Below are 144,179 nucleotides of genomic sequence, written 5' to 3' on the forward strand. Positions count from 1 at the left end.
GTAGATGTCAAAGGTGTTAATTTCACCCTCATAAAGTGAGGGAGATATACACCAACTGCCCTTCTCAATAGTTAACTCGATAGGGTTCAAATTTGGGGTTTCAGAATTGAATTGTATAAGGATCTTAATATCTTTTGCCAAATACATATACAGACCTTCTACTCCTAAAAAAACACCTAATTGCGAGCCTATAAAATCCATAATTTTAGGGCAATGTAATTCTACCAACAAATGACCTAAATTTATCCATTTCACAACTTTCTTGGGTTGGGAATATTTGGGATTAAATTTCAACATCCAATCAAAACATTGAAAGACATAACCTTCTATCAATTTTACCTCACACTCCAAAGTTTCTTTTATGATATTCGAATTAGAACATGTAATGATAAAATAGTTAAAACCTAGGTTAGTAATACTTACCTGGTTGGAGAATTTCTCTTTCCACCATACCTTCATTTCATCATAGATTCGTTGTTGCCCTTTCCAGAAGGCAATAACACTCTTATTGTAAAAGAAGTCACAATGATCATGCAGGAGATCCGAGGGTAAGTTAATGACCTTCTTATCCTGTTGTTGATCGGGTATTACATCTTGGCCATAACTAGCTACCACCAGGGATGAAGCTATTTTATCTTTTTTAAATGACTAATTGGGGGGAAAATTCTTGTGAGTGTTGGAGAGAATCCTAGGGCTACCGCGTTTACCCTGCAGTATTGTTTGCGCCTGACAGTGAGATACTGATCGTGGTGGTTGAAAACCATAATGTAATGAATTTAACCATCTATCATTCAAAATATTTCTATAATCATGGGCAGTCCTCACAGAGAAATCGACAATGCCTGATGAGTTGGGGAGAGATGACGAGAAACAAACATATTTAGTGTCGCTCAGAAGAGGACCACCCTTATTATCTAAAATTGCAACATTGGCAGCCGAAGAGAGCTTGTAAGAGTTCTAGCGCCTCTTGGCTTTCTTCCCCATCACCACCCGCCACTCTCCTTCTTCATCACTCTGCGTGGGGGAATTTTTTATCGCGGGGAACTTTGAAATTCCCATTTTCATAGAGCTATTTTTCCTAGGATGATGTGTGTTAATGTAGTGCTTCAGTAAACTCGAAACCCTTAAACATGTAGTAACATACAAATTGAAACCCTTAGATAGTGAAATTGAAACCCTGCAAACAATATATTAATAGTGAAATTGGAAACCCTTTAATAGTGAAATTTAAACCCTTAATCCCTAACATAAATAGTGAAATTAGAAACCCTTAAATAGTAAAATTGAATCTCTTAAACATTTAAATTGAAATTGTTCTACATTGTAACAAAAACTCATAAACCCATTATGGACAGTGAAATTAAAATCATTCAACGGTAAAAGAGAAACACTTATACAATGAATTCAAAACCATTAAACCCAATATTAAAAGTGAAATTCAAACCCTAAAACAGATAAATTGAAACCCTACAAAATTGATTTGGCGTAGTCAGCTCAGCGGTCTACTTAGTTGAATTGAATCCCTAAAACGGTTAAATAGAAACCCATAAACTAGAAATGAATAGTGAAATTTAATCCCTTTAACTGTTGAATTTAATCCCTAGAACAATTAAATTGAAACCAATAAACCCAAAATGAATAGTGACAATTAAACCCTTAAACAATGAAATTAAAACACTCACATAGTGAACTTGAAACCCTTAAACCCTATAGTAATAGTACAATTGAAACCCTTGGTGAAATTGAAACCCTTCAAACATAATGTTAACAATGAAATTGGAAACCCTTTAAGCGTGAACCCTTAATCCCTAACATAATAAGTGAATTTGGAAACCCTTTAACAGTAAAATTGAATCCCTTAAACACTTAAATTGAAACGGTTGTACATTGTAATGAAAACCCATAAACCCATTATGGACAGTGAAATTGAAACCCTTCAATAGTAAAAGTTAAACACTTAAATAGTGAAATTGAAACCATTAGACCCAATATTAAAAGTGAAATTGAAACCATTAGACCCAATATTAAAAGTGAAATTGAAACCCCTAAACACTTAGATTAAAACCCATAATATTAATAGTTAAATTAAAACCCGTAAATAGTGAAGTTGAATCCCTTAAACGGTGAAACTGAAAACCTTAAACCCAATATTAACAATTCAATTGAAAACGTTATGCAATGAAGATGAGACCCGTAAGGCCCATATTAATAGTGATGCTTCAAATGAAATATTTTTTAATTCATAGGTCACTATTAAAATGCTAGCAAAGCTAGAACAAAGGAGTGGGATTCTCTTAGTAATGTATATGTGCTTATGAACGTAGAATGTAGTGTTCAAAAACACAAAGACATTCACAAATGTCATAGAAGAAGCAAACAAGGAAATGGAGGATATTAGAAACAAAGACAAAAAATCCCACAACAAAATACAATGGGCCTTATTGAGGAAAAATCCTCACCTAGGTCGGACGGGAGGTGTGACATTTTCCTTATTGTCGTTGCTATTTGTCTCCTCAAACCTGGGTCAAAAGCTCCTACGAAAAATTTGTTCTCCTTGCCATTCATCTCCATACTTGCAACGTGAATACATGCAAAACGATGGCAAAAATAGAAGCCAAAAAAGTTGTGAATGTAGTTTAAAAACTAGTGAATGGGAAGAGAAAAGAATACATTACCTGTGAATGGGTGAACATATTCCGGTTCGAAGGTGTTTTTATAGAGTCCCCTGCCAAATATGTTATGTTGTGAAAGTAGTCAAAGAGTCGAGAATACGTAAGATAGAAAGGAATGAAACATAGCTCGATCCATTAGGAGCCATGTGTATTGATGGAGTTATGATTGATAAATGCGAGTCTTAATGTGTAAGTAATGAGAGGTGTTGTGTTATTAATGTCGTGTTGCAAAGCAAGTTTGAAGGTGACGACAGGAAGTTTTTATGGAGGAGGTGGTGGATTGGGTGGCCATGTGGTGGAATGCCACACAACCACCTTGTTCACTACAGACGATAAGTTGTGTTAGTTAAGGGTGTGCGCAATGCCACGTTCCAGTCGACACAACGAAATGGCATAAAAAGGACACATTGGATGAGTACAACTAGAGCACGTGGCCAATTACTAAATCACTGGGTAAAATTTTGATTTCGTGTAGCTAGCTCAACGGTCTACCTGACAGAGTTGAGAATTTTGTTTTTAGGTCTACATGGTGTAATTTCCCCTTCTTAGCAGTGATTAGTTCAGTGGGTTGATAGCCTATTATAGAGACCCATAGGTTAGTTGGGAGCAGTAATTAGGGTTTCCTATTTTCTAGGAAGATTCATTGGCAGTTTTGGTGGCTTATTTGTTAGAGTTTTGCAGTTATAATTTTGGATTCCTTCTGAGTTTTCAGAGAGCTTCATGATGATCTGACATGCAACTAGATTGGAGGACTTTTTTGAACTTACTATTTTTAGTAAGTTGAGACGATTGTTCAAAATATGGTTAAAATCACTTTGTTGACACTTACTATTTTTAGTAATATGTTATTTATAGTAAGTACTATTTTTGGCAAGTTTTAGTGGTCCAGTTCAAAGGCTATTTCTGGCAGTGTAGTTTTTCAACAATTTTGGCCTTTAGCTCACTATGGCAGTTGCTTAGTTCGTGGGAAAAGTATTTTTTAATATTTTTTAATGCCCCCTTGGCCTAGGCGTATGACTTATGTATTTATAGTTATGACTTAAGGGGATGACTTGAGGTGATAAAGTATTATTTTATATTGATGCTCTGCAAAAAGGGGTTATGTTAGACTAAAACCTATGGTCGTATAACACAAGAAAACACAAGAAACAAAGAAGAGTTGGTGTTAAGCAACCAAAAACTAGTCCAAGCAGGCATACCAAGAGAGACACTAAAAATAAAGTAAAGCATTTAACTATTAAAGCAAACATAACAAGGCATCTCCAAATGCCTTCTATCATGCTCGTAGCTCCTTCTCCCTTGTTCCTCTCCTCTCCAAGTTCCAAATTAGTGTAGCTCTCAATAGCTTTTTGCACTATGGATGCCTTATGGAGGATCAAGATGAAAGATGATTACTCTAAAATGCTATGCAAATGTGAACAAGAGCTAAAATGAGAAATGATCTATTTAGCTAGTGTTAATTTTAAACCAAAAGAGTGAATATGATGGATTTATGCTAAATGTTCTCTAGAAATACCTATAATGTAAATGCTTGAGAATGATGGAGTATTTGAAAATGAGGAATGTGAGCTCTATTTATAGGTAAAATGGAGCAATGGATGGTTGAGATTGAGTAATCTCAACAAGGGTCAAGATTGAATGATATTCAATCCATGTGAGGGCTTTCAACCCAATCCCAGGATGACAAGTGTCAACATGAGATGGGTCGAGAGGAGAGGGAAGAAGCATTAAATGCTTGACATGACCTGAGGGTTAACTTGGGAGTTAAGGTCAAGGTTGGGTTGAGTGAATAAATTTATTATCCAAAGGATAATGCTTTTATCCAATAGATAAACTCTTGTGCGAAGGTAAAAGGGATAACCATGGTCAAAGCAATAAATGCTTAAGAAGACACATGGGTCACATGAGGGTTAAGTTAGGGGTCAAAGTCCCTAACCATGGGTGCAAGTGGATTTAATCGTAAATGATGATGTAAGAGCCATTAGTGGTTTGGACGACTTTAGAGGTTAGAGTGTTGAACACATAAAACATTTAATGCTTTTCAAAGACTTTGGAGTCTTTGAGAAGTAACTCCAAGTTGCTTAGGAATGTGACAATATTTAGGGGATGGATTAGGTTAATTAGGAAAGGGTTAGAAGAATCTAGAAGGGGGTTAGGATTGCAAGTGAGTTTGGTGGGTGAGGGAAAATAGGATTTTTATTAAAATAAAATTCATTTATTTCAACAAATAGGTGCAAGTTGCATTTTTAGGAGAATGCAAGTGGGGGGGATTTTAATGATTTAAATTAATGTTTTATTTAATTTATTTAAAAGAGGAAAAGAGGATTTAATTGAATAAATAGGATTTATTTATTTAACTGATTGTAAATTTGGTTTAATGAATTAATTAAAATAAATTGAATAATTTATTTAATTAATAGGAGAATATTTTGAAGATGAGTTAATTAAATGTGATGGCTAGTGGATTTTTAATCAAATACATAGCAAATATTCATTTAATTAAAATGGACAGATTTATGTGACTACATATATCATAAAGTTTGGGTCATTTATTGTTGAGGGAAAATATTTTATAAGGCAAGATGGATGCCTTATGGAGTTTTTTTTTTTTATAATATATTTCACTTATCTATCTTGGACACCACATTATTATTTTATTGTCGTTTTTATAAAGTATATTTGCTTCTATGTGAATGTCAACTTGGAAAGGAGGGAAATGAAATGCAAATTTCAAATTAAGGTAAAATTATCCTGCATTTGGGTTTGGCGTCCATTTAGATGGAATGTGAATTTGAATTTGGAGACACCGAGGTTATAAATAAGATCGTTGGGCTCTTGTTTTGACATCCATGAATATTTTGTAACAAATTGCTGCCAAATTTTTGCCAGAATTGTGCTTCGAAGTTGAGAGCTTCCTAGCCTTAAGACAGTTTCATGCTCGAAAGATAGCACCTAGCTAATTGAAGAGATTATTTCTCATTCATAGGGATAGATTGAGCTTTAGAGGATGGATTTCATTGTTGCGTTTTTTTTTTTGTTGAGTTTTTTGAGTGTTTTCATGTTGTTGGCTGAGTTCATGGCTTAAGTAGTTATTTATTCATATCTTACTTCCCGATTGTCTGATTGTTCTAGGTAATGGCTTGTTGGATTTCTCTTTGCTAGGCACCCCTCCTTGTTGAGCTCTAGATTTTATAGCGAAGAACTTGATTTTTAATACAAATCTTCACTTCCCAGGCAGGTCGTACATGTTGCAATGACATTGGGAAGTGTGTATACAAGTTTGAGGGTTGTTTAGTGTAGTTGGTTGATTGGAACTTGGACGCCCTTGTTCTAGCTCTCGTTTGCCACTGATTTGGAGTCATTCAAAGGTGTTTTGATGGAGATATGGGCTTCTCAGTGTTGTTGGTCTGATTTATGGTGTTGTTGATAAGCTATATCAAATTTGGTAAATTGTTCATTTTGGCTTGTGTTTTTCAGTTTTCTTGTTTGTAGCTTCTTGAAGTACCTTTTTATATCTATTGGAGATTAAAGCTTTATTGTACTGACAATATCTTGCAGAGTTGCTCATTGTAAGGCTAATCTCAGTAGTATTGAAACAATCCATCTTTTATTCTACATTTTACTTTCTTGTATTGCCCACTGCATAAATGGAAGAGGCTAGCTAAGCCGCCTATCTCTTTTCTTATTGTACTCCTATACTCCTACAGAATAAGTGGTTGAGTGATAGATCTTTTTTTCTAGTCCTCGCATTGAAAAAGTGGTCAAGTGATTTCCATTTACTTAATTATGTCCTCTTTGGTTTGTAATTTTCTCCACTAAAGGTGGAAGTGGCTAGTTATACCGCCAAGTAGTTGTTTAATTTTTAGTATTTCACTGTCCCGCTGAAAAGTGGAAGTGGCTTGTCTAACCGCCAACATGTTATGCTCTCGGTATTTCATCTTTGCTAATGCTAATGGGTGAAATTATTGTGTTTAAAATTTGAAAAAAAACTAAGGTCCCGACATTTCAGTGGTATTAGAGTTGATTTTCTTGCTAGCCCGTGAGTTCAATTGGCTAATTTCTCCATGAGTGATAGAGAAATCAAATATTACAAGAGAGAGTAGAAGAGACAATAGTATCATATTCCAGTAGTGCCAGTTGAAGAGACTTTTTCAGAGGTTCTTAGAAACATAGAGGTAGTAGTTGAAACTATGGCAGAAAAAATGACTGAACAAAATGAGACTCTTGAAGAAAGAGCAGAGAGAAAGTTTGACACCATGATGGACATGATGTCCCAATTATTGGCTAAGCTTAATCTAAATTATGGTGGGACTTCTAATCAAACCAAAAATGGACACAAAGCTAGCACTTCCAACACTCCTGGAGGAAATGGAAACAACCATGGAGGAAATGGAAGCAACCAAGGGAGTAACAATGGAGGAGCACCTAGAGGGTTAGTCTCTAGACCCTTGCAACCTGTCTTCCTGCCCCAGGAAGTGCCACAAGCTGAAATCGAGATACCAATAACTGATGAAACGAGAAATAGTTATATAGAGTTTGCTTCTCTCCCTACCGAGATTTATGATATCCTCACCCTGGATTAGTTCATGAATCAAAAGAAAAAGAGAGGTGGAAGATATGAGAATTGCCCTTATGGTCCCACAAATTATCAGCAAGCCCTTGGAAAGGTTACTCTAGTTCACTTTGACAGGAGTGATAAGTGTTATGCTAGATTGTGGGTTTAAAAGTTGGACAACTATTTGTCTTTGAGGCCAATGCTGAAAGAAGATGCTATTAAATTTTCCACTTTGCATTTGGATGGGGTTGTTCATGAATGGTGGTATCATGCTTTGGTCACTCTTGGCCATAGTCTCGTTGTCACCTACAATGAGTTTTCCAACAAGCTTGTCGAAAGATTTGACACTAAGGATCCTGAGGTGAAGTTTCATGAGCTTGCATAGCTCAAACAACAAGGTTCTTTGGATACCTACATAACTGATTTCTAGACACTCATTGTGATATGCCAAACATCACAGAGAAGAGGCTTTTAGTCCTTTTTACTGAAGGACTGGAGGAACCATTGAAAGGTTGGGTGAAGGCTTTTGATACACCAATTTTGTATGAAGCAATCAAAAAATCAAGAAGCATGGAGTTGGCTGCCCCTAAGTCATTTTTTCAGTCCAAGCCTTTCCCTTATAGAAAGGACAAGAATAAGTTTTCAAATTATACCAAGAGGTTCCCTTCTAAGATGGATGATGAGCTTCGAAATAAGAATTTGTGCTACACCTACAAGGAACCTTGGGCCCCGTGTCATAGGTGCTATGGAAAAGGCAATGTGCACTACATGGAGGCTTATTCTACTGATGGATCATAATCTAAAAATTTAGAACAACAGACTAATATGGGGGAAGTGAGTATGAATAGTTTCTGGAAGATGAGGAAGGTGGTCAAGAAGGTGGGGGTGAACTGATTCAACTCTTGAGCTTTCAAAAGAATGGATCCTTTAGGGTTCGTGGGATAGTTGCATGCCACAAAATTGTTGCTCTCATTGATACTGGAGCAACTCATTACATCATTGATGAAGACTTTGTTGCTAAGAGAGGCCTTGAAACTAAAGAATTTGATGGGTTCGAGGTGATGGTTGCTGATGGTTCAACCATTACATGCAACAAGAAGATCTCCAATATGTCCATGAAGATTAGAAACTATGAAGTTAATGATTCTTTCTTTATAGTCAACATTGGAGGTACAGATAATGTCATGCTTGGTATGCAGTGCCTTTGCTCTCTTGGCGAGATCACATTGAACTCGCAAACTATGGAGCTTAAGTTTTCATCCGAAGGAAGAGAGTAGTGTTGTGAGGGATGTCTAATGGATGCCCTCATATTGTGTCATTAAAGAGGATGGAGAGGTTGATCTATTATGATCAAGTGGAACAAGCATCCAAATGTATGATCATGTCATCTGATGCTATACAAGAAAAGAGGCATTACCCTCCAAATATTCAAAAATTGATCACCAAGAGGAGTAAAGTCTTTGATATCCTACCCCTCGAGAGACTTCTTGAGAGAGGGACCGATCACACCATTCAGCTTCAAGAAGGAGCTAAGCCGATCATCACTACTCTATACCATTATCCAAAGAAGCAGGAGGATGAAATAGAAAAATCCATGAAAGAACTCTTAGATATGGGATACATCCGACCAAGCAAGATTCCCTTTGCTTCTGTAGTGGTTTTAGTTAAAAAGGATGGGACCACGCGCATGTGCGTGGACTACCAAGCTCTAAATTAGAAAAAATAAATAAATCAGTACCCCATACCCAGGATTGATGAGCTCATAGATGAGTTGCATGGAGTTGTCTTCTTCTCTAAGTTTTATCTTAGATCCAGATACCATCAAATTAGAATGAAGGAGTCCGATATTGAAAAGATAGCTTTTAGATGCCATTTTGGGCATTTTGAGTTCCTAGTCATGCCCTTTGGGTTGACTAATGCTCTTGCTATCTTCCAATCTTGTATGAACAAGATCTTTCAGAAGCAGTTGAGGAAGTTTGTGCTCATCTTTTTTGATGATATCCTCATCTTCCGCAAATCTTAGAAGGAGCACTTGAAGCACTTGGATGAATTGCTCAACAATCTGGAGTTAGAATCATTATTTGCCAAAGAGTCCAAGTATGAGTTGGAATGAAGGAGCTGCTCTACCTTGGTCATATCATCAGTGCAGAGGGAGTAAAGGTTGATCCTGAAAAGATCAAGGCAATAGTTGATTGGCCTGCACTTGAGAACTTGACACATCTAAAGGGGTTCTTGGGTCTTTGTGGCTTCTATGGGAGATTTGTGAAGGGCTAGTCTCAGATTGCTACTCCCCTTACAGATCTCACTAAAAAGGGAGCTTTTGTTTGGTTAGAAAAGGGACAAGGTGTTTTTGACAAGTTTAAGAAGATTATGAGCTTGTGTCCTGTTTTGGCTATACTTGATTTCTCCAAGCCCTTTGAGCTGCAATGTGATGCATTTGGGGAAGGTATTGGTGCTATTTTGATGCAAGAGAAGCATCCAATTTTATTTGAGAGTACAAAACTACGAGGAGTTGAGAGGACTTACTCTATCTATAACAAGGAAATGCTTGCGATCATGCATGCATTGGCCAAGTTTAGACAATAATTGGCGGGGAGCAAATTTGTTGTCAAAACTGATCACAATAGTCTCAAACACTTTATGCACCAAAGGATTTGAATAAAAGGCAACAAAAGTGGGTGAGTAAGTTACAAACTTATAATTTTGACATTGAGTATGTTAAGGGCAAAAACAACATTGTGGTTGATGCACTTTCAAGAAGGCCTCATTTGAGCTCTTTGTGTGAGCAAACTATTGATTGGAAGGACTTGTTGCTTCCCGATTGTGCCAAAAATTAGTTTGCAACCATCATTATTGAGGGTACTTTTCATGATGAAAGGTACAAGGTTGTTGATGGGTTGATACACTACAAGGGAAGAATTCTTTTGTTGTCCGAATCTAAGCTCAAGAAGAAGGTTTTGCAGACTTTCCATGACATTCCTCTTATTGGTCATCAAAGATATTTCAAGGCCTATAGATAAATTTGTGAGAGGTTCTCTTGGAAGGGGTTGAAAAAGGATGTTTTGAGCTATATTAAGGAGTGACACACTTGTCAGATGAACAAAAATGAGCATACTTTCTCTGCTAGTTTGTTGCAGCCTTTACCAATTCTCAATAAAAAATGGGAAAGTATATCAATGGACTTCATCATGGGGTTGCCAAGAGCTCACGACAAGGATTGTATCTATGTTTTAGTGGATAGATTGACCAAGTTTACTCACTTTTTTGCAATCACCACCACCTTTACAACAATTCAAGTTGCAGATGTATTCTTTTACGAGGTGTTTAGACTGGATGGGTTGCCAAAAAATATTTTGAGTGATAGGGATGACAAGTTCCTAAGCACTTTTTGGCAAGAGGCTTTCAGATTGTGTGGTACGATGCTCACTTCAAGCACTAGTTATCACTCATAGATTGATGGGCAGATGGAAATTGTAAACAAGTAGTTGGAGTGCTATCTCGGGAATCATGTCTCAGAGTAGCAAAGAGCTTGGGTGATATGGCTTCACTTAGGGGAGTACTACTACAATTCATCCTACCACATGTCCATTAGAATGTGTCCCTTCATGGCACTCTATGGATACGAGGTCCTAACTTTTTTGATTTGATGTTTGGTGATAGCAAAGCCTCACAAGAAAATGATATGGTGCAGCGGTGTCAAGATATTTTGAAGGCTTTGAAGAATAACCTCTAGATTGCACAAAATTAATAGAAGTTGTACACTGACCAACAACGTATAGAGCACACCTTTGAGGTTGGGGACATTGTCTATCTTAGACTTCAACCTTTTAGACAACCTACTCTCAAGAAGAGTGGAGCAGAGAAATTAAAGCCACGTTTCTATGGGCCATTTTGAGTGATCAGGAGAGTTGGTGTAGAGGCTTATGAGTTGGAGCTACCAACAAGTAGCAAAGTTCACAATGTCTTCCACATGTCTTGCCTCAAGAAGGCACTTGGACACAATGTAGTTGTCTCTTCTGATTTGCCTCCCTTGGATGAGGAGGGACGGTGTCGATTCTAGAGGAGATCATTGATTTCAAAGAGCGCTCCTTTAGGAGAAGGACAATCAAGGAGTATTTGGTGAAGCAGAAGAATTTGCCTATGGAGGATGCTACTTGGGAGAATGAGGAGATTTTATAACATCCAAACTTGTGATTGCTTGAGGGCAAGCAATCTTGGGGAAGGCGGACTGTAATGTCCCCTTCTTAGTAATGATCAGTTCAGTGGGCTGTTAGCCTATTCCGAAGACCCGTAGGCTAGTTGTGAGCAGTAATCAGGGTTTCTTATTTTTTAGGAAGGTTTGTTGGCAGTTTTGGTGGCTTATCTGGAGTTTTGTAGTTTTGATTCTAGATTCCTTCTAGGTTTTTAGAGAGCTTCGCAATGATGTGACATGTAACTAGATTAGAGGACTTTTGCAGACTTACTATTTTTAGTAAGTTGCGATGACTACTCAAAATATGGTAAAAATCACTTTGGAGGCACTTACTATTTTTAATAGTATGCTATTTATAGTAAGTACTATTTTTGGTAGGTTTTAGTGGTCCAGTTCAAAGGTTATTTCTGGTAGTGCAGTTTTCAACACTGTTGGCCTTTAGTTCACTATGGCAGTTGTTCAACTCATGGGAAAAGTATTTTTTAATATTTTTTAATGCCGCCCTTGGCCTAGGTGTACGACTTTATGACTTAAGGGGATGACTTGAGGTGATAAAGTATTATTTAATATCATAAGGTTTGAGCATTTAATTGTTGAGGGAAAATATTTTATAAAGTGAAATATTAATAAGGCAAGATGGACGCCTTATGGAGAAATAAGTTATTTTTATAATATATTTCACTTATCTACCTTGGATGCCATATTATTATTTTATTGTCATTTTTATAAAGTAGATTTGCTTCTATGTGAAGGTCGACTTGGAAAGGAGGGAAATGAAATGCAAATTTCAAATTAAGGTGAAATTATTGTGTATTTGGGTTTGGCGTCCATTTGGAGGGAATGTGAATTTGAATTTGGAGACACCAAGGTTATAAATAAGAGTGTTGGGTTCTTGTTTTGACATCCATGAATATTTTGTAACGAAGTGTTGCCGAATGTGTGTCAGATTTGTGCTTTGAAGTTGAGAGCTTTCTAGCCTTGAGACAGTTTCGTGCTTGAAAGATAGCACCTAGATGATTAGAAAGACTATTTCTCATTCAGAGGGATAGATTGAGCTTTAGAGGATGGATTTCGTTGTTGAATTTTTAGTTTTTTGAGTATTTTCATGTTGCTAGTTGAGTTCATGGCTGAAGCAGTTATTTATTCATAGCTCACCACTTAATTGTCTGATTGTTCTGGGTAATGGCTCATTGGATTCCTCTTTGCTAGGCACCCCTCCTTGTCGAGTTCTAGATTTTATAGCGAAGAACTTGATTTTCAATGCAAATCATCCCTTCCCAAGCAAGTCGTACCATGATGCAGTGACATTGGGAAGCGTGTGTAAAAAGTTTGAGGGCTATTTGGTGTAGTTGGTTGATTGGAACTTGGGTGCCCTTGTTCTAGCTCTCCTTTGCCACTGATTTGGAGCCATTTGGAGGTATTTTGATGGAGATATGGACTTCACAGTGCTGCTGGTATGATTTATGGTGTTGCTGATAGGCTATATCAGGTTTGGTAAATTGTTCATTTTGGCTTGTGTTTTTCAGTTTTCTTGTTTGTAGCTTCTTGGAGTACCTTCTTATATCGATCGGAGATTGAAGCTTTATTGTACTGACAATATCTTGCAGAGTTTCTCATTGTAAGGCTGATTTTAGTAGTACTGAAACAATCCATTTTTTACTCTGCATTTTACTTTCTGGTATTGTCCATTGCATAAGTGGAAGAAGATGGCCAAGCTTCCCATCTCTTTTCTTATTGCACACCTGTCCTTCTGCTGAATAAGTGGTTGAGTGATAGCTCTGTTATTTCTAGTCCTCCCATTGAAAAGTGGTCGAGTGATTGCCATTTACTTAATTATGTCCTCTTTAGTTTGTAATTTTCCCCATTGAAGGTGGAAGTGGTTGGTTATAATACCAAGTAGTTTAATTTTTAGTATTTCAATATCCCACTTAAAAGTTGAAGTGATTGGTCTAACCGCTGACATGTAATGCTCTTAGTATTTCATCTTTACTAACGCTAATAGATGAAATTTTTATATTTAAAAATTGAAGAAAAACCTAAAAGAAACATTTCACATGGTGTGCCACTAAACTGCCAAAATTAAAGTGCACACGTTCTAGATCCTCTCCCCTAACCACTAGACATAATTTTTTCTAAATATACGAAATTAGGTGATACCTACTAGCGGCTTAAGAAACTCGTTTGCTCAGTTGTGCCTCGAGAAGTGCTGCAAATTATGTTTTGGACGGTTTCGTTACTTTCTCTGAATATAGTCTCAGATCAAGACCAACTTCCGTCGTAGCTACCATGTGACCTATAATCGGTTTTTGTTAATTTTTCATTTCAATAAGTTTTCTATGTGGTTGAAGTCAAATTTCTGCCAGAAACAGAATAAGATTTAGAAGAGGGTTTTGCAAGGGAGTATCAACTTGGCAATTATTCACAAGGTACTCAAAGGTTGAAACTGTATTTACTATTGAGTGGGTTATTTGGGGAGATTGGTATCTTTGCCTTCGAATTCCAGTTGTAAATCTTTTTAGTACTTTTCTTTACAGAAATAGAGGTAAAATTTTATGCGGTGTTATACATGAAATAGTCTGTTGTTATGAATGCAAAAATGACTCTGTACATTGTGCACCAGTTCGGATTGCAATTGAATCACAAGTTCAACATAGTCACTTAAATCAGATCTAATATTTTTCTATAGAGTGATTTCCCATTGGTCAAGCTCTTCACTAGTCCGAGTCTCTCCAGTAACGTTACTGAATACCTTTAAAACTCTGTGAGCTAATTCTGGATGACGCCTTTATGATTTATGATTTGTAAACATAGGATACATCCTAAGTGTACCCTATAGTCGGTACGCCATTATCTTGCATTACTTCTGCTGGAGTTAAGGACTGTCGTTTGAAAGTGCAGAGGTTTGAACCTTGGTCATGCTATTACAGATGTCCCCTTAACCATTACACCGAATCTTTCTATCAAAAAATCGCTATGATCAGATTCACGGTGTAGTTTTTTTAAAAACATTAGGTGAAATGTACGTCAATTTTTTAGAAAGATAAATTGTAACATTCGCTCTGCTTATAAACTAAATAGGATTAAATGGGGAATACATTTTAGAGGAACTATTGTTTTGAAGGCGGATCCACGTCCAACAGGTTGCATTCCGCTAAAATTACCCCAGGACTATTATCCAGTCTTAGCTGTGCGTGGTCCACATTAGGTATAGCATGGTTGCTTTAACATGGAGAGCTTGTCTTGTGGGGCTTCAACTTGAGTCATCATCGTGGCAATTCTTCCACCTTTCTACTTGACTGTGGCCGGCGAGATTCAGTAGCTGGATGATGTGTTTATGGAGATAATTGATTTTCTGCAGTTTGGAACATTATTCCCTTTTGGTATGCATGACTAGAACAATGAAATTGTTAAAAGAGATCCTCTGCTTTCGCAGTTCAATGAATTCACTATGACCAAGAGCATAACGTTATTGTTTTTAAGTTTTTTCCCTAATTGAATCTCATGTTTTTGTGTGATTTTTGGCTCGGTGCCTAAACTTTTTAGTATTTTACCCTCATATCTCTTTGTAGTTTTCTGACAATCCATTAGTGGATATGTTTCCTATTATGTCAAAATGATGCTAACTTTAAATCTTTATTTAAGAATCCTGAATCCTATACAACGCTGCTGTGAATTTGAGGATTTGTGCACCTTAGCTGAATTGAGTGGGGCTGTCTTATTTCTCGGGGCGGGGGCAATAACCATGCTCGTTTTTAGTGACATCCATCTAAGGGACGAGGGGATCAGTCTGTAACATTTGGTAACCCTGAAATTGCCATCAAAGAGTTTCCTGGTAAAAAATTGAATCTCGTGGCACAGCCTGAACAATTAATTGCTTTCCATTTCCTATTATAGGGTCTTATGAGTTCTGTTATGAATATTATGGCATACACACATCAAAATGAATATCATAAGCAATTGAAAACAATCTCCATTTTCAACTATGGCTGGAAGCTAAGTCATAGGATACGGCGATTTTCATGGATGAGGTTCGAATTTAATCGAATTTCAAACTTCTATAAAAAAAGTCGAATTTAATCGAATTTCTTCTATAAAGCACTGCTATCCGCCTCTAAACACAACTCAGCTGGTCGTGGGTATTCTTTGTATATGCTTTGTATCTATTGGGTCATGGGTGTCTGCAACTGCTGGGTCACCCTTGGATTTTCTCCAACAAGGGTCGCTATTCTGATAATTTATTAGAAGTATACATATATTTAAAAATAAACAAAATTATAGAAGGCGAATTTTATCCGAATTTGTTTTCAAATTTTTCCCTTGTCAAATTTCATCCGAATTTCATGGCTGTTGAATTCGAATTCGAATTCGAACCTTGTGACTTAGGCTGGAAGAAAGTGAAGGTCAATCTTGGGAAAGAACTTCACAAGATTACAATGGGGATATCTCACACTAAGGGGCAGAATTATGGGGGATGTGTAGTTTGTTTGGTATGGCTATTTGCAACGGAATGAGGGGCTGTCCGACTTCAGGGAATATCACTTGCAAAACATATAATGGTCAAAGTGTGGTTGATTACTTGATTTGCTCTCAAAATCTTATATCTAGAGTGCTGGAGTTTGACATTGGTGACTGCCCTATAGAATTGAAATCCGACCATATGCCTTTTTTTTGTCAAAATGGATTGTGCTACATGCAACCTGCAATTTAATCAAGATCTTAACATGCAAAAGAAAATTGTTGCTAAAGGCAAAGTCCTCATAAATCAAGAAAACAAGGGCATCTTCAAGGCTGTCCTTAAACAACAATTCTGTGAACTAAATAATATGATGAAGGGGAAAGACTCATTAAAGAGGATGATCATATTCATAGCAGCCAGCTGATACCTATTATACACAAAGCTTTGAGTGCTTGCAAAAAGATTTGCAGTAGAAAGAGGGCTGTGAATACTTTCCCGGCAGACCCGTGGTATGATGAAGAGTGCAAGGCAGCCAAGAGATTTTTGAAGGGGAAAGATCCGAGCAAAGAAAACAAGAAGAAATACCAAAGTTGATTCAAGCAAAAAAAGAAGAATATGTAAAGGTGAGAAGGAAGGAGTTAGTCTCTCCTGGTAGAAACAACCCCAAAGATTTTTGGAAGGAATTACAGCAGCGGAGTAAGCAAACTGAAAACAGTATTGCTGATACCCAATGGCTTGATTATGCAAAGCTTTGTTATGAGTGGATTCACGAGAAACACTCTCCTCCCATAGTGAACACGTTGATGGAGCTATTCACGGTAGAAGATATCAAAAAGGGAATAAAGAGTTTAGCAAATGGTAAGGCAAGTGATATTGATGGGCTTCAAGCTGAATTTCTAAAGTGGGGAGCTGAGCTTCTCACTCCTCACATATATGGTATATTCAACAGTGTCATTTGAGATGGTTTCCCATCAGATTGGACAACTAGTGTGGTTATATCTCTCTTTAAAAGTGGGGATACCAACAATCCATCTAATTACTGCACTATTATGGTCAATCCTCTTCTCGGCAAACTTTTTGGGAGCATGGGAGAGCGTAGAATCAGCAGTTGGGCAGAAGGTGAAGGTATAAGGGCCAAAGGTCAGGCTGGTTTTAGGCCTAGACATTCCACCATCGATCACTGCATCACTCTTCGACATTTGATAGAGAAAATATGGGACAATCAAGGGCAAGAGGCATATTGTTGTTTTGTTGACTTTAAAAAACGTTTGACACGGTGCCTAGAGATAAGTTATGGAATAGAATGGAAGACTTGGGTGTACCTGACATATATAGAGCGGCTGTCCATAGGTTATACGAGAAAGTCAGAGCAAAAATCAGAACTAAGGAGGGAATGTCCGAGTGCTTTGGTATAGTGACATTGGTGTCAAGCAAGGGTGCCCTCTATCACCCACTTTATTTGGTTTATACATTGATAAACTTGAAACATGGTTAAACAATTTAGATGGTGATGGGGTTCATCTTGCAAGATATGTGGTAAAATTATTTTTATATGTTGATGATCTTATCCTAATTTCTAAGACGGCTCATGGTTTGATGGATCACTCAAGGGCTCTAGAGCATTTTTGTATGGAAGTTGGGATGCAGGCGAACATTTCCAAAACCAAGATCATGATTTTCTCTTTAAAGAGGAAAGAAAAACAAATTACCTTTCTTTTTAAAGGCAATCCGTTGGAAATTGTGAAAGAATACAAGTACCTGGGGATTGACTTCCACTATAAGCTTAGTTGGGAGACTTGTAGAGCAAAAAGGATTCAGGGAGGATGGAGAGCGTCACATCTACTTCAAAATAGGTGCAGAAATGCTGAATTATGGGATTGGAAAACCAAAAAAACTCTTTTTGGTTTGCTGGTCACACCAGTTGTTCTCTATGGTTGCGAAGTTTGGGGAGGCAGCATGTCAAAATGTGGATGGAGATAGTTAGAAAGAATTCAAAAACACCTGATCACAAGCAATCTCAAAGTTAAAACATCAGTACCATATGGAATCCTTTTGGCGGAAGAAGGTATGTTTCCATTGGAAGCATCAACATTAACTCGGTTAATAAGTTATCTAAAGAAGGTTGAGAATTTGGATAACCACCAGTGGCCCAAGATTGCGATGGAAGAGGGTCTTCACCGTAGGAAGAAAATTTGGATGAAACAAAACAGAAAGTGGTTGAATAAATGGAACATCAAACTGCACGATTGTCCTAACACTAACAAGGAAATAAAGAAGTTTGTCATTGAAAAGTTTCAAACTGCCATGTGGAATAACCACATTGGATGCAAAAAGGCGTACTACATTAAAGAGTTTAACCCAACTGGGGAACATGATGAGAAAGCATATTTAGGGGCAGTTATTAAAGGGAAAGCTAGGCTGTTAGTGGCACAACTGAGGATTGGTTCGCATCATCTCAGGTGTGAAACGGGTAGGTGGCAAAGGCCCAAGGAGTTATGGGAAGAGAGAACTTGTTTGTTTTGTGGGATAGGAGCAGTGGAGACTGAATGGCACTTTCTGACTGAATGCACAGCATATGATGATATTCGGGCTCAGTATGAGATCATTCTGAAGGCCGACAACATGCATCAGTTATTTGACGAGGACAAGATCAACCAAACGGCTAGCTTTCTAGTCAAGATTCATAACAGGAGATCAGACATGGAAAAATATATTCAGGAGGTTTAGTGTGTGTGTTTTTCTTGGTCCCATAGGCTGTTCAGTTTCGTGGACGTTAGTAAAATCATTCATTCATTCATTCAACTAAAATGTTCATAATGTGCGGCCTATATTAGGCTTATGAGTAGATGAAAACCATCAACCCAAGGTCTCTCATGTATCCCAAAGAAATAGCAATAATTAACTTTGAGACAACAAAAACATATGGTGATTGTTGATTTGCATTCTATAAGGCTCAATGAGACATAATGTTGATTTCATACTAAAAGGAAACTACACTAATCTTTTGAGAGAAACATACTAATAAATTATAGATCTAGATAAATTTCAGCAGCATAACGACAAATACAACATAAGATTTACTCTTGGTTAACCCTTAGGGAAAAAAACCTAGCGAACAATAGCACACTCAAATTTATTAAGCAATTAAAAGAGGTTACAAATTGCGATACAAATAAAGTTCTAGTGCTATCAATAGAGATCCAACTATGTCTTTTGGATCAATTTGGTAGTATAAAATCTCAATCAAAAACCCTATCCAATCTCTATCCCAAATCTCCATTATATAGACCAAGGGGCTCCATTAAACCACCAAGGGTTTTCCTAAATCATGGGCTCAAAACCATGAACCAAGTCATACAAGTTGGACCCATGTGTCCTTAGTCTAAGTTGGAGTCATGTGTCCCTCGTCATATGTAATTACTTCTAGAATCGAAAGTAATTCCTTGTGAAGATCTTTGACTCCTATGACCAAGAGGGTCATATCGAACTCTTGAACTGAGCACTAATTACACCTAGAACCCTCTTACATAACTATTTTTAGCCAGTCAAAGATGCCTCTACAAGTCCGCTATGTAAAGTCTCAATTTCAATGTTCTCTTACACGTGTCATATTACATCTTATAAATGGCGTAGTTTATCATCCAAGGAATCTCATTGATTCTTCCAAGGGTGGTGCCCCATCTCACAATGACCCCAAAAATACAAGGCATTGCAATAATTAAATAATTACATTATTGCTAAGATTCGTAGAGTGTAAAACCTAGTAAAGTTCTCAATTCAAATGATAATGATTGATGCCTAAAATTTTGTTCATACCTGCGACAATTGAGAATGGGTCTTACCTTTTGCTTACATGTGTGTTTCATCTGTGTCTTTTCTATAGATTATGGTATTGTTGTCATTTTATGACACCCTTGGTCCATCAATGAGAACCGATTAGAGACACGTTCCATGGACTAGTTCTACCCTAGTTGATCAAGTGCCTATTAGGGAATCAAGAAAATGCTCAAGTGTTTTTCTGTCATGAGGCAAACTTCTGGCCTTCTCTAGAGATTCAACCCCCTTGCGCAAGGTCCCACACTTCGGGGTTGTTTCCTGTTTCACAAGGTTGTTGGGTTGATAACCAGCATGGGTGCAAACTTTTGTGACAACAGTTTCTGGCACGCCTGGTGGTACTCACTTTTCATCAAGTTGAAGATTTGGTGTGTTCTTCAATGTATCTAGCCTTGGAAAGGCATCCTTCAAGCACTTGGTGACGCTACAATTAGTTTGGCAAATTTGTTGGTTATTAGTCTCTGCTTGAGCAGATCCATTTACTCTTTTAAGCATTTTATTAAACAAGGTCAGCTCGCTTATTAGGTTCAATTCCATCAACGGCATGTGGAGACTCAAAGTCAACAACATGAGGAGTTCCTCGCAAGGTAGCTTGCTTCTGCTAGGAAGGAGGAAATTGAGCAGCTAGCAGCTATAGAGATACAACTCATACAAGACGGGGGTTCTGCCCCTAGGGTTCCCAAATTTGAAATCCCAAGCTTCAAACAAAGGAGACCTTCTAAGCCTTCAAATAAACCTCCTAGGTTTAAAATCCCAAGTTTCAAAGGAGCTCAAGCTATTGTTTTACAAGAGCTTTCCCTCCTACAACCTCTCTTGCAACATCCCATGCCAAATCAGTCTTCTTTTCCTGACACTATTTTACTCTTTGAAGGTGGACCTGTTGTTTGGAAAACAGATTGGCTTGATCATCGAGGAGGGGGGAGGTATTGTCTGTTAGTTGGAAGCTCCCTTATGCTCAACAAGTCCAAGGTTTAGACCCGTTACAAAGGAAATTTGAAGATCATCTACATCAGTAGGGTATTGAGTGAGAATGTGAGGACAACGTGGAGGAGCTAGTTAGATCTATATGCAAGAAAGATGTTAGATGATCAATTAAGAGCAAACATAACAAGCATACCAATGAAACATTATATGAAAAGACTAACTTGGTAAACTAGTTAAACAAGCAAATCTTTCAAAAGGTGTCTCATTGTTCTCTATTTCATAGGATTCCTCAAGTCAATGGTTGCTCTCAGATCATTGAGCAATTGACCTTTGGAATGACAACCCCAAGAACAAGTGATAATGGATAAAAATGATCTATATGCAATGCATTCTAGATCTATAAAATTATAACAAAGCTAGCTATGATGAAGATTATGCTATGATAAAGAAACTAACATGCTATGATATGGATATTAAAATATGATAATAGGCTATGCTAAAATGCTCCTAAATACTTAAGCTTGCAAAGAGAGGCAAATGTGGATTCTTGATAGACCATAACTTGGATGATGATAATGAAAGAAATGAGGCCTATTTATAGAAGAAATGGGCAATTGGATGGTTAAGATTGAGTAATCTTAACAAGGGCTAGGATTGAAGGATACTCAATCCATGTTTACAATTTTCACCAATGAAATGGTGACAATTGTCAACAAGAGATGGCTTAAGAGGAGAGAGAAGAGGCATTAAATGCTTGAGAAGACATGGTGGTTACCTTAGGGGGTAAGGTTAGGGTTGAGTTAGTGGATAAAGCTTTTATCCAAAGGATAAACTCTTGTGCAAGGGTTAAAGGGATAACCATGGTCAAAGCAATGAATGCTTGAAGAGACCCATGGGTTAAAGGATGGTTAAGTTAGAGAGAAAGTCTCTAACCAAGGGTTGAGTTTGAGTTAACCATTAATGGTTATTGAAGACTTTGGAGGTTAGCTTGTTGAAGACATAAAGCCTTTAATGCTTTATGAAGACTGCATGTTTTTGAGAAGTGACCCTTTTCTTAAGGAATGTGAAAATGATTAGTAGGAGGATTAGGCTAAAATGGAATTGATTAGAAGAATCTAGAAGGGGGTTTAGGCATGCAAGTGGGAGGATTTTTTAGGATTTAATTGAAATAAAATTAATTTAGTTCACTTTATGGGTTGCAACTTGCATTGAATAGATATTTAAATAAACATTGATTTATTTAAATGTGAGGGGGATTTTAATTAAATGTGAATTTAATTAAATAAATATGATTTATTGAATTAATAGCTTGAATTTGGCTAGATGAATTAAATCAAATAAATTGAATAATTTATTGAATTAATAAAGGAAGGGAATGAATTAATGAAATGTTAATTTAATTAATAGTTAGATGAATGATAATTAAACAAATATAAAATTCATTTAATCAGGTGGTCAGAAATAGGTGTCTACAAGATCAACTCATGGCGTTGATCATTCAGGACACAAGTCAGCCTATGGTGAGAATGGCGAAGAAGAAAATATTTTTGATGTCATACCTACTTCTGTTCCATTTTTAGAGGATAGGATGGAGAGTGATGATCCTTTATGTTCAACAGATGTGGTTGTTGCTACACATGTTGGGGAGGCCACCAAAAATGATGTTAATGCTATAGGTAGTATGGGGAACGCATCGTGCCATGGGCCTGAGGTTATTGTAGTTGGTTGCCAAGAGGAAGGAAAAAAAATAGAGGCAATCTGAAGATTTTAGATCTTCCTATGAAGTGCTTCATAAATATGATGTTGGTGTTGTTGAACTAAGTATTGACACATGTGATTATGATGTATGCTGGTTGTCCCCTATGCCTAAATGTGATGATGTTGAATATGAAGTCGTCATTCAAGGTGAAGATGTTGCTTTTAACATTAGGGACAATGTACCTGAGCTTGAATGTTTTACTTGGGACCAAAATGTCATGGACGGTGATGTTGAGCAGCAACATACGTGTCAAAAAAGTAATTCCCTTGTTGCTCAAAGCATAGTATACCCGAGCTTCAAAGTTTTCAATTTGATGTGCACAAGGAGCTCCTTGTGCAGGTCGAGAAAGAGGTATGGTATACTTTTCATCACCATGTGAGTTTGAGGCCTTTTCTTTTGGTTTCAATTCATGCCTAGAGGAGGTTGGCTATTATGGAAACAATGATGCCTGTATGAAGAAAATGCCTCCTCTTTTGCAAGGGGTAGTTCTTTTGATGCTAATCTACTCCTAAAATACTACCCCCTTGCTACTATATGTGTGCTTGATGCATCCTTGGATGTCTCAAATGCTTACATTCTATGGCTTCCTTATGGTGGCAAGGTGAATGGTGAAGTGTTCTTTCACCATACATGCAATATGTATGGTCTCCATACATGCAATATGTATGGTTTGATGCATGCATACAAGAGACTTCAATTGTTGCAATTGGGTGGTAAATGCAACTATGGTGTGAAGGAGATCAACTCCTTCAAGAGATTTGTCTTTGATAGAGGCAAATACATCAATTGTCTCTTGTTGTAAATCAATGTAAATATTAGATTAAAGATTGTTTCGTTTTCACAAGTGCTTCTGCATCTGCTACATTCCCCTTAAGAGGATGCATGCTCTAGTTCCCAACTTTCTTGCAAGTGTAGGCACACAAATGTTTTTGGTTCTTCAGTGCCCAATGGATGCTCAAGACTTTTGGATCTCATGCTTAGCAGGCAAGCGTCCTGCAAAAGTTGCCAAAATGTTGTCATTCTATGTCACCCTTGGTCCATCAATGAAAACCGATCAAAGATAAGTTCTATGGACCAGTTCTGCCCAAGTTGATTAAGCGCCAAGTTAGGGAATCAAGAAAATGCTTAAGTGTTCTTCCGTGATGAGGTGGATTTCTGGCCTTCTTTGGAGATTCAACCCCCTTGCGCAAGGTCCCACACTTTGGGGTTGTTTTCATGTTTCACAAGGTTGCTAGGTTGATAGCTTAGCAAGGGTGCAAAGTTTTGTGACAATAGGCACCACTTAAACACAATCATAGCTTTTTCATTTCATGTTTTTAGGTTTCTATGTGTTAGAATAGTGCTAACACTAATCATACAAGAAACTTAATAGAAAATTGAACGGCTGAAACACCACTTTAGCTATAAAAGGCACAGTTTCATGCTTATAAAATTGCCCCGAATAGACATGCTGGAAAAATTGGCATCGAATAGACATGCTGGAAAAATCACCACTTTGTGAGATTTACAAAGATGGTATAATTCCACTCTACTTGTCTCCCATAGGCCCATAGCATCGAGATGTACTTGAACCATCAAATTGGATAACCAAACAAAGCCATTGTTCAAATGATAGGCCCCACAAGAAATTCATGAGAAGGGCTACGATCTTTACCCATGCATCACAGGCCCATGAACAAGAGTATATAAAAGACTATGGCTTATGATAGGTTAGACAATGTGTACAATTGATTCCTCTAGCTCAATGCACACAAAATCTCAAAAAATGGAATATCTCATCCTCCAATCGGCGGATGTGTTGTGAAGTATCATTACTGCTCTTCTGTGTGTTGCTTAATCACTAGTCAACATACTGGCAGCGACAGAGTAAAAATATTTATCTATTAAATGATGGACGCATGCTTGACTTGCCCTAACAGTTCTTATATCCTAGACCTATTTTTGCCTTTTTGTTCCATACCTTTTTATGGGTCCTGTTGATGTGTCTTTTGTACACGACCAAACACAGGATAAAATACCTAGAGGTATCTTATCCTCTCTTGAATAAAGTTCCCGATTGCTGAAGATATCGCAGAAGGATCAATCGGAGAAACTTCAAGGTTCTGTTATGTAGGTTCTCTACTCGTGGATAAGCACCAGTGGTCGTTGTGTTTGCTGTTTTACAAGGGGCCTTACGTACTTTCTGGGAAAGCTTGTTCTTGCAACTACTTTTCAATGAGGAAACTGGATTTTCCTAATACTAACTAATGTTTCAAAAAAAAGGGCAAAAGATAATGGTTTTAAGGAGATGAGACTAAGCTAATCCTAAGAATGACTCAATGAGGACTGGTCTTGATAAAACTCTACCAATTTCAGTATTGCCAAAAGATTACAACTCTACTGGAATTGGTGCGATCTTCTAAGGGGATTCAATGATTTTCAAATCATCAATGGGATAGATACTATCACTACGATACATATCAACATCCCCAATAATGATTGAACTCTTAAACAATCTTAATATCTCCAGCTGACCACACAAGGCGTACTTACAATCAGTAAGGAGTTAGTGGTTTGGACTATGAGTTTTACCAAAGATCAAGCACAACATTCGTCCCTCAATCTTAAAACTTAAGTACTATCTCTACTAAGAGTGATTCAAGAAGATAAACAACCATGAAAATAGCCACAAGGATTGCAACAAAACACCATAACTTCAATATTTCATTAATCTCATAGCCAAATAAAACAACAATTGTTCAACTTTCTCTTTTCACTACTTATTTTTCAGCTGCTAACAATTTTTATCTTATTTCTCTTTTCTTTGACTCTAACTCTTTGACTCCTTAAAATGAAATGAGTGAGGGCTTATATAGCACTCTCAAATACAATGAACGGCCTGGATCAAAAGAAGATCAACGACTGAGATTTTGACACCTAAACCCTAATTAGGGTTTGTTACAAAAAAAGACCCCATTTAGACAAACATTATCAATCCATAGCCAATAAAAAATGGCACAAATAACGAGGAAACATAGCCCAATGGGGATAGAGTTGCCACATCATCTTATAACAACTTTTCATCTAGAATTTTGTTCCCCTTTCTATGCTCTTTTCTGGCATATTCAATGAATTTGGACGTAATCCCTTCGATCTTAGCAATGGGAATCTCATGGAGGTTCTTCATTCGTTCTTCCAAGTGGAGGACTTGATCAAAAGCTGTGAGAAGGGTCGTCTCCTATCCAGGCTCTAGCTCTTTTGTTTTCTCGATCAGGAACATAGTAGCATACATCTGGTCTCGCTGCTTTTCTGTGACCATGTTCTCCTCCTTGCAAAAATGATCTTGATCTTGTCTTCCAACTCTTGGACATCTACATCTGTCTCAATCTCTATCTTTTTGTCAAGGATTGTACACAATACCTCAAACACCTTGTCTTGAATAGGGTGGATGGTGCCTTCAACTCGGCTGCATCTGGTATTGATGTCTTTGAAAAGGACTTCCTTCATTTGGAGCAAAGTTGACCATTGCAGAAGGCTATGGGTTCCTCCATCCATTATCTTCTCTTGTGCTAAAATCTTCCTTGGCGTCCTTATCACTTGCAAGACCGGGATGACAATGTCTCTAGTGTGAGTGAATGCATCCACAGTTATCAATAGATTATGAATGATCTCAAGGACCTGGGTAGTCCGATGGACTGTCTTCATCATTCTTGTTACAAATTCAATGGCTACCTTGTAAGATTCATCAATCCAAGAACTCATGAGTTGGGCTAAGTTCTTCATCCTTTCAGCCTCATTTATTGATTCGGGAGGAAGTGCATGCAAAGGTGATACTGCTGGATCCTATCGCCTTAATGGTTGACTAAGGTGACTAAAATAATTCCTCCAAGCACTAAACTCCCTTTCTAGCTTCTTATTCTTTTCCATTTCTTCTTTAAGTTTGTCGTTAAGTGCTCTCATTGAATCAGTTGCTTCTTCCATGGTCTGCTCGGAGGTAAGTGGACCAAGATCAAATGTCTCTAGATCATATTCCTCTACCAGAATCTCATCCTCATACTTGTCCACTACTGGTGTGGCTACCTGTATCTTCCTGGATCTTGTGTCATCTCTAATTACCTTCGACATCTTTGTAGCCGCCTTCTTTTCTATCTCTTCATGGGAATTTCCTACGAGACTTTCCAAGTCGAATACTTGTTCTTCCTCTTCAACCACAACTACCCTTGTCAGTCTTTCTTTTAGCCAATCCGGAATGGAAGACTTTCTTTCCCTTGCTTGTATTTCTTTAGGTAGAGGTCTATCGTCCCTGAAAGGAGATGTTGCTTCATCATCATTCTCTTCTTCTTGTTGTTCATTAGCACCAACCTGGAGAGATTAATTCGATGAGTGCTGAGATGTTCGTCCTTTACCTTGTTTATCATTCTGCACCATGGATTCCATAGACTCATCAATTTCATACACTATCTGTCTTTGATCTTCTCCCTGACTTATCTCTTTTTCATGTCTAGAAGATGTGCTTGGTGGACAATCAGGATTCACTTTTTGTTTCTTCTTGGAAGGTTCTCTCTTCTCAGGTCCTTTTTTTCTCTTCGATCCCTTGGAATGAGAAGTATTGTCACTCACACTTGCTTCTCCTTCTTCTATTCTTGTTTCTAGGGTGAATGTCATGGCTACATTCTGCTCCTTCAATTTTTGATGTTGTATGTCCACCCATCTGCGAGTGCAACTTAAAACAGGGTCCATCAATGCTCTCAGGTCTGCAACTTCTGGCTCATTCCAATCTATCTTCACTTCTTTATCTTCCTTCTCAAAGGACGATTGGAGATATCTACCATTGTCCTGGGCTTGATCGGCTACTATGTAAACTTTGCATTTCCTGATAAGATCCAAGGGTAATCTAGAATACATCTTTCTTTTCACTTCCATATCATCCTGAACATTCATCCAAAAGTCCTCTACTTGAAACTCATGTTTGTATTTCTTCCCAACTGTCTCTTCCATATGACCATGAGGGTCGAAATTCTCCCTTGAGGCAAAGGATGTGAATGAATACTGAGACAATTCTTTCTCTGCATCTTCCGCGGCTTGAGAATTAGGACACACCTCAATTGAATTTCCCAGTAAAATAGGTACGGGGATACCATTTCCATGCTTATGTCTTGATGCTTTAGCATAAGCTGCCAACTGTCTAGTCATCTCAAGTAAAATATTGTTCGTAGGATACCTTGGCAACATATAGGGAGGTGAAGGACACCCATGGACCCTGATGTAGGTGAATTTTGGAAATTGGATGAACCATGCACCATGCTTCTTCACGAGCTCTAGTGCCTCAGGAGACAGTCGATGGTGAATCCCTCCTTGCAATGTCCTGGTGATATACATCGTGAAGGTGTCATTGACTAGCTTATAGCAATTCTTAGGTGGATGATGTAGTTGAACATAAGAATCACATGCTCTTATTTCTCCGAGTCCTCTCCCAACAACCCCTCTGTGTGGTAGCCCTGCATGCTCAAAACTTCTGACTAAGGAATATATAACATATGAACTCGTGTGGAATGACTTAGTAGGGACTAGCCTCCTCAACTGCACGTCTAGGTTGTTGCTAATGATTCTAGCCCAATTGAGCATTCCTTTTCCTTGGACGATCACTTGAATAAAGAAGAACATCCACTTGTTGAAGAAGAAGGCCTGAGAGGCACCTATAACCCGATTGAGCATGGTTATCAAGTCCCTGAATTCTTCTTGGAAATCAATTCTATGTGGCGTATTAGGTATCTTGTTCAAGCGAGGCCTACTCTTGAGTAACCAATTCTTGTTGATGAAGTTCAGACAGGTATCAGGATCATCTTCGTAGATAGACCTAGCTCCTTCTAAGCTCTTGTAGATCATATCTCTCGGCTCCGGGAGATGAAAAGCTTCACTTATAGCTTCTTCTGAAAGATAGGTTAGGACTGTTCCATCCTTGGCTACGATCGTCCTCGAATGTGAATCATAGTGCCGGACACATTCAATCATCAGCTCGTGACATTTGACTATGGAAGGGAAGCCTGCGGCCTTGATGATGCCACTCTCAATTATCTTCTTGGCTATGGGTGACGGCTTGCCGATGTAAGGTCCTTCTCGAAACTTCTTCACATTGAAGTTTCCTAGATTGGTGTCTCCGATATTGCTCCATTTGGACACGATCTTGGTCTCCAAATCATCGTTCTATTGATCTTCTTTGATGAGAGCCTGCCGGGTAGTGGATCCATTGGCCTTGGGTGTCGTCATTTGATATCTACAAAAAGAGGCTTAAGTTAGGTTCAAGTATAATACCTCAAGATAGGAGATTTGATACCTTTCAAAGAAATGATTAGATTACAATTTGAAAATAGAGTGATAAACCCTTAAAATTATGAATTTTCAAATTGATAACACTTATGAATTAAATCAGATTATTAAAGACTTAACCTCACAAAAGATTGATATAGAAATTTGAATCAAATCTTCAATATGCTTTCAGAAATCTGATTGTACATACCTTCTCCTTGATTTCTAGCTATCAACTTGAAAAGATGGATAAAGAAAAATGAAGATTTGCTGGACGAAAGGTATTTGATCTGAATTTCAGGTTTTCCCTTGATGATTTTAGCCTTCAATCAGCCTTTAACCAGCCTTCCTCAACCAAAAATTCGCCTAAACCTGCTGTAATTCGCACCTCTAATTCTGCTCCTGAAATTCGCTCAGAAAAATGAATGAAAGAATGAATGAAGATTTCAAAATACACCTTTCCTTTATAGGGCGCTTTCATCATTTTACTAATAGGCCGACTTGTATAAATGTGCAAATAAAATAAAATAAAAAATCCTCCAAGCTGGCCGACTTAGTAATAAAGCAAAAAAAAATTGTTTTGAGCGCCAAAGTATGAATTTCTTGATCTTAAGGCTTAAAAAGGAATCAATTAATCCATTTCTATAAGTGCCTAAATCATGCGGATTTGCATTATTCACTCAAATGAGGCTTGATTAGCAATTTAATGAGAGGATATAGGTAAGCCTAGAAGATGCTAGAGTTTCTTCAAAGTTTGATGAAGGCACATTTTCTCCATGGTCACTAGAATGTTCATGGTATGAGAAAGGTTTAAATCACCCCAAGGAGGCTTGCTTGAACATCTCACCTAGGTACATTTACTCCATCTATCAACACCTTCACAACCTTGATTTTTCACTACTTCATGCTCTTGTCGTCATGTCCTTGCAACTTGCCTTTGCCTAGCTCAAACAAGGTGAAAAATAGGCATTTCAAAAGGATTTCGGCCTGGACCCTTTGGAAGGGTCAGGAGCGATTTCCATGATTGGGTCTCAATTGCCTCACTCTTTCACTCCGAATTTCTCTTAAAGGCAAGCATATGCTAGTTTTAGCTTTTCAAAAGCCCAGGGATTCATTTTTTAGCTTCCACCATGGGTGAATTAGGTGATCATGAGAATTTCGCTCTGGACCCTTTGGAAGGGTTAGGAGCGAAATTCAAGTTTTAGGTCAAAATTCACACTTCCCTTTGGAAGGGTTAGGAGCGAAATTCAAGTTTTAGGTCAAAATTCACACTTCTTTCATTCACAATCCCTTCTAAGGCATACTTGTGGCAATCTCTAAGCCCAATCCACCTTGATCACTGTCTTGGCTCAACACAATCTTGGAGGAAACATGATATTTTGTGAATTTCGCTCTGGACCCTTTGGAAGGGTCAGTTTTATATGCAAAGAAGAGCTATGGAATAAAATTGCTCTTTCATTTGCATCAATTAGCATTCTAACTAAATTCTTTTTAATAATCAAAATGTCTTTGAAGAAACATTTTAGATCAGCAAGGTTTGCTAGTAAAGAGAGAGTGAATGGGGAGGTGCAAACTAGGGCATGTAGGCAATTTTCTAGAGTTGGCTTGTGGCTGGGGCTTTTTTCTTCAATGCTTTATGGTCATATTGGAAGGAACTTTGCATTGTTCTTTCGATAACAATATTGCTATTTCTCTTACTATGGTGATCTGAGGGACCATGTTGATTAGTTTCCTATTTGAAACAGACTTTTGCTAGCTTTATGATGCTGGTTGGGGAGTAGCTTCTGGTTAACCACTTTTGTATCATTTCATACAGAATGGTAAATTCAAGTAATTATGACGAGATCTTTCCAAAATAACATTAAGCGTGGCAAATTTCTGTATTCCTGGTTATTTCAATAAAAATGCATAAAACAGTGGAGCTAATCCATATTTATTGAACAAATTGTTAATGTAAAGTAGTGTAAAGATGCAAATGAGTGAAATGCACATAAATTAAAAACACCTGTAATCAGATGCATCATAGTTGGGTGAAACATATTTTTTCAAATGATTAAAGTTTTCGAATGCCCTGCAGCACCTTCATCATTTGTGACGAGTGTGGTTGCTGCAAGAACACCTGTAAAAAGAGAAATGGAAGGTTTAAGTGTGGCAAAAGCCACACTATCAGCTTTTCTGCATCCTTCTCGAAGTGCTGATGTGGAAGAGGGAGTCCTTCAGCTCCTTAGTTCGCTGCTTTTGCGGTAAGGCTTTGTCCTTACACTCGGTTACTGTTAATTGAATTTGCCTTGAAATGGAGAAATAAACTTTTGTTCTTGCACTAGGTTATACTTATTGATTTTGCCTTGAAATGAAAGAAGGAAGTCTTATTCTTTGCTGAGCTTGGAGAAGTGGATATATGAGTGCTATAAGATACTATAGAAACATGAAATTATAAAATATGGCTTTAAGAATTGGAGTTGAAAAATGAATTTTTGAACCATGATTATAAATGCTGTAAGTTCGTTTGTTTTCTGCAGGTATAATGAGGAGTTTGATGGGGTAGTCTTGGCTTATTTTGACATTAAGGTCTGCGACTGGACTCCCAAGATACTCTCTGGACTCCATCCCTATCTTTCCTTGAAACTAAAGGCAAAACTACTACTTTTCTCTCCCAAGCCTGGGATGCTTCTAGGTATTCGTTTAATTCTAAAATTTTACTAAATTTTGTTTGTTTATCACCTGTTTTTCATATTGATTGCATGGAATGGCTGTTTTAGCTTAGTAGAACATCTTTCAATGAATGTATTCTTACATTTTTCATCCTATTTATTTCGAAAAAATCAAATCAATGTTTTCATCTTTCAGAATGCTTTAGATTTGGAATTCGTGCATATAGATTTTCACATGCAAATTTGTAACATGCTGTCAGCTATGCATTACATCATCATTAATGTATCTAGCTGTTTACTACATCGAATGGTGATTGCTTTCTTTTGTTCAATATTAATAGTTAAATGATTGTTTCATGCATGCATGCTTGCAATTTTTTCATTAGTGCACACACATGCATGTTTGTATATATAGATAGATAAGTAGGCACACATGCTTGTTTGTATTACTTCATCATTAATGTGAGGGTTAGGGGTACTGAGCTCTAAAACCAATGATGGAAGGATGATGCCAAAGCTATGCAGAATCAGTTTGCCACTGTTCAAAATATGATATTCTCAGTCTAATGGCTGTCTTTTAAAACTCTGCTGTTCATTCTGAGTGCTGGGGGTTTGATCCCGATTGTTGCAGACTCAATCTGCTGTGCATATCAGATTTATGCTGTGATGGATTGATCTGACAGAATGTGCACTTGTGAACCTCTTTTCCTTCCTCTTCCGAATAGTTGAACTTGTTAAGGTGGTGTCTAAGGTCACTGTTTTAAGAGTTTGTTGGCTAGATAAGTGAACATGTTCTTGTAGTTCAAACCTCTTTGGTGGATCAGATTAATAGCAACCAGTGATATCAAAGACAGCATAAGTAGAGACATGCAAATGCCCTATATGATCGTGTAGATCTATTTCTATATTTCCCTTTAGAAATTGAATGGCGGTCTGATTGTTCTTTCATATTTATCTTTGTGATCTCCCTATGAAATTAAGTGCACATGGAATGTCTTTAAATACCATGATATGACAACATGTTGCACAAATGTGTATTAAGCTGGCTCATAATGGCTAGTAGTAGGAAAGTTAGAATTTGAATTTTGGGATTACTTTTGTTTTGTCCACCAAGGACCTAACTGGGTTAATCTTGGGTGATGTGGAAATGAACCTTTGGGCCAAAATGATAATTTTAAGACGGCGAATGAATGTGTGGAAGATATTAAAATAATATTCTAATATTTAATTACAATGGTCAATTAAGTCGTAGGATAGACTTTAGGAATATTCTTTGTTCTCTTAGTTGTATTCTGCTTTTCTTAGTTGTCGATCTTATCTTTATTAGATAGATTTTTTTTAACTTTTATTTAAGGAGTCTCTTGCTCCTTTTTTAATATTATCGAATATCTTGATAATTATTCTTTGTCATTACTTTTTGTAATAGAAGAAAGTGTGGATAAGGGTGCAGTAATGTTAAATGGCAAACAAATAGGAATTGGTGTAAATGGGGTCAAACAAGAACAGATAGGGATTGGGACATGAGACAAACTTAGCATAAGAGTGTGCCACTTATTGATATTTTATTTTATTAAGGACATTCCCATAAAGGTGGGTGCAAAACTAAATGGGATTGGTAGTGTATGCTAAATTCACCTTTACATTTTCCCCCCACTTTGAAGTGCATGCAAATTTAACATGGGCATGCATTTCTAAGTGTATAGTCATTCTTTGTCAACAGAAGAAGTAAATAGTCTGTCCTCGCAAAAGGATATTGATCTTCATTATACAATTAAGTAAGGTTGCCCTTACACTTCATTATTCTTGAACTCTTCCAAAACCCTTCTTGGTATGAGTGCTTCATCAAAACCTTAGAAAGAAGGTATAGAATATTCCTTCTGTATAAAAAGTGATATATAAACACTTTGAATGATACAGTAATGCGATATGGGTCAGCATGATGTGGGCATGTGACAAAGCTCCACACAATGTGGCGATTCAATCAAAACTCCTCATGAGATTGCATGTGACAAAATCTGCACAATGCAGTCATGTAATGTGGTGCAACTCCATGCAATGTGATAATTTAATATCTCTCTGCATGATGCAGGTGTGTAATGCAATCAAGCTCGGTTTAGCTATGGTGGCAAGTTTCTATCTAGCAAAAGACAATATTTGAATTCTCAATTGTGAAATTTATCTGTCCCTCTTTCAATTTTTTCATACAAAGTATACAGGGAATTGAAGGAGAGGAAAAAACATTACATGATTATGATAATTATAAAAATCATAAGATAAGCAAATAAGATGTATGTGAGCGTGTAAAGGTGTGTGATCATGCTAGTTCATACATTGAAAATGGTCATGGAGGCTTAGTGCTTTCTCCAATATAGACAAATCATAAACTAAGGTGGCCCTTAAGGCAAGATAAGGATGATATAAGCATATCGAATATGCAATTTAATCAAAAGATCAGTGTGCCATCATAAATAAGGACATAAGCATGAAAGCACATGTAAATATGATTGCCCCCAATATAGGCAAAAAGTTAGAAGATGAAGATGGCCTTAAGGGCAAGTTGGTTATTATAAAAATTTATTAATGGAATGCATAAGATAAAGTCATGATAGGGGTCTCAAATCTGTGAGTACAAGAAAAAGTATGATAGAGATCATAGCACATGGTAGCATAAGCATGAAAACATAGCCATACTTTGATGATGAACATGGAGTTATAAGTGGGTATGGATGACGAGAGGTAAGCATAGATCATGATAAAGGTAAACACATAGTGAATAGTGGTCATAACATATATGAAGGCATCACAAGTGTACAAAGATGTTATGGATCATGTAAACAATGGACAAGTGAATGATCAAAAGCGATGAACAAGATATGTAGGAAACAATAGAAATAACAAAAGAACATAAGTGTAATGTCCCCCCCCAAATAAATAAACCGTGAAAATAAGGCTCATGATATTAATTATTTTTATATTAATACTTTAAGCTGGGATTAATATAAATAATTAATATTATTAATTTCTATTGTTAACGCAACATTAATATTTTTGATATTGTTAATGCAATAAAGGTAGTTGATAAAACTACTTCGCAGAAGCATAAAAAGGCATAGTGGAAGTATTGAAGTATGTCTTGGAGAAGAGAAATTCAGTCCGGTGTGATAGAAGACATGGAATTCATCCTCCTTTCGTTAGTAAGAAGCTGACCTATTGGTGGAATCGAGATAATACACACAGTGGGTGGCAACGTGAATTAGAAGGGTCATCGGCTGGAGTATAATCGCAAAAGTCCGGTAATGATCTGAGTATCAAGCACGATCACATATTTATATTGCCGTGTGGGGAAGTGTTTCCGGGAATCAGAGAAGCAGAAACCAAGTTCGCGTGGAATCGCAAAAATCTCTATAACAAGTGCGGAGTAATCTTACCTCCCTTCACATCAGTGGAAACCGAGAGACCATCTCCGTATGTGATCTGCAAACACGAAGGGCTTCGTAAAGAACGGAAGATGGCAACCAAGCATATCGGAAGTCTAACCCGCCGTAGTATGTGACGCAAACGTGAGACTAAAGTACCACGATACCCAAGGAACCCGATATCGGGTCTACCATTGCTTATGCATTCACGAAGGGGACACTATTGTGCGTGGAGCGTGATTTATGCTGGTAGAACATGGAATGAGGTGTAATATTCCAGACTGATGATGTGTATTAAACCAGAATAGCAGACGTAACATTCCGTGGTGGAAGTGATAGAGCATCTACAGAATAATCTGTAGCACAGAGATTGGCATCTGCAGTTTGGCATGAATATCAGGTGCATCAATATATAACTTGTATATTCTTAGAATAATAAATGTTGTTTTGACAATAAATGAATATATCCAGTAGGAAGGGAGATTGAGAATGTATGAATAAGGAATATCACTGTTTGAACTATATTCATCTTTCCCAGTTAATAACTCATTACCTATGTCTTAAGAACAACAAATTGCTGATGAATTAGATATGAGCCAAATAGATAATTAAGGGATTGTACAATGGTATCAAAGCATTTGCATCCTGCCAGCCTGTAGGGTATTGAATTTTCATGAAAATTTAATGCACAATTGAGTATGCACACGGGAAATTATAATTTCCGAAGTACTAGGGCCCATCAAAACAGATTTCCAAACTCTCCTTTAGCGCAAAATAGTTCGTCTATTCCATTTGAAATTGAGGATAGCCACACAAAAACAGACGAGGAATTTATTTTTGAAACCAACATGGGAGACTGTTGTGACCATTTCACACATCGCCCCATTAGAATGGGGACCCCCTCTTTTTCTTAGGGTTTTGCTTTCCCTTAGTTAGTTTTTCTCTCTGCTTGCTAGGTTTTGAGTGAGTGAGTGGTTGCCTGGGATGGCTAGATTAGGGTTTATCTCTGAAAGCTCTTATTAGGGTTTCTTTAAAGCTGAGTCTAGCCTAGTTTTGGGAGGTCGTTAGTTGTCTGTCGGGAACCTTAAGTTTGCCTTAATGAAGTATTTCCTTTCAAGAGAGTCATGATGGTTAGATCAAGGAAGAGGGTGAATAGGTCTCAGGTCAGGATAGGTCTAGTTTGATGGTTTTCTTGTCAGAGTCCCGTTTTCTTCCAGGTCTGAGTCGATTGAGCAGAGTCAGTGATCAGAGTCAGTGATTAGAGGGAGATCGAAGTGGTGATTTCAGAAATTGATGAACGAATACACCTGATGATGATTGAAGGAGTTTTGGAAGGAAATGACCAAGATTGTTGACTTTTGAGGCATAATTGAAAAGGTTGATACATTTTTGCCTTGAAGAAGAGTTTTTAGGCTTTGACATAATGAAAGCCAATCTAGGATGAGATTTTCGCTCCTGACCCTTCCAAAGGGTCTAGTGCGAAATCTCCCTTTCTTGCCTCCCTTTGGCCCTGAAAACCCAGTTGGACCTTACCTAGACCAAATTGGATGAGGAATTGTCTTGATAGTGAGTGAAGGAAGTTGATTTGATCAAGTTTGATTGAGATTGAGATAAACCAAGGTGAGAAACTAGCCAAGAATAGGGATTTCACTCCTGACCCTTCCAAAGGATCCAGAGCGAAAATCCCTTTAAGCATCAAATTTTTACTTGTCGAGGCCAGGATTATAGCTTCCTTAGGCATGGTAAGGGCAAATTGATATGTTCTAGCCTTGTAAAGATGGAAAAATGAAGCATTTTAGTCAAGAGGAAGATTTTTGCTCCTGACCCTTCCAAAGGGTCCAGAGCGAAATTCTTGAAAGCTCTCATTTTTACTTGGCTAAAGGCAGGATCTTGATGGGGATGCGTGAAGAAGGGTCTACATTTGCCTCTCAAAGAGAATTAGAGTTCAAAAGGTCAAGAATCAAGCTCAAACCATGATTTTCGCTCCTGACCCTTCCAAAGGGTCTAGAGTGAAAATCCCTGTAGCTCTCATTTCCTTCCCAATTTTGGCTAAGTGTTGCTTTCTAGGGCATGTTTGAGGATGAATTGATATGTTCTTGCCTTGAGATGGAGTTGGTGGATTTTTGAAGAACAAGATTTTGGCTTAAAGGAGAATTTCGCTCCTGACCCTTCCAAAGGGTCCAGAGCGAAATTCATCATAAACCTTATTTGTTGCCTTGAATGGACTTGAAGCCTTGTTCCTAAGGTGGAGGATGATCCAATTTTGCCTCTTGAGGTGGTTTGAAGTTTGAAAAGTGAGCAATCTAGCCTAGAACAAGATTTTCGCTCCTGACCCTTCCAAAGGGTCTAGAGCGAAAATCCTAAAAACCATCTTTTCTTCCGAAATTTGAGCAAAGTTAAACTTGGACAAGGGTGCGAGAAGTCATTTGGATTGCCTTAGAGTGGATTTTGGTTGCCAAGAATGCTCATTTTGAAGCCAAATGAGAATTTCGCTCCTGACCCTTCCAAAGGGTCCAGAGCGAAATTCCTAAGATTCCCCTTTTTCCTTGCAAATCAAGTCAAGATTTTGGTTTTTATGATCTGGAGAGGAGTGAGGCAAGGTGTTCTTAGTCTTGGAGGTGATTTGAAGTTGAAAGGATGGCGAAATAGCCCTAAAACAAGATTTTTGCTCCTGACCCTTCCAAATGGTCCAAAGCAAAAATCCTAAAATCTACCTTTTCCTTTCAAATTTATGCTAAGCTATGCCTAGACCAAGGTAAAGGATGCCCTTGAGATTGCCCTTGAGTTGATGGTTGTCTCCAAAAATGATGATTTTAGGCCAGAGGAGGAAAATCGCTCCTGACCCTTCCAAAGGGTCCAGGGCGAAAATCCTTCAATCACCTATTTTGCCTTGCAAAATCAAATCAAACTTGGATTGGATGAAAGAGGAGAAGTGTTTCCTTGCCTTGTGAGGTGGATTGAAGTTGAAATGATGAAAAATGAGCTACAAGCAAAGAAATTCGCTCCTGACCCTTCCAAAGGGTCTAGAGCGAAAAACCCTAAAAGCACCTTTTCCTCCAAAACTTGAGTGAAACCAAGCCTAGACTACAGTGAAGGAAGCTATTTGGAATTCCTTGGAGAGATTTTTGACTTTCGAAAATATGAATTTTCAGCTCAAATGAGAATTTCACTCCTGACCCTTCCAAAGGGTCTAGAGCGAAATTCTAGATAGGTCCTGTCCCTGGCTAGGTTGTTGAGCAAAATTGACCTTTTTCGCCTTGTGAGGATCAAACCAATGCTAGCAAGTTGAGAAGTGGATTCAAACTGAAGGAGTTTAGATGAATTGAAGTGAAGGAGATTGGAAATTTGGCCTGAAGGGTGAATTTCGCTCCTGACCCTTCCAAAGGGTCTAGAGTGAAATTCCCAAAATGCAGTGTTTCCTTCAAAATATTGTTAAGACAAGTCAGTGGTCAAGGAGAATGGACCCTGGAGATTGCCTTGGAGAAGGTCGATGATCAAGCAAAGGTGAATTTTGACCTAAAAAGTGAATTTCGCTCCTAACCCTTCCAAAGGGTCCAGAGCGAAATTCCCATTTGCACCTAATTTACCCATGTGAAAGGCTAAAAAATTGAAATCCTAGGCTTTGTTAGACCAAAGCAAGTGTAAGCTCGCCTTCCGGAGGATTTTGAAGTGAAGAAAATGAGGTATTCAAGGCCTAATCAAGAAAATCGCTCCTAACCCTTCCAAAGGGTCCAGGGCGAAATTCTTGAAGGCACTTATTATTCACCTTTGTTAGACTGAGTTGAGGGCAAATTGCAAAATTGTGATGACAAGAACATGGGAGATAGCAAATCTAGGTTGTAAGGATTTTGATTAATGAAGCAAACAAGCCTAGATGAGAAGTTCAATTAAGCCTTGAAATAATTTAAGCCTCCATCATTTTGAACATTTTTTAATGCCTAAGGAGAATGAAGATACCTCAAGCCTTGATCAAGCTTTAGCATTCACTAAACTAGCCTATAGCCTTTCACTAAATTTGCCAATTAAAACTCATTTTGGAGATTAAGACAAATTCGCATAAATAAGGCACTTATAATTTGATTAATTAATTTTTTAAGCCTTGAAATAAATGAAAAAATCCACCTTTAGCTTTGGAATTAATTTAAAAAATTTAAAATTATGCTTTCAATATTCATTATTATGCCTTGACAATCAAGTCGGCCATCCTTTAAGAGGAGTTGTATTTTATTTTATTCCCTATTTGCCAAGTCGGCCTTAAGGCAAATCAAGATGAGCGCCCTATATAAGGGAGGTGTGTTTTGACAAATTCAAATCATTCATTCATTGTCTCTCATGCGAACTTGAAGAGCAGATTTGGAGGTGTGAAATTGAGCAAGATTGGAGGATAATTTCCATATTTTGGAAGGTATTTGAAGGCGAATTTCTGATTGAGAAGCTAATTGAGGGCGAGTTTCTTCTTGAAGGCTGATTGAAGATTAAATTCATCAAAGAGAGGACCAGAAATTCAGATCAAACATCCTTGTCCAGCAAATCCTCATCTTCCTTCATTCATTTTTCAAGGTTGATAGCTAAAAATTCAAGAAAGAGGTATGTATAATTAGATTTTTGATAGTTTATTCAAGATTTTAGTTTGATTTCCATAGCAATCCTTTGAAAATCTAAGTCTTGTGCAATCTGATTTCCATTCTCAATTAATATTAATTTGAAAATTCATAATTCTAGGATTTATCATATCATTTTCAAATTAATATTTAGTTATTTCCTTGAAAGGTCTTAAATCTCCTACCTTAAGATATTATGTTCAAACCCTAACTTTAAGCTTTTGTGTAGGTATCAAATGACGACCCCCAAAGCCGGAGGATCTACTACTCGACAAGCTCTCATCAAGGAGGATCAGAGGAATGACGAATTGGAGACTAGGATCGTGTCCAAGTGGAGCAATATCGGAGACACCAACCTAGGAAACTTCAATATGAAGAAGTTTCGAGAGGCGCCCTACATCGGCAAGCCATCACCTGTTGCAAAGAGGGTAATTGAGAGTGGCATCATCAAGGCTGCAGGTTTCCCTCCCGCAGTCAAGTGTCATGAGTTGATGATTGAGTGTGCCCGGCACTATGATTCACACTCAAGGACGATCATAGCCGAGGATGGAACTATCTTAGCCTACCTTTCAGAGGAAGCTATAAGCGAAGTTTTTCATCTCCCAGAGCATAAAGACATGATCTACAAGAGCTTGGAAGGAGCTAGGTCTATCTACGAAGATGATACTCAGTCCTGTCTGAACTTCATCAATAAGAATTGGTTGCTCAAAAGTCGACCTCGCCTGAACAAGATTCCCAATACATCGCACAGAATCGACTTCCAGGAAGAATTCAAGGACTTGATAACCTTGCTCAATCGGGTTACGGGTGCTTCTCAAGCTTTCTTCTTCGACAAGTGGATGTTCTTCTTCATACAAGTAATCGTCCAAGGAAAGGGAATGCTTTATTGGGCTAGAATCATTAGCAACAGTCTGGATGTGTAGTTGAGAAGACTAAAGCCTACCAAGTCATTTCACATGAGTTCATACGTTATATATGCCTTGTTCAAAAGTTTTGAGTATGCAGGACTACCTCACAGAGGAGTTGTTGGAAGAGGACCCGGAGAAATAAGAGTTTGTGATTCTTATGTTCAACTGCATCATCCGCCAAGAAGTGACTATAAGTTAGTCAATGACACCTTCACGATGTATATCACTAGGACATTGCAAGGAGGGATTCACAATCGACTGTCTCTGGATGCTCAGGAGCTCGTGAAGAAGCATGGTGCATGGTTCATTCAGTTTCCGAAATTCACATACAACAGAGTTCATGGATGTCCTTCACCTCCCTACATGTTGCCGAGATATCCTACAGACAGGATAATACTGCTTGAGGTGACTAGGCAGTTGGCAGCTTATGCAAAGGCATCAAGACACAAGCATGGAAATGGAATTCCCGTACCCATCCTACTAGGGAACTCAGTTGAAGTATGTCCTAATACTCAGGCCGCAGAGGATGCAGAGAAGGAATTATCTCTATATTCATTCACACCCTTTGCCTCAAGGGAGAATTTCGACCCTCATGGTCATATAGAAGAAACAGTCGGGAAGAAGTACAAGCATGAGTTTCAGGTGGAGGACTTTTGGATGAATGTCCCAGATGATCTAGAGGTCAAAAGAAAGATGCATTCTAGGTTACCCTTGGATCTCATCAGGAAATGCAAAATTTATAGAGTAGCCGATCAAGCCCAGGACAGTGGTAAATACCTCCAATCATCCTATGAAAAGGAAGATAAAGAAGTGAAGATAGATTGGAATGAGCCAGAGGTTTTAGACCTAAGAGCTTTGATGGCTCCCGTTTTATCTTGCACTCGCAGATGGGTGGACGTACAACATCAGAAGTTGAAGGAGCAGAATGTATCCATGACATTCACCTTGGAAACAAGACCAGAAGAAGGTGAGGCAAGTGTGAGTGAGAATACTTCTCATTCAAAAGGTTCGAAGAGGAAAGAAGGACTTGAGAAGAGAGAGCCTTCCAAGAAGAAGCAGAAAGTGAATCCTGATCGTCCACCAAGCACATCTTCTAGGCATGAAAAGGAAGCAAGTCAAGGGGAAGATCAGAGGCAGATAGTGTATGAAATCGATGAGTCTATGGAATCCATGGTACAAAATGATAAACAAGGAAAAGGACATACACTTCAGCGTTCATCAAGTCAATCTCCTCAAGTTGGTGCTAATGAGCAACAAGAAGAAAAGAATGATGATGAAGCAACATCTCCTTTCAGGGAAGATTGACCTTTACCTAAAGAAATACAAGTGAGGGAAAGGAGATCTACCATTCCAGATTGGCTAAAAGAGAGGTTGACGAGAGTAGTTGTGGTCGAAGAGGAAGAACATGTATTTGACTTGGAAAGCCTTATAGGAAATTCTTAGGAAGTAATAGAAAAGAAGGCCACAAAGATGTCAAAGGTAATTAGAGATGAGGCAGGATCCAGAAAAGTGCAGATAGCTACACCAGTGGTGGATAAGTTTGAGGATGAAATTCTAGCAGAAGAATATGATCTAGAAACATTTGATCTTGGTCCACTTACCTCCGAGCAGGCTATGGAAGAAGCAACTGATTCACTGAAAGCACTCAAAGACAAACTCAAAGAAGAAGTGGAAAAGAATAAGAAGCTCGAGAGAGAGGTCAGTGCTTGGAGGAATTATTTTAGCCATCTTAACCAGCCTTTGAGAAGACAGGATCCAACAGTATCTCCTTTGCATGCACTTCCTCTTGAATCAGTAGGTGAGGCAGAGAGGGTAAAGAGCCTAGTCCAACTCCTGAGTTCTTGGATTGATGAATCTTACAAGGTAGCCATTGAATTTGCAACAAGAATGATGAAGACAGTTCATCGAGCTATCCAAGTCCTTGAGATCATCCATAATCTAATGATAACCGTAGATGCTTTCACTTACACTAGAGATGTTATCATCCTAGTCTTGCAAGTGATAAGAGGGACACCAAGACGGATTCTAGCACAAGAAAAGATAATGGATGGAGGAACTCATAGCCTCCTGCAGTGGTCAACTCTGCTCCAGATGAAGGAAGTTCTTTTCGAAGACGTCAACACCAGATGCAGCCGAGTCGAAGGCACCATCCATCCAATTCAAGACAAGGTGTTTGAAGTGTTGTGTACCATCCTTGACAGACGGATTGAGATAGAGACAGATGTGGACATTCAGGAGTTGGAAGATAGAATCGAGGTCATCTTTTGCAAGGAAGAAAACATCGTCACAGAAGGGCAGCGAGATCAGATGTATGCTACTATGTTCCTGATTGAGAAGACCAAAGAACTTGAGCTTGGGTGGGAGACGACTCTTCTCACTGCTTTTGATCAAGTCCTTCACTTGGAAGAACGAATGAAGAATCTTCCTGAGATTCCTATTGCTGAGATTGAAGGAATTGTGTCCAGATTCATTGAATATGCTAGAAAAGAGCATAGGAAAGGGAACAAAGTTCTAGATGAAAAGTTGTTATAAGATGATGTGGTAGCTTAATTCCTATTGGTCTATGTCTCCTCGTTATTTGTGCCAATTTTTATTGGCTATGGATTAATAATGTTTATCTAAATGGGGACTTTTTTGTAACAAACCCTAATTAGGGTTTAGCTGTCAAAATCTCAGCCATCGATCTTCTTTTGATCCAGGTCGTTCATTGTATTTGAGGATGCTATATAAGCCCTCACTCATTTCATTTTTAAGGGTTAGAAAGGTTAGAAAAGTTAAAAAGTTGGAGAGAAATAAGTTTAATATTGTTAGCAGCAGAATTGAGTAGTGAAGAAAGAAAGTTGAACAATTGTTGTTTATTTGGCTATGAGATCAATAAAATATTGAAGTTATGGTGTTTTATTGTAATCCTTGTGGCTATCTTCATGGTTGTTTATCTTCTTGAATCACTCTTAGTAGAAATAGCATTTAAATTTTGAGTTTGAAGGACGTATGTTGTGCTTGATCTTCGATAAGATTCACTTTCCAAACCACTAGCTTCTTATTGATTGTAAGGACGCCTTGTGTGGTCGACTGGAACATTGAGATTGATTAAGAGTTCAATCATCATTAGAAGTATTGATATGTATCTTCCTGATAGTATCTATCTCCTTGGTGATTTGAAAATCGTTGAGTCCCCTTAGAAGATCGCACCAATTCCAGTGAAGTTGTAATCCTTTGGCGATACTGAAATTGGTAGAATCTTATCAAGACTAGTCTTCATCAAGTCATTCTAAGGATTAGTTTAAGTATCTCTTCCTCGAAACCCTTATCTTTTGATCTTTTTGAAAATCTGTTAGTATTAGAAAAATCCTGTTTCCTCATTTGGAAGGTAGTTGCACGGACAAGCTTTCTTTGAAAGTACGTAAGGCCCCTTGAAAAAACAGCAAACACAACGACCACTGGTTTTTATCCGTGAGTAGAGATCCTACAAAGCAGAACCTTGAAGTCCTTCCGATTGATCCTTTTTTGCGATATCTTCAGCATTCAGAGACTTTTCTCAAGAGAGGATAAGATACCTCTGGGTATTTTATTTTGTGTTTGGTTGTGTACAAAATACACATCAACAGAGACTCGGATAACAATAGGGATCTATTGGCTGCATTGATCAGAAGTCAGCAAGATATGCAGGATAATGTTAACAAAATGACCAACTTGATGACCTAGTTTATGGCTAATAATATTAATTAGCACCAAAATAATGGAAGACAGAATAATCAACATCAAAATAATGGGGGAAACTATGGGGGTAGAGATGAACAATCAGTTAATAATCAGCCAGAAAGAACAGGAACAGCTAGACCATTTATGCCTACATTTACTGCTAGAAACCAGCCACCTGAAAATGAACCTACAATAAGAGCTCAGAAGGAAAAAATTATGTTTCAGTTGTAGGGAAGCATGGCAGCCTGGACATAGATGTTTAGGGAAAGGAAAAATTCATTATATTGAGGTTATGTTTGACAGTGAGGATGAAGAGAATGTTGATCCTAACATAGAACAAATATCACAAAACACAGATTCAAAAACAGGTACTAAACAGGGAGAAGGAGTAATAGCATCCATGACAGGAACTCCACATTATAATATTTTCAGACTTAGAGGAGTTTTGAATGGACAACGGGTAATTGTTATGCTTGATAGTGGTTCCACTCATAATTTTATAAATGCAGCACTTGTGGAAAGATGTGGTTTGCAGATTGAAAAACATGAGGGATTTGATGTTAGAGTAGCAGGAGGAACTAATTTATCTAGCACTCATAAAGTTCCTAAATTGAATATTACTCTTGGCAATTACATTGTTACTAATGATTTTTATGTGATTGATCTGGCTGACACTAATGTTGTCTTGGGCATACAGTGGATGGAAACATTAGATGAATATACACAGAGTTTTAAAAGAATGGAATTCTCTTTTAAAATTGATGATAAGAAGGTAGTCCTTCGTGGTATGTCTAACAGTGGTCCTGTTGGTGTACGTTTTATCATATACCAAACACTTAGAATAAAATACCACAAGGATACTCTATTCTCTCCTGAACAAAATCACTACTTGTGCCAAGATTGCAGGAAGACCACAAGGCGACTCCAAGGTCTATATGTGCGAACGAGCGACTTTAGTGGGATAGCTGCTTGGCTAGTGTGTGCTGAAAATCTCAAGGTGGACTTACGTTTGTTGACCAATATTTTTTTCTTTCACAGGCTGAACTTAGGCAGATTTAACAATTTATGCTCTATGTTGTTTTGTTTAGTTTTTTTTTTTTTTTTTACTGATAATGAATATTTTATTACTCAAATAGCTCTGTGCAACAATCTCATAAAACTCTCCACACACAAATGAGAGAATGAGAGGGGTTTATATAGAGTTTTGTAAGAGAAATAAATGGCCAAGATCAATTTAAGATCAATGGTCAAGATTTAAACAACACAACCCTAATTAGGGTTTCCCAAAATAATATCAAAGATCAATTACAAAGGAGACAAGTGGCACGAGATGCTATTTTTTAGGATTGCACCCCTTTCTTCTGATATTCGATGAATCTGGACACAATCTGGTCAATCTCATCCATGGAGACATGTGGCAATAGGCTGACTTTGAATTCTAATCCTTCCAAGTCATCGGTGCACAAAGCAAAGGTGATTTCCCAATCTACTTGTTGCTTCTGAAAGGAATCTTTGATGAAAGAAGATTTGATATTTTAGCCAGGTGGTTTTTCAAGACCGGTCTTGAGATGGCAAAGCAGATGTCCTGTATTTTGATCTTCAAATTCTCTAACTGCATATCCCTCTCTCGGATTGTTTCTTTCTCAAGTACTTCTGCAACTATAAGACAAGTCTTATCCCGAATAGCTCTTATCTGCTCCTCTATTTTATCAGCATCAACTTTCACTTTTTCCAAGACCTCATTTTGTGCAATCAGTGTCCATAGCCAACTGTGGAAATCATAAGCAGCCCCTGCTTCAATTATCCTTTGGTTGACCAACTCTTGAGATGAGATTCCTCTCAGCTCTCTAAGGGATGGAATGATTCTATCTTGGACATCTTGAAAATCAGCCCATATTTTTGCCAAAGTCTCAATCCTGGAAAGCAAAGAAGAAGTTTGATCATATGCTGATGTGATCCCTTCTATGAATTTGGTTGTCTCTTCTTTTACGCTTTCTATCCAATCTTTAGTTTCTCTTACTGTTAATGCATCTTCCTCAGAACCTTTTATCACTTGTTGTGAATCCAGAAGTAGGAGTGTCTCTGGATTTGCTTGATCGAGTGGCTTGGTAGTCAAGTGTCGAATATAATCTCTTAGACGTTCCACTTCTTTCTTGTATTGTTGCTACTTTTTTGCTTCTCCATCTAGCCGCGCCTTCATGGATGCGACTGAATTGTCTAGATCTTCCTTTGGTTGGGCCTTTGTAGTTGGTCCCAAGTCAAAAGTGGTGATCTCAAACTCATGTGGACCAATGTCCCCTCTTGCCTTATCTACTTTAGGCACTGCTATTTGCGCTGTGCGATTGCCCGCTTCATCTCTCTGGATGGTAGAATATCTCTTAGCCGGCTTCTTCACAGCAGTTTGCTCTAACCTGGCTAAGAAATCAACCATGTCATCCTCTTCTGGCTCTTCCACTATTTGTGTGTTCATTTTAAATCGGTCCCTCAACCATGCAGGAACAGTAGGTTGTTCAACGCCTTCCACTTCTTGGTCCTCTTTTGTTTCTGGGTCATATGAAATTCCTCGGAGAGCGGAAATCATTCCTTCTTGAAAGTTTCCTTCTGCTTCAATAATCTATATTATGCTTAGATTCTAGGATTTCTGTGCCAGTAGGTGATGGTGGTTGTTCATCTTCTTGATGAACTAGTTCTGCATTTTCTTTATGGACTGGAGAAGGAATTTCTATTTCAACCAACGATTCATCAATATTTAATATATATTTCTCATTCCTTGATGTGGCGGAATGAGATGGTTCTATTCTCTGCCTTTTCTAAACAGGTTCTTCAATTTCAATTGCCTTCCCTTTCTTTTTAGGATTCTCGCTTGGCCTAGCACTCCGTGTTGCTTCTTCATTTGAAGAATATCCTTCGGTTGCTCCCATTAGATTATAAGTCAAAGTTACATTTTTCTTATTCAACCTTTGACATTGCTGACCAACCCACCACTTGGTATATTTCATGACTGGTTTCATTAGGATAGTTAAGTCTGCGTGATCTGGCTCTGACCATTTGATATGAGGAAGGGGTTCATGCTCATTAAAGCCGGGCTGAGTATGTTCTCCGTCATCTTCTAGTTGATCGGGCACAAGGAGAGGTCCGGTCACCTTGATGAAATTGACTGACAACCTAGAACACATTCTTTTTCTGATGTCAAATTCATCTTCCGCATTTGCCCAATAGTCTTCTATATCCACTACATGTCTGAATTTTTCTTCCTTCGTTGATCTGATGTTATGATGAGGGTCAAAATTAGCTCTAGATTGGTAGAAGGTAAAAGGGTACCATTGCATCTCTAGCCTGGCACTTTCAGCTGCCTGTGTCGAACAAGATTCTTCCATATTTCCAATAAAGAATGGAAATGATACAACTGCCTTCTGTCTTGTTTTTCTGAAGCTCTGATATGTCTCCAATTGTCTGAGAACTTCTAGCAAGACCATCCTGTTGGTTGGGTAAATTGGCAATCGGTAAGGACGGCCAGTGAAACCTTGGATTCTGATATAGGTGAACTTTGGAAAATGGATAAACCAGGATCCATGCTTGCTGATTAAACTTTTGATTCATGAGAAAGTCTGTTGTGAGTACCTCCTTGCAGTGTTCTGGTGATGTACATCAAGAATGCATCATGGGCTCGAAAACTTTTATCCTTAAGTTGCAGTTGAGGATAACAATCATATGACTTGAACTCATTCTCCCCACTCCCTACTATGCCCTTACAAATCAGTCCTGAATATCTGTAGGTGGCTGCCAGCAAATAAATTATGTAGGAATTCATGTGGAATGTCTTTGTTCTTTCCAAGTTGATCAACTGCTCATGAAGATTGTCACTGATTATACGTGACCAATTGAACAACTTGTTTCCTACAGTGATCTCGTCCATGAAATAATACATCCATGTTTGGAACAATTGACCTTTAGAGCTGCCCATTATTCGATTCAGCAGCAGGATGAGATCTCCATATTCTTCTTTGAAGAAAGAACGCAACAAATATTTTGGTACTTTTCCTTGAGGTCTCTTCTTTCCAGCCAAAACTTATTCACATTCGCAACACAGAGTTCGGATTGACTATCATAAACCTTTTGGGCTTGCTCCTTAGTCTTGTAGGTGGTTTTACTGTGCTTTGGTATGCCAAAGGCCTCTTGGATGAATAGTTTTGAAAGATTAGCCAAAACTCTTCCATTTGGTGCAATAATTTCTCTTGACTGTGCTTTATAATGCAAAGCACATTCGACAATCAATTCAGTACATTCCTTGGTTGGTGGAAATCCATCTGCTTGGACAATTCCATTCTGCATCATTTTGCAAGCAATCGGTGTAGGAATGTGTCCATCATATCCATACATCCTTTTCTTGAACTCTTCCATATCAACATGCCCGAGATCTGTGTCGGTGATATTCTTCCATTTTGACTTGATTTTAGATTCCTGCTGCACTCCCTTGCTGGCGAACTTCATTGCTATCTGCAAAACACATGAAACTTAACCTTATTTCCAGAACTTAATTCTGATTTTTAATTTTCTTTCCTAAAATTTCACTTTCAGCCTGAAAAAAGGGTTAAAATTTTGAAAAGCTGATTGAAAGTGAAGGGTTTGGCCAAGAAATTGATAAAATTAAGACAAAAGGGTGTGGAAATTCAGTCAAATTGAGGTTTTAAATCCTCTTTATGACTGAAATTTACCTCTGATTCTGAAAATCTGTCTTAAAATTTGAGAGAAAGTTCTTGATTTCTTGACCTCTAATACTTAGAAATTTCCACTTCTTCAGAATTCATGAAATTTGAGAGAAGAGCTCTCCAAAATTCTCAACTTGAATAATGAATTATGGAGTGAATAGGCTGAGAATTTATAGAATTTTGGATTCCTAAACTTAGAAGTTTTATTTTAATTTTTTAATTTTTATTGTTTTTTCTATTTATTTATTTATTTATTTTTTTTGTTTTTTGCTTTAATCTTTCCAAAATGGAAAGTTTTATTTCCTCTCTCAAATCTTCTAGAATTTTCTAGAAATTTCGAATTTTGAAAATTTTTCTAAGTGTTAAAAAAAAAATAATTTTAAAAATTCTGGAAAATAAAATTATCTTCCAACTTGCTGGTCTGATTTCATGTGAATTGTGATCAGAATCTTATCCTCTTGGCATGGCAAATTTGTCCTCCAATTTCAGGTCTTTGGCTAGGTATCTTCACATATTCTATTAATGCCTGGATAATTGGAATGGATTTGAACTTGTGTTTGACAATTTCTTTATGCCTCAGGGTTTGAAAAGTTCGGATAATTACATGTCTTCTTGTCTTTTGATCTTGTTTTCTTGGAAGAATTTTAAGCATTCCTTTGATCATGGAGAATGTTTCATGTTGGTGGAAAGTTTGGATAGTCACATGTCTTTTGTCTTGGACTATTTTCCTTATACTTAGTGAATTTTGGGAGTTGTTATGTTTACTGTCCATGGTAAATTCCAGGATGAATCAGACAATTCATCTTTCTGTCACATCCTTTTGGCCAAGTTTATTCTTTCTTTATGTGATTCTTTATTTGTCCAATCCTTGGCAAACTTGGATGGTGTCAAATTTTTATGGAAAAACTTTCACGCTTGTATGTCTTCCTCTTCAATTTATTGGACAAAATCTTTGGACATGTTTCAATTCATGCTTTATTTCAAACTTGGAAGATTATCATATTTATATCAGATTCAAACAATCTTTCTCTTCCAAGGAGGGTTTGGAGATGATTAAAACTTCTTGGCTGATCATGATAGCAGCAGCTGGACGATGTGAATTTAAATTACTTTCTTTTTGACATGGCAAGATTTTATTCTTCCTTGGGCAAGTCCACTTTCAATTTACTGTCTTGGATGATCTTGAATGAATTTTTTTTTTTCTTCTTTGGGCAGATTTGAAAGATTTATGAGGAGTCTATGTGCAGATTTGAATTCTTTTCCCAAGGTAGATTCAAGGATGAACTCATAACTTAATCAGCAAACCGTCAGTCTGCTGTAAATGGCAAATTTGAAGAGGATATCAAACTTATTTCCTTCAAACCCTTGAATCTATACCTTCAAACTGTTATCCAAAGTTGAATCTTACTAACCCTGCTGCAAGTTTGATAACTTAATTAATCTCTGGAGCTGCTCCCTTTGGCAAATTTTAGGAAGGATTCAATCTTTGTTTTGAAGAAAGAAGAATTAATGAGATGAAACTTCCTTTTATAGCTTCTTTGATGGCTTCTAGAAGCTTTATTTTATCCTCTAGAAGCTTGAATTTTTCTTTTGCTAGGCAAATAATGAAGTCTTTAATGAAATAAAACCTTGTCTTATAGTTGTCTTGAATACTTCTAGAAGCTTTATCTAAACCTTTTGCTTGTCACACAAGGAAGTAAATTTAGAAAGTTTTAATGCTTTATTCTTCCTTCTAGAAGGGATTTGTGATATTAGAAAGTTTTATTTGTTTTAAATCTCCTTCTAGAAATTCGAATTTGAGGAAGGCATGCCCAAAAAAAATAATTTTTTTTTTTAAAATTTTTTTTATTTCTTTATTTTCCTTATTTTTTAAATTTTTTATTGCTTAAATGCCAAGTCATCATACTTGCCTTCTTTAATTCTCTTGGAATGCCATGTCATCTTTTATCGCCAAGTCATCTTTTATTGCCAACTAAGAAATTTATATCATTTTTATTCTATGCCATCTTCAATTTTGCCTAAGTGGGCCCTACATTCTTTCTCAAGCTTTGGTGAATTTTGCACATCTTCCTTATGCCACATTTTGAAACTGGACTTGGAAAGAATTTCTTGCTTGTGCCATGTTTTTAAAGTTGACTTGGAAAGAATTTCTTCCTTGTACAAGAGGTCTACTTTGAAAATTGTCAGACATTTTTGGTGCATGAATAAGCTTAACCTTAGGTAGGGGTTAAGTAACGCTTGCCATGAATTAGTTAACTCTTGGTAGGAGTTTAACACTTGTTGGACAATTTTTTTTGGACAATTTTTAAATTGATCCTGCTCAAAATTCTTCCACACTTTAATTGATCGTCTGCCATTTTTATTTCTTCAACCTGGATGGATTTTTTTTTTGATGTGCCACTCCACTTGCCTTCTTTTGACTTGGTCAACAATGTTCGCATGTTCATACCTTGCTGGTTCATCTAGACAAAAACCCTAATCTGGATTTCCATTTTGCTTTTTGCACTTGGAGACCTCATTTTTGAAATCCGAGAACATGGGTAGGAATAATTCGGCATGGGGATCAAAACCCTAATCTAAAAAAAAAACAAAATTTTCAAACCTTTGCTTTTTACACTTAGAAGCAAAATTTTTCGAATCTGAAGACATGGGTAGGATCAGAATGACCTAAAGAAAAAAACCCTAATCTTAGAAAAAAACAAAATTTTCGAAGCCCTGCTTTTTATATCTAGAGGCGAGATTTTCAAATTCCAACAAAATGGGCAGTAATAAAATAGCTCAAAGAACAAAACCCAGATGTCAGTTTTAAAAAAGCAGAAAAAGCAGAAAAAAACAAAAATTTCTAAAAATAGCAGGTTGTTAGAAATGGCTCAAAGTAATTGCGATTTTCGTCCTTCAGACCTTCTGAGCACTTTGGCAGCGTTCAAATTCAATTCTGAGCATAAATTCTCAATCTGGCCCGGATGACCTCAAAACTTTAACTCTAAACTCTCTCAAAATGAAGATTTATGAAAATGCAAAGCCTAAAAAAAGCGAAAACAAGGGGGTCCCTATCTGTGATGGGGCGATGTGTGAATTAGGTCACAACAGGTCCCAGGATTGTCAGTGCTAAAAGGATGGAGGCTATTTTCAGACATGGAGATGTGGCATGATCAACACAATGTTTAATCTCCAACAAGGTATCAGGTTTTGAATCTAAATCTTATCAAGCTGATTTGTTAACAGTATTAGATTCACATCATTTGGTTTTTAATGATATTCCCCCAGGAGTCTGTTGTGACCATTTCACACATCGCCCCATCGCAAATGGGGACCCCCTCTTTTTGCTCGTTTTTCGTTCGTTTTCGCTTTCGTTTTTAGGATTTTGTTAGTCAGTTAGTTGTCTGGATTTAGGGTCAAGCCTTAGGGTTTTTATTTTTGTCTTTTCGGGCCAAAATCCAGTCATTTTTGAGAGCTTTTGAGCTTCCTTTTCTAGGATGCAAATTTTGAATGCAATGAATTCGCCAGAATGGTTTAATGTTCAATTGGAATGTTGATGCAGAGCTTAAATTTGTCTAAGTGTTGAGAGAGAAGTGTGAATTTTGTCCGATTGAATATTTTGACTAAATTTTGACTTTTTTGATCTTTGATCCTGGGCATTGGAAATGATTTGTTTTTGCCTTGTGAAGTGTTAAAATATGAAAAATCATGTTATTTTGGCTTGTAGGAGCAAAATCGCTCCTGTCCCTCAGTGAAGGACGGGAGCTCTTTTCCAAATATCTCACTATTCCTGCAGAGTCAAGACGAATTTCAAATTGGAAGTGATGGAGAACGGCGAGATCTTTCCATTGAATATAAATTGAAGATTTTCATGAGCACCGAAACGCCTCCAGGAGGAAAATCGCTCCTGTCCCTCAGTGAAGGACCGGAGCTACAAATCAAATTTTGCCTTGTCCTTGCGAGATTTCGTTGACTTGATGATTTGAAGAGGTCCAAAGGAAGATGCTTTACCAAATGAATATAATTTGAAGTGCTAACACAAAGGAGAATGGTCCAGAATGCAAAGTTCGCTCCTGTCCCTCTCCAAGGGACCAGGGCGAAGTACCTTATAGCCCCTGTCCCTCTCCCAGGGACCAGAGTGATGTCCTTCATTGGGCAAAATCCAGGCAAAAATCAAGACAAGCTTACGTCCAAAGGCAAGGAAGAGCGTGAGATGAACTCATTGAATACAAATTGAAGATTTTTAAACGTCCACAAGGGTCCCAAAAGGCCTAGTTCGCTCTTGTCCCTCTCCAAGGGACCAGGGCGATACAGTGGTTCAAGGCCGTTCCTCCAAGTTCAAGACCTTCTAAGACAAGGAACGAGGGTGGCAAGGACATTTCAAGACATCTTCATCGAGCACAAGCACTTAAAGGTCATCACAATGAAGAGATTTACACTCTAAGACCCAGATCGCTCCTGTCCCTTAGGAAGGGACCAGAGCGATATCTCTATAATGGCGTAAATTTCAAAAGGCAAACAAGTTTCGAGCAACCAAGAGGGTCGAAAGGACATCATTTCACGTAATGAAGATGATTGCAAGTTGGTAAAAAACAAGAACAAGCACATAATGATGAACTTCGCTCCTGTCCCTCAGGAAGGGACCAGAGCGATGTTGGATATATTGGCCACTTCATGCAAGATTTACGTAAGGTCAAAGTTTTGCGAGATTGTAGAAGGTCCATGGCATGATTAGAGGGTGATACAAAAGGATTTTGAACGTAAAATGATCATCAAATTAAACATAGAGACCATATCGCTCCTGTCCCTCTCCAAGGGACCAGGGCGATTTGCCTTGGACTCTTCGTTTTGTTTCGAGTTCATGCCAAGTCAAATACTCCACAAGATCATACAAGGTTCGAGACATCGTTTGAAGATCACATGCAAGAGTCTTGAACGTCCAAACATCGTCAAACATGCTAAAAAGCTCACATCGCTCCTGTCCTTTGGACAAGGACCAAGGCGATCCCATCAAAAGCACTCATAATCCTTCACAGTCAAGGCAAGGCGAGGATGAACAAGGTAAAGAACGGCGTTTAGAAGACATCACAACGAAGATTGAAGTTTAAAGTTGCTAAGATTATGGAGAAAGACATGGATCGCTCCTGTCCCTCTCCAAGGGACAAGGGCGATGATCCCTCTAAATGTCCAAACACCACATGCAAACAAATGGAACGAGCATAGAAGGAACGAACAAAGATGTTATTCGCTCTACAAAGAAGGATCGAAGATCAAAAATGCGAGGTCTACGTGAAAACATGGAGATCGCTCCTGTCCTTTGGGCAAGGACTAGGGCGATGAACACCCAAAGGCACTTATGCGCACATGCAAGGCAATCAAATTCGAAGGACCCATCAAAATGATCGATATTGAACGTGGAAAGGAAGGAGATGAACGTTGAAAACATGACAAAATCAGGGATCGCTCCTGTCCCTCTCCAAGGGACCAGGGCGATGAGGTATGTCCCTTTCGTTTTCATAATTTTGGCGCCAAATAAACATTTCAAATTTTCCTTAAATGCTAAGTTCGATAAAATTGAAAATCCTATTTAAATTAGCATTTAATATGGCGTTGATCATTTATTAATTATTTTGCCTTTATTAAAAAATCGAAATTTATAAATTAAAAACGAAAGGCATTTAATTAATTATTAATTAATCTATAAAAAAAAAATCGAATTGGAGCGCTCATATATGGAGGTCGGCCTTGCTATTCAATTAAAAAATCATTTAAAAAAATTGTTTTATCTCCAAGTCGGCCTAAGGGATGAATTGAGGTGCAAGCGCTATATATAGGGGGGTGAAAACTATTATTTTCACATCATTATTTTATCCTTCTACATGCGAATTGAGGAAAACGAAGATAGTGCGAAGTGTGCTTGAAGGGGTGCGAATTCCATTCAAACCAAGGGTGGCGCTAATACATCAAAGGTGGTGCGATACTTCATTTGAGTGAATTTGCCAAGAGTTGAAGACCACATCAAAGGCGAACTTGAAGATCACATTGAAGACAAAGGGTGGTGAAGTTGATAATTTGAAAGAGATCTCATACCTCAATTTGGCCTAGGCGAATTTTGTCTTTTTGCATTCTAGAGTTAGCTCTCTATTGAGGTATGGCGATTTGATTTTTATTGTTTTATTTGTTGATCGTCATATTTTAAATTTTGAAGTTTTGAATTTTGAATCTCTTAGCTCAATCATCGTTGTTTTTTTAGGAAATGATAACTCTAGAGACTTATCATGATGTTTCCTAAAAAATTCTCTCTCTAATCTATGTTATTCATTGCAAAATCTAGTTCTCATAATGAAATGTTGTGTAGGTATGGCGACCCCGAAGGCGGGAGCATCCACCAGTCGCTCAGCTCTCATGAAAGAAGATCAGAGGACCGAAGAAGTGGAGACCAAGATCGTGTCGAAGTGGAGCAACATTGGAGATACAAACTTGGGGAACTTTAGCATGAAGAAGTTTCGAGAGGTCCCTTACATTGGCAAGCCATCACCTGTCGCCCGGAGAATAATAGAGAGTGGCATCATCAAGGCGGCCGGTTTTTCTCCAGCTATTCAGTGCCACGAGTTGATGATCGAGTGTGCCCGTCACTACAATCCACAGTCCAGGACAATTGTGTCCAATGAGGGAAACACTTTGGCGTACCTTTCAGAGGAAGCTATAAGTGAAGCTTTCCATCTTCCAGAGCACAAGGACATGATATATAAGAGCATTGAAGGAGCCAGATCAATGTACGATGATGATCCAGATGCTTGCCTAAGCATAATTAACAAGAACTGGCTACTCAAGAGTCGTCCCCGTCTAAGCAAGGTACCGAACACACCGCACCGGATTGATTTCCAGGAGGAATACAGAGATTTGATTACTATGCTCAACCGAGTTACAGGAGCACCTCATGCCTTCTATTTTGAGAAGTGGATGTTTTACTTCATCCAGGTGATTGTTCAAGGAAAGGGTACGATACATTGGGCTAGGATGATTAGCCATTGCTTAGACGTACAGTTGAGGAGACTCAGGGCTACTAAGTCCTTCCACATGAGTTCATACGTCATCTATGCTTTGATCAGGAGTGTTGAGTACGCAGGACTACCTCACAGAGGAGTGATTGGAAGAGGACCCGGTGAGGTCAGAGCTTGTGAATCCTATACCTACTTGCATCATCCGCCAGGGAAAAACTACAAGTTAGTTAATGATACTTTCACGATGAACATCACAAGGACGTTGCAAGGTGGGATTCACAATAGATTATCTCAGGATGCCCAGGAATTCATCAAGAGGTACGGTGCTTGGTTCATTCAGTTTCCCAAATTCACTTACATTAGAGTGCATGGATGTCCTTTACCTCCATACATGTTGCCGAGGTATCCGACAGACAGAATTGTGTTACTTGAGGTAACAAGGCAGTTGGCAGCATATGTGAAGGCATTCAGACACAGACATCAGAATGGAGTTCAGGTACCTATTATTTTGGGTAATTCAGTTGAGGTATGTCCTAATGTCTTAGCCATGGATGACGCAGAGAAGGAGTTAGCCTTGTATTCTTTTTCATCTTTTGCTTGGAGAAATAGCTTTGATCCACATGGACATTTAGAGGAGACGGTCGGTAGGAGATTTAAACATGAGCATCAAATTGAGGATTTTATGATGAACCTCCTAGATGATCTTGAAGTGAAACGAAAGATACATTCTAGATTGCCTTTGGATTTCATCAGGAAATGCAGGATTTACAGAGTGGCCGACCAAGCTCAGGACAATGGCAGGCATATCCAGTCTTCCTATGATAGAGAAAGCAAAACAATAAGGTTGGATTGGAATGAGCCCGAGGTCGTGGATTTAGATGCTTTGATGGCACCAGTCTTGTCTTGTACTCGCAGATGGGTAGACGTTCAGCATCAGAAGTTGAGAGAACAAGGCATAGCTATGTCTTTCACTTTGGAAGAAAAATCAGCCGAAGGTGGAGCCAGTGTGAGTGAAGGCAATCCCAATCCTAGGAATTCAGGTGAAGGTAACCTTCGATGTGCCAGTGAGGGCAATCTCCATCCGAGAGGTTCGAAGAGAAAGGAAAGATCAGAAAAGAAAGAGTCTTCCAAGAAAAAGCAGGGTGCCAACAAAGATCAAACACCAGGTACTTCTTCTAGATCAGAGAATAGAACAATTCAAGTAGAAGAGTCCATGGAGTCTTGTTGTGACGTTTTCACACATCGCCCCATTGCAAATGGGGACCCATGTTTTTTGCTCGTTTTCGCTTTGCTTTTTAGGGTTTTGGTTTGAATCCAGTTGGTTTTGAGAGCTTTTTGAATTTCCTTCTCTAGAATGCAAATTTTGAATGAAATGAATTCGCCAGAATGGTCTATTTTCAATTGGAATGTTGATGCAAAGCTTAAATTTGTCTAAGTGTTGAAAGTGAAATATGAATTTTTGTCCAATTGAATATTTTTGACCAAATTTTGACTTTTTTGAATTTTGATCCTAGGCATTTCAAATGATTTGTTTTCGCCTTGCGAAGTGATAAAATGTGTAAAATCATGATATTTTGGCCTGTAGGAGCAAAATCGCTCCTGTCCCTCAGTGAAGGACGGGAGCTCGTTTTCAAATATCTTACTATTCCTGCAGGGTCAAGATGAATTACGAATTGGAAGTGATGGAGAAAGGCGAGATCTTTCCATTGAATATAAATTGAAGATTTTCATGAGCACAGAAATGCCTCCAGGAGCAAAATCGCTCCTGTCCCTCAGTGAAGGACCGGAGCTACAAATCCAATTTTGCTTTGTCCTTGCAAGATTTTAACGTCTTGACGATATGAAAAGGTCCAAAGAGGTGCATTTTATCAAATGAATATAACTTGAAGTGCTGTCGGGGAGATCAACAGGGTAGCAGGTCCGGCTTGAGTAAGGTCCTGATCCTGAAATTTGGCTAAGTCTGGAATGCCCTAATCCTGAATTTGACTAAGTCTGGAAACTGAAAAAACCTCCAAAAACTAGATTTTGCAATATAACTCCTGGAGGTCTGAAACCACTCTCAAACATCCTGAAAGTATATATGGAATATAACTTAAAGTATAAGAAAGAAGAAACATAGAAGGAAATGTCACTTAAATGTTATATTCCATTAAAATTGTCCTGATCGAGAGTGCGAAAAGTCAAATTTCGCTCGTGTCCTTCTCCAAGGGTCCAGAGCGAAATGCGCTCCTGTCCCTCTCCAAGGGACCAAGGCGAATCGCTCGTGTCCCTCACCGAAGGACCAGAGCGATATCTACAGAATGGCATAAATTTCAAAGGACAAACAAGTTTCGAGCAACCAAGAGGGTCGAAAGGACATCATTTCACGTAATGAAGATGATTGCAAGTTGGTAAAAACAAGAACAAGCACATAATGATGAACTTCGCTCCTGTCCCTCTCCAAGGGACAAGGGCGATGATCCCTTTAAACGTCCAAACACCTCATGCAAACAAATGGAACAAGCGCAAAAGGAACGAACAAGGATGTTACTCACTTTACAATGAAAGAATGAGGTCGAAGATGCATAGTGAACGTGAAAATATGAAGATCGCTCCTGTCCTTTGGACAAGGACCAGGGCGATGAACACTCAAAGGCACTTAAGCACACATGCAAAGCAATCAAATTCGAAGAGCCTAACAAAATGATCAATTTTTGAACGTGGAGATGAAGGAGTTGAACGTTGAAGTTGCAAGAATTATGACAAAATCATGGATCGCTCCTGTCCCTCTCCAAGGGACCAGGGCGATGAGGTACGTCCACTTCATTTTCATATTTTTGGTGCCAAATAAACATTTCAGATTTTCCTTAAATGCTAAGTTCGATAAAATTGAAAATCCATTTAAACTAGCATTTAATGTGGCGTTAAACATTTATTAATTATTTTGCCTTTATTAAAATCGAAATTTGCAAATTAAAAAACGAAAGGCATTTAATTAATTATTAATTAATCATTAAAAATCAAAAGGAGCGCTTGGTATTTATTTGTTTTTGAAGGTCGGCCTTTTAAGTTTATTTTAAATTTGCCTTACTAATTATCAAGTCGGCCTAAGGTGGTAATTGTAAGATGAGCGCTATAAAGGGAGGTGAGAATCATTATTTTCACATTATCATTTTTCATGCGATCTCAAAGGGAGAAGTGCGAAATTATCTTCAAGGTGCGGGTCTTGTCAAGGAAGGCGCAAACATCATCAAGGGAGTGCGAGTGTGTTTGAAGGAGCGAATTTCATTTCAAAACAAAAGAAGGCACTAGTTTTATCCAAGGCGAAACATCTATCCAAAGGTGGTGCGAACTTAATCTCACTTGAGCGAACTTGCCAAGGACATATCAAAGGTGGCGAAGTTGTCATTTTGAAGAAGATTCACGTTGATGACCATCTTACGTCAATTTTGCCTAGGCAATTTTATTCATTTTGCATTTTAGAGTTAAGCTCTCAAAGAGGTATGGCGATATTGGTTTTATTGTCTTGATTTTGAATTGTTCATCGTCATTGCCTTAATTTTTGAATTTTGAAATTTTGTTTTTCCTTAGCTCAATCGTTTTTTAGGAAATGATTAATAAAGGACTTATCATTAAGTTTCCTAAAAAATTGCTCTCTAATTTATGTTATGTATTGCAAAATCATGGTACTAATTTTGAAATGTTGTGTAGGCATCAAATGGAGGTCTCATCAAGGAAAATCAAGCCGGATCCAGGACGGTCTTCGCCGGGACGGTCTTAGCCAGGACATGGGCGACCTCTTTCAATCCAGCGTTCCAAGGCAAGGTACATCATCTTCCTGCACATCAAGGACGCAAGGAGTTAGAACAAGGGCTCGTTGAAGAAGCAAAATAGATCCAGATGAATTAATTAAAGCAAGTTTCTCAACAACATCAAGTTGAATATCTACCAAGTTCCAAGTGTCAAATGAGGTGGCGTCCTAGTCATCATTTCTCCAATCCGTGAGGTCCACCTCAGCATGTCCAGATTCAATGTACTTAACTCATGGAAGGTGGCACAAACTCCGATGTACCTACCCCGGCTATCCATTGGTCGATTTTTCTAAAAGGGACATGTGTCCAAGCAATACAATTTTATCATTGGTCAAACATTGAATGTTATGTAATGGTTGTAACAAACCCTAATTAGGGTTTTCATTGTAAAATCTTGGCCATTGATCTTGAATTGATCTAAGCCATCAAATTGTATTGTGGGCACTATATAAGCCCAAGCATTTCATTTGTAAAGGTTAATAATTAGCAATTAGAGAGATAGTTAGAAATAGTTGAAAGTAGTTAGTAGTTAGAGAGTAGAATAGGAGGACAAGGCAAGAAATTGTTGCCATTGATTGTAAACAAACTCCATTTTCATTGAAGTAATGGTGAAATATGTCGTTTTTCTTGCAATTTGCATGGTTTCTTGTTGAGTCTTCAATCTTAGATGGTAAATGATTAGATGAATGGAGGAAATGCGATTGATTAATGGTGGAATTCGTACATCCATACTACTAGCAGTTTGTTGATTACAGACTTGCCTTGCGTAGTCAACTGGAATCGTTCAGCTTAAGCTCAATTTCAATTTGTTGCCTCTTCATTGATATGCATCAACTTGGATGGTATCTATGCCTGCGGTGATGATTTGAACATCATAAAGCTTCCTTAGAAGATCGCACTAGCCTTGTGTAGATGTTCCATTGATGTCAAAACAAGATCTAGTTAGAGTTTCATCAAAAATCAAATCATTGCTCCTACATTCTTAGTATTAGGATTAGATCCTCTCTTCGCCCTTATCCTTTTTTCATTTTTTCAAATCTAAGTTAGTCAGAGCCTGTGTCCAGCAAAGCAGATCGGAAGTTCAATCATCACATGTAAGTCCCCTTGTGATCCCAGCAAATCACATCATACCACTGGAGCTTGTCCACACGTAGAGACCCTACATCAAAGAACCTTGGAGTCCATCTAACTGATCCTTTTTGCAGATCTTCAGCAGTTAGAGACTATTTTCTCAAGAGAGGATAAGATGCCTGTCGGTATTTTATTCTGTGTATGATTGTGTAGAAAGTACACGTCAACAAGTCTATGGTACAGAATGACAGACAGGAGGAAGGACAGGCACAGCATGTTTCGTCAGATGGATCTCTCCAAGACTATGAGTTGGATGAAGACAAAGAAGACAATGAAATGACATCTCCTCCCAGACAAGAAGAAATAGTGCATAAAGAGATTCAAGTTCAAGAGACAAGATCGAATATCCCAGATTGGTTGAAGGAAAGATTGACTAAGGTGATCGTAGTAGAGGACGAGGACAATGCAATTGATTTAGAGAGCCTTATTGGACGCTCACATGAAGTAACAGAAAAGAAGAAGGCTACAAAGATGTCCAAGATGATTCGAGATGAGACTGGATCCAGAAAACTGCAGATAGCTACACCGGCAGCAGACAAATATGAGGGTGAGATCCTAGCAGAGGAATATGATATACAGACTTTTGAGTTAGGACCATCCACAGCAGAGCAGACTTTAGATGATGCCACCGACACATTTGAGGCATTGAAGGACAAGCTTAGAGAAGAAGTGGAAAAGAATAGAAAGCTTGAGAGAGAGGTCGGTGCATGGAGGACATATTTCAGTCACATCAATGAACCTTTGGGACGTCAGGATCCAGTTAGATCACCAGTGTAGGCATTGCCCCTTCAATCGATCAATGAAGCAGAAAGATTCAGGAACCTGGTCCAGCATACATGTAGTTGGATGGATAGATCTCATACAGTGGCCATAGAGTTTGTTACAAGGATGACGAAGATTATTCATCAGGCTATCCAAGTTCTTGAGATAATCCACAGATTGATGGTAACAGTAGCTGCATTTGCCCATACCAAGGACGTTATCATCCCTGTCTTGAAAGTAATAAGACATACATCCAGAAGAATTTTAGCGCAGGAGAGGATCTTGGAAGGTGATTCTCACAGTTTATTTCAGTGGTCAACCTTACTCCATATAAAGAGTGTTCTCTTCGAGGACATCAGTGTTAGATGTGGTCAAGTTGAGGAGGTGATCAATCCGATCCAGGACAAAGTATTTGAGGTACTTCGTACCATTCTTGGCAGAAGGATCGAGGTCGAGACAGATGTGGATATGCAAGAATTTGAGGATAGAATCAGGATCATCTTTTGCAAGGACGCAGATGTTACAGATGAATAGTATGATCAGATGTATGCCACCATGCTCTTGATTGATAGAACGAAGGAACTTGAACCTACTTGGGACGCAGCTCTTCTAGATGCATTCGATCAGGTCATCCACTTAGAAGAGAGTATCAAGAATCTTCCCGAGATTCCAATCACAGAAATCGAAGGAATCGTGACAAAATTCATTGCATATGCTAAGAAAGAGAATTGGAAAGGGAATAAGATTCTAGATGAAAGGTTGTTACAAATGACATGACATCTTATTTCTCATTGGTTGATACCTCCTAGGTTTTTGTGCCAAATTTAATATTTGGCTATGTATTTAATATTGTTCAGTAAAAAGGAGGTCATTTGTAACAAACCCTAATTAGGGTTTAGGTGTCATGATCTTGTCCGTTGATTTACTTTCAATCTGGACCTTTCATTGTAACTGGGGATGCTATTTATACCCCCATTTTTCATTTCAATAGATAATAGTGTAATAGAGAGTCAATAGAGTAAGAGTCAATAGTTGATGTAAGAGAGATTAGAGTTAGAAGCAATTTTATTTTGTAGCAAGATTGAGTCTTGAAGAGAGAAATTCAAGCAATTGTTGTACATGATGACTTGGAAATCAATAAAAGATTGAAGTTATGGTGTTTTGTTGCAAATTTCTTGAGTTATCTTCATGGTTGTTTGATACACTTGAATCGTGCTCAATCGAAGTAGTTTGTTAATTTGAAAGACTAAGTGTGAGATTTGATATTTGGTAGGATTCGTAATCCAAACCACTAGCTTCTTGCTGATTGTAGGAACGCCTTGTGTGGTCGACTGGAGAACACTTTGAGTCCTTAATCTTCAATTATCATTGTGTCTTGGATTTGTACCTTCGTAGTAGTGTCCTTGATCTTTGATGCATTGAATACCATTATATTACCTTAGAAGATCGCACTAATTTCAATTGAGTTGTTATCTTATGGCAAAATTGAAGTTGGTTGAGTCTTGCCAAATCTCGTCCATACTAAGTCATTCATAGGGTTAGGCTAGATTAGACCTCTTTAAACCCTATCTTTTTGCTATTTTTTTGAAAGTTCCTTTTAGTTTAGTAAAATCTTCGAGCTTTAGAATGCGTAAGACCCCTTGGAGGAAACAGCAAATCACATCATACCACTAAAAAAGCTTGTCCACACGTAGAGACCCTACTAAAAGAACCTTGGAGTCTACCTAACTGATCCTTTACGCGAATCTTCAGCAGTTAGAGACTATTTTCTCAAGAGAGGATAAGATGCCTATTGGTATTTTATTCTGTGTATGATTGTGTATAAAATACACGTCAACAGAGTCCCACCTGATAGAGGTTTTGAACATACTATTGAATTAGAAGAATGTGCTAAACCAGTGATTACTACTCCTTATAGACACCCTAAAACATTCAGGGATGAAATAGAAAAGGCAATTAAGGAGTTATTGGATATGGGACATATCAGACCTAGTTCTAGTCCTTTTGCTTCATCTGTAGTATTGGTCAAAAAGAAGGATGGAACTCTTCGAATGTGTATTGATTACAAATCTCTTAACAAGAAAACAATCAAAAACAGGTATCCAATTCCTCGAATTGATGAATTGTTAGATGAATTGCATGGTGCCATTTATTTTTCTAAAATTGATTTGAGATCAGGGTATCATCAGATTAAGTTAAGGGAACAAGACATTCATAAAACTGCTTTCCGTTGTCATTATGGTCATTATGAATTCCTGGTTATGCCATTTGGTCTAACAAATGCTCCGGCAACATTTCAGTCCTGTATGAATCATATTTTTAACAAACAGTTAAGGAAATTTTTGCTAGTATTCTTTGATGATATATTGATTTATAGAAAAACCCGGGGAGAGCATTTGAAACATATTGATATAGTCCTTGGTATTATGGAATCACAATCCTTGTATGCAAAGGCGTCTAAATGTGAATTCAGAATGACTGAAATTTTGTATTCAGGTCATATGATCAGTGCGACAGGGGTACAAGTTCATCAAGAAAAGATAAGAGCCATTTTGGATTGGCCACCACCTCGGAACCTTACAGAAATAAGGGGATTCTTTGGTTTATGTAGTTATTACAGAAGGTTTGTCAAAGGTTTTTCACAACTTGGGGCGCCCTTAACAGATCTTACCAAAAAGGGAGCATTCCGGTGGACTGAGGAAGCCCAACAGGTATTTGAGAAACTTAAAGAGGTAATGAGTTCTTGTCCGGTACTTGCTCTTTCTGATTTTAATCAGCCTTTTGTGTTGGAATGTGATGCTTCGGGTGATGGAATAAGGGTAGTTTTAATGCAAAACAAGCATCCTATAGTTTATGAAAGCAGGAAACTTAATAAACTTGAGAAATTGTATTCTATTTATGATAAAGAAATGTTGGCAATCATGCATGCATTGACAAAATTTAGACAATATTTGGTTGGTAGCAGATTTGTGGTGAAAACTGACCATAACAGTCTAAAATATTTCTTGGGACAAAAGATTTAAATGACAGGCAACAAAAATGGATTAGTAAGATCCAAGCTTATGATTTCGAGATTGAATATGTAAAGGGTAAAAATAATATTGTTGCAGATGCTTTATCTAGAAGGCCTGAACTCAATGCGCTCTCTGTAGTAACAATAGATTGGAAATCTTTATTGCTAGTTGAATACTCAAAGGATTCTTTTGCTTGTGATTTGCTGGATGGTAATGTTCAAGATGACAAATATAAGGTTGTAAATGATATTATCTATTACAAAGATAGAATTTATTTGTCTCCAGGATCGAAGTTGAAAGAGAAAATCCTCCAGTCTGTGCATGATGTTCCTTTAGCAGGGCACCCTGACTACTTCAAAACTTACCGGCAGATAAGAGAAAGATTCACCTGGAAAGGACTTAAGAATGATGTTCTTCGTTATGTTAAAGAATTCATCACTTGTCAACAAAACAAAGTAGAGCATACATATCCAGCGGGTCTATTACAGCCTTTACCTATACCAGAACAGAAATGGGATAGTATATCTATGGATTTCATTACAGGTTTACCACGATCTCAAGGTAAAGTTTGCATTTTTGTTGTGGTTGTGTTGTGACGTTTTCACACATCGCCCCATTGCAAATGGGGACCCATGTTTTTTGCTTTTTAGGGTTTGTTCTTTAGGTTTTTTAGGGTTTTGTTAGTTAGCCTTTGCATTTTGAGTGCTGTCGGGAAGATCATGGATAGCAAGTCCGGCTTGAGTAAGGTCCTGATCCTGAAATTTGGCTAAGTCTGGAATGTCCTGATCCTGAATTTGACTAAGTCTGGAAACTGAAAAAACCTCCAAAAACTAGATTTTGCAATATAACTCCTGGAGGTCTGAAACCACTCTCAAACATCCTGAAAGTATATATGGAATATAACTTAAAGTATAAGTGACATTTCCTTCTTTCTTATACTTAAATGTTATATTCCATTAAAATTGTCCTGATAGAGAGTTCGAAAAGTCAAATTTCGCTCCTGTCCTTCTCCAAGGGACCAGAGCGAAAATACTTATTTGAGCCATTCCTGACCGTGTTTGGACGAATTGAGACATCAAAGGCATGGTGAAGGACGAAGTGAGCATGATAGAGCATCCAGACTTGATCAAAAACAATGAAATGATGAAGTTTTTGCCTAGAGGGTCAAATTCGCTCCTGTCCCTCACTGAAGGACCAGAGCGAAATTCTTCATAAGGTACGATCTGGGCAAAGATCAAGTCAAGTTTATGTTTGAAGGCAAGGAAGGAGGTGAAATGAATTCATTGAAGATAAATTGAAGATTACCAAATGCCATCAAAGGACCAAAATGCTTAAGTTCGCTCCTGTCCCTCAGGAAGGGACCAGAACGATTTTTGTTATAGATGATTTTCTTGCCAAGTTACAACCGATCTCAAGGCATGAATGAATGAAATGAAGCATGGCGAGACCATTGAAGATAAATTTTGAAGGTGATAAAGTAAAATGAAGCCCACAAGAGCAGGATCGCTCCTGTCCCTCTCCAAGGGACCAGGGCGATATAATGGTTATATTGTCGTTCCTCCAAATTCAAGGCACTTCAAGACGAAGAACAAGGTGGTGAAGACGTTTTAAGACATCTCCATCAAGCGCAAAGCATCAAAAATTGCCAAAGATGAAGGATTTGCACCAAGACATCTAATTCGCTCCTGTCCCTCAGGAAGGGACCAGAGCGATATTTCCATAAAGGCATAGATTTCAAAAGTTAAGCAAGTGTCAAGCGACCAAGGGGATCAAAAAGACTACGTTTTACACGATGAGGACAATTGCAAGTTGGAGAACGCAAGCATGAACCCAAAGACTTGAAGTTCGCTCCTGTCCCTCTCCAAGGGACCAGAGCGATGTTTATTATATTAGCCAAATCCCTCAAAAATCATGTTAAGTCAAGGTTTTGCGGGGTCATACAAGGTCTAAGATGTCTTTTGAAGATGATATACAAAGGTTTTTGACGTTAAAATGTTATCAATTGAGCCAAGGAGCCTATATCGCTCCTGTCCTTTGGACAAGGACCAAAGCGATTTCTATTAAAACACTCATGCTCCTTCAAAATCAAGACAATGCAAGGGTGGGCAAGATCGAGGACGCCATTTGAAAGATAATGAACGAGGAACAAAGGTTGAAAGGTGGCAAATTCTAGCTAGAACACATGGATCGCTCCTGTCCCTCTCCAAGGGACCAGGGCGATATCACATCTTAAAGACATTCCTTCGCACAAACAAGTCAATCAAACTTGAAGGACCCAGCTGAAATGCCGATTTGAACGTAAGGATCAAGATTTTGGACGTCAAAAATGCAAGGATCAAGACCAAATTGATGGATCGCTCCTGTCCCTCAGTCAGGGACCAGGGCGATGAGGTACGTATTATTTCATTTTCAAAAATTTGGCGCTCAAACACATTTCTTTAAATTTATTTTAAATGCTAAAATCGATGGATTGCAAATTTAATTAAAAATGGCATTTAAAATTTGTGCTTGATATTTATTAATTATTTTTGCCTTTATAAAAATCGAAATTTATTAATTTAAATAATAAAGGCATTTAATAATTAATTATTAATTAATAAAAAATCAAATGGGGCGCTTGATTTAAAATTTGTTTCATTTTACAAGGGTCGGCCTTTTAAGTTTATTTTAAATTTGTCTTATTTACCAAAGTCGGCCTAAGATCAATATGAAGGTAAGCGCCTATAAAGGGAAGGTGGTTTATTCATTTCAAATCATCATTTAACATCCTTCATTAGCATGCGATTTGGAGAATACAAAAGAGGGCGAAATTATCATTCAAGAGAAGGTGCGAATTGTGTTCAAGGTGCGAGTCTTATCAATAGGAAGGCACAAGCATTATCAAAGGAGTTTGAGTTTCAAGTTAGGCGAACTTGCCAAGGACATTGAAGAACACATCAAAGATTCCAAGGGTGGCGAATTAATAAAGAGGACGTTCATTATCCTTCAAGATCAAGTCAAAGGCTTCAAATTTTGAATTTTGCCTAGGCAAATTCCTTGTTTTGCATTCTAGAGTTAGCTCTCAACTGAGGTATGGCGATATTTGTTTTATTGATTTTGAATTTTGATCGTCATAGCCTTAAATTTTGAATTTTGAAATTTTGTTTTCCCTTTGCTCAGTTGTTTTTAGGAAATGATTAATAAAGGACTTATCATTAAATTTCCTAAAATTTGCTCTCTAATTTATGTTATGTATTGCAAAATCATGTTACTAATTTTGAAATGTTGTGTAGGTATCAAATGGAGATCTCATCAAGAAAAATCAAGCCAGATCAAGGACGATCTTCGCCGGGACGATCAAGCCAGGACAGGGGCGACCTCTTTCAATCCAGCGTTCCAAGGCGAGGTACATCATCATCTTGCAAATCAAGGACAAAAGGAGTTAGGACAAGAGTTAATTAAAGATAGCCTCTCAACGACATCAAATTGAATATCTAGCAAGCTACAAGTGTCAGATGAGGTGGCATCCTAGTCATCATTTCTCCAATCAGTGAGGTCCACCTCAGCATGTCCAGATTCAATGTACTTAACCCATGGAAGGTGGCACAAACTCCGATGTACCTACCCTGGCTATCCATTGGTCGATTTTTCTAGAAGGGACATGTGTCCAAGCAATACAATTTTATCATTGGCCAAGCATTAAATGTTATGTAATGGTTGTAACAAACCCTAATTAGGGTTTTTATTGTAAAATCTTGGCCATTGATCTTGAATTGATCTAAGCCATCAAATTGTATTGTGGGCACTATATAAGCCCAGGCATTTCATTTGTAAAGGCTAATTAGCAATAAGTTAGAGAGTAGTTAGAAGTTGATAGAATAGCAATTAGAGTAGAATAGGAGGACAAGGCAAGAAATTGTTGCCATTGATTGTAAACAAACTCCATTTTCATTGAAGTAATGGTGAAGTGTGTCGTTTCTTGCAATTTGCATGGTTTCTTGTTGAGTCTTCAATCTTAGATGGTAGATGATTAGATGAATGGAGGAAATGTGATTGATTAATGATGGAATTCGTATATCCATACTACTAGCAGTTTGTTGATTGCAGACTTGCCTTGTGTAGTCAACTGGAATCGTTCAGCTTAAGCTCAATTTCAATTTGTCGCTTCTTCATTGATATGCATCAACTTGATGGTGTCTATGCCTGCGGTGATGATTTGAACATCATAAAGCTTCCCTTAGAAGATCGCACTAGCCTTGTGTAGATGTTCCATTGATGTCAAAACAAGACCTAGTTGGAGTTTCATCAAAAATCAAATCATTGCTCCTACATTCTTAGTACTAGGATTAGATCCTCTCTTCACCCCCTTCCTTTTCCCCTTTTTTAATCTAAGTTAGTGAGAGCTTGTGTTCTAGCAAAGTAGATCGGAAATTCAATCACCAAATGTAAGTCCCCTTGTGATTCCAGCAAATCACATCATACCACGGCGAGCTTATCCACATGTAGAGACCCTACTAAAAGGAACCTTGGAGTCATCCTAACTGATCCTTTATGCGAATCTTCAGCAGTTAGAGACTTTTTCTCAAGAGAGGATAAGATACCCTTAGGTATTTTATTCTGTGTTAGGCTGTGTACAAAATACACGTCAACAGGTTGATAGATTAACTAAATTTGCACACTCCTTATCTATCACTACAGAATTCACAGCTGTTCAGCTCGCAGAGCTGTTCTTTCGAGAGGTGTTCCGTTTACATGGTTTACCAAAAAATATCATCAATGACTGAGATAGCAGATTTTTGAGTATATTTTGGGGGAATTTTTTAGATAGACAGGTATTGAGTTAAATCACAGCACGAGTTACCATCCGCAAACCGATGGACAGACAGAAATAGTGAACAAGTGGATTGAGGGTTACCTTTGTAATTATGTGTCAGGGCATTAGAAAGCATGGGTTCGTTGGCTATATTTGGGTGAATATTGCTATAACACTACTCATCATGTATCTATCGGTATGACTCCTTTCAAAGCACTATATGGGTATGATGCGCTTTCTTTTATTTCGATCGGAATAATGTTCCCAAGTCCCAGGACATGCTTCAGGAATGCCAAGATATACTGAAAGCACTTAAAGAAAACTTGCAATGTGCTCAGAATCAACAGAAAATTTACGCAGACAAGAAGCGCATTGAACGTCACTTTGAAGTTGGTGAATTGGTATACCTCAGACTGCAACCCTATAGGTAGTCATCCCTCAAACAGAGCGGAGCAGAGAAATTGAAGCCTCGATTTTATGGGCCATACCCGGTGATCCAGAAAGTTGGCGCAGTGGCATATGAATTGGAATTACCTGAAGGAAGCAGAATACATAATGTATTCCATGTATCTTGTCTCAAAAAAGCTTTGGGTCAGAAGGTGACAATATCAGAAAACTTACCACCACTGAATGAAGAAGGGAAACTAGAAATGATACCCGAAGTGATTGTGGAAACCCGAGATCGATAATTGAGGAATAAGACAATCCGGGAGTACCTCATTAAATGGCAGAATTTACCATTGGATGATGTTACTTGGGAAAATGAGCAGGTTCTTCAGTATCCTGGATTATATTTGCTTGTGGGCAAGCAACATTGGGCAGGGGAGACTGTAATGTCCCCCCCCAAATAAATAAACCGTGAAAATAAGGCTCATGATATTAATTATTTTTATATTAATACTTTAAGCTGGGATTAATATAAATAATTAATATTATTAATTTCTATTGTTAACACATTAATATTTTTGATATTGTTAATGCAATAAAGGTAGTTGATAAAACTACTTCGCAGAAGCATAAAAAGGCATAGCGGAAGTATTGAAGTATGTCTTGGAGAACAGAAATTCAGTCCGGTGTGATAGAAGACGTGGAATTCATCCTCCTTTCGTCAGTAAGAAGCTGACCTATTGGTGGAATTGGGATAATACACACAGTGGGTGGCAACGTGAATTAGAAGGGTCATCAGCTGGAGTATAATCGTAGAAGTCCGGTAATGATCTGAGTATCAAGCACGATCACATATTTATATTGCCGTGTGGGGAAGTGTTTCCGGGAATCAGAGAAGCGGAAACCAAGTTCGCGTGGAATCGCAGAAATCTCTATAACAAGTGCGGAGTAATCTTACCTCCCTTCGCATCAGTGGAAACCGAGAGACCATCTCTGTATGTGATCTACAAACACGAAGGGCTTTGTAAAGAACGAAAGATGGCAACCAAGCATAGCGGAAGTCAAACCCGCCATAGTATGTGACGTAGACGTGAGACTAAAGTACCACGATACCCAAGGAACCCGATATCGGGTCTACCATTGCTTATGCATTCACGAAGGGGACACTGTTGTGCGTGGAGCGTGATTTATGCTGGCAGAACATGGAATGAGGTGTAATATTCCAGACTGATGATGTGTGTTAAACCATAATAGCAGACGTAACATTCCGTGGTGGAAGTGACAGAGCATCTACAGAATAATCTGCAGCACAGAGATTGGCATCTGCAGTTTGGCATGAATATCTGGTGCATCAATATATAACTTGTATATTCTTAGAATAATGAATGTTGTTCTGACAATAAATGAATATATCCAGTAGGAAGGAAGATTGAGAATGTATGAATAAGGAATATCACTGTTTGAACTATATTCATCTTTCCCAGTTAATAACTCATTACCTATGTCTTAAGAACAACAAATTGCTGATGAATTAGATATGAGCCAAATAGATAATTAAGGGATTTTACAATAAGCAAATATGAAAGTGACGCACATAGAGAGCATCGGTCCTAAACATAAAAATGACATAAGGAAGATACCCTCCAAGTGCAGAACTAAAGAGCACAACACAATATAGAAGCTAAAATGAGATTACGGAAACACAAGCAGCATTATATAGAAGGTAAAATGAGGATAGGGAATTGTAGTGGATAAGGTATAATTGAAAGGGTAAAATGAACGCTTGCAAAAGATCAAATGTAAACAAAAAAATAGATGTATAGATATACGGAGTGGTCAATGTCTCATGGTACATGTTTGGCAAGGCCTAGTTTTACGAGGTCATCCTCTTACTGAAAGTTTTCATCATGTTCTTCTATTATATGACATGCTTTCTCGATCACGTGTTTCTTCTTGATATGAATTTATGCTCTTTGTAAATACACTATCAATAGGTGGAAGATTAAGTGTTTCTTTCTTTAGCCACCTTTGTTGTGTCTTTGGAGGTGGATGTGTTAAAGACTTTGCTATTTGTTGCACAACAATATTCTTCTTCAGAATTCATGTAGTAGTTTTCTTGGGATGAAACATTGGTTTTTGCAATGTTGTGTAATGTTCCGTATGCCGTACGGTCTCCTTCAACTGCTCCACGTACGGTGCGACTTGTGGATGGTCTTCCTCAGAGCGTACGGTGGTTACCGTATGGTACACTTCCCTCACGCAGTCAACGTACGGTAAGATTGGTATGCTCCTTAGGTCGTACGGGGGTGACCGTATGGAACACTCCCCTCAGGAAGTCGGTGTGCAGTGAGCTTGGAGCTTGATTGTATGGTGGTAAGGTCGTACAATAGTGGCCATACGGTGGGTGAGTTAACCGCCGAGTTTCACCCTTGAACCCTCCAGACGTTTAGATAGTTCGGTGTTGCAAAATGGAATGAGTTTATTATTATTCCAGATACAAGAGACTTAGGTGTAGATGAGGAATATTCGCACATGCATAGGAAATTATATTGATAATGATCGCACAACAGATTACACAGACTCCAAACAGAAGCAGAATAGGGTGAGGAGAAACTCCCACCGAAACTGCGGATGCCAAGTAGGGAGGATCAGTTGAACTCCAACTGGAATTCACACATACAAAGAAAAATACCAATTTCACATACCAACACAAATGATAGACTCGATCATAAATATGGGCTCCGGGAAATTTCTTGAAGGGTTACAAATGGGCCGACACGATCAAACTAAGACTTGACTAATCTAATTAAATAAAGGGCCCGAAAGATTTGTTATTAAATCTCGGGCCTTACAATAAAGTATTTAAATTTATTATTTAATTATATCGGGGACATCACAGTCATCCCGGGCCAAAAATTGCTTGCCCTCAAGCAATTGCAGACTTGGATGCTCCAGAATTTGCTCGCCTTCCCAGGTGACATCCTCAATGGGTAGATTCTTCTAGCACACAAGGAACTCCTTGACTGTGCGTGATCTCGGCCTCTTTTCTCTGACATCGATGATGTCTACCGGCTCCAGAATTAGTTTTCCTTCTTCGTCGATGGGTGGTAGATCCTTGGACACTGTGACGCGCTGCCCGACAGCTTTCTTGAGACATGACACGTGAAAAACATTGTGAATCCGACTCCCCTTAGGAAGCTCCAACTTGTAGGCAACTTCGCCCACCCTCCGAACCACCCGGTAGGGTCCATAGAAACACGGCTTCAACTTCTCCTTACCACTTGTCTTCAAGGAGGATTGTCTATACAGTTGAAGTCAGAGGTATACCAGATCGCCCACCTCAAAATTTTGCTCAACCCGGTGTTGGTCGACATACATCTTTTGTTGGTTCTGAGCCCTTTGCAAGTTGTCTTTGAGAGATGTCAGGATGTCTAAACTCTCCTGAAGCCAATCTTTGGCGCTCGGTGCACGACTGTCTCCCAATGCCAGATCAACAAATGAAGAAGGTTCATAACCGTACAGTGCTTTGAAGGGTGGCATGCCTATCGACATGTGATAGGTGGTGTTGTAACAGTGTTCACCCAAATGTAGATAGTGAACCCAAGCCTTCCGTTGAGCTGAGACGTAGATCCTGAGATAACCCTCCAGCATTTGTTCACAATCTCGGTTTGTCCGTTTGTCTGTGGATGGTAGCTCGTACTGGGCGACAACTCGGTTCCTGCCAACCAAAATAACTCCATCTAGAAGGTACTCAGAAAACGGCTATCCCTGTCATTGACTATGTTTCGCGGTAGACCATGTAAGCGGAATACCTCATGGAAGAACAACTCGACCACTTGAACTGCTTGGTATCCTATGGGGATGGAAAAAAAATGTGCATACTTGGTCAAGCGGTCAACTACGACGAAAATGCAATCCTTTCCTTGCACTCTGGGGAGCCCAGTAATGAAATCCATTGAGATACTATCCCATTTCTGGTCGGGGATTGGCAGTGGTTCCAGCAGTCCGACCGGTAAGGTGTGCTTAGATTTGTTCTGCTGACAGGTGGAGCATTCCCGCACATACTGCAGGACGTCGCTCTTGAGTCCCTTCCAGGAAAACCTTTCTCGGATCTGTCTGTAGGTTTTCAAGTATCCCAAGTGTCCGGCCAAGGGAGAGTCGTGCATTTCCTTCAGAATCTTTTCTTTCATCTTGGACTCAGGTACCCGATAAATTCTGTCCTTGTAGTAAATGATGTCGTCAACCACCTTGTATCGATCATCCTGCATTTGACAATCCATTAGTTCCCAGGCAAAAGTATTCTTGGAGTATTCAACCAATAGGTGTTCCTTCCTGTTGTCGTGTTTTCTATGACAACGTCTAACACAGAATAAAGTTGCCTAATGGTCACTTCACTCTCTCTTGATCAAAGTACGATTGTGTGCTAAGATTGCAGGAAGATCAGATAATCGACTCCAAGGTTCCTTTATGCTACGGATGTGACTCAGTTGGCTGATGTGTTTGTTGGTAATCCAAGGGGCCTTACGTTTGCATCATTCTTTCACTTCTTTGCTGTGGCTGGAACTCCATCATCGGATATAGCAATTCTGCGATGTTGCTGCTTCGAACGGACTAGAATGAACTGAAAGTAAAAGGGAAAGGGTTTTAGAAGGATCTAAATCTACTCCTAAGGGCAGGGATAACAATGAATAGTGCTTTGGTGGACAAATTCCAAATAAACGAAGCTCTGCTTCACCAAGATCAACTACAACTCCGCAAGAACTGATGCAATTTTCTGGGGGATGCTAGAGGATTTTCAAATCGAGAAAGTACATTTGAATACCCAAAAACAGCGCAATCCAAACAACCCACAATCGAACTTAGCACAAATTTAGGCGGCTCAGACTAACTTTACACTGCAACTTACAATCAGCAAGATGCAAAAAGTATGAACCATGGAAATTCATCAGACACCATTACATTCTCCATTTAAATCAAAGCACTTTACTATTTCTAATCTAAGTGAGGAAGGTGAAACCATGCAAGCTTTGAAAAAATAACTTAAGTGGACACCATTAGAGAACAATGTTTCATTGTTATTATCTCAAAACTTATCGCAACAATTTCATACAAGGCTCCCTCCTTTTACAAATGAGGGGGTCACCCCTTTATATAGGCCTCAGGCCATGATTACATGCAAACCCTAATTAGGGTTTTTCTTAAAAGATTCTCCACTAAAGATGCAACAAGGTGGGATTCTCCAATTAATAACCGATCATGCCCATATACAATTAATTCAATAGTACCCAAAATAGCATCCATTGCGCATTAAATGCACCACCTTCTTCAAATTCGCCCAACATGCATTGAATATTCATCCATGCAAAAATCACCCCATTATGTCATAAATGCTCCATCATCTCCTGAACATGATGGTTGCATGCAAAAGGAATCTGCCATAAATTCAACATGCAATGATCAGGTCGCCATTTGGTCAAATATTCCGGTAATGAATGTGCCACTCTATTGCCACGTGTTCAATAGATCTTCGCCATGCAAGTGGACCCCGCCATCTGGATATCTGGAATTGTTGGGGAGGTAAAATTCGATTCAGGAAGAATTTTCTTAAAGTCTCTTCAACTTTCCTATTTTTTAGGAACTTTTGTAAAATTTAGGACTCGGGTCCAGGAGAGAGAGAATTCCCTCACGAGTCCAAATCTGCAAAAAAATCCGGATTCCGACGAGATCTGGTGTCTAAAAATAGATTTTTCAAAATTTCCATTGAGGGGATTTCTGTATTTCCATTCTTCTTGAACCCTCGAAATTTTTTTTTGCCTTGGAAATTTCCATCTTGGACTTTCAAACTTAGGCGTGGAATTCACTCTTCATGGTGGAATTCATCATTTCATCCTTGATTTTTTTATTTTTTTCCTGACTTAGCCATTTCAACATCCTTTCCTTGGCCAAGGCGTTGTCCCTCCATTCCCTAGAATCTTGAATTTTCTCCATCTTCCACTCCTTGTGCGTTTTGGCGCCTTAATGAACCCTTGGGCGCAAATTTGCTTGGGTCATGGATTTTCATTGTTCTTTCATTTTCCTTCGTCTCTCTTGTTTGGCGCCTTGATCATGGCTTGGGCGTTATTTCACTTGAGGAAGGAATTCACAACTTTTCCTTCCCTCATTGACCTCTTTACTTTAGCGCCCTACATAAGTGCTGGGCGGAATTTTGCACTGGAGGAGGAATTTTGTCAGTTTGTGAATCCTCTGCTTCACCAAGATCAACTACAACTCCGCAAGAACCGATGCAATTTTCTGGGGGATGCTAGAGGATTTTCAAATCGAGAAAGTACATTTGAATACCCAAAAACAGCGCAATCCAAACGACCCACAATCGAACTTAGCACAAATTTAGGGGGCTCAGACTAACTTTACACTGCAACTTACAATCAGCAAGATGCAAAAAGTATGAACCATGGAAATTCATCAGACACCATTACATTCTCCATTTAAATCAAAGCACTTTACTATTTCTAATCTAAGTGAGGAAGGTGAAACCATGCAAGCTTTGAAAAAATAACTTAAGTGGACACCATTAGAGAACAATGTTTCACTGTTATTATCTCAAAACTTATCGCAACAATTTCATACAAGGCTCCCTCCTTTTACAAATGAGGGGGTCACCCCTTTATATAGGCCTCAGGCCATGATTACATGCAAACCCTAATTAGGGTTTTTCTTAAAAGATTCTCCACTAAAGATGCAACAAGGTGGGATTCTCCAATTAATAACCGATCATGCCCATATACAATTAATTCAATAGTACCCAAAATAGCATCCATTGCGCATTAAATGCACCACCTTCTTCAAATTCGCCCAACATGCATTGAATATTCATCCATGCAAAAATCACCCCATTATGTCATAAATGCTCCATCATCTCCTGAACATGATGGTTGCATGCAAAAGGAATCTGCCATAAATTCAACATGCAATGATCGGGTCGCCATTTGGTCAAATATTCCGGTAATGAATGTGCCACTCTACTGCCACGTGTTCAATAGATCTTCGCCATGCAAGTGGACCCCGCCATCTGGATATCTGGAATTGTTGGGGAGGTAAAATTCGATTCAGGAAGAATTTTCTTAAAGTCTCTTCAACTTTCCTTGCTTGAAGAAGGTTTTTCATCAATTTTGCACATTTCCTATTTTTTAGGAACTTTTGTAAAATTTAGGACTCGGGTCCAGGAGAGAGAGAATTCCCTCACGAGTCCAAATCTGCAAAAAAATCCGGATTCCGACGAGATCTGGTGTCTAAAAATAGATTTTTCAAAATTTCCACTGAGGGGATTTCTGTATTTCCATTCTTCCTGAACCCTCGAAATTTTTTTTTGCCTTGGAAATTTCCATCTTGGACTTTCAAACTTAGGCGTGGAATTCACTCTTCATGGTGGAATTCATCATTTCATCCTTGATTTTTTTATTTTTTTCCTGACTTAGCCATTTCAACATCCTTTCCTTGGCCAAGGCGTTGTCCCTCCATTCCCTAGAATCTTGAATTTTCTCCATCTTCCACTCCTTGTGCGTTTTGGCGCCTTAATGAACCCTTGGGCGCAAATTTGCTTGGGTCATGGATTTTCATTGTTCTTTCATTTTCCTTCGTCTCTCTTGTTTGGCGCCTTGATCATGGCTTGGGCGTTATTTCACTTGAGGAAGGAATTCACAACTTTTCCTTCCCTCATTGACCTCTTTACTTTAGCGCCCTACATAAGTGCTGGGCGGAATTTTGCACTGGAGGAGGAATTTTGTCAGTTTGTGAATCCTCCATGAGACATCCATTTTGGCGTCTGTCCTTGGCCTGGGGCGGAATTTTGCATAGGTGATGGAATTCATTGATTTGTGAATTGTCCATGGGAATTCTGGTTTGGCGCCTTCCTCCTTGTTAGGGCACAGTTTCCAACAAGGCAAGGAATTTCAACACTTTCATGTTATCCATGCATCCCCCACTTTGGCGCCTTCCATCAAGCTAGGGCGCAATTTTGACTATGTGAAGGAATTCACAACTTTTTTGTGAATCCTTGAGACCCTCTTTTTAGCGACCAAGTCCACAGTTGGGCAGAATTTTGACTATGTGGACGATTCATGAATTTTTCACAAGTTCCAGGCTCTTCGTTAGGATATATATATATGAAATATAACATTTAAGTATAAGTGGCATCTATACTTTAAGTTATATTTCATATATATTGTCAGGATGTTTGAGAGTGGTTTCAGGTCCATAGGAATCATAATGCAAATTCTGGATTTTGGAAGATCTTCCAAATTTCCAAACTTAGGCAAATTTCAGGCCATTTTCGGATCAGGATGACATTGATGGATTGATGTGAATTTCCAGACATATGATTTTGCATGCTTTCTTCTTCTGGAATAGGAGTTCCATACTTGACCATTCTATTTGATCCAACTTGTCTGCCTTCTGACTCTTCCCGATTTAGAAATGATCTTTAGGAGCGTTCAGTCTTCAGCGTCTTTAGGGATGTTCAATTTTCAGTGTTTTCCTGTGAAGAACCTGCCAAAAATAGATTTTCCCAAATAGTGAGTGTTTCAAAATGTCAAGGTTTGGGCAAAATAGGTCAGAAAAGCACTTACTAAAAATAGAAACTTACTAAAAATAGAAACTTACTAAAAATAGAAATTACTAAAAATAGTAAGTTTGATTTTTGGCAAAATGATGACATTCCGGGACTCGGAAAAATCCCTAAAAAATAAGAACTTTCTAAAAATAGAAAGTTGCTCTGTTTTGGCTCAAATTTTACTGGGAGGTTCCTTGAAGGGTCCTGATTCCAGTTGTATGTTCAGTTTTCCCAAAACCCTAACAGAAACCCCCAAAATCTAGGACAGAAAGCAAAAACCCTAAAAAGGGACAAAACAAGCCCTAGACTTCACCAAACTCGCTCAAACGAAAAGCAGATTAAACCCAAATGACCCTCGAACACATGCAAAGATGCAAAGCAAAACAGAGAGACTGACGAGATTGCTGCGAAAAGACCCCAAAAACGCAAGCCAAAAGACCGGGAGGGCCTAAAAAGTAGGGGGTCCCCATTTGCAATGGGGCGATGTGTGAAAATGTCACAACATCTAGCCCCCTCCCGAATAAATGTTCCTGAACATTTCAAGTTTTCAAAGATAAAATCCAATCCATAGGGAAAGTGTTGAAAACACTTTAGGGCAAAACACAAATTAAAGCACGTTCATTTGATTATGTGTGTGCATATGCATTAATCCCATCTCACAAGACCATCCAGACTCCTAGAATTAGTCATTGCAAGCTATAGGTATCTATACTTCAATAGCATCCGGGACATTGCCTCGTTGCTAGTCAAGCGTCCATAGCTCCGACGAGGTTGTCTCTGGAATTCCACGAATATTGCTCCACTGCCAGCCAGACGTTCATAGCTCCGGTGGAGTTATCTGCATATTCCCAAAGCCAATATTTTGATATTTCTTTTCATTTTCATTATTCATTTTTCTTTTCTTTCTTTTGATATTCCATTTCATTTCTGTCAATTCCTTTGGCTCGTAAGTAATGAAGCCTACTATGGGTTTGGAGATTCCAGTGGCGTTGAAGCAAGATGTAATGTTTTCACCGGCCATAACCTTTCCTAAGATATCTAAATGACTTAGAGCAATTGACTAGGCATGGAAAACAACATCATCACCCCGCCCACAAACAAGGACTCCAAACAATTTAGGCCACTCTAAAACCCTAAACCTAAGCAAAACCACTTGAGCGGACAAGCTCAAGGGAAACAAGCACCAAAGGCTGAAAACCAAAACCGAAACAAAACCCAAAGCAAACGAAGCAAAACAAACCAAAAGAGGAAACCAAAACCCACAGGGGGAGCAAACAAACAAGCAAACAAAAAGGAAACCTAATCTAATAAAAACAAAAAATTCGAACGGACAATACTCACAAGACCTAAATATATACAACTCCTAACATGATTTCTCAGGATGCGCAGGAGCAACAGGGCATTAGTCATGGTTCGAAGCCTTGCAAATTTATCTTTAAACTCAGAAAAGTAATCTTTCACAATACAAATCTCAAACGCAAGCAAAACTTCAGGAAAGATTATCAACTGTGGCAACTCATCGGGACCATGATCAATCCATAAACAAGTTCTTCTTCCTAAATCTCCATAATCAAATTCATAGTTTTCAAATTCAGGAGCAAGGAAAGAGACAACCTGGTGGTTTTCGTGCATGGGCGAGAATTCTGGCGTGTCATCCATTGCTTCATCAAGAGGTCGAAGCTAGTGGTGTATCATCCCACTTGCTTCTGAAATATGCAGATTGGGATCACATTCAATGGCGAGCAAACTGTGGTGTGAGCTGGATTTGAATGGGAACTTGGAAATAGAGGACATTTCTCTAGCTAACTCATTTTGAATATTTGATAACGAGTTGAGCCCCAACCCGAATTGCTCCATTCTTCACTTCTATCATGGCAACTTGTTCCTCAATCGGCATCTCACGTATCTCAATTTCTTTTAACAATTCTTCTTGGATCTTGAGTAGAGGTTCAAGCACCGACCTAACCTGCATTTCATACTCTACTTCCATCTCAGCGGCCCATTGGCTATCACATATTCCTTCCTGCTTCGAGTTGCTTATCATTTCATCCATCTGGAGCATGCACGAACGAACTTCTTCATCAAGGAGCATCTCTTCTTGCTTGATTGTGGAAACATTGCTTGCATTTGTTTGAACGTCTTCCATCTCTTTGTCAACCTCCACTTCAACGGGTGTTCCTTTCCTTGGCATGAGGTACGCAAATTTTCTCTTGACTGAATTGTGTTGATTGTCCCGCTCAATCGTGCTTTCTTCACTACAAGATGCTGCAGTAATACCTTCTTCATTTGATGCTAAGTCAATTGGGTGAAGGTGAGCATTCTGCCACTTTTCTGTAGCGTACATCTTTGTCGATTCTTCCAGCTCTGCCTGCATCTTAGCTTAGTGAATAGCTTCCCTGCATGATGGACATGTGACTTCGGAATGAGTGGCATTGTGGATCCTAAACCAACACAGGAGCAAGATGCCTTCTATGCACAAGTCTTTCTCAATACTTAATCCTTTCTTAACCATCTCCTTGAACTTCATGAAAAATTCACTTTCACCGATTGAAGCTTCGGGTTCTACTTTCATCGGTACAATGGGCTCACGTACTTTTGAAACGGAAACTTTCCCTTGCAAAGCTAATTCCATCCTTGACAAAAATGTTAAACAATGCATCTCATTGTGTCCGCCAGTGTTATGAATTCTACAACTATTCCTTGATGCGAATTCAGACAAACTCCGTGGATGTAACTGTGCATTCAGTCTCCACCAAAGTTGAAGGATATCAACTTCTTGCTCCATTGAGAAATCCTTTTTTAATTTTCAATTTTCTGATTTTTTTGGATTTTTCTGACATATAAGAGATCTAACATATCTCTGATTCTGCACTTGAAAACTCATGCTAGTTTCGATCAGCTTGAATTTCTACACTTGTGAAAATGAACGATTTGATGTTCGCCCTCCTTCTAGCGCCAATTCTATTGCCGTGTTTTTTATGACAGCGTCTAACCCAGAATAGAGTTGCCTAATGGTCACTTCACTCTCTCTTGATCAAAGTACGATTGTGTGCTAAGATTGCAGGAAGATCAGACAATCGACTCAAAGGTTCCTTTATGCTACGGATGTGACTTAGTTGGCTGATGTGTTTGCTGGTAATCCAAGGGGCCTTACGTTTGTATCATTCTTTCACTTCTTTGCTGTGGCTGGAACTCCATCATCGGATATAGCAATTCTGCGATGCTGCTGCTTCGAATGGACTAGAATGAACTGAAAGTAAAAGGGAAAGGGTTTTAGAAGGATCTAAATCTACTCCTAAGGGCAGTGGTAACAATGAATAGTGCTTTGGTGGACAAATTCCAAATAAATGAAGCTCTGCTTCGCCAAGATCAACTACAACTCCGCAAGAACCGGTGCAATCTTCTGGGGGATGCTAGAGGATTTTCAAATCGAGAAAGTACATTTGAATACCCAAAAACGACGCAATCCAAACGACCATCCACAATCAAACTTAGCACAAATTTAGGGGGCTCAGACTAACTTTACACTGGAACTTACAATCAGCAAGATGCAAAAAGTATGAACCATGGAAATTCATCAGACACCATTACATTCTCCATTGAAATCAAAGCACTTTACTATTTCTAATCTAAGTGAGGAAGGTGAAACCATGCAAGCTTTGAAAAAATAACTTAAGTGGACACCATCAAAGAACAATGTTTCACTGTTATTATCTCAAAACTTATCGCAACAATTTCATACAAGGTTCCCTCCTTTTACAAATGAGGGGCTCACCCCTTTATATAGGCCTCAGGCCATGAATATCAGCGAAGACCAAACTATGCTTATCCAAAACGGACTGAAGTTCCTCATCCTGGTAGTAAGTCGGTTGCTCTTTCACAGGTTTTGTTGAGATCAAGCAATGTGCTGCCCAGACTACTTCATCATGTCTGAAGATGGCTTCCATCTGTTTGGCGGAAATCTCCCTCGGGTCGCCATTCGACATTCCTCTGAGAACCACCTTCCTGCCATCCACCTCGAATGAGAACTCCATCCTTTTGAAGCTCTGCGTGTACTGGTCGAGGGTCTCCATCCATTGAATTCCTAATATGACATCCGTGTCATCTAGATCTACTACAAAGAAATCGTCGGTCACCGTGTAATTTCCCATGGTGATGCTTAGTTGTAGAACCGGGTGAGTGCATGATAGGAGATTGCATCCTGCCACCTTGACATCGAACCCTTCATGCTCCTTTGTACACAAACCCCTTCGGGTGACAAGTGATGAGTTTATGAAGTTGAGCGAGGCCCCACTATCGAGCATAACAAGGACTCGTTGCCCTTGAAGTGTACCACGTACCCTAAATACACTGCACCTTGGGGTACTCGCTAGTGTGGCAATGACGCCTCCCCTCCGTACCAATGTGGAGATTCTCTTGGCCAGGTTGGTTTCTTCGGTAGATTCTTCCCTTGGTGGTTCACTTTCCTCATGCTCGTCTTCTCCATTGGACATCACCTCAATATAGTGAATCTTTCCTTTGCCCAAACATCGATGTCCTGGTTCCCAAGGCTCCTTGCAGGTGAAACAAAGCTTCTTCCTTTTGAGTTCCTGTTTTGTGGCTTCATCGAGCGATGACCTCTTCGGAAAGGGTTTATTATCCTTCTCATTCGGAACGAAAGGTGGTTTGGTATGTGCAAAATTTCTGGAAGAGGAAGATGTTGCCATGTTAAGATCTTTTTTGATTGCTTTCGTGAGCGTGCTGGGGTTGAACCCTTTCACCCAAGCTTTTAGTGGTTCCATCAATCCGTCCATGAACAAGACCACCAATCTCCGCTCTGAGATGTCTGTTACCAACACGGTTAGCCTCTGGAACTCTGTGATGTAACTGTCCATAGGTCTTGACTGTTTTAGTTGCGCCAGCTCCTTGAAATTGAGTTCTGGATCCTTCCCGTCAAATCGATCTATGAGTCTCTTCGTGGAGTCCGCATAGGAAGTTATCTAGTCATGGCCGAGCGTGACCATTCCATGATGCCACCATTCGTGAGCGACTCCTTCCAGGTGAAGTGTTGCAAACTTGATAGCTTCATCTTTAGGCATCAGGTTGAGTTGGAAGTAGGTATTTGCTTTTTGAACCCAAGCTTGTGTCGAGGTTGCTCTTGTCCCATCAAAGGATGACAGGTTGATCTTGCCAACCTTCCACTTGATGTCATTGTTATAGTGTCCATAATAGCCCCGACTTCTGCCGCTCGAGTATTTCATTCAGAGCTCATCATAATCCTTGAAGGATATGTCCCCCTCGAGATTTGCATCCCTCCAATCTTTGTTCAACTGTGCTTGCATCTCCTGAAAGGTGGGTTCTTGCTCCCCGTGTGGCGCTTTTGGTTTCTAAGGAAAAGTCGGCATTAGCGGCCATGAATGTGAGCATTGGACGTTTGACCTTCCAGTGATCGAATCATCGCCTTGCCCATTCTGTTCTCCATTCGTTTTTCCCAAGGCCAATTGTTGTAAGGTTTCCTCCATGATTTGTTGTCGTTGCTCCCCTTTGGTTATGGTGTTGTTGAGCTGAGCTTGGCTTTTGGTTAGCTCCCTTAATAGTGCCATCACTTCTCTTGCAAGATCCTGTGGTTCCCCCATTCGGTTGGCTGAACGGTACCTCCTTCTAGTGTATTACTTGCATCCACTACACGACAGGCTGGCAAGATCACCAGCTCTGATACCACTGTAATGTTCCATACGTTGTACGGTCTCCTTCAACTGCTCCACGTACAGTGCAACTTGTGGATGGTCTTCCTCAGAGTGTACGGTGGTTACTATACGGTACACTTCCCTCACGCAGTTAGCGTATGGTAAGATTGGTATGCTCCTTAGGTCGTACGGGGGTGACCGTATGGAACACTCCCCTCAGGAAGTCAGTGTGCGGTGAGTTGTGAGCTTGATCGTACGGTGGTAAGGTCGTACGATAGTGGCCGTACGGTGGGTGAGTTAACTGTCGAGTTAGACAGTTCGGTGTTGCAAAATGGAATGAGTTTATTATTATTCCGGATACAAGAGACTTAGGTCTAGATGAGGAATATTCGCACATGCACAGGAAATTATATTGATAATGATTGCACAACAGATTACACAGACTCCGAACAGAAGTAGAATAGGGTGAGGAGAAACTCCCACCAAAATTGCGGATGCCAAGTAGGGAGGATCTCTCACCTCCAAAATGACAGACAAGCTGAATTCCAACTGGAATTCTCACATACAAAGAAAAATACCAAATTCGCATACCAACACAAATGACATACTCGACCATAAATATGGGCTCCGGGAAATTCCCTGAAGGGTTACAAATGGGCTGACATGATCAAACTAAGACTTGACTAATCTAATTAAATAAAGGGCCCGAAAGATTTGTTATTAAATTTGGGGCCTTACAATAAAGTATTATAATTTATTATTTAATTATATCGGGGACATCACATGTTGATTCTTTATCCTTCTTTGGGGGAATAAATGATGAATTATTCTTAGCTTGATTATTCGTTATTGTTTGTTTTTATAGTTTTTTTGTGCTTCTAATTCGCTTTGATGTTGCTCATGAAGATCTTTTTCACTTTCATATGTAGGTTTCATGATAGTGGAAATGTAAGTATCCACAATAAAATGGCTCAAGTCTGCAAGAGGATAATCTTTACACATTAATGCATAACATAAGATACAACTCCCTAATGTTCCAACCAAGTTCTAACAAGTAGGATAGAAGATATACTGGACATGAAAATAACATGACATAATATTTGTACCTCCTTAGGTCCAATCTTAATAGGTAAGATGATACAACCCAAAACCTGAATTAGTAATCCATTAGTCATCCCTGAATGAGCATAAGACTTTGGCTTCAAATGTTTAGAAACTAAGAATTCCTGGTGTATATGTTATATTGATTTGTAGCATCTTTAAGGACGTCACTAATGATGTATCTTGTATATTACCTTTCACATAGAATGGACCATGGTGATTATTTTGCAATATATTATCTGAAAATATGTTCAATAGAGTACTGTGTGAGGAATAAGTTGTATCATGAGAATGTATGGTTCCCACAAAAGCATCTGTATGTAATTTAGTCTATGAACCCTTATAATGATCATCTAAATTCTATAGTATCATTGTCCATAACAATTGAGTTTTTATGTCTCCACATTATTAGCATGGCTAGGGAATGGGTTGGTATAAATTTGCAATTATTAATTTGGAGTTGCAATTGAATAATTTCCAATCTCCATTATGACTGACATTCAATATGAATCATGTCACTGTCCATAAGATATTGTATCTTATGCTTCAAACCCATGCAAGATTGAATATAATGTCACTTAACTCTATAATAATTACAAAATGCTTGCCTATATAATTCTTGGGGAGTACTTTGCTAGTACCCAATAGGTGAATATGAGAAAGATTAATTAAATTTGAACTTAATAAAATTTGAAGTACGGTATCTAATGGTTCTTGCAACTTTTTAAATTTCCTAGGAGCATTTTGTTTGAATGTAGGAACATTATAAGTATGAGCCACTTAATGAACATTTTCCTTTCCCTTCATAGGATCATCACCCTTTGAAAAAGTATCAGATCTCTGAAAATTGGAATCACAAGAAGACAGAAGATTATGATGATCCATACTTGAATGCAGATGTCTCAAAAATGAGGAAAGCTACTTGAGTGTACATCATTCTTAATGATAGAAAGGACTCCTTAAAGAAACATAGTTTGGAGGCCATCATCATATTGATGCTAATTTTACCAAAAGGATTGAAAATATGAGAGTCATTGATAGCCTCATTGCTTCTGTGTGTGCACTTAGTCAAAACATTCATGGTTACGCATTCATGTGAAAATGTTAAGTGATTGATTCATCAAAAAAATGTATGGAACGTGAAGGTAAAATATAAAAACCATTGAATAACAAAATCAACGGTTTTCGGAAATAACTTAGCTAAGATCTTATCCTTGTATGATAAATCTAAGCATGCTGCATTGGAAGATTGCAAATGAACATTAGGATCAACTTTTCCATTGTATCGCTCAAATCCTGTTGCAACTAGTCATGGAGGGAAAAGGCTCAGTAGAAGATGAAAGATGGGAGGATACACCATTACTATAAGCTAACAAACTACGAATACCATGAAGAATATCTATGCAAAATAGAGCACCCACTAGTATTTAATGTAAAGAATTTCCAATTGTTGAGGACATTATGCATTGGTGACTGCATCAATAAGCAATTGGCCAGTAAGAGCAAGATATTGTTTAGCTATATTTACATCGTGGTCATAATCATTTTGTTCTTCATGCTCTTTTAAATTGTTCTCAACATGAGCATCATTGGATTGAGTAGCTATGTTAGGGTTCAAATGAACATTCCTTTGCAAAAGGAAGATTAAGATTCTGAGTAGCAACAATATTGTTAAGAGAGATGGAAAGATTAAGCAATGCCAATCACTCTCAGATTTGTAAAATCAGAAAATCAGACAGAAATCAGATACGGAAATAAAACCTTAAAAGCAGATCCAAGGGTAGGTAGAGGGATCAAAAGCAAGGTCACACAATGAATCACAAAACCTAAAATAAGAGGTGGCTATGGAGTATAAAGCACCGATAAGAAAGGGAAATTAAACCCTTAGCAAATCTGAAAATAAAATATAGCACTAAGAAAAATCAACAAAAAGCCATAATTTAAAAGATAAAACCCTAAATCACAACCCCAAGGGGTATAGAATAAGTCAGCTTTATGAAAAATGTAACGAAATAAAACCCCCTTTATTCCAAGCTAAATAATTTATTTCATTAAATAAGCATAAATAGTTTAGATTAATTAGAGTCTGGATAGCCAATTGGAATGATTGTACAAAAATTAGGTGTGAGGGTTAGGGGTAGTTGGCTTTAAAACCAATAATGGATAATGCTGAAGCTATGTAGAATTAGTTTGCCACTGTCTGGTGACTCTCAAAAAACTCTGCTATTGATTCCCATGTGGTGGGGACTTGATTTGATGGGCAGATTTAATTTGTGTTGCACAAAATTGATTTGAGAGAATATGCACTTGAAAACCTATGCAATCCCTTTGTCTTCTAGACAGCTAAACTTGCCAAGATGGTGTCTAAGGACAATGTTTAGTAGTTTGCCAACTTGATAGTTGAACGGGTTTGCTGAGGTCAATCCCCTTTGGTGGACTGGATTAACAGTGATGAGTGATGTCAAAGATAGTGTAGACAAACATGATGACGTGGATCTGATTTTTTATCACTCTTTAGAAATTGAAGGGTGCTCTAACTGTTCTCCCATATAATCTTCTTGTGATGTCCCTCTGAAATTAAGTGCACATTGAATTTCTTTAGATACCATGACATGGTGACATGTTGCACAAATGTGTGTTAAGTCAACTCATAACAGCTAGTAGGAAAGGGCAAGAATGTTGGAATTTGAATTCTGAGGTCATTCTTGCATGCCTAAGATTAAACCAGGTCAAACTCAAGCACACAAAAATAAACCCTAGGGCTAAAATGATAATTTTGGGGTAGGGAGCAAATGTATGAAAGGAACTGCGAGTGAGGGTGCAATCATGATGAGTAAATGGCGGATGCTTTTGGAATTGGTGTCCAAGATGGATAGGGACCAACTCAAACGCACAAAAATAAACCCTAGGGCTAAAATGTATGAAAGTAACTGCGAATTAGGGTGCAATCATGACGAGTAAATGGTGGATGCTTTTGGAATTGGTGTCCAAGATGGATAGGGACCAAGCCACAAGCCAAACTCAACACAAGAGCATGCCACTTGTTGATATGTTATTGCATTAAGAACTTTACCATCAAGGTGGGGACAAAACTAAATGGGAAATGCCATGGGTGTGCTAATTTCACCATTACAAAGAGAGAGATGATAAGATAGACATAACAACTTCTATTGTCACTTGGTGTTTAGGCCTTAAAACCATATGTATCAATGCAGCATTATACTTGTGTGTATAAGATTTTCTTTCTTTTGTAGGCACATGGTAAGTAAATACAAAACATAGGCACGAGGATATTCTTTCTTTTATTGGCACATGGTAAGTAAATACAAAACATAGGCATGTGGACCTGTTGATGTGTCTTTTGTACACGACCAAACACAGAATAAAATACCTAAAGGTACCTTATCCTCTTTTGAACAAAGTTTCCCGACTGTTGAAGATCTCACCGAAGGATCAGTCGGAGTAACTCCAAGGTTCTGATATGTAGGTTCTCTACATGTGGATAAGCTCTTTGTGGTACGATGTGATTTTGCTGGAATCACAAGGGGACTTACATTCGATGACCTAAACGTCTGATTTGTTGGAATCACAAGTCCTATTTACTAACTCGAAGATAAAGAAATGGCAAAAGATACAAGGTTCAGGAAGTCTACTCTAAGACCTAGAATGCAAGAAGATGGATGAATGACTAGGTGGAGTCCTACTGGGCTGGGTCTCACCATCAGGTTGAACAATTCAATACCAACTTAGTGCGATCTTCTAAGGGATGTTTCAAATATGTCCAAATTGTACACCATCAAATACTGATCACCATTCAAGATAATGCGCGAACAACAGAGGTGTTATGACTCGGGATTAAGCTCGTTCTATGCCAGTTGACCACGCAAGGCGCTCTTACAGTAATCAAAAGGCTAGTGGTTTGGACTAGGTGGATTCCACGCGAGTTCATTCAATAACTTCTTTCATTCAATTTGATTACTTATCATCTAAAATGAAGATTCAACAAGAGACCATGCATATTGCAAAGAAACAACACACTTCACCATAACTTCAATGAAAATGAAGTTTATTTACAATCAATGGCAACAATTTCTTGCCTTGTCCTCCTAATCTACTCTAATTGCTATTCTATCAGCTGACTATTCACTATTTCTAACTATTCACCGACCATTAACTATTAGCTAACTATTAACCTTTACAAATGAGGAGCCAAGGCTTTATATAGGGAGCCCTTTACAAACAGACGGCTCTGATTGTCTTAAAATCAATGGCTAGGATTACAAGATAGAAACCCTAATTAGGGTTTGTTGCAACAAACTTCCTTAGCCAATTATAAAATTACATTCTCGGAGCGAGGACCAATAGGAAGTAAGGGTAGGTACATCGAAGTTTGTGTCGCCTCTGATAAATTAGGTACATTGAACCTGGTCATGCTGAGGTGGACCAATCCGATCGGAGAAATGATGACTGGGATGCCACCTTGTCTAACGCTTGTGACTTGGTTGATCCTTTTCTGTCTTTTGACATGATGAATGATGTACTTACTTTGCTTGACCAGGCTTTCTTATTGTCAAGTCTTTCTTCTCTAGTAGCATATCTCGCCCCGAAGTGCTGGCAAAGCCTTTCTTTGTCATCTTGTGGTTCCTTAGTGTGGCGAAGTGAAGGTTTTGGCAACTTCTTGAACACCTGTAGTTTTCCAACGTTTCAAAACACCTTGAGTCTATCTTTGTGCTTTTGGAATGTCCTTGATGAGGACGGACTGAAATAGGTCGTCCTTGTCCTGGCCTGGTCTTCTTTCATTTGCAAAACAAACCATAAGATGATTAAGGACACATAATAAATTCATTCTAACATAGCATTTTCTACCTTAAATCATCAACATGAAGACATCAAAATGAAGTTTGCTCAAGATTGTCCCCAAGGACAGGCCCTATAAGAATTTCGCTCTGGACCCTTTGGAAGGGTCAGGAGCGAAATTTGCATTCCTGGCCAATTTAGACCTCATTTCATCATTTCATAATCTAAGGCCTAGCCTAGCTCAAACAAGGTGAAAAATAGGAGTTTCAAAGGATTTCGCCTTGGACCCTTTGGAAGGGTCAAGAGTGATTTCCATGATTAGGTCTCAATCGCCTCACTCCTTCACTCCGAATTGCTCTTCAAGGTAAGCATATGCTAGTTTTAGCTTTTCAAAAGCCTAGGGATTCATTTTTTAGCTTCCATCATGGGTGAATTAAGTGATCATGAGAATTTTGCTCTGGACCCTTTGGAAGGGTTAGGAGCGAAATTCATCCCTTAGCTCAAAATTCATATTTCTTGAACTCAAAACTTACTCAAACGCATGATTGTGGCAATCTCCAAGTCCAATCCTCCTTGACCACTATCCTGGCTTAGCTCAAACTTGAAGGAAAAAGGACATTTTGTGAATTTCGCCCTGGACCCTTTGGAAGGGTCAAGAGTGAAATTCAAGTCTTAGGCTTGATTCTTCATCTCCTTCACTTCACTTCATCTTGCAAGGCAAAGTAACATCATTCCATCCTCAACCACGCCCTAGGAATCAAAGTCCTGGCTTCACACAAGGAGAAAATAGGTAGTTAGAAGAATTTCGCTCTGGACCCTTTGGAAGGGTTAGGAGCGAAATTCATTCCTTGCTTGTCTTCTCTTACCTAGCTCCATTCTTTTCACATTGTTACCCCTTGACTCCCTCATTTGGATCCATTTCTCAACCTGACAATATTCACTTGATCTCCAAAAGGCTTGAAAAAGGAAAATTCGCTCAAAATCATGGCCAGGGACAAGACCTATCTAGGATTTCGCTCTGGACCCTTTGGAAGGGTCAAGAGCGAAATCCTTGTCCTAGCTCAAAATTTACATTTTTGGTGGTCAAAATCCATTCAAGGGCAATCCTAAGGACTTCTCTCACCTTGGTCTAGGCCTAGCTTGGCACAAAGTTTGGAGGATAGGATGGGTTTTAGGATTTTCGCTTTGGACCCTTTGGAAGGGTCAAGAGCGAAAATCTTGTTTTGAGCTTATTTCTTCATCCTTTCAACTTCAATCAACTTCAAAAGGCAAGGACACACCTCTTCACACCCATCCAAGCCATAAAAACCAAAGACTTGACTTGATCTGCAAGGAAAATAGGTGATCTTAGGAATTTCGCTCTGGACCCTTTGGAAGGGCCAGGAGCGAAATTCTTGGTTTTGCTCAATTCCTTCAAATTCATTGATTGCTAGCAACTCAAAGTCATTCCTAAGGACATCTCCAATCCCAATTCACCTTGATCCATACTTGTCTTGGCATAAAATTGGGAGAAAAGAGAGGTTTTGGGGAATTTCGCTCTGGGCCCTTTGCAAGGGTCAGGAGCGAAATTCCCATTCTAGGCTTGGTATTTCATCTTTTCAACTCCAATCTTCTTTGCAAGGTAAAAATACACCACTCTTCGCCCAAGGAACAAGGTTTGGGGCCTAAACATGGAAGCAAAAGAGGTTTATCAAGAATTTTGCTCTGGACCCTTTGGAAGGGTTAGGAGCGAAATTCTTGTTCTAGGCAAGAACACATCAAAGTCTTTCTAACCATGCCACAAAACTCAAGAATTTGACCATCTCCAAGAAGAAAATATGAGTTTCCAAGAATTTCGCTCTGGACCCTTTGGAAGGGTCAGGAGCGAAATTCTAGTTTTAGGACAAAATCCTTCACATTTTTACATCCCATCACTTCAAAAGGCAAAGACATGCTAATCCACTTCCAAATATGTCCAAGGAACTAGAATGTTGGTCTAGACAAGGAAGAAAATGAGGTTAATGGGGAATTTCGCTCTGGACCCTTTGGAAGGGTCAGGAGCGAAATTCCCATTCTTGGACAAAACCCTCACTTTTCAATACTTTCAATCACTTCCTTAGGCAAGAACATGACCAATTTACCCCCACCATGTCCAAGGAACAAGGAAGTTAGCCCAAACAAGGGAGAAAATAGTGTCTAGAGAGAATTTCGCTCTGGACCCTTTGGAAGGGTCAAGAGTGAAATTCGCTTTGGACCCTTTGGAAGGGTCAGTAGCGAAATTTGACATTTTGGTCTCTCCGTCAGGATTCATGTATGGAATATAACATTTAAGTATAAGTGAAATACTTTAAGTTATATTCCATATATACTGTCAGGATGTTTGAGAGTGGTTTCGGACCTCCAGGAGTTGTAATGCAAAATCTAGTTTTTGGAGGACTCTTCAGTTTTCCAGACTTAGTCAAATTTCAGGATCAGGAAGACATTCCAGACTTAGCCAAATTTCAGGATCAGGAAGACATTCCAGACTTCATCACTCACCAACTTGACCTAACTCAGACCTTCAAGGATGATACTCACCAAGCAAGACACAATTAGCAACAAGAGCAAAACCAGGCCCTAAGGAAGACTCTCAAAGAAACCCTAACCTGGAGCACCTGCTGACTCACCCTGGCTCAAGCAGACCCTGCCATCCTAGTGATCCCCCTGGCGACACTCAAAATGCAAAGGCTAACAGACAAAACCCTAAAAACCTAGAAAGCAAACCCTAGAAAGCAAAAAGTAGGGGTCCCCATTTATAATGGGGCGATGCGTGAATACGTCACAACAGGACCTAATCCGTCAACACTAATTACAAACTCTCATTAATCCACTCAACTTACATATAATGACTACATAGCACATGGATATATGCCATCACATGACTTATCATCGATACAATCTGCATGGTCACATGTTAAATTCAATGTACAATGTGCACATCTCCCCAAAAGGTTCCAACAACATATATCAATCTGCACATGTTCACAATTGGTTCTAAATTTTTTGCACATGCTGCAATCACAGTCAATCTTGTCTTCTACACCAATGCTTGTGGTAGGTTTGCCTCATCATAGCTATTGTTTGATTGCAATTATCTTATTGTGTTTAGTACTAGTTAAGCACGTGCTTTAAAAAATATCTTGAAATCTTATGTATGTCGAATCATTTTAGTGTGAGCAATGTTGTTTTTGCTTTAGTCATTTTCATTGCAGATAATTGTATATATTAAAAAGTGCCGATATTCCACTGTAATCTATATTTCTTAACAAAATTTGCTAACCACAGAAGGTACAGTGAACAAAGTTGAAAAGGATTACATGGGGGCCATTGTACTGGGCATCTTCAATGCAGCAATTGCATTTTCAGATATACATGAAGATTTCAGTTATCAGGATAACGTAAGATCTGTTGGTTTTTTAATGCACAGCTTCTTTATTGGTGATTCTAAGAAGTTATATGTGGAGCACATGTAGCATAACTGTTTGTTGATATTGTTTCGTATGTTTTGGTACTCTTATGATTATATGCGTTTCATAGATACATTATTTTGCTTTGGCTTAATATATTATATGAATCTTTTTAATTCATATTGTTCTGAAAGCCAGTTTTATATGCTCGATTCTTTTTCCAGGTTAATGGCACCCCCTTCTGGGCGAGCACCTCTAATAATCATGTAATTAGACTTGGGAGCAAGATAAAATTTGTTGTAAAAAGGTAAAAACTCCTATTGCATTGAATTAGAGAGAATTTCGATAGGCTTACAAATAAGAGTTTCCTTTGCTAGCAGTTTGAATTTTAGGTGAAGAGACCGTTATAATGAAAGATTATTATCTCACTAGTTTCAAGATTTGACTCTGATTCTAATCTTCGTATTTTTCATAGTTTCTTCTCTGGTCTGAGGTGAACTATAAGCGAATGTTGTTTCTATGATACCATGCTAGATAGAGGATAATATTTCATCATGTTAAACGATTGGTTGTAAGGTTTTTTAAGGGAATATGTATGAAAGTATGAAATAATATATATAGTGCATATAGGTGTGCTTTTAATCTCCTCTTCTTTTTCCTTCATCTTTCAGTTGCTGCCTTTCATCGTCATGGGTGTATTTTTATCCACATTTTTACTGGATACTTTCACTTTTCTGTCTATCTTCATTTCTTCACCCAAAACCGATTTTCAGACACCTAGCAACAGTTCTGCTGAAATTGTCGACAAAAAATGACATGATCCAGATCTACAAAATGGTGAAGGGGAAGGGCTCTATGCCATTGCCTATGTTTTGGAGTTTGAACGAAATTCAATGTGAGCTTCCCTAGAATATTTAAAAAAAATGAGGTGATAGTTCATTTAGTTTATGACGTTGGGAAATTAGCAACACTGTCTGAATTGACTGTTGAGTTCACAGTGTGAGCATTAAGTAACTAGATGCATGAAATGGAGAGAATCCTAATAACAATCAATACTGCCTCAATCAAGGCAACAAATCATTAAATGTTAAAAATTTTACTCACGACAGGATTTTATATAACCTTTGACTAAAAATAAGAAAAATCTTGTTAATGATTTGTTTAGTTTATGATGCTGGCAATATGGAAATTGACATGCCTCTGTTACATATACTTTCTTCTTGATATTAGGAGAAAATTAAATACTAAAATGTACAGGCCTAGCATTTTCATTAAGTGAAGCTGATGTGCGTTATGCATATTTCTCAATGTAATGTATTTTTTGGAACTTTTTAATTTGTAGCGTGCAAGAGGAGTCCTTTCTGGACATCTGTGGGTCTTTGAAGCCTCCAAACACTGGCTGTGTCAACTGGCTACTATCCTCATTGGAGAATATTCCAGCGTTGGATTCGGAGAGGTTTGGGATTTCAATTTCCTCTTTAAATTTGTTTTCATGATCGAGCCCCCTATATTTGTAACATAGTCAAGGTTCTTTTCAATGATCCACATTAGTATTTTTTGACTACCATTCACTGGTTATGTGCAAGTGCCTTTATGAGTATTTTCTTTGACTCTTTATGAATATTAATATCCAATTCAGGTTTGATTTTTTTCTTTGCAATTCACATTTTCCAGGTTTCATAGTAAAGTTTGACTGTGAAGTGCAGGAAAAAGCAAAAAAATGAGAAGAAAAGAGAAAGGATAATAGAAAATATGGGTGATGAAGTTAAAGATGATAGCCCATCTAGGAAAGAGCTTCGTGCAGATTATATTAATGAAAGTGAATACAAACAGAAATCAAAAAGTAAAAGAAAGGATAGAGATACTGAAATCAGAGATGGAAGCAAAGATAATAAAGAATTTTCTGCAGAGCATTTTTATGAAAGAGATCATAAGCACAAATCCAAAAGAAAATTAAATGCAGATATTGGAGCCAAAGATGGTGGCATGGTTAGTAATGAGTTTCCTGCGGATCATTTTCATGAAAGAGAACACAAGCATAAATCGAAAAGAAAAAGAGACGCAGGAGATGCAATTATGTAATTATTATTTGTAAATTGTTTGATCTCAAGAAATCACTTCGAGAGACTTCCCTGATTTTTTCCCCTTATTATTTGATATAATATCGGCAAGATTTTGAGAATAAAATAGTTTGAAGCGCTTTTGAGTTTCCAAGAATTGTGCTATACCATTCAGTTAATGCAAAACTTGTAGCTGTGACTTGAATTAGTGGATTACGTTTCACGTGTAACTTGCGATTAGGTTCTATTATATCCATGATATTTGTTAGGTCCTATCCCGTTCATAACCTTTATTTGGAATAGTTCGTATAGAAAGTTTTTGTCTCGATCATTTCAAGTAGATAGATTCATGTGTATTATTTCTATTGAAAATGACGGACATACCAAAAAAAACTAAAAAAAATGAAACAATAATTATGCCATGGTTTTACTACATTGATATAATATCATATTAAAATTCATCAAGATAATTTTACATTGATATGTATTGGTTTCTAACGTTTGTAGTTCCCATACAAAACTTCTCCATCCAATTATCATATTATCTTAACCTATACTAATTATATTAAGATGTAATAAATGTGGTACAATCTCTAGCCAGAGACACCAAAATTGGCACAACATACATGATTTGTTTCATTGCAACAACAATCCAACCATAAGCTTTAGAACACCACTTATTTGGCATCTAACCATGAACTTCAGATCAGTACATTTGACATCCAACTATGAAATTCAGAAGCATGTATACAACACAACATTACAACTCTTAATTAGGAACAATATATTGTCACTACAACTGCAACATTCTTATGCAACAATCTCCCCCATTGGACATTCAATCATCATAGGTTGACATTAATGATAACACATTGTTTCATATTTGTAACATTGAAGAATCTACACTAACTTCTAACATTTGGATAACATTTTCAGCCTATATCAATTTACCCTATTTTCTAGATTGTTGTGTTGATGTGCATATGAATGATGAGACATTTTTGAATTTGTATGTTCTTTGGAGGAAAGAAACTTGCGAATTGTCGTATTATAATCTATTTTGTGTGCGGAAGGATTTTTGGTAGGTTGTAAAGTTTTGTAATTTTTTTTTGTGTGTATGGGGTAGACCTTTTGAGAGAGTTAAGTCTTCCTTGTTTTGAGGTTATTAGTGGGTGTGGCTCCCATGTGAGGATTTAAATTTTGGTTATGAGCTCCTTTATTTGTCCAATCTTGGATATGAGTATCCATTTGTGTGATTATGATGGAGGAATAAGGGGTTTAGAAAATGGAGGATTGCATACAAATTTGGATGGGAAAGAAAGTATACAAACATAATTATGAATTACATGCAAAATCATCTTTCTCCTTTTGTGCTTGAGTCTCTACTCCTATTAAGAATTCCAAGAGGCTATCCTTTGTGATTGTGAGGGCTAAATGATAATTTTGTGTTGTAATGCCCCATGAAGGAACCATAGAGGATAAGAGCAAAATGCACAAGAAATACATGGAAATATTTTATTTTGAAGTAAATGAGTTCCATATATGAGCAACCAAGAACTAATGCTCAAACCTCCAGATAAGGTCAACTTGTCGATATCTGATAATGCACAAGCATAAGATTTAACACCTGAAACACTAATTAAACATGGGGAAAGGTCTCCAAAACCACAGGATAAGGTTATTGAGGTGATTAGGGTCACACAAGACCATCACCAAAGTTACAAGACTTGATTCAATAAACAACACCACCTATTAGGTCTTAGGTGTCATTGATGGGTTCCAACAAGTATTGTCTTGTATTGGACATCTATCAACACCTACCAAACTCACTCTAAACCAACACACAACACCTTTGAGGGTTCCCAAACGTCAATACCTTCACAATGCAACTGAAATGGAGTCAAACTGGGCTCCCAGAACCCCCAAAACCCTAATTGTTTGAACTGAGGAACATAGGCACCCAAAAAGGACACTTGCATGCCTAGATTGCACTAGCACATTGCTCCAATGTCCTAAACTTATGCTACTATCCTTGACTCACACTGGTGTGCTACGAACCAGTAGACTTGCGTTGATGACCTTTAAGACATGCATCTGTTCTGACCAATGAGCTTCTCAGATGGACAAATTGGGCTCTCGAACACTTTGTGAAGGCAAAATATCCATACGACACTCGAATTGAGAGAACTAGATGAAAACATATGAAAAAAAGACAAGCATCTATGGGTCACTAGGAGACATCTACAAGACTAGTTGAAAATCAGGTGGATCCTAGACGTGTCCAATCCACCCTAAACTTCCCTAAACCTTCACCAACATTCTCATGGATGTTCGAGACACCATAAAATGACACCGGGACACCTTTTGAATTGTCCCAAATGAATCTAGAGTGATTCCAAACCACAATGAACCACACCAAAAGGGACACGGACACAAGACAACATTGGGAGATGACTAAATCAATTCCAAATCTACTCAAGACACGATTGCTTTCATTTTAGAGCACCTATTGAAGTGTTCATATGATACTACCATGATATAATATTGAAATCAGAAGATAGATAATGTGATGTACTTCATACCCAGTACCAACACTGACACATGGAAATCTACTTAACCACATACATCATTCTTTAATTACATTTCCCTTCATAGTGAGGGTCCATGATACATGATTACAAGATTAAAACACATAGGATGTGAGTCCTCAAGTAATACATAAGCATGAAATAACATGAACTAGATTTCATTAGAGGAGAGAAGAAGGAGAAGAGGTTCAGTACCAAATCTAATGTCGAGACTTCGGTCCCTAATGGTGGTTTGTAACGCCACCCAACCATGTGGTGCCTGTAGGCCCACCATAGCATGCTATGGAAATGAAAACACAACCCAAGCACAACAAACATATAAAACACTTAGGGAAGAAGGCTCGCATGTACGCCAATCATAGAGTAAACACACTAATCACATGCTCATAGAAGGTAACATAATTTGCACATAGAGTACAATGCATCATGGGTACTACTCAAGCTACAATAGTAGTTAAGGTGATAAGGGAAAACAATAGGGAAGTGTCATTGTGTAGCATAGATAGCTAACATGGATAGGGTGGTCCTTTGATGTAGACGAGAGTCAACTATCATTAAGCTATCTCTCATGGATTGTCTCAACTTCCCTACTCATCCCAAGCCTAAACACGCACTTAGGCATGAGGGGGTACACACATACTAAGAAATGCTCATTTCATTGTCATATGCCAATCATTTGTTTCACATTACTTCCAATGAGCCAACCAAGTGGTTATTTACGCTTAGTTTCACATTTGGAGCCACCTGTCAATTGTCCCTATCAACTACAACCAAGGTTCATAGTTTTCTTAACAAACATGAAAACTCAAACTCAATTACTTAATTAAACACAAAGCATTAATCACATCTGATCACCATTATGCACATTTACAATTGCCTCCATTACTCACAACATGAACATCAATTCATCAACACCCAATAAGGCATATATCAAGCATCAAAATCAACTTCAAATCGATTCAAGCATGCTAAATCTACCATTCCCCATTGAATTCTACCATCCTAAACCAATTGTCACATTCATCTTTCATTTTCACCATTCACACACATACTCAATCTTTGATTGATCATAACCAAATGTAAATGGACTTAAGTTGAATAAAACAAGAAATCTTATATATTAAATCTATCCTTCCACTTTATTTTATGCTATAAAAGTACTCAAATTTTACTTCTATTATTTTTTCCATTTTCTCACACAAAACCATCAACACGGGCATCCACCACTAATTAAACTAAAAAGATTGAAGAATTTTCAAAATCTAGAAACAAAAATCTAAACATACCCTTTTGGAAATTAGGTGCCCAACACTCCATTTCCAACTTAAAATTACCACAATACCCATTCCACAAAAAATTTGGCATTATAACATTTCAAAATACAAATTTCACAAGTTTTCTCACAACTAAATTTTTTATCACTCAAATCAATCCATTCCAATTATGAAAACACTTTTTTTTAAGTCACAATTCATTTGCAATAATTCTTAAATCAAAAGATGAAGAAATGAAGGAGATATGAGAAGCCCTAACTCATTTTGCTCAAAAATGAAAATGACAAGAATTCCCAACATACCAAATGAAGATTCACATCCTTTGGATAGTTTTAAGGCTCCCCAACTTCTACTCCAATGCATCAAATCCCATCGATACCTATCTACAACCCATTCAAAATTTCAAATTCTAAGAACCAAGCATAGAGAGGGTTTTCCTCTCCAAAAATTGGCTAATAATCAAATACCCTTCTTTTCCTCTTTTAAAATGCCATTACTATTGACTTTTTGAAAATAATTTAAAAAATAGGTCATAAAAATGCATTCCTTAATTCCCAAATAACTCAATTTCACTATTTATCCAATGCATATTAAAACAAGCACAAATACGTCCTATCAAACTCTTTTAAATATTAAATAATTATTTACACTATAAAATCCCATTTTCATATTAAATTGCAATTAAATGAAAAACACTTCCTTTTCACCCCCGGTTAAACCTAGAACCTAAAACACTTTCTCAAACACTATTTTATTATACAAAACATACAATATTTTGTTAGAACTCAGTTAACCTAATTAGCCTCTAAATCACAAAAATCACTATTTAAATCATATTAGTAATGAAATTCATTTGAAATGAAAATTAACACAAAGACACTCTCTACGACGTATTTACATAGGTTCAGGGTTACTAGAAAGTATCAAATGGCAGTTGTCGGGGTATAATATGGGTCTCAACATAGACAAATCACACTTAACCGAATACGACAAACACGTTTTAAGGGAGTTGGCCAATGTGTCATCTCTTGTTAACCATCATTGAGTCATGCTTAGACCTGTGTAGTCAGGTGAAATTGATGCCTTGTACTTGCAATCACTTAACACATATATACATACATACATACATACATACATATACACACACAATTGAAGCATCTAGTGGTTAAAACTAACACGATTCTATCATTTCATTCATTATCATTGCAACCAATATTACAAATTCATTAATTACTCATTTAATCACCAACTAGAGTATGCAACTCGTAGCTCAGGAAAGCCCACACACATTCACATTATACAACTCACATTCTAGCATAATATTATTTAGCAATTAATATCGAATGTACGTACTTCCTTTACTTACTCTATTCAACATCTAAAGCATAGGTTTAGTACTATAATACCTTCTCATCCATGGTAGGGTTAAAGGGATGTAACACGTGCTTTGATAAAACCAATAATGTGGAAAGTATTCTAATATTGTTTATGTGGAAGAAAAGACAAATGACCTACTTTGGTGAGGATGCGGCTAAACTTGCTCCAAAACGGCTCACTAACCTCTGTGTTATACACTTTTTCAAAAAATGAAAGATTCAACTAGTTTTGCCGAGCACGATCTGTATTTTTCGACTAACCTTTGTGTTATGCAAAAATTGTGACTTATTAGAGCTAGTTTAGCTACGACCCTTCGGTGATATTTCAAAAATAAGGTTAATGGAGATCTTTAAATCACAAGTGAGGGTGGTTCTATATGCCATTCACATGGTGTTGGGGGATAAGTATATGGGAAGTAATGGATGCTACCGAGCCACTTCTGATGTAGCCTCCATGTTTGTTGCAATGCTTTTGGATGTAGGTGAGACAAAGATAATGGTGGTGGTACTCGTGGCAAATTTGGTGTGAAAGTCAAGGTTGAAGGGTCTCAAGCCAAGGACTTATTCCTAATGGGGCATGAGGCTTAAACTTGGGAAGGAGTGCAATGACCCATTATAAGTCTTCAGTGTTTAGGGTGTAGGAATGAATGTCACAGCAAGGCAAAATCAAGCCACAAATGACATCAATTTCCCAAAGAGCTATTTGAAGGTCAATAAAAGGAAAATATATAAATCAATTCAATATTAAAAAAGAAAAACGAAAATTGTTATATAGAGATGTTCAAATTGATGAAAATGTTCTTAGTAGACTTACATCTAGTTCAAATGAAAATATTTAAATTGACCAATCAAACATTTTTAATATGGAGTTTGATTCTAATGCAAATGAATATATATTTGTCGGTTAAAAAATAGAGATGGACTAAGGAAAGATTACACCAAACCAACAAATTCCTCAAGGGACATGGAACTAATTCATGCTTATTTGACTAACCATAATGTAGATCTAAGATCACTAATTGATTGGCCAAGGATTGGAGTGCCATCTCCGATGAATTATCATGTCTCAGATGGTTTACTTGATATGGCTTTCCCAATGCTATTTCCAAATAGATGATATAATTGGTTATGATTACAATTGAGGTTAGTCCATCTACATAAATTAATTAGACATACTAAGTTGTATATGTGGTCCTATCTATTGGAATAAATTGAATCTAAGTACTACGTCAATTGAATTTAATGTAATTACTAAGGTCAACATGTGTACGAGCAAGGCAATATTTGTGAAATTCAAGGGAATAGGTGTGTATGGAGTGAAGAATGTACATATAATTAAAAGATATGGGGTAAATCCAAAAATATCAATAAGAAATGGAAGACAGCTTCTTCCCCTACATGTGTAAATGCTAGGATAGAGCTTGTAGCTCAATGAAAGACTCCTAAAATTTATTAGCATAAAAAAATATATTGTGTATTAATATTCTTTGAGAACGTATTACGTGTGATATTAGCTAATGTAGCTGCGAATTCCATGGGCTATTTCCTACAAATGTAATATGGTGATAATTCTTTTTATTGTTTATATTATAATTATGATCATGAAGTAAATGAAACTTTCCTTAAACTCTCAAACTAGTTATGTCATATGTTTTTGATAAATAAAAGTGAGGATTTTGAAAGGGTCTTGACCCTTGCACAAAAGTACGTGAAGATAAGTATTAAGCACAACAAAACAACATAAAACATAAGAGAGACAATGATAAACAAAAACCAACAAAAATTTATAACCACCCAACCCAAAGTCAAGGTGGTTTGAATCCAAAATTAATCCAATGATTTTTGCTTCATCCTAGAACAAGGATCCAACAATTCAAATTTTTTTTCTGGAACAAGAGAGATGTTCACTGGTAGAATCTTTAACCAATACAAGGGCCTTTAAAGAAAGATCTATAGTTGTGCCTTCTACAGGAGCTTTTCCCCTATTTTCATCCTTTTGCATAACTTCAAAGGAAGTGGAACATTCTTGAACAACAATAGGCATAACCTACTTTTTTCTCCAATTGAGGTGGTGTTTCTTGATACTCAAGCAATTGGCAGTGACATGACCTACTTTACAAAATTATTGACAAATAATGGAAGAGTCTTCAAAATCAATATGTTGTACCCAAACTCCAAGTTTGGAAGATAAAGTGACTTGAGAAGGGATCACTTTGTCTTTTTCCAAAAGCACACAAAAACGAGCACATAATAAATGTTTCTTTAGTTTAGTGAGCTTATCTACAACAAAGTATTTCCCAAAGGTATTGGCAATAAGCATAAAAACCACTTCATCCCAAAACTCCAAATTCAAACTCGACAAACAAACCCAAACATGGAACTTGAAGGAGTCATCACTGAAAAACTTAAATCCTAGAGACTAAATTTTTAGACAAAAGTTGTTTGACCCCATGGCTTAGGCAAGAGAAGTAGTTCCATGTTTAGTAAAATTCCCCGCATCGGGAGCTCTTGATTTAGTCTTCATATTAAAAAATTCATTAGAAGTAGGATCACTAACATCCAAAGAAACCCTTGGATCTTGATCAGGAGCAACAACAAGTGATGAATCCTCCACACTAGGCATAGAAGGACAACCAAGTGTGGGATGCAAATAAGCATCAGAACCATTTCTCATAGAAACTTCAGGCAAACTAACCTTAGAATCATTCCTCAGGCAAGAACCCACATTAGGCACACAATACACATCATTGGTAGCGCTAGCAAAAAAGCAAGGATCAACAATCTTTCTACCAACAGGAGAGTAATCCCTTGGAAATTCCTCCACACTTGTAACCCTAACATCCTGATGCAAAACATCTATCACAAACCACAAACCATCAAGGGCACTATTGACCCAAGACCTTTTAACCTGATCACTAAGACATCTAACAAGATTTAATTGTTCTTGTCAACTGAACTTGTTACTTCATTAGTATGACTACAAAATACACCTTAATACAACACTTCGCACTTTTTATAACTCCAAGAAAATAAGAATCTTTCCACTATCAAAACTTAGACAAAAATCAAATCCAAGAGGCAACTAGCCCTTAATCAAACAAGTCTGATCATAATTCAAGAAATACAAACAATTCCCACTCCAATGAGCACTTCAATTATCTTCCAATATCTCCTCAAACATTGTTGGAAATGAGAAACTACTATTTCATGCTAATGTCTCCAATTAGGACTGCCAACTTTAAAAAGAGTTTGTCTGATCTAAGACACACAATTGCTGATCACAATCTTTATGAAGTGGATACAAATGGATTACAATCTAATTGTTTTGAATCCTTGAAGGATTTCATGGAATCCCTATACCCTTTTCAACCCAAGGGGTAGCATACTCTTACACCAAATTAACTCCTATTCATACAAACCACTTTCACTATGGACTGTCATAAAATCAGAAAATAGAGATCAACTCGAGACATGTATTAGTTTGAAGACCAAACTTACAAATAATTTACAACCATTCTTGAATCATCAAAAAACCTTGGCAATATATCAGGTCTTTGTCATATGATGTTTAATGCAAATCTTCTAGTAATTAATTGAAATAAAATTAGAATTGTCACAAACAGTCGTTAATAACTTTTCAAATATTGATCATGAAGCCAATTTCTTTGGTCATAATGTAGATTAACTAATCAATTTTTTTTCCTCCAATTTATATCTAGATCCAACGGTTGAAACAAAAGTTATGAGGGTTTGACCAAAACGGGCAACCCTTGGTAGGGTTTTGACAGTTTTTGAAAAAACAATATCTTGCCAAATACTCCACAAAAATGCATAAGCAAGGATTCATATGAAATATATTTAATTACTCTATCATTAAAAAACATCTACATGTCAAAATTACACCAAATGTGAGCCTCCATGGCTCTGTGACAGTCATAGATTCCTTCAAAACTTATGTTAGTTTGAGGGTTTGATGGACAACCTTTGTCAAATCCCCTCCAAACTGCTCAACCCCCTTGATCTCGACCAAAATAGTTTTATAAAACATAAAAAACCATTTCCAACTCCTCCTAACTTCTCTAACCACCTCATGACCGATGGATTGCATTCTTACACTTTCTTTGAACTTTTTGGCAATGTTGCAACTTTGCAATTTTTTACAACTTTTGACAAATTACCACTACAGTTGAGCCTAGCCTTCATGGACACCCCTAATATGTTATAATGAATTAAATTTTCCCAATTACAAAATTTCAAACCGTTTTTCGAATGTTCTTCACACTTTGATCACAATTGACCCTATCAGGCCTATTAGATCTCTTGGTACAAAATGGCTCATCAAGCCTTACAACATGAATTGTTTTGATACAAATGATCTTTTGTGACCTTACAATAATTAATAAAATATTAAAAATAAGGAAGAATGTAGTTTGTCTTCATGATACATCTCCATGGCCAAGTCTGCACCACATCCACATCACATGAGGAACACAACATGGTGTTGACAATAAGGGAAGAACCAAGGGAATTTTACATTGATGCATGGACTCTAAGGGAGTGTAGAAGAATACCCCTGTTAAGAGCAAGTCCCAGGTTGTCGTATTTGGACGCAAAAGGAATTGGCTTGTCTATTAACTTGTGCACCACAAATCTGAAACTAGTAGGATATAAGCCATCCTTCCCAATGCCCCTCTCACACCAAAGAAAAATTTCTATGCACCTCCCTCCACAAATTAAGGAGAGAAACATCTTCGTCATCTGAATCATATAAGAACCTTAGAGCCGAATCATCCTCCTTAAAAGCGAAACACCACTCCCCAACAAGCTCTCCATCATTCTCTTCCCCTTCCCCTTCCTTTGAACCAAGATCACCTCCACTTGGACTTTGTCTGCTACATTCAACCCTGCACACACCCTCTCTGTTGTTATCACTCGTACTCTCCATTTTTAATACCGCAGTCATGTCATATGTTATGGTAAAATTAAAAATGAAATAAGTTGCCAATCTTATTTTCATAGGGAAATTTGAAATTTGGTAATGTTTATACGTGTTGATAAAAATAACATTTTATTTCTCTTGTTCATTTTTTTCTTCTCTCTTCCTTTCCTCTTTTCCCTTTAGTTTTTTTGGAGTTCCCTTTTAGGTTAGATAGAGCAGGATTATACTTGTTTCTCTATAAAAGTAAGCTTCATAAATGAGTTTTAACTTATGCACTTGGAATATAACCAATTCCCTTATTATAAAAACATCTCATTAAATATCTCATTTGCAACTATTTAATTCTTGTAAATCTAAGGTTTGACATATGTCAAATCATATCAATATTAAAGAGAGAAACCTTTCAATAAAGGAATAAAGTCCACAACTACAATATCATTTAGAAATAAATTTTTTTATCAGCATTCGAGGAAAAGTTGAATATTTTTGAGTTTAGATGTACTAACATATATAGTTAATTGCATGATTATACTAGTAAAACTAAGGGCAACTTCACCTTAATGGATAGTCCCTTTAATTTTAAAGGAAATTTCCCTAAAATTAATCAAGGTTACATAAAATAGACTTAGACATTTTACCCTAGCAAACAAAATAGGTATAGGGGCATCATGGTCAACAATAAAAAATGCAAGCATTTTGTGTAGCCATAAAATTTTAAAGTTTAAAATTCTTGTTGATCGTTTCTTTAAAAATTTGTTCACCTTTACTAGAATATACTACATAGGGGAGAATACTTGAGTAGATTTATAACAATTCAATTTGGTACATCGTCACTCACAATAATTAATATGCTAATTTTAGTGCCCATAGATATTTTGAGCAACACTTTTAAGAATAATTTGAGAGGAAAAAGAATATAGAAGAAAGTAAGGATGCACATAAAATAAGAGATAATATAAATGTAGGTGCATAATTGAAAGATTACAAATTCAAGAGATTAAATTAAATGTATAAAAAATTAAAAATAAAAATTTTCATCATGTTAATTAGTAATTAAATGATAATTAATAGAATATAATTTATGACATCTATACAAAATTAGATAAATATAATATTTTGTAATATGGCTAGGGGAAATTAGATCTCATGACCTCGTGCCTACCACAAGAAGCTCTTGTCAATGAGCCAAGCCCCAACCCAATAAATTATGAATTTAATATATAACCAAAATTCTTTATTTAGATAAACATATTTAAGATATTTATTTTTCCTAAATTATCAATCATAAGGTTGTCGTATTCATTATGTTAATGTTGAACTATTTTTTATTTATTAACATTATAAATTTATGACCACTATATGATTTAAATTCAAAATTAATCATTAATAAATGAAATAAATATAATGTAATACATAATGTGCATAAAATAAAATAATTCTTAAAGTAAAAAATATATTTTTGAGTAAACAAAATCTCTTATATACAAAATATTAAAAATAAATAAAATAAAATAGCTTTTCACTTATAATTAAACATAAAATCAAAGAAAAAATTATTATTAGAATACAATAATTTTCACTCTTACAATTATATAAAATAAATCTTATAAATATTTTTCTAATCAAATTTTCACTTTTACAAACACAAATAAACCCAACTAATATAATTAATAATTTATTTCAATTTGTTTTAAAATAATTTCAATTTTCTAATTATATAAATAATCCTTTTCATTTTATCAATAAATGTAGAACTTTTTTTTTTATATTAAATTTCATGAAAGCATAGTACAAAAAGGAGAGCCGAGAGTTTAGAGACTCATATAAGATTATACAAGCTTGACTGCTCCACAGTACACTATCACCTATCAACCATAAGAACAAAAGTGCCGTTACATAAGCCAACAATACATCAGAAAGTTCCCATATGTACAAAGATAAGCACTATCATTAACCCAACTATCATGACAAATACAAAATATATCTAAGACCATATTCAATAAAAGGCTAAGCAAACTGAAAGACCCCATCACTAGGGGTATTTGGTACCACTGATTACAACCCAAGCAATCCAACTTGCAGGGCCATCCATCCAGATGATCTCCTCTCCATTCTGAATATGTTCCAAGTACGGGTGAACAACTCATTTGACCACTGGGATATGCTCTAGCTGCAACAAAGGTTCTCTCATTTTGATCTCTTTCAACTCCCTCATAAAATAATGAAGGGCAATCTCAAATAGCACTTTGTCTTCCTCTTGTTTGGCCCATGAAAACCCATGGGAGACTTCCCATTTGAAGATTCTGGCCACACCATCAGTCATGTGATCTTCAAACTTCTTCCTAGAAAGCTTCATAACCACTGACCTGCCAACAAACATGGTGCCAAATGATTCTCCTCAGAGACTCAGTAAGAGTTCTAGATCTACCATTAAAAACACTATCATTTCTAACTTTCCAAATGGCCCAAAGTATGTTAACAGAAAGAACAAACTAGAAAACATTAAATTCTTGCTTGAGATTGCCAACATAACCACAAAGACTATCATTGATATCAATATTTCTCTGAATCACAAAGACAAACATGTACCAAATCTCTCTGGCAAATAGGCAATCAAAGAAGATATGAAAGATAGATTCTTGGAAGTCTATAATAGTTATACATATAAAGGTCTCCATTACGTTGCTTGATAGGAAGCCTATTCAAAACTAATCTCCACCAAAGGAATTTCTTCTTAGGTTCAATGAGAAAATGTAGCACTGTTGAGACCACTTATATATATTATATAATTAAAAGTCTAAGCATATCCTAAACCCTTACATGGACATATATATCAAACTTTTTCTACAATTCACATATACCAAACTACCCCTATTATGCTTTTAAATCAAAGATCAACTACACAACTAACTATAAAGTGGACATACTACAAAATTGGCCAACTATTGCTATATACTTAATTTTCATAATATAAAAATATATAAATACTATATTACATAGTCAGACATAACCAAAAGCCAACGACATACCAAAAACAAAATTTGGCACCATGGGTAGGCACCATCATAACCTAGAGTGGACTCCTTGCTCACCCATCCTCTTTTTTTTTTTAATCCTCTGAGTCTGCATCCTCATCCTCATCCTCATCCTCATCCTCATGCTCATGCTCATCTACTAGAACAAAGTCCCTTCAGTGGACAATTGCCTCCACTCCTTCGACACAACCTTTGGGAAAGTTAATCCTAGCCTGCACCTAACTCCTTTTTGCCACTCCCATGCCCACACTGCACATGAACAAAAATTGCAGAGGGTTATCATCCTCATTGCCCATATTAGCTCTCCTCCTTTCGTCTGCAATCAAACTATGCCTTGTGACCGCTCTTTCCAGATAGTCTCTCAACCCATCACACCATTTCGACCATACTAACTTATGCATGAGTTTCTCCACTATGTGTTCCAATTCACTGGAATCTAGTAGCATTGCCAAAAACATCAAGGTAAGGTCGAAATTCATGCTATACCACCTGTCACTCCTCAAATATCCATCAATGAGCACTATTCTAATTGCATGCAGAACCAACCTCGTCCAGGTCTTAAACACCTCCATTAACCTATGCTCAAATATGTCAGCAAAAAAGGCCATTTGGTGTTTCCTAGCTTGGAGGTAGATAATAGAATCCATGCTTAGAGCCACTTGTTATATCACGACGCTTTGCACTTGTGTCTATTTTAAAGGTCGGGCATAATGATTACTTAGTATGCGAACGCCCATGATCATGAAATGATCGCCTCCACATTGGTGCTATCCATTTTGTCATACTAAAAAACTTGTGTGCTAATCAAAACAAGTCACCTGACCAGATTGCAAGTTGCACACCACTCATTGATTGAAGTGAGCTTTCCCTATGTTGTTGTCATATTGATTGACAACTTTGCCACCTCATTCGCCACCTCATTGCCTTCGTGGTGTATGTGTGTGACAACATAGTTTTCAAATGAATTGAGGACCTCCAAGATCTGCCTAAGCCTTTCATCCAATTTCCAATTCAAAGCTCTTCCCACCCAGATTGCGTTAATGACAATTTTACAAATATCCTTCTAAATGGATCTTCTTATAGCTTAGTCTTCTAGTGGTCTTTACTCCTATCAATGTTGCTTAAAATTCTGCTTCGTTGTGTACCTAATTTCTTGCTCATTCATTATCTTCATGGTGTTACCAACATGGTGTTTGACGACACATCCAATTCTTACAAACCATGGATAACCTCTAGTTGTACCGTCAAAATTAATCTTGATCAAACCCACGTCGAGGGGTATCCATTTCATGTCCTTCCTCAAGCCCCTAGATAGATAAACCTATCTGATGCCATAAATGGAGGATTATATAAGTAAATCCTATCAATATTTTTTAAAATTAATTTTATTTTATCCTTAATAATTATTAACAAACATAAATAAACCAAACTAATATAATAAATAAATTATTTCAAATTAAATCCTACAATTTATATATTTGTTAAACATAATGGACATCATAAATAACTTATTTCAAAATTTTATTTATATATCTTCATATATATAATAATAGTAGTGTGACTTCATTATCTTAAGCTTCCACTTATCATCTCCTTCTGCCCTTTGTTTTTTCAAGCCATCCATAGCGAACCAATGAATGCCAACGAAATGGGAAATAGGAAAGGATGATTTTAATGGAATTGTAGGTCTGACAACCTTTCTTTCTTTATTTCTCTCTATTACAAATATAACATGGGCATGTTGGTGATGGACGTCATGTAAATAAATATATGCCAAGAAAAAACCAAAAGTTTTCCTAATTGATCTTCCACACTTCTTCAATGTAAAACAGAATTGCTAATTTTAAGAGAGAAAAATAAAATCTGTTGATCCACACAACATCTGAAATAAATTTTTGATAATATTGTTTAAAATTGCCATTCAAATATTAAATCTAAAATTACCCTTCGTGAAATAAAATTCGTCCTGAAGTTTTGAATTCATCTTGCAGCTTAGGCTCAGGCCATCAGCTGACGCCAACAAACTATGACGAGTGCTTTTTTCAAATGCCCGCGCCAACGGCAAACTAGAAACTAAGACAAGTTGCTTTTTTCAAATGCCCGCGTCCAACGGCAAACTAGAAACTATGACAAGTTGCTTTTTTCAAATGCCCGCGTCCAACGGTAAACTAGTTCTGCTAAAACCGCATCCCTCACATTTAATATCCTGCGAATGTGAGGAGCGGAGTTCATATTTGAAAGAGCAGAAAATCGAATTATTTAAAATTTCTCCATTATAACGAGCAAAGAAGAATTCGAACTTCTGCTGAATATGTGGCGCTGTAAAGGGATTAATTCGCATAGATTCAAGGTGAGTTGTTTAAACTTTTCTCAAAATGTTACTTGTTTTTAAATCAATGTCAATTCCACATTTAATGTTGTTTTTGCATAATATACCCGTTCAGGCAAAATTCACTGGTAATGCACAAGTTCTTTTCAGAACCCTATTTGAATGGCCTCGAATGATACATTAATGAGTATAATTAAAATCTTTCTCCAGCGTGTTGAAACTTATGCTCCTGTATCTATTATCTTTAGTACAATTTGTAGTTGTCCTATGTCAGTGGCCCTCAATTATTTTCTTTGGGTGTGCTCTACATTACATGTTTTGGGTTAAATTCAAAAAGATATTTATGCAAAACAAAGTAAGTGGAAACTTAGAGGGTGCTGATTCCCCTGTTCTGTTTCAAAATAAAAGTTGCAAAGCCTAAAGATCATGAATTCAAGGCCGATGAATACTTTATGATACAACAGGATCAAATGAGTGGGAGGTCTAATTGGATCTACTTAGCATTATGCCCTAGTTGTCCTACATTGTTTTAGTCAGTAACTTGGTCTACTGATTCTCTTCATGTAAGCACTGCAATGATAAGAATACCCTCTGTAGTTATATCATTTCAACTGTACAGTCCGTGGTCATTTAGCTATTTAAGACAAATAATTCTGTAGTGAAGCACAATATTATAGTACCCAGTTTTGTGTGGTAGACATGTCGCCTATTTACAAATTCTTGTATAAGTACCAAGTGGAATGCTACAGTCAACGGAGGCATAGTTTGTCACATTAAAGATGATAATTGATCAGAACTATGACAACAATGCCTTCATACCCCAACTATCTATGTTAATAATTAAAATTGTTCTCCAGGCTGTTGACACTTAGTGCTCCTGTATCCGTTTCCTTTAGTACAATCTGCAGTTGTCTTATGTCAGTGGCCCTTGAATATTTTCTCTTGGTGTGCTCTATATTACATGTTTTGGGTTAAAATCAAAAAGTCGTTTATGCAAATCAAAGTAACTGGAAACTTAGATGGTGCTGAGTCCCTTGTTCTGTTTCAAAGAAAAAGTTGCAAATCCTGAAGATCACGAATTCAAGAATGATGAATACTTTATGCTACAGCCGGATCAAATGAGTGGGAGGTCTGATTGGATCTGCTTAGCAGTATGCCATAGTTGCCTTGCATTGTTTTAGTCAGCAACTTGGTTGTCTGATTCTCTTCATATAAACACTGCAATGATAAGGATACCCTCTGTAGTTATATCATTTCAACTGTACGATTCCATGGTCCTTTAGCTATGTAAGATAAATAACTCTGTAGTGATCAGTTTTGTGTGGCAGCCATGTCCCCTATCTACAGAATTTCATATAAGTACCAAGTGCAATGCTACACTCAAAGGAGGCAGAGTTTGTCACATTAAAGATGATAATTGATCAGAACTATGACTACAATGCCTTCATGCCCCAGCTATCTATGTTGATGATTGTTTGTTGTTGTGGCAACATTGAGTCTGAGCATTATGACGCTCTTTGTTGTGCCTTCAATATGAATCTTGGAAATTAATTTGCAACACTTACCGATCAAAATTGTCTTTTGTGATTTGTTTGTTATAGGGAAAATAACTTTTGTGAAGAAACTATCTAGGCTATTCCGGTCCTTGTCATTATGTCATTGATTGTAAGAGATAGTCACATTTACTCGTTTGGCTGTGTATGGTGGTGTCTACTTCTCCCATTTGTTTCTGTCCTTACAGGCTTAACTCAGCCTTGTCATTTGGTCACAATGTATTACTTTTGTCGTCTCTTAGGTGCAAACTTCTTTACATGGCTTATCTTTCATTCCTCTTCTTAATATTATTTCTACTGCCTTATTTACTTTGAGTTGATATTAGTACATTAGAATATTAGTTTAGAGTTCTAATCCTGATTCCATATCTGTAATATAATATATATTATTCAAACTGTTGAATTGTCTTGCCTCACACTCTACATACTTTCAACATAAATTTTTTTTAATATATCATTCCATATCAATATCACACACACCATAACTACCAAATGTTCTTAAAGTATGGTCATCCTCTTCATGCCAAAACTAGGAGAACAAATTGGTCTGGAATTGGTGCATAGGAGCAAAGCATGCCTCTATGAATCAAGTTTGGACGTAAGAAACATAGAGTTTAGCACACAATTCTTCATATGAGCCAGTCTAAACAATATTGTCTCGTTTCTTGTATTATACCTATTTAGCATTTTAATTGACAGGAAAAGAGAGTTCCACTTTTAATGTACACACATTCATTTATGAAGCCATTTAGAAACAAAGATAAGAACCAATAGGAAGAGTCATGGACTTGATGACATGACTTATCATCAATTAATTTTGATCCAATTACAGGCCTATGAACGTAGAGGACCATAGGTTCTTGACCCATTCAGATAACAAAGTCTGTCCATTTGTCCTAATCTAGTTAGGATCTCAGTCCCAACCTGTTTCCCACTTGTCTAACACCTTCTTTAATCTGCTCAAAGTTAGCCCATAATAAATAAAAGTCGTGAATTTATTGTTATTAATGAAAGATCCCAAATGGATCCTTTTGCTGTTGCTGCTGTAAATTCTTAATTAAACATACTATATTTTTGTAATTTTCCGGTGATCTTATAGAATAGATAGGAGTTGCAGAAAGGGATTGTTTCTTTTTGGGTTTTGATGTTATAAGTAAAGTAATTGATAAATAGCAACAATTGTGAAATAAAACAGTAAACAATGTTCATATGTAAGAACACTTAAGCAATCTGAAAATACTGCAAATCATACCAGACAAATAACCTAGTTTTGTATTCAGCAAGAATCCATACATTTATTTGGAGCTGTTCTCAATCTGGATTGATGTCAGATGGAGGAATATTACTGACAACGAACAAGGAAGACCAAATAAGCTGAATACAACCCTTCAAGCCAACATACAAACAAGGCGTGGTTGCAAAGGAGGCGTGGAAGCTGCTGCAAATCACGTGCCAGCTGAAATAGACTAGCCGCCCTGTTGAAACCCCCAATATGCATGCTGAATCTTCCAGCCAAGAAGATGTGTCTTTTACCTCTGACAATCTTTGTGCAATCCTGGATAAATCCACTGTCAACTCCTGTTGAGGGCTACGTCCCAGCAAGCTCAGACCTGGGGTTTGCGTTCCAGACCAAAATCACTCTTCCAGAGCAATTCCCAAATTCGCAAGTTTCAAAATGATCAAAGATGCTATCAATTAGGCTTTCATATCCTTATAACTCCTTTCCCTTTGCAAGTTGAACCCTAAAGAATAATAAAGCTTGCGCTTTATAATTAATGTGTTATAGCTCGTTGGAAAGGTCTTGAACTTTGCTACATGATTCTCACCTCCTAGAGTCTTTTTGGATGCTTGAAGCTATTTATTTGCAATAAAGTGATATTTCTATAGTTTGACGCCATAATTGGGAACATAGGCATATCAAACCAGATGAAGCCAAAAACCCCTTATTACTCCGAAATGGCTACATACATAGCCTTATTTTAATTTATTTAATCGCTAACTTAGGAAATATTTAAATATATTAAAATATTTCCATAGATCCAATAATAGCCCAAAATAACCAACCAAACATGAATTTGACTTTGTCACCTGTCTGTGACTGATGCCGGACAAGATGGGCCAACTGGCAGTCCCATCCCTAAAATCTAGGGATGCTCCTAGAAACTAGGAAACACACACAATCTTCCTGAAATTGAAACCATGGTATGGTCCCGTGGAACCTCAAATATGAAAACTGCCACAACCTCCTAAAAAGTAGGGAATCTCCCTAAAAAGTAGGAACCTCTCTCCAAACACCTGTAACTGCTCAAAAGGATCCTGCTCTGCTCCTTGGTCCCCCAGGTGGTCATTCAGTCAACCGCTAGTTCTCCCTAAAAAATAGGAGACCTCGTTTGAACGTCTGAAACGACTCACAGAGCCCCTGCAAAGCTCCATGACCCTCAGAATGAGTCCCCTAACCATGTCATTGACCTACGGGAACTCGAATGGTAGATCAACCCCTACTCATCTCATGTCACCTAGAAAAGGGGACATTGCAATCTTCCCTTCTCGAAGATTGCTTGTCCTCAAGCAATTTGCACCTGCACGCTGAAAACCAATTCACTGGATCCCATATCAATCTGATAAACATTGCTTCACCCAACCGCTACGCTACTCTGATATAAACATTTGTATATCCAAAGTGAAACAACTCATCATGGATCCACTGAAGAAATACACCACACATGTCAATACCAGGATCCCAAATCTTTGCACTGTCATATCCATCCATCATGTCAATACTCATTATACTGTTGCTGTGAACCTGAACATCATCTAACCAACTAAGAACTTCACTCCAATTGAAGCCACAAGTACTACCAACCATCAATGCTGATATGAATCCATCAATGAGCCAATTTCCAACAAGTAAAGTGTGTTGAATACTTTTCCAAGACCTCCAAACAGTTGTTGTAACTTTACCTATATTTCCACAAATTAATGTGCCTTCATTAAAGGTTGCTAAGTAAATGTTTTGTTGAGCCATGTAACAAATGAAGTCCCTTACATGCTGATCTTCATAGCCGACTGTCAAATCTAAGAAAACTGAGTCACCAATCAATAAGTACAACGCTGCCTTATCATATGAAAGAGGTGACAAAATCAAAGGTGCATTGGGAACACCTTCTATGCCAATCAAGGATAACTCATTAGTGGCTGGTCCACTATGAGCCTCATTATCAATTCCATCACCACCATGTAAAAAATAACCAATATCAGCTGAAAAATCAGAATTAGATAGCTCTTGTTCCTCCTTACCAATATGGTGATGAGTATCATGAATGTGCTGAAGTTGAAGCTTGGCCTGATGAGCTATCAACTTGGCTTGCTTGGCTCTTGCCAACCATCCTTCATTCATCCTCTGAGATTGCTCTATATCAGCTGTCCCAAAATGCACAAAATCTGATTTATGATGGATTTTATTATTCACATTATCATAAGCCATGATTGCACCATGTGTACCTTCAAGTCTAGAATGCATTTCATTATTCTCTTCTTGACCAAAGGCTGCCATATCTTGAGGAAGAGAAGTTATATCACTTTTGTTATGAACCTCGTGGGGTGGCTCGAATGACATGCTAGAGGCTGCTGATTTGCCAAGTTCAACATACACCTCCCCTATCAAGATAGACTCACACACATCCGTCAAACTCTCCTTAGAACCATCACCATTAGGCACATTTTCTGTTTTGTTCCCATCTTCTAAGGTCTGATTAATCAGACTCATTATGACATGTATCTTCAATATCAAAAGCATCAGTAACACCCAAACAATGACTGTTTGCCTGAGATGACCCCTCACAACCATCATCCTCATGCACCAAAGCATCGAAATCTTGATTATGCTCAATAGTAAGACTGCTGTCATAAAAGTCAGGGCTGCTATGGCTTGTTTTCCCCTTGCATCCCTCTTGTTTAACACTCATATATTGCGTGCCAACTGTAGGAATCCCTCCTACAACTTCCTCCTCATGTGCCATGACCTTTGAATCATCATCGTGTTCATATGAAGGACTGCTGTTATAAAAATCAGAATGGTTGCCATACCTTTGTGACATGTTTTCAACATTCATAGGTACCACTTCATCCCTTGTAGCATGTTCATCAAATTCCTCATAGAGATTTTTACAACCCTCATTTATGGATGAGTCAATCGGTTCTTCTCTTTTTATTTGCAATTGATATGAATTCATAGCATCTTTAGCTTCATCTGGAATACCCATAAATTGGGTGAAGGTAAGCATATCCTGTAGCTTTTTTGGAAGGGAGCAATACCCATGATAGTTGCTTATGACTGTATCATTGAATGTTTTAACAGGGGGCCTCCCTGTACTTTTAGATGTAGTTGTACCTCTAGTGTGTCTTGAACTCTTTGAAGGTGTTTGATCAAATTCCCTCCCTGCTTGTTTATTTTTACATAACCCTGTCATGATGATTCTTTTTATGTCCAACTGAAAACCAAATCCAATCACACCAAGTGAATGCAATTACCACCCCATAGGCTGGCAGGATTATGCTCTGATACCACTGAAAGATCCCAAATGGATCCTTTTGCTGTTGCTGCTGTAAATTCTTAATTAAACATACTATATTTTTGTAATTTTCCAGTGATTTTATAGAATAGACAGGAGTTGCAGAAAGGGATTGTTTCTTTTTGGGTTTTGATGTTATAAGTAAAGTAATTGATAAATAGCAACAACTGTGAAATAAAACAGTAAACAATGTTCATATGTAAGAACACTTAAGCAATCTGAAAATACTGCAAATCATACCAGGCAAATAACCTAGTTTTGTATTTAGCAAGAATCCATACATTTATTTGGAGCTGTTCTCAATCTGGATTGATGCCAGATGGAGGAATATTACTGGCAATGAACAAGGAAGACCAAATAAGCTGAATACAACCCTTCAAGCCAACATACAAACAAGGCGTGGTTGCAAAGGAGGCGTGGAAGTTGCTGCAAATCACATGCCAGCTGAAATAGACCAGCCGCCCTGTTGAAACCCCCAATATGCACGTTGAATCTTCAGGCCAAGAAGATGTGTCTTCTACCTTTGACAATCTCTGTGCAATCCTGGATAAATCCACTGTCAACTCCTGCTGAGGGCTATGTCCCAGCAAGCTCAGACCTGGGGTTTGCGTCCCAGACCAAAATCACTCTTCCAGAGCAATTCCCAAATTCGCAAGTTTCAAAATGATCAAAGATGCTATCAATTAGGTTTTCATCTCCTTATAACTCCTTTCCCTTTGCAAGTCGAACCCTAAAGAATAATAAAGCTTGCGCTTTATAATTAAAGTGACACTTTCCCAATTATGGCGTCAAACTATAGAAAAATATCACTTTATTGCGAATAAATAGCTTCAAGCATCCAAAAAGACTTCGGGAGGTGAGAATCATGTAGCAAAGTTCAAGACCTTTCCAACGAGCTATAACACATAGGCATATCAAACCAGATGAAGCCAAAAACCCCTTATTACTCCGAAATGGCTATATACATAGCCTTATTTTAATTTATTTAATCGCTAACTTAGGAAATATTTAAATACATTAAAATATTTCCATAGATCCAATAATAGCCCAAAATAACCAACCAAACATGAATCTGACTTTGTCACCTGTCTGTGACTAATGCCGAACAAGATGGGCCAACTGGCAGTCCCATCCCTAAAATCTAGGGATGCTCCTAGAAACTAGGAAACACATCCAATCTTCTTGAAACTGAAACCATGGTATGGTCCCGTGGAACCTCAAATATGGAAACTGCCACAACCTCCTAAAAAGTAGGGATTCTCCGTAAAAAGTAGGAACCTCTCTCCAAACACCTGTAACTTCTCAAAAGGATCCTGCTCTGCTCCTTGGTCCCCCAGGTGGTCATTTAGTCAACTACCAGTTCTCCCTACAAAATAGGAGACCTCGTCTGAAGGTCCGAAACGGCTCACAGAGCCCCTGCAAAGCTCTATGACCCTCAGAATGAGTCCCCTAACCATGTCGTTGACCTATGGGAACTCGAATGGTAGGTCAACCCCTGCTCATCTCATGTCACCTAGAAAAGGGGACATTACAATTAATCACATCTGGGCTTGCATGATGATTAAATGGTTTTAAAAATTGTGGTTTTTCAGTTTCTTGGTCAAATGCATATTACCCCAGTAATTCATGAAAAATTACCAAATATATCATGGATTCACAATTGTTTTGGCTGATCTAAATCAGTGTTCCACAGAAATGTGTTTCCCCCCCAAGCCCAAGTCCCCATCCCCAAAACTTTTTCCCTTTGTCCCCCCGTCCCCAAAGCTCATCCTTGCGTTCCCCCATGTCCCCATCCCCAACGACCATGGAACAATGATCTAAATAAAACTACTCTAGTATATCTTACAACCGTTAAGATCATGGACAACTTTTTTTGAAATTTAATATCTGCTAAGATGGATTCAAATCAATCTTATGTGTAATCAGGCTACATGAGTGGAGCATGCAGAACATGATAATATTGGGGTGCACAGGATATTGTGTGTAGTAGTAAATAGTGGGTTGGCCTGTGAAGTACAACTCTGCAGTGCCAGTGTGAAAGGATTGCATTCCTTGCAGCAACAAACACTCCTATTCCTGCTAGAGATATAACTATGAGTTTTTACAAGTATCAGAAAAAGTGAGGAAAAAGTTGTCCCACTGATTTTTATTTTTATGTTGTGGATTTTCAATGATGGATGCCTTACATGTGCTTTTTTACCCTCTTTGGTTGCTAATGATAGCTGTACAATGCCCAGCGGCTGCAGGAGCATGATGAAACTTACTGAGAGAATCAGAAAATAATTCTGGACATATTACAATTTACAGGTGTAATTCTCATAGCAACAACATCTATACAGGTTCCTATTTCTTCAGATTGATTGTTTCAGTAATTAAGAGATGAGAGACTCAAAAATGAGGTAAGGCCAGAGCAAACATTTCTCTTTCAAAGTCCAAAGTTATCAAATTGAATTTCTCTAGGTGGCCTTGATAAAATAAGTCATATTAATATCAAAAAATGACCAAAAAAATTCAGTGGATCTAAATAAGTTTCTGGCACTTTTTGTCGTGTATTATACTTTTCAATTATTGAATATTTTGTTACCATCTCCAGAATTTTCTTAGAGAGATTAGCATAATGCCTTTTAAACCATTTTAGATATCTAGGAGTGGCTCTGTTTGTGACTTAACTATCTCTATCACATCCTATTTGGTTTGTGAACCCCAAATTGTAAATTTTTCTAGTAAAATATTTTGGGGATTGAGTCCTAAAATTTATCTTAATATCTATAAGGGGAACCCAATACTGCAAATTCCTTTCAGGGATCAGAAATGAGATATGATCCTATACCTCCAATTCTTATAGGTAAAGACTTCAATGAAAGATGAATCCTAAAAATCTTAAATAGGTGAGAACTATTTGTTCTCTTGTAATAATTTAAAGCATTCCATGCTCATAAATTCTCATGATTCTAAATTCAGTTTCTTCTTATGGCCTCCAAACATAAATGGAGTAATGATAAATGCACAATCATCACTCCAATTGATCATCTTTCAATGGTTAATACCTGATAGGGTGCATCAAATTTGCAGAGATATTCATCATCACTCAGTGCAGTGCATCCAGGGTTTTAATTTATGTACTTGTCTAAAACAGAAAGAGAATTCATGCAAATAAACTGAGTAACCTTAACAACAATTTAAAAAAATAGCACATTTCACAGTAATGGAATTTCAATCACTGATTTATACATCCTGTAGCAATTTCCAGCTATTAAATAACTCAGATCTCAGTTTGAATAATTCAGCTATGCACCTGATACAAGGTGAGTAGGGTATGTATGAGGTTCAAGGGACTAAAATACAAATCAGAAGTGACCTAGATGCATAAGTGGCCCTAAACCGTCTTTATTCTTCCGTGATCTGGGCAGAAGTTGGCGAGTAAGTCTTAAGATTCTAGAGAAATATCTCACAGCTAGTGATCACCCTTCGCTTGAGGCATGAAACCGTTGAGGTCACTGCCCACTGGTAACTTGTTGTAGGGGTATGGTCTAAGAGCTACTCCGTAGTGATTTGGAAACATTAGTAACTGTGATATTTGTTTCAAAGCTGGAGATCTGGATTTGACTGCCCCTCTTTTCCTATGATGACTGCTCAAGAGATAATATTTTCTCCTACTCTGGTTACTGCAGTGGATCATCATCCCTGGATGGTCAAGTTGATCTGTCTGGATGGTCTATTTGCTTGGGTGATGCGAGTGAACTCCTGAATTTGGGGCATGATAAGCAGTGTAACAGGTTTGTTGGAGCTCCTCTCCTAGACATACCTTAGTTCTGGGCATAGAGCATGTCTCATACTGATTTGTCAGGTCCCCTTTTGCCATCAGAGACTCTGCAAGATCCCCTGTGGATTTTTGCCCAAATTTTTCAGCTTTCTCTTGGAGCAATTTCGTCAAACAGTTTGTTTGAGGGCATGAAAGTTAATTGTAGGGTTGTCTTTCACATGCATATGATGTGGTTCAATAATTTTAGAATTCCAAAGACAATGAAAATACAAGAGTGACACAACACAACCTTCTTATGCAGTAAAGATTTATTAGAAGGTAAATTTCTGAGAAATAACAACACATTTAAATACAGGACTCAGATTTGAATATAACATAATTTCTGACCTTTATTCATAGACTTATCAAATGCATGCACCACTATAGATGACTGAGAACTTTTTAAACCTCACAGACATGAAGTCTGTCCTTAGTATGCATCTTTTGCTTTATCACGTCCCACTCAAATAGTCTTAAACTCTTTGCACAGATCTGAAAGCTGAACTGTCAGAAAACAGAGACAAATGGAGGTTTGAACTGGCTTACATGCTAAGTTCTGCCCATAATGTGAAGTATATTAACTCCGGCATTAATCTCTGAGTTTCCATGTCTTCAAAAAGAGGGACAGCTAGCTCATATGACTTAAGGAATAGTCTTTAAACTTGAACCTATCTACCCCAGCATGTAAATTCAATGGATACTTTATCCCATATCACCATAACTCGCTGTTATCTAGCCTCTGAGCACCATATTACCTCATGCCATCATTGTCCAGCTTCAAAAGCAACCATTAATCACTTCTATTGCCAAAATAAATAGACTCACAAACTCCCTGAAGTAATAATAATTGATCAGGCTTAAATCTCTCCACAACGACTACAGCTTCCTTGTCCACTTTGATTCATATATACGTAACTTTATTCCAAGTATCTCTACATAGCATCCAGAACCTGTAGCTTTTTCTTGCCTTCAACAAATGATAAATTGACCAGCTATACTTTAACAATGGTGCCTATAATTAAAGCCAACAATTAACTCCAAACCACAGGAAAACTCCACGCTTAGCAATAGGAATTGACTCCACAAATAGCGAAGTTCCACGCCTCAATCCGTTATCTTCTTGTATCTCTTGGAAGACTGGCATGCTTGTGTATAACTGTCATCTTACTGCCTTTGAAGCAGCTCACTACCTTTTCTTTTGTAGCTTTGCTCCTCCTTTGATATCACTGCCACAAGGTGAACCTAGCCTCCTTATAACTTGGTATGACTAAGACCTCCTTTCCATTGCAATTTTTTTGCCTGCTTAGCAGTTGACTGTCCATTTGAGGAGCTTTTTCAAGAAGAGTAGTATTGATTGTGTTTGGCAAAGAAGAATTCACTGGAACTGCACCCCAAAGTGAATCGTGTCTTTTAGCCATTTCACTTAAAATTTTCAAGCCATTTTCTTGCTTCTAAAATGACTTCACTCTGCTCTCTTTTCAAGATTTCCTTTGTCTCAGTGTCGTTGGGTTCACTGTGCTCACTTTCAAAACAAGCTATCTTCGAATCCTTATCATTCAACTTCACTAGGACTGTCATCAATATTATCTTCTATTTTTCCTCATATTCACTTCTTATTTTGCTATTCTTTGTTCTTAGTAGCATATCTCTTCATTGTCAACAAGACAAAGCCAAATGAAAGACAAAACCTTATGAAAGGTTTCATATTTTGACATTTTACTATTTGCAAGGATTATAGCATTCTTGGTTCCTTCATGACAGCTCTCAAGGCCATGATCACACAGCTTTGCTATCACTGTGTATTGCTCACAAAGCTAACCTCCTCTTAATCTTGTCACCTTTCTCTCGACTGTCATAGAGTTTTTATGCTCACTGTCACAAGGCCTTCACCTTCTTGTTCATGACACTGTCCTTTCTAGTATTATGTCCTCTCTTTGTTGGTTGTCTTATAGGTTTGTAGGCTTTTGATTGTCATTGTCATCACTGCCCTCTAAGTTCTGAGAACATCATGTTGTCTTTTTGAGTGCCTGTCTTCTTTTTCTGTACACCATACTCACCATTTTTCATCTTTGTGTCATCATCAAACATGAAACAATTCCTTTCACTCTATAGTCTGTACACATGACAGTCAAGCTTTGAGTGTCACTTATTCACAGTCCCTTCAATTTCTTTACTGTTCTCTTCAATTGATTGTCTTTTTAACCTCCTCAATGTATTGTTTCAAAATAGACAACTATCTAGATCATTATGACAAGGCAACTTACGAAAGAACACTGTCTATCCCAAATGTATTGTCTTTGCACTGCACTGTTAATATCATCATCCTTGCTCACCATGATCATCCCGTTCTTTGAATCTACCCTTCTCGTCTTTGGATAGCAACTGAATCCTTTCCATGATAGTTGAGAAAGGTAAAAGATTGATTTCCTTTACAGTGTTCTTCATCACTAAAGCCTCCACTGCTATCTTGACTGTATGCATTGTTTCTTTAATGAAAGCAACACCGCCCTTCATGAATGTTGGTCATTATTTATTACCTCATGATTTGACTAAGCTCTCTTATTGTCAATTATGATGTTCTTATGTGGACTGTCAATGTTTTGCAAAACTCATGTTTCCTTTTTTAATACCATCACACAAATATATGCCTCTGAATTCTTTTTTACCATTGTGAAAGGATATAGAGACTTTTACAACCTCTGTCCATTATCATAATGTACTGTCATTTGGTCATTACCCCTCAACAATTACCCAGTATTACAGTCTTTATGCTGATCTAAAGAACATGATGACTACTATGCATTTATTTACAATCATTGTCCTTTACACTGAGATAGACTGTCATTTGGTTTCTTGTCGTTTCATTATCTTCTATTCTTTTCACAAACCTACCATCCGACAGTATATCACTATGTTATGACAAGTATGTACATTTGGCTATTGCTTACCATGATGAGCATAGCATAATATATCCTCTTGACTTATCTTATAGGTTTCAAAGGCTTTAAAACTCATGTAAGGTTGTTAGTCCAAGCTTTTAGCACAAGATTTTGCATACCCTTGAATACACTATCTACCGCAGTACACTTTATAGACCACCTCCATTTCGTATCTTGCATCTGCTCATATCACTGTCTTTATTTGACTGCTACAATGCTATTTCTCATTGGCTTGAGAATATGACTACCTACCTTCATGAACTAAGTATCGGTTTCTTTGGATGCTCTGCTGAAAGACTGTGGTATTGCATTCACTAGTTGCCCTTTAAGATACCCTGTCCTGATTTGTTGTAATCAGTTTTTATGCTATCCATAACCTTGGACTGTGGACAGAGATCCAAAACTCCAAACTTAGCATACCTTGCATTCTTCTTTCCTTGTGCTCATGCATTATTGTACATTTTGGTCTGTCACTTTTGTTTTGCTTTACATAAACTTTAAACCTCCAAAATGCCATGACATCACTTCCACTCTGTCTTTTGTGTAGAGGGTTTCACTGTCCCTGTTCACCCAAGAAATCTCCCCTTCTCTTTGCTAGATCCTTGCAACCTTGCACACTTGCTTACCCTCTTGGCTGGATTTCCACTTTGCAGGGGCACTGTCCTCTTTGCTGCTTCGGCTTTAGCAAGCATTGGTTTGCTATTTCCTTGGAATATCAAAGAGAAGAATGCTTTTGCAGGGCTCTGTTAGCTGTTTTTACAAAACAACTCAGGTCTTATTCTTTGTTTGAAAGAAAGAATTTGCATTCACATTTCAGGGTCTGCTGCAGCAGTTCTCCTTCCTCTCATGAGGACTATGAGACCCTCTTGCATGTCATTGCATGGAAGAGAAAAATGAAGATATTCAGGAACCCTACAATCATTTAAAATCAATTTTCATACAAAATAGGTATACCTTCACATTCAGCTGCTCTTGGAACCTTTGACACATGCATGCCTCTGTATGGATGGAAGATAGTGGTCTCTAAGGGCCAAACAAATGTTTCAACATAGTTCTACCTCTTCATGAAGGATTTCATGCATATAGTTTGCCTGGAAATCGACTTTCATGAGGTTGAAAACTTTTCATTGAAACCTGAAGCTACCTCATTCAATGCCATGAAAGCCTGAAAGCTTATGAAAGGAAATCTATCATAAAAAAAACCCTAAAAGGTTAACTTGTTCATATCAAACTCAAACTATTCTCATACAAGTTTCTTCATGAACTCTTGCACTATGGCTTTAATCCTCATGCACATGGATCCTTGACCAAGTGAATGTATTTGATAAGCTTAAGGTCTTGTGAGCTTAATTACATTGTAAGCTTCTTTCAGAAAAAAAAAAGTAATCACTAGAAAAACCTTTGAAATTGAAAACCAAACATTAGAAATAACACGAGCAATTGCTTAAAGGCTATTTTAACTGAAGGGCAAAATAGATCAAGTCACATAGTTGATCTGCACCTTATTCATCCTTTTGGGTGTAAATGAAGTATTTGTTGAAGGGAGTTATATAGGAGAGGGTTTGGCAAAGAGGGATGTAGGAAATTGATTGTTTTCTTCTTGTTTCCTTGCCGAAAAATTCCTATTCTTGGAGGAGTAAGAGGATCCAACACTTGATTGTGACTTGTTTGTTGCCCTTTTGCAACTCTGCTGAATTGATTTATATTTGCTTCTTTTGCTGCCAGATAACCAGCCTATTAGTGATTCGAGGTATGTAGATCGATCCAATAGCTTACATTGAACATTAATTGTGTTTGGTGAAGGATAGGAATCCATCAACCCATTTACTTATTAGATCAATGGAGTCACGTCATGTTGGCTTGTTAAAAGACATATTATTACACCCTCTATATGCTCAAGCAGATAGAATATCCTTTACCATGAATGTTATAGCTATATAATTATTGCCGAAACTGGTTTTGGGGTAAACATAGCAATTGTTAGAGGAAATTGAAGGATAGACATCCGGGCCACATAAATATCTTGGAACAATCAAAACATAATAGAAATTTCATTCCAAAAATTTACTACAACCGTGATAGCCAATTCAGATTACATCACTAGATAAACATTAATTATCATTGAGCACGCGTGGGGAGGGAGCGAGAGCGGTAGGGTTTCTGCGGTGGAAGGCTCTGGAGATGGAGGAGAGGACGATGATGCTGATGATGGGGGTAAGGGCCTTTCCCATGCCTCTGTTCATTGCTCTATCCTACTGGATGGGTCAAGGATTTTGCTGGGTATGGTTTTCATTGGAGAGGATGATGACCTGTGTGTCTTCTTTGTCTGGCTGCCTCTTGCTACGTCGTGCTCTGTCATCGGGGATGGCTACTTGGTTCGCTAGTTTTGGCTTTCTCTTCTCTCAGGCTTGTCTGATTGTGCTCTGCTCTTTCAGATGACTTTCTTTTGGCGGCTTCCGATTTGGGGGACGGTTTGGGGTTTTTGTTCTCCGCCTCGACCTCTTCCCTTCAGATCTCAGAGGTTTTGGTTCTTCGGTGGGGGCTAGTTGTTTTGGGCTATTTGCTAGCGGTTCCTCTCGGGCTTCTTCAGGGGTTTATCTCCTAATCTCTTGGTGGACTCTATGCTTTCTTGTTCTTAACCCTTTATTGGGGAGTCCGGTTGCTGTCTTAGCTCTCTGGTTTTCTCGGTTTATTTTTGAGAGCTTGCAGTTGGTCTTGATCTGCGTTCAACTTCCTGCCTTCTTCGCCCCTTCCTTGCTTATTCTATAGAGGTGAATGGCTTTTTTGTTGTGGGAAAGGGTGGATGGTTGATTGTTGTCACATGGAGTTTCTTGAGGGCTCTTGATGCCCTATATTCTGAGGATGGTGTTTTTTCTGTTTTCTTCACCAGAGTGATTGATCTTTACTACTCTTATCCTATAGAGGTGGATTATGGGGTAAAGGTTGTTTGTTTGGTGTTTGACTATTGTGATCCTTAGTTTATCTTGAAGGTTTTGGGATCCTTTTTAAAACTCAGTAGCTCTATTTTTTGGCATTGTGTTGTTCTTCTGCCTTTGCTTCTTGTTGGGCTGATCGGTGCTCGGATGGCTCAATTGGTGTTTTGCTTCTCTTCAGTCCCTATTAAGGTGGGTCCTTTTCCTATGGAGGTGGAAAAGTGCTTTGCTAATCGGTAGCCGATTTTCAACTGTTTTTTCTCTATGGCCTCTTCTGGTGGGAGATGGATGATACCCTCTTTCGTGGTTGTATGATTTCAATAGCTAGTGGCTTTAATGGTTCCTCTTCATTTTCATCTATTGAGGTGGTGATTTTGGAATGTTATTTTGTGTTCTGCCCTGCTCACTCTCAAGCTCAAGGTTATGGGAGCCTTTCAAAAACCCATGGTTCGGGTTGTGGTAGCCTGGTAAACCCCATTTTCAAGATGGTTTTGGGAGCCATTTTAAAACCCAACTTGAAGGTTTGGGGAGCCTTCCAAAACCCCCTGTTTCCAGATTATCCCTTAATGATTCTTTTCATAGATTTGGTTGTTTTGGTTTTGGGATCTTTTTGTGCAAAGGTTCAGGTTATGGGTCGCTGGAATTCCCCCTGGTATCTGTTAAAGGTTAAGGGAGCCTTGATAAAACCCTTGGACTATCTTGCTTAATCTTCTTTTGGCTCCGAAGGTGTAAGGTTTTGACCTTCTTCAGCTGTCTCTTTTCTGTTATGGCTGCGGTTGGGCTGCTGATTTTCTATGATTGTATCTCTTGGCAGCGTTGTTCTGTGGGTTCCAGATCCTGGTAAAATCTGAGAGTTTTGGGTCCTTTCAAAACTTGTTGTAAGGGGTTTCGGGTCCCCCTCAAAACCTGTTTTATCCTTAATCAAAAACATTAATTTTCATTGATATTTTTCTTCTAAAGTTTAAACATTCAGAACAAGCAACATATTAGACTAACTGACATGTCCCTCCTCCTCCTCTATTGCCATCGTTGACTGCTATTAGCAAGAAAAATTGTAGCATAACATTCCCCATCCCTTGTAGTATAAATGATTGGTCCTTGGTACTCACGCAAAGTTACTCAATGCAGGCTTGACAAGCATGTTCTCGGTCCATTCAATGGTGACCAGCCCATCTTTCACTTGTGTGTCTGATTTTTCCAATATAAGTATTCCCAGATACGCTGAGAATTAGTCCTCTCCATTTTATTATGGGTTTAACCTCAAATTCTTGTTGAAAGATGTTCTATTGTACTAGTTTACTCCCTTATAGAAGTGTTTTTTAATTTATTTTTGATGTTGTTGTAATACACTTGTGCACATCAACTCTTGAATTATTAATTTTGGATATTTATTTATCTTATAATTGATTTATTGTTTCAAATGAGCTCATTTTATGTCTTATTGTTGGAATTGACACATTTTATACTTTAGTGTTGAGATTGATACAATTCATTGTTGAAATGGAAACATTTTTGAACTTTATTGTTGAAGTTGATACATTTTATGTCTTCTTGATGAGATGGATATATTTTAAGCCTTATTGTTGGAATAGATTTTATTTTTGTTGATTTCAAAGCAAAGATGGAATTTTCACCAGTTGGGTTTGTAGTTAAATGGTATAGCACCCTTGTAGTATAAATGAGTGGTTCTCGGTACTCACACAAAGTTACTCAAGGTAGGATAGGCAAGTAGATCCTTGCTCCATTCACTGCTAAGGTTCTTTGTCATTGAGCTATTGGTTGACATGGTGACCAAGCCCATCTTTGGCTTGTGTGGTTGATTTTTCCATGTTCTATTTCTCTACGGTAATGAGCTATCTTTGATTGCTAATATCAATATTCTTTGATTAAGTAGTTCTCCTTAACTAACACAATAAGTTATCTTTGATTTCCGATTTAAATATTCTTAGAGTTGCTAAGAATTACTTCTCTCCATTTGATTGTGGGTTTCAACTCAAATGCTTGTTGAAAGATCTTCAAGTTTACTAGTTTAGTCCCTCACAGAAGTGTATTTTTATTTTATTTTTGATGTTGTTGTAATACTCTTGTGCACATCAATTTTTGAATAATTTTTTTCCTTTTTTTCTGTAATATAAGTGATTTATTATTTGAAATGATTTAATTATATGTCTTATTGTTGGGATTGATAAATTGTGTACTTTATTGTTGAGATAGATAAATTTCATTCTTGAAATTGAAACATTTTTTTCACTTTATTGTTGAAATTGATACATTTTATGTATTATTGACGAGTTGGATATATTTAAGCCTTATTGTTGTAATGCATTTTATTCTTTGTTGATTTCAAACCAAAGATAGAATTTTCACCAATTGGGTTTGTAGTTTAGTGGTATAGCACCCTTGTAGTATAAATGAGTGGTTCTTGGTACTCACGCAAAGTTACTTCAGGCTAGGCAAGCAAATTCTCGCTCCATTCACTGCTATGATTCTTTGTCATTGAGCTATCGACCCACTTGGTGACCAGCCCATCTTTGGCTTGTGTGGCTGATTTTTTCATGCTCTATTTCTCTACAATAATGAGTTATCTTTAATTGCTAATAACAATATTCTTTGATTAAGTAGTACTCCTTAACTTATATAATAAGTTATCTATGTTTTTTGATTTAAATATTCCTAGAGTCACTAAGAATTACTTCTCTCCATTTTATTGTGGGTTTCAATTGAAATGCTTGTTAAAGGATCTTCTAGTTTACTAGTCTATTCCCTTATAAAAGTGTATTTTTTATTTTATTTTTGATGTTGTTGTAATACACTCGTGCACCAATTTTTGAATAACTTTTTTCCTTTTTTTCTATCTTATAATTGATTTATTGTTTGAAATGAGCTCATTTTATGTCTTAGTTTATGAATTCATAAATTTTATACTTTACTGTTGAGATTGATACATTTTATTTTTGAAATGGAAACATTTTTTCACTTTATTGTTGAAATGATACATTTTATGTCTTGTTGATGAGATGGGTATATTTTAAGCCTTATTGTTGGAATATATTTTATTTTTTGTTGATTTCAAACCAAAGATGGAATTTTCACCAGTTGGGTTTGTAGTTCAATGGTATAGAACCCTTCTAGTATAAATAAGTGGTTCTCGGTACTCATGCAAAGTTATTCAAGGCTAGCTAGGCAAGCAGATCCTCGCTCCATTCACTGCTATGGTTCTTTGTCATTGAGCTATTGGCCCACTTGGTGATCAGCCCATCTTTGGCTTGTGTTGCTGATTTTTGAATGTTCTATTTCTCTACGATAATGAGTTATCTTTGATTGATAATACCATAAGTAGTTCTTCTTAACTAATACAATAAGTTATCTTTGATTTGCGATTTAAATATTCGTCGAGTCACTAAGAATTACTTCTGCATTTTATTGTGGGTTTCAACTCAAATACTTATTGAAAGAACTTCCAATTTACTACATTAATCCATTATAGAAGTGTATTTTTATTTTATTTTTGATGTTGTTATAATACACTTGTGCACATGAATTTTTGAATAATTTTTTCCTTATTTTCTATCTTATAATTTATTCAATGTTTGAATGAGCTCATTTTATGTCTTGTTATCGAAATTAATACAAACATTGTTGCATTTTATATATTATTGATGAGATGGATATATTTTAAGCCTTATTGTTGGAATATATTTAATTTTTTGTTGATTTCAAACCAAAGGTGGAATTTTCACCATTTGGGTTTGTAGTTCAATGGTATAGTATCCTTGCAGTATAAATGAGTGGTTCTCGGTTCTCATGCAAAGTTACTCAAGACAGGCTAGGCAAGCAGATTCTCGCTCTATTCATTGCTAAGGTTCTTTGTCATCGAGCTATCGGCCCACTTGGTGACCAGCCCCATCTTTGGCTTGTGTGGCTGATTTTTCCATGTTCTATTTCTCTGCAATAGTGAGTTATCTTTGATTGCTAATACCAATATTATTTGATGAAGTAGTTCTCCTTAAGTAATATAATAAGCTATCTTTGATTTCTGATTTAAATATTCTTAGAGTCACAATTACTTCTCTCCGTTTTATTGTGGGTTTCAACTCAAATGCTTGTTGGAAGATCTTCTGGTTTACTCCCTTCTAGAAGTCTATTTTTGTTTTATTTTTGATGTTGTTGTGATACACTTGTGCACCTTAATTTTTGAATAATTTGTTTCATTTTTTCTATCTTATAATTGATTTATTGTTTGAAATGAGCTCATTTTATGTCTTATTGTTGAAATTGATACATTTTATACTTTATTTTTGAGATAGATACATTTTATTGTTGAGATGGAAATAATTTTTCACTTTATTGTTGAAGTTGATACATTTTATGTCTTATTGCTGAGATGGATATAGTTTAAGACTTATTGTTGGAATATATTTTATTTTTTGTTGATTTCAAAGCAAAGATGGAATTTTCACCAGTTGGGTTTGTAGTTCAATGGTATAGCACCCTTGTAGTATAAATGAGTGGTTCTCGGTACTCACACAAAGTTACTCAAGGCAGTCTAGGAAAACAGATCCTCGCTCCATTCACTGCTAAGGTTCTTTGTCATTGAGCTATTGGCCCACTTGTTGACCAACCCATCTTTGGCTTGTGTGGCTGATTTTTCCATGGTCTATTTCTCTATGAGAATGAGTTAAGTTTGATTGGTGATAGCAATATTCTTTGATTAAGTAGTTCCCCCTAACTAATATAATAAGTTATCTTTGATTTTTGATTCAAATATTCCTAGAGTCACTAAGAATTACTTCTCTCCATTTTATTGCGGGTTTCAAATCAAATGCTTGTTGAAATATCTTCTAGTTTACTGTTTTACTCCCTTATAGAAGTTTATTTGAATTTTATATTTGATGTTGTTGTATTACACTTGTTTACATCAATTTTTTTCCTATTTTTTCTATCTTATAATTGTTTTTTTTGTTTGAAATGAGCTCATTTTATGTGTTACTGTTGAAATTGATACATTATATACTCCATCGTTGAGATTGATACATTTTATTGTTAAAATGGAAACATTTTTGCACTTCGTTGAAGTTGATATGTTTTATGTCTTATTGATGAGATGGGTATATTTGAAGCCTTATTGTTGGAATATATTTTACTTTTTGTTGATTTCAAACCAAAGGTGGAATTTTCACTAGTTGGATTTGTAGTTCAATGATATAACACCCTTGTAGTATAAATGAGTGGTTCTTGGTACTCGCACAAAGTTACTCAAGGCAGTCTAGGCAAGCAAATCTTCACTGCATTAACTGCTAAGGTTCTTTGTCATTGAGCTGTCGGTCTTTTGTGGCTGATTTTTCCATGTTCTATTTCTCTATGATAATGAGTTATCTTTGATTGGTAATACAAATATTCTTTGATTAAGTAGTTCTCCTTAACTAATATAATAAGTTATCTTTGATTTCCAATTCAAATATTCCTAGAGTCACTAAGAATTTCTTTTCTCCATTTTATTGTGGGTTTCAACTTAAATGCTTGTTTTAAGATCTTCTAGTTCACTATTTTACTCCCTTATAGAAGTGTATTTTTATTTTATTTTATTTTTGATGTTGGAATACACTTGTGCACATAAATTTTCAAATAGTTTTTTCCATTTTTTTAATCTTATAATTGATTTAATGTTTGAAGTAAGCTCATTTTATGTCTGATTGTTCAAATGGAAACATTTTTTCACTTCATTGTTGAAGTTTATAAATTTCATGTCTTATTGATGAGATGGATAAATCTTAAGCCTTATTGTTGGAATATATTTTATTTTTTCATGATTTCAAACCAAAGATGTAATTTTCACCATTTGGGTTTGTAGTTCAATGGCATAGCACCCTTGTAGTATAAATGAGTTGTTCTCAGTACTCACACAAAGTTACTCAAGGTAGGCTAGGCAAACAGATCCTTGCTCCATCCACTGCTAAGGTTCATTGTCATTGAGCTATTAGCCCACTTGGTGATCAGCCCATCTTTGCCTTGTGTGGCTGATTTTTCCATGTTCTATTTCTCTACGATAATGAGTTATCTTTGATTGCTAATACCAATGTTCTTTAGTTAGGTAGTTCTCCTTAACTAATATAACAAGTTATCTTTAATTTCTGGTTTGAATATTCCTAGAGTACTAAGAATTACTTCTTTCCTTTTTACTGTGGGTTTCAATTCGAATGCTTGTTGAAAGATCTTCCAGTTTACTAGTTTACTCCCTTATAGAAGTGTATTTTTATTTTATTTTTGATGTTGTTGTAATATACTTGTGTACATCAATTTTTGGATTATTTTTTTTCCTTTTTTTCTATCTTATAATTGATTTAATTTTTGGAATGAGCTCTTTTTATGTCTTATTGTTGGAATTGATAAATTGCATACTCTATTGTTGAAAGTGATACATTTTATTGTTGAAATGAAAACATTTGTTCACTTTATTATTGAATTTGATACATTTTATGTCTTATTGATGAGATGGATATATTTTAAGCCTTATCGTTGGAATTCTTTTTTTTTAATTTGATTTCAAACCAAAGATGAAAACTTCATCAATTTGGTTGGTATTTCATTGGTATAATACCCATGAAATATAAATAAGTGGTTCTTCATACTCACATAGAGTTACACAAGGCATGCTAGGCAAGTAGATCCTCACTCCATTCACTGCTAAGGTTCTTTGGCATTGAGCTATTGGCCCACTTGGTGACCAATCCCATCTCTGGTTTGTGTGGCTGATTTTTGCATGTTTCTTTTTCACTACGATTACGAATTATGTTTGATTTCTAATACCAATGTTCTTTGAGTAAGTGGTGTGATGTTTTCACACATCGCTTCATTGCAAATGGGGACCCCCACTTTTTGCTTTTTAGGATAGATGTTTTGCCTAGTTACCTAGTTATAGCCTTGGCTTATGAGAGGGTGTCATTTCAAAATAGCAAAAGGATGTTAAAATTGTTAAAATGATCCTAAGTGGTAAGTTGCCTTAGAGTAGGAGAAGAAGAAATTGTTGCGAAGGCTTGTAAATGAATATACTCTTTTCATTGAAGATATGGTGAAATGTGTTGTTCAACGAGTTGCATGGTTTCCAATTCTCATTTGCTTTCATCTTGATTAGATGAATGAAAGGACTTGTGAATGATTAATGTTGAAATTCATTTATCCATACCACTAGCTTCTTGCTGATTGTAAGTTTGCCTTGTGTGGTCAACTCGAATTGGAATTGAATTTAACTTCAATTATTGCTCATCCATTGGTATGCATTGCCTTGATGGTATTGATGTTGATGGTAGTAAATTGAACATCTATAAATTTACCTAAGAAGATTGCTCTAGCTTTGTGGAGTCATTCGTTGATGGTGAAGCAGAGTTTAGTTGAGTTTTACCCAATCATTAATTGTCCCCAACATGCCTAGGAGTAGATTAGTCTTCCTAAACCCTTTTCCTTTTGTCCTTTTTTTCCAATTCAAGTTATTTTAGGAGAAGAAGCATCACAAGATTGCAATATTAGATGATCAAGTTTGAACATTATTGAAACATCCAAGTATTCAATGTAAGTCCCCTTGTTATTCCAACATTATCACATCAACCATTGAGCTTATCCACGAGTCAAGACTTGACATTTCAGAATCTTGGAGTTGTCTCATTTGATGAAGAAGCATAGAATTTGAGAGACTTTGTTCAAGAGAAGAAAATGTTGATGTTTTTATAGCTTCAGTCGGAGAAGTCTCATATGTATAAGTAATGCAAATTATCGTTGATATGTATATATACATATTAATATATGTAATAATAATAAGTGTTCTTATTATTATTATTATAAATATGAATATCTATATATACATAACTTATATTTATTATTGTTTATACAAATCAGAATATGAGCACCGTATCTATAAGTATCGATTATATTGATCATTTCATTTGATCAATATAAATCGACTCTCTACATTAAATAGTTCGATATATTTATCGCTGTGCATATCGACTTTAGTCGATCTCCTTTTCAAAGACGATTATGGAAATCGTTACTTGCACGTAACAGTAAATGATTAACGATTTGAAGAATCGTTAAACTGCTAAACGATTAAGGGAATCGGTGTTTGATTGTCAACTGAATAAATAATGATTAGGTATCGTTGTCTTGCATAACATTAGGTATAGAGACATCTCAATGAAGAGACATGTCTCCGCGTACATGGAGGCATGTCTACTCATCGACATGTCTCCACGTACGTAGAGGCATGTCTGTCCATTTGTCCATTGACATGCCTATACCATAAGGTATATATCATGGTGCAGTTCGAGTTTAATAGGCAAGTACAGTAATCATAAGTGCAAGCCTTTTAGATATCGATCTGCTTCATTCAACAGACTTTCATATACATTACGCATTAAGTTGTGTTCCCTTCACATGTGCAACAACTTGCACTCAAGAGTTCATTGTCATATAGTTAAGTAAGAACTAAGTATTAAAAAACAAAACAAAAAACTATTCACATTATCTAATCTGATCCAAAATTTAACATGGTATCAGAGCTAGTTTGAAGAAAAGATCTGATCAGATTTATAAAAGGAAAAACAACCAAACTCCATTAAAAGTTCTCGATTTCTATATTCGTCAAAATGGTGAATGGAGTTAGCCCTGAGGACCGACTTGAAGGAGCTGCAAATTTTGTATCTTGGAAGTTTAGAATGATGCTCGCATTAAAGGAACATGAATTAAACACTCTTGTGGAAAAGGATTTACCCATGCCCGATGAAGAAGACGAAAAAATCCTATGGACAAGAAATAATAATAAAGCTATGAAACTATTGGTGGATGGAGTAAAAGATCACATTGTTCCTATTATCTCAAACTTAGATACTGCTTATCTAATGTTTTCAACACTAGAGAACATGTTTGAGATAAATAACACTAGCAAGGTTCTTGCTCTAAAACAACAACTACAGCACATCAAAATGAACCAAAGTGAAACTATCACTTCATATTTCATGAGGATAACGGAACTAAGAAACCAATTATCTACTATTGGTCACACATTCGATAGCAAGGAGTTGACTATGCTGGCACTCAAAGGACTTCCCACTTCTTGGGAATCGTTTATTCAAGAAATTAGTGCTCGATCTAAACTCCCCAAATTTGATCGATTAAAGACTGATTGTATACAAGAAGTATCCAGATTGATCACTAGAGGGACTGGAATTAACTCCCAAAATGAAGAAATGCAAGCCCTAAACTCTCACTCTCACAAAAGAGGAAAGAGGAATAACTTCAAGAAGAGGAGAGGTAAAGACTCAACCATGAAGCAATCCTTCAAAAGGAAGATGGATCTATCTAAAGTACAATGCTTTAGATGTGATAAATATGGTCACATTGTTGTAAAGTGTCCTGACAAACCTAAGCCTTAAGCCTCGATTGCTGAAGTCAGTGAGCCCAACACAGACTTTGAAAGACTTGTATTCTACTCTGCTCTATCCAGTCAAGTATCAACCAACCTTAACACCTAGGTAATAGACAGTGGGGCATCTCGGCATATAACATGGTTCAGAGAGCACTTAGACACTATGACAGAAAAATCTGATGAGGAAGTCACAATTGGGGATGATTCAAACTACCCAGTGAATGGGATTGGAACTTGTACTATTCAACTAAAATCAGGCGTTGCCCTTCAATTAACATGTGTACTATTTGTGCTAGGCATCAAGTGCAACCTAATCTCAATATCAGCTCTTGAAGACAAAGAATATAGAATCACCTTCATGGATGGAAAAGTCTTAGCTTGGCCTAAGAACTCAACCATCAAGAAGGCTCACACCATTGGAGTTTGACATGGTTGCCTATACAAACTTTGCATCTCTCCCTCACAAGCACTTATTCATGAATCTTCTAACACTTGTGAACTATGGCATAGAAGATTAGGGCATCTTCATTTTCGTGCTTTACCCTCTATAGAGAAAATGGTGACAGGGATAAGTAAGCTGACTCAAGAACATGAAGGAATCTACAAAGGGTGTGCCTCAGGGTAAAATACCAAGGGCACATTTCATAATAGTGAAAGTAAATCCAAAAATGTATTAGAAATTGTTCATTCTGATTTATGTGGACCCATGTCAGTACCCTCCTTAGGAGGATTTTTGTATTATGTTATTTTTGTAGATGATTATTCTAGGAAGACATGGATATATTTTCTAATGTGTAAAGTGATTGATGAAGTCCTTAAAAGGTTTAAGGAATTCAAGGCTTTAGTAGAAAACATATCAAGTAAAAGCTTAAAGACTCTTAGATCAGATAATGGGGGGGAATACATCTCTAAAAACTTAAAAAATTTCTATAATAATGTTGGGATTAAGAGGGAGCTCACTGTTCCTTACAACCCTCAACAAAATGGGGTAGCAAAAAGGAAAAACAAAACTATAGTAGAAGCAGCCAAAGCCATGATGCATGACCAAAACCTTCATACCTCATTCTGGGCTAAAGCCTCTAGTGCTGCTGTGTATATCCAAAATAGATTTTCACATTCCTTTCTTGATAACAAAACTCCTGAAGAAGCATTCACATGAATAAAACCAGACATAGGTCACTTAAGAATTTATGGCTGTCATGTTTACATTCACATCGCTAAAGAGAAAAGATCTAAATTAGAACCCTCTGGGAAAAAGGGAATCTTTGTTGGGTATAGTGAAACTTCTAAAGCCTATAGGGTCTATATTCCAGGTCAAAAACAAATTGAACTAAGCAGGGATGTAATATTTGAAGAGGATGTTGCATTCAAAAGATCTAAGGATGATAATGAAACAAAAGATGAATCCCCTCAATGCAGTGAAAAGGATCACTCCTCTGAGATTTAGAATGAGACTCACGAATCAATTGAAGGCAACAATCACATTGAACCTATGGACTATATGGTTGAACCTAGGGACACTAATGTGACAAATAAAAGACCACTATGGGCCAAGAAGGTGATTGAGGAGGCTGAAAATTATGCAAATCCAAAAGGAACTTTCAGGGAAAGTAAAAGACCTAATAGATTCTCTAGCTACATTGCTCTAATGAGTGAAATCATAAATTCAAAACCTTCCACTGTTGAGGAAGGCTTCAAACATCAAGCCTAGAAAGAAGCCATGATAGAAGAGTATAAGTCTATTCTCAAGAATGATGTCTGGGACATTGTGCCTAGGCTTAAGAATAAATCAATAGTGTCTTCTAAATGGCTTTTCAAAATCAAACATGCTGCAGATGGAAGTATTGGAAAATACAAAGCAAGGCTTTTCGCCAGAGGTTTCTCTCAGAAAGAGGGAATTAATTATGAAGAAACTTTTGGTCCTGTTGCCCGATACACTTCTGTCAGAGTTGTGATTGCTATTGCTGCATCTAAAGGATGGAAAATCCATCAAATGGATGTAAAGACTGCATTTGTTAACGGTGTAATAGAGGAGGAAGTCTATTTGGAACAACCTGAAGGATTTGTAGTGCATGAACAACATTCTCATGTTTGCAAATTGAAGAAAGCCTTATATGGTCTCAAACAAGCTCATCGAGCATGGTATGAAAGGATAGATCACTATTTATCAGGACTTGGCTTCTCAAAGAATGATGCAGATCCGAACCTTTACTTCAAGGTAATAAATGGAGGTATGTTATTTCTTATCCTTTATGTTGATGACTTGTTAATAACAAGCAAGAGCATGTCATCCTCAAATGTAAACAAGAAATTGCAGCCGAATTTGATATGAAGGACTTAGGGCTTCTACACTATTTTCTTGGTTTAGAAGTGTGGCAGCAAACTGATGAGATCATTCTAAATCAAGGGAAATACACTATTGACATTCTAAAAAGGTTTAGAATGATGGATTGTAAGCCTATGTCCACTCCCATGGAAACAAACTTACACAAGTTAAGAGAGGCAACTGCAAGTTCTGAATTAGTAGATTCCACCCTATACTGACAGATGATTGGATCATTGATGTACTTGGTCAATACTAGACCAGAATTTGTTATGTTGTGAATGCACTCAGCCAGTTCATGTGTGAACGAAAGCAGTTATATATAGTTGCAGCAAAACACATCTTGAGATATCTTCGTGGAATAATTGGATATGGCTTAAGATATAAAAATATAGATCTAAACTTATACGGATATACAGACTCAGATTGGGTTGGAAGTGTGGTAGATTGTAAAAGCACATCAGGGTGTTGCTTCAGTTTAGGATCAACCATGATATCCTGGTTTAGCAGAAAGCAATCTTCAGTTGCTCAAAGCTCCACAAAAGCAGAGTACATTGCGGCATCTATGGGAGTGTGAGAAGCAGTATGGTTGAGAAAACTCCTTGTAGGATTGTTTGGAAAATCCTTAGATCCTACTATTATCCACTGTGATAACCAAAGTTGTATAAAGCTTTCAGTAAACCCAGTATTTCATGACAGATCCAAACATATTGAAATACCTTATCACTATGTTAGAGACATGGTGGAGAGAAAAGTAATTCAGTTGAGATATATTAGCACTGAAGATCAAACAACAGACATTCTCACCAAGCCTCTCGCCTAAACAAAGATAGAACACTTCAGAGGTAAGCTTGGTATGGTTGAAATGTAAATTCTGAGTTTTGAGTCTCAACATTATTATTGTACTAATATATTCTAAAGATGGTTAATATAAACTCTCTTTGTCATTATGGGCACCTGTGTACATCATTAAGAAGTGATGACTTCTGAATGATAATCACTTGTATTTCTAGTAGTTATTGTAAGGTGACGACTTTACAATAACTCTACAATCTATCATGATCGATATCATATGGTTGATATTTGTGAACATGTCATGATAGTGCATATCTCTTAGAACAATTTTTTATCACAAGGTTGATATCTTGAAATTGTTGATGCTACATCATGGTGGATATTAAGTGCTTAATAACTATAAGTATGCCATGATTTTCATACATCCCTATGGTAGGCATCATATGGCTGATGCTAGTGCACATACCATATTGGACATGTTGGGTTCTGGTAAGTTTTATAAGTGTTGATACTTGTAGACCATTGCTCCTGATATCATATAATGATTTCTACTACACTATGTGTAGTTCTTCTATGAATACCTTGTAATCCTCCTCCCTAGCTGAGAGGGAGTGTTGATGTTTTTATAGCTTCGGTCGGAGAAGTCTCATATGTATAAGTAATGCAAATTATTGTTGATATGTATATATACATATTAATATATGTAATAATAATAAGTGTTCTTATTATTATTATATATATGAATATCTATATATACATAACTTATATTTATTATTGTTTATACAAATCAGAATATGAGCATTGTATCTATAAGTATCGATTATATTGATCATTTCATTTGATCAATATAAATCGACTCTCTACATTAAATAGTTCGATATATTTATCGCTGTGCATATCGACTTTAGTCGATCTCCTTTTCAAAAACGATTATGGAAATCGTTACTTGCACGTAACTGTAAATGATTAATGATTTGAAGAATTGCTACTAAACGATTAAGGGAATCGATGTTTGAATATCAACCGAATAAATAACGATTAGGTATTGTTGTCTTGCATAACCTTAGGTATAGAGACATCTCAATGAAGAGACATGTCTCCACGTACGCGGAGGCATGTCTATTCATCGACATGTCTCCACGTACGTAGAGGCATGTCTATCCATTTGTCCATTGACATGCCTATACCATAAGGTATATATCATGGTGCAGTTCGAGTTTAATAGGAAAGTACTGTAATCATAAGTGCAAGCCTTTTAGATATCGATCTACTTCATTCAGCAGACTCTCATATACATTACGCACTAAGTTGTGTTCCCTTCACATGTGCAGCAACCTGCACTCAAGAGTTCATTGTCATATAGTTAAGTAAGAACTAATTATTAAAAAAAACAAAAAACTATTCACATATCTAATCCGATCCAAACTTTAACAGATAAGATACCTTGGTGTTTTATTCTTTGTTCGATTGGGCATAAAAAACACATCAATAGTAAGCAATTCTCTTTGACTAATCTAATAAGTTATCTTTGATTTTCCATATAAATATTCTTAGTCACTAAGAATTACTTCTCTCCTTTTTTAATGGGTTTCAACTCACATGCTTTTTGAATTATCTTCCATTTTACTAGTTTATTGCCTTATAGAATTGTATATTTATTTTATTTTTTATATTGCAATACACTTGTGCACATCAACTTTTTCAACTTTTTTTATGAATATTTATTTATCTTTTGAAATGAGTTAATTGTCTTATGGTTGGAATTGATACATTTAATTTATTGTTTAGATAGATAAATTTTGTAAATGTTGTTCAATTCTCAATTCAATATGCAAGATATATTCTAGTTGTATTTTATTGAACTATGTATTGTCTACTTATATGACGCATCTGATTGTCTACTTTTGTATGGCAGGTGAGAGGAGCATTTTATGATTTCTATATTCTTTCTCACGAATGCCACTCAATATAAGTATAAAACAAATGGGGCATGGTCAAGTGATGCCTTGATCGGTCATGATCGATCAAGACACCACTTGGTCGTGCCTCTTTGTTTATGCTAACTAACACTATGCTTTCACGTTAATACGGATCGCTGTATTGCAAACGATGGCATGTGCTAACTGCTAGCGACTAACAACCGACAGTTATCTGTGTGTTAGCCTTAACACCTGATAATTATCGGTGTAGGTTTAGCACACCGATAACTGTCGGTGGTCTTTATAATACAACCCGATATTATATGCAACCCGATACTTTAATTGGAGTTTTCCTTCAGTCATTTATTTATCGTCATATATGTTAATCGATATACATTAAATACGATATTTACTAATCGATGAACATGAACAAGATAAATGGATCGATTGATTATATGCAAGAGCAGAACAACTATCAAAGAAGAATTAATTGCTTGAAGGTTTTATCATAGTTATCTATAGGATAAATGATTAAATGAGAGACTTCATTTATCTCTCATTCAATCGTTTATCTTACCGAAGCTATTATGCGTTAACAAATTTAAGTGTTGAAATTGAAACATTTTCACACTTTGTTGTTGAATTCGATACATTTTATGTATTATTGATGAGATGGATATATTTTAAGCCTTATTGTTGGAATATATTTTATTTTTTGTTGATTTCAAACCAAAGTGAAATTTTCACCCGTTGGGTTTGTAGTTGAATGTTGTAGTACCCTTGTAGTATAATTTATTGGTTCTTGGTACTCATGCAAATTTACTTAGGGTAGGCTAGGCAAGCAAATCCTCACTCCATTACACTGCTAAGATTCTTCGTCACTGAGCTATCGACCCACTTGGTGACCAGCCCATCTTTGGCTTGTGTGGCTGATTTTTCCATGTTCTATTTCTCTACGACAATGAGTTATCTTAATACCAATATTCTTTGATTAAGTAGTTCTCCTTAACGAATATAATAAGTTATCTTTGATTTTCTATATAAATATTCATAGAGACACTACATATTACTTCTTGCCATTTATTATGGGTTTCAACTTGAATGCTTGTTGAAAGTGTTGTTGTGTAGCTAGGTTGGATCCCTTCTAGGGCTGACCTAGTGCACAAAATGCCAAGTGGCCTGTCGGCCTTGGCATTTGGATATCTCAGTTGTGTGAGTCTAATTTGGGGTAGGCCCTATTTGGGTGAACCACTTGTGTGTAGCTTGTGATTAAGTTAAATGTAACTTGTAACTAAGGGAGACTCATATGTAACTTGTAATATATAGGTCTGACCCTATCCTTGGCGTCAAAAGTATATGGCCGAATTGAGGTCTATTAGGAGGTATTGATTCACATATGCAAGGTCATGATTGCATCAATAGATATGAATTCAATAATACAAAGGACATGTAGTGTGCGCGGGGGTGACGATAAGAGCTTATTGTCTATGGGTGGGAAGGCAACAAATTTGATGTTTTCCCGTGGTTAACGAGCACTACCATAAAATCAACATGGTATTAGAGCCAGGTTCCTTCTATAGAGCCTAACCGCTTGAAGGTAGATCCTATGCTTTTGAGGGAGTTCAATCGAAGTTCATTGCAAAATGATTCATGATTTGCATATAATGGAGGTGAAACAATGAATGGGGTTAGTTTGAGATAACCCTGAGCACGCTTCAAGCATCACTGTAACTGACCAATTATATTTGTAATCAAAGGCCGGTCCATTCACATATGGAGCATTATCACAAATTTTCTTCTACACTTTGAATTAACGGGGGCTTTCAGTTGTGAGCATAGCTACATTTTCTTTTTCCAGTCGGATTTAGAATGCCAAAATCCATAGACGACCAATCCTTAAAAGAATAGAAAGCGAGTTGCTGTGAAATTGCATGAAAACAAAACATACGGCTGCAGTGGCAAACAAAGAGTGGAATCTAGTGGCCACCATCATTGTGGGCCTGGTGATGTTCAAGCACGCACCGCCACTAACTTGTTTGGGAAGCGAAACCCTCAACTGGCCCTACTCAACTTTAACCTCCAGTGAGAGAGGTTCACAATTCATGCGTAGTAAAAAGGGCACAAAGTATGAAGCAGTGCAAAGCTGTAGTGGACGGCCATCGGCGAAGCCTCTGCAGGTGGTCAGAAGGGGTTTTTTGGTTTTCTGGAGATTAATTTTGTTCTGCTTATGATTTGGTCATGGTTGTGGAGACTAGTTCTACTGTGCAAAAAGGCATCAATTTGTGGTCCTTGCGAAGGTCGCTTGTGAGGTCTTGTAGTGCAAAGGTGGTGTTCATTTGAGATAACCTTGAGCATGCTTCAAGCATCACTATAACTGAGCAATTTTATTTGTAATCGAAGGACGGTCCATTCACATAATGGAGCATTATCACAAATTTTCTTCGACGCTTTGAATTGACGGGGGCTTTTAGTTGTGAGCATAGCTACATTTTCTTTTTTCGGTTAGATTCAGAATGCCAAAATCCATAGGCGGCCGATCCTGAAAGAATGGAAAGCGAGTCGCTGTGAAATTGTGTGAAAACAAAACGTACGACCGCAGTGGCAAACAAAGAGTTGAATCTAGCGGCCATCATCATTGTGGGCCTGGTGATGTTCGTGCACGCATCGCCACTAACTTGTTTGGGAAGTGAAACCCTCAACTGTCCCCACTTAGCTTTAACCTCCAGTGGGAAAGGGTGTTCACAATTTACGGGCAGTAAAAAGGGCACAAAATATGAAGCGGTGCAAAGCCGTAGTGGACAGTCGTCGACGAAGCCTCTGCAGGTGGTCAGAAGGGGTTTTTTGGAGATTTATTTTGTTCTGCTTGTGATTTGGTTTGGTAGAGGCATGGTCATGGCTGTGGAGACTAGTTCTATTGAGCAGAAAGGCATCAATTTGCGGTCCTTGCGAAGGCTGCTGGTGAGGTCTTGTAGTGCAAAGGTAGTATGCATGGAGCCCTTGCTTGAAGGGCCTTCTCATGATCTCTGTGATCCTCTTTCAAACGAGGCTACAAAGGAGAGCCGCTGGAAGCTTGGCAAAAATTGGATTCCGTGGAGGCATCAAAATTATAGTGATTTGAAGCTTTTGCTCGATGTTCTTGGTTGCCCTCTCACGCCTGTTGCCGTCCTCTCCGCTCATCCACATCTTCCAATTTCGCTCAAAAAT

General features: G+C 37.4%; 1 protein-coding gene across 1 annotated transcript; it reads left to right on the plus strand.

The window, feature by feature from the left end:
- The first annotated feature begins 13,571 nt into the window (after positions 1–13,571).
- Positions 13,572–95,387, plus strand: LOC131048989 (DNA-directed RNA polymerase I subunit rpa43). Its single transcript, XM_057982984.2, has 7 exons — positions 13,572–13,845; positions 30,755–30,920; positions 31,197–31,351; positions 93,000–93,112; positions 93,346–93,428; positions 94,464–94,577; positions 94,828–95,387. The coding sequence occupies exons 2-7, from the start codon at positions 30,811–30,813 to the stop codon at positions 95,201–95,203; spliced, it is 951 nt and encodes a 316-aa protein (XP_057838967.2). The 5' UTR covers positions 13,572–13,845; positions 30,755–30,810; the 3' UTR covers positions 95,204–95,387.
- The last annotated feature ends 48,792 nt before the right edge of the window (positions 95,388–144,179 follow it).

The sequence above is a fragment of the Cryptomeria japonica genome, chromosome 4 (assembly GCF_030272615.1).
Source record: "Cryptomeria japonica chromosome 4, Sugi_1.0, whole genome shotgun sequence".
NCBI classification, from domain to species: domain Eukaryota; kingdom Viridiplantae; phylum Streptophyta; class Pinopsida; order Cupressales; family Cupressaceae; genus Cryptomeria; species Cryptomeria japonica.

Bases quoted from the DNA above. Each gene is read 5' to 3' on its own strand.
- LOC131048989 (XM_057982984.2), top strand. From the start codon at position 30,811: ATGGAAGGTTTAAGTGTGGCAAAAGCCACACTATCAGCTTTTCTGCAT. The intron at 31,352-92,999 runs GTATTCGTTTAA...TGCTAACCACAG, and splicing joins CAAGCCTGGGATGCTTCTAG to AAGGTACAGTGAACAAAGTT. The intron at 94,578-94,827 runs GTTTGGGATTTC...TGTGAAGTGCAG, and splicing joins CCAGCGTTGGATTCGGAGAG to GAAAAAGCAAAAAAATGAGA.